This window comes from Artibeus jamaicensis, unplaced genomic scaffold (assembly GCF_021234435.1).
Source record: "Artibeus jamaicensis isolate MK-2021 breed Jamaican fruit bat unplaced genomic scaffold, CSHL_Jam_final contig_723, whole genome shotgun sequence".
Lineage (NCBI taxonomy): Eukaryota > Metazoa > Chordata > Mammalia > Chiroptera > Phyllostomidae > Artibeus > Artibeus jamaicensis.
In genome coordinates, this window is record NW_026521938.1 from 1,136,506 (window position 1) to 1,267,909 (window position 131,404).

At 44.6% G+C, this 131,404-nt stretch overlaps 4 protein-coding genes across 12 annotated transcripts; all 4 read left to right on the forward strand.

Annotated features, from left to right (window-relative positions):
* Positions 1-35,364: 35,364 nt before the first annotated feature.
* Positions 35,365-54,974, forward strand: LOC128625734 (zinc finger protein 264-like). 7 transcript variants are annotated; one of them, XM_037150607.2, is made up of 5 exons: positions 35,365-36,035; positions 36,184-36,298; positions 37,172-37,298; positions 45,861-45,956; positions 50,771-54,974. In XM_037150607.2, the coding sequence occupies exons 3-5, from the start codon at positions 37,265-37,267 to the stop codon at positions 52,399-52,401; spliced, it is 1,761 nt and encodes a 586-aa protein (XP_037006502.2). In that variant the 5' UTR covers positions 35,365-36,035; positions 36,184-36,298; positions 37,172-37,264; the 3' UTR covers positions 52,402-54,974. The 7 variants fall into 7 exon arrangements, with proteins under 7 accessions (XP_037006502.2, XP_053527972.1, XP_037006499.2 ...); XM_053671997.1 differs by having other exon boundaries at positions 35,365-35,721; positions 35,935-36,035; positions 36,184-37,298; XM_037150604.2 differs by lacking the exon at positions 36,184-36,298 and having other exon boundaries at positions 35,365-35,721; positions 35,967-36,035.
* Positions 54,975-56,241: 1,267 nt separating this feature from the next.
* AURKC (aurora kinase C) lies at positions 56,242-62,858 on the forward strand. Its single transcript, XM_053672047.1, has 7 exons — positions 56,242-56,402; positions 56,517-56,556; positions 56,770-56,961; positions 57,760-57,898; positions 58,678-58,826; positions 62,308-62,482; positions 62,628-62,858. The coding sequence occupies exons 1-7, from the start codon at positions 56,354-56,356 to the stop codon at positions 62,796-62,798; spliced, it is 915 nt and encodes a 304-aa protein (XP_053528022.1). The 5' UTR covers positions 56,242-56,353; the 3' UTR covers positions 62,799-62,858.
* A 2,308-nt stretch (positions 62,859-65,166) lies between these two features.
* Positions 65,167-103,893, forward strand: LOC119053129 (zinc finger protein 805). Of its 3 annotated transcripts, XM_053671994.1 has the most exons (5): positions 65,167-65,436; positions 67,108-67,234; positions 70,425-70,520; positions 75,435-76,882; positions 100,240-103,893. In XM_053671994.1, exons 1-5 carry the CDS (start codon positions 65,407-65,409, stop codon positions 101,677-101,679), a joined length of 3,141 nt encoding a protein of 1,046 aa, XP_053527969.1. In that variant the 5' UTR covers positions 65,167-65,406; the 3' UTR covers positions 101,680-103,893. The 3 variants fall into 3 exon arrangements, with proteins under 3 accessions (XP_053527969.1, XP_037006504.2, XP_037006497.2); XM_037150602.2 differs by lacking the exons at positions 65,167-65,436; positions 67,108-67,234; positions 70,425-70,520; positions 75,435-76,882 and adding exons at positions 86,842-87,168; positions 89,480-89,606; positions 96,053-96,148 and having other exon boundaries at positions 99,890-103,893; XM_037150609.2 differs by lacking the exons at positions 65,167-65,436; positions 67,108-67,234; positions 100,240-103,893 and adding an exon at positions 69,151-69,233 and having other exon boundaries at positions 75,435-77,815.
* Positions 103,894-119,974: 16,081 nt separating this feature from the next.
* ZNF304 (zinc finger protein 304) lies at positions 119,975-129,270 on the forward strand. The gene is made up of 3 exons (XM_053671991.1): positions 119,975-120,379; positions 122,468-122,594; positions 124,436-129,270. Exons 1-3 carry the CDS (start codon positions 120,095-120,097, stop codon positions 126,256-126,258), a joined length of 2,235 nt encoding a protein of 744 aa, XP_053527966.1. The 5' UTR covers positions 119,975-120,094; the 3' UTR covers positions 126,259-129,270.
* The last annotated feature ends 2,134 nt before the right edge of the window (positions 129,271-131,404 follow it).

Below are 131,404 nucleotides of genomic sequence, written 5' to 3' on the forward strand. Positions count from 1 at the left end.
TATGATAATGCTTCAAATCATGACAGACACACTCATTAGGGTGTTGTGTCAGAAAGTTCTTACGACATCAAGTTTACACAAACATACACTTGTGTTTTCCAAAGAGGGGTCCCAACCTGGAGACGGTCTTCCTGCCCCCAGCTGCCCAGCTCCCTCTGCAGTGAGGGAGATTCAGGCCTGACTGTCAGTTCTAAAGTGTCACTGAAAAAATTTAAACAGTTATGCCCTGGCTGGTGTGGCTCAGTGGATTGAGTACCGGCCTGCAAACCAAAAGGCTGCTGGTTCAATTCCCAGTCAGAGCACATGCCTGGGTTGCAGGCCAGGTCCCTCCCTTGGTTGATGTATCTCTCATACATCAATGTTTCTCTCCCTCTCTTTCTTCCTCCCTTTCTCTCTCTCGCTAAAAATAAATAAATAAATTTTAAAAATGTAAACAGTTAAAAAATAAATAGAGATCTTTCCCACAAGATGCCAATAGATAAAAGGGCTGTATTAATTTTCCAGGGCATCCTCTTCCTCCAGGTAGCCCTCCCAGCTGCTGCCTGGCCCAGAGCAGGAGGCAGTGTCTCAGGTCCTGTGAATTCTGCTCTGTGCAGACTGGGGTCCTTCGTGACCAAATAGCATTCCTCTAAGACCTGAGATCAGCGTGACCAAGGAGTGGGTCCAAATTCTCCCCGTTCCGGGCTCCTGGGCAGAATTCAGACATAACCACACTGCTGTCGGTGCTGGAATGCCGGAGCACAAGAGCTGTTTGGTACGTGTTCAGGAATTTTGCAAATTAAGCACATCCTTTGGTAAACATTAAATGACATACGCTTAAAATCCAATACGTGTAAGAACAAAGTTAATACTCAAATATATGTTTTTCTAATTACTCCTGGTCTCTGTGCTCTTGAGGTTAGTTAGGAGCACCTACTGGGTCTGTACTTGGTGAGGCCACACCACGGGCGCTATGAGGCATCAGACACCGATTCCTGGAATTATCCAGGTCACATCTCAGGTCTGCCTTTAAAACACAAAGGCAGTAATTCAATATCACTGTGTTTTATGAAAAAATAGTCGGCTGGCTCCTGTACCAGATAGTCAACTGTCTTGAACAGTCAGGCTCCTGTCTCCTTTTCCAACTAAATCACCGCCCATTTTCTAACTCTGTCTCCACCACAGCCACACGGGTCGTCTTGCTGGTCCCAAAGCGGGGCAACCATCCAGCCTCAGGGCTTTTCAAAGTGTCAGTTCCTCTTCTGGATTTTTCTTCTCCTTTGTAGCCCATGACTTGATCCTTCCTTTCATTTGGGTTTACATATCACCACCTCCAAGAAGCCCTCCTTGACCACCCAATCTAAATATACTCTCTATACCTTTCAATCCTATTTAATTTCTCCTTAACTCCTACCAGCTGAAATCTTACTCTACATTCAGCATGTGACCTCCTATTCCCCCAAGAATATGAGCTGTAGGGGACCAGAGCTTTGTCTGTTGTCTCTCTGATGGATCCCCCCACTACATCCAGGGTCTGCCACAAAGCACACTCTCAGTAAATACTGTTTGAAGGAAAGATAGATGAACGCATAAGCAAGGGTATGAAAAGCTGTTGCTTAGCTCCAGGAGGGTAGACACGGGCCTGTCTTTGCTTATTATTTTATTCTCCATGTCTAGTGCACCATCCGGTACACAGAGTAGGCTCAATCAATATTTGTGATCAATCGGTATTCTGAGAGCATGACACACTGGTACTTCCAAGACACTTAGGATTTCTACCCACATCCACGGAGGCGCCTGATGCTGTCTGTCTTCCCCTCTGCGGGGGCTGCCGATGACGCATTTCGGTGCCCATAAAATACACACACGACCCTCTGATGCAAAGTCTCTCCATCCCTCTCCCTGCTTTGTCCCCTTCACAGAGCCTCCCACCTTCTCCTGAAGGATGCAGGAACTCTGGCTGTTGCCGTGGAAACCTGGAGGCGAGGGGCTAAAAATGGTGCAGAGAAAGGAATTTTCCAAGCTCTGCAGTAAGACTGTGGGTTCAATCCTGGGACCTCTTTGACTTCTCTACTGACCTCAAGTCTCTCTCATCATCATCTGTCTACTTTGCTACCAGGTATATCTCTTATCTATCATCTATCTATCTATCTATCTATCTATCTATCTATCTATATCATTTTCTACATCTACTCAATTTCACTATCACGGTCTCTCATCTATCATTTATTTATCTGTATTTATCCATCAATATCTACATATCATCTATTTAAGTATCATCTCTCTTTATATCATCTATTTATCTTATCTATCATCTATCATCTATTATCTCTTTATCTCCCTCCACCCTCCATACTCTTTAGGCAAAATACCAACCCTGGATAATTCCGGCTCCCGCTCCCCAAGACCCTCATTTTTTTCCCCCAAAATTTTATTGTGGTAAAATACACAAAAGATAACATATACCCTCTTAACCATTTTTCAGTGGATTGTTGTGTAGTAGTAAATACATTCATGTTGTGTTACCATCATCAATGTCAGCTCCAGAACTTTTTCATCTTGTAAAAACTGACACCCTCTCCCCATTAAACAGTGACTCCCCGCCCCTCCCCCTAGCCCCGGGCACCTACTATTCTCTTTTCTTTCTCTATGAATTTGGTTGCTTTAGAGACCACCTATAGATGGGATCATATAATCTTTTCCTCTCTGTGACTAGCTTATGTCTCTTAGCATAATGTCCTCAAGGTTTGTCCATGTTGTAACATGTGTCAGAATTTCAGTCTTTTTTTAAAAAGATTTTATTTATTTATTTTTAGAGAGGGTAAGGGAGGGAGCTAGAGAGAGAGAAACATCAGTGTGTGGTTGCCTCTTCTGTGCTCCCCACTGGAGGACCTGGCTCGCAACCCAGGCATGTGCCCTGACTGGGCATCAAACCAGCAACCCTTGGGTTCACAGGCCTGCGCTCAATCCACTAAGCCACACCAGCCAGGGCAAAGAGATCATTTTAAAAGGTGAAATTTAAAAATAGAAATAAAGCATTCTAGACCTTTTCCCACAGTGCCCCATTTTGGACACCATCAGTCTAGTCAAGAGTGGTGGCTTAGAAGAAGGTTGTGGCTACGGTGACTGAAAAATCCAGAAGGACTTGAAGGCTGTACTGGAGAGAAGTAGCCTGGTGCAGATACGTCTTGGAGAATCTCAACCTGTTGCTGGAGTGCTGGATTTGCCGGATTTGTGGAAAGTTCGATCAGTTCTGGACTCTCACTCTTTGTACGGAATGTCATCCAAGGGAACATCCCACTGATAGGTGGATATGTGTTTCTGGAGCTCCGGAGGGAGGTCTGGGCTGGGGGTGGAGCTATAAAAACACGACCCAACCACACAGGTGTCTGCATGCAAAGAGGAGACCATCCTTCAATTATCCGAATTCTCTCCATAGATAGATAACATCTTCACTAGCCAAAAATTAAGGAAGGGAGACTTCTAGAATTCAGAATTAACCCTTGGAGAACAAAAAGAAGTGTCTGTTTTCCTTGTAGCATCTATCCATCCATCCATCCATCCATCCATCCATCCTCCATCTTCCAACCTTCCATTCATCCACCCATGTACCCACCCAGCAGGTTTGCCTCTACCCATCCATTCATCATCCCTTCTTCCAACCTTCCATCCATCCAAGAAAGGAAATCTATTTCTAAGAAAAAAATTGTGAACCTCTTAGTGACAAATTTAATTATGTGTTCATTCACTAAACATCAGCTAGAAGACACTGCGTGACCTCTCCCCACTTCCATCCACTTTCCTCCTTGCTCGCACCCCTCAGATGTCCTGGCCTCCTTGCTGCCCTGCAAGCGGGGCCAACATGCTCTCCTTCCAGATGTACCCAGATGCTATTCTCTCCATCCAGAATGGCTATTTCCCTAATAATATGAAGGCTTGTGCCCTTTCTTCCTTCATGTCTGCCAAGATACCACCTCCAGGAAGACCTCCTTGATCAGCTGATATCAAAGAACCCTCCCCTGCATTCTTTCTCCATCTCCTCACCCTTCTTCCACTTTACAGACTTGTCACCATCTGCTATTTAAGTTATATTTATCGACTGATATCTTCACATCAGTAAAAGAGCCATGGGTGGAGAATTTGTCAGGGCTGACTCACAGTGGAACCTCAGTAAATATTTGCAGACTACACCCATAATTTGGGGGTAAAGGAATGAACAAATGACCTAGTAGAGGTCAGAAACTGGGCGGTTTAGTTTCCCAGGGCAGGGATAGAACACGGAAGATGAAGTGTCTCAACAAGTGCCCACAGGTGTATGTGTCCATCCAATTATGTGCAATTCACGTACAACTTCCATGTCACTAAGCAGGTAAACATGAGAACATAAACTGCTATGTCGTCGCTGCTTCGAATGGATTCATAATTTCTCTCTGGATTGGTGGAGGCTGCGGCGGCTGCTTCCCCATTCCCACCTCCACCTCCTCTCTCTGCAAAGAGGATCCAAGTGATGCATTGCAACATGCACGAAACACGCAGTGGCGTGAGTCTGTGTCTCCAGGACCCCAGCTCAGGAGCCCCCTCCACTGCAATGAGGCTCAAGTTCTGGCTGTTGCTATAGAAACCAGGAGGAACGGAGAAGGGGAAGGAAGGGAACCCAGGCAGGGAGACCCATCAGGTGGAGGCAGCTGAGACCAGGGAGATCGGCGAGAAGAGGGTGGAAATAAATGGTCAAGGGGCAAACCAGTGCCCTTCTCTCTGCAATCACCTGCTGCCTGAGGAGATGTGGAGTCTGACATTGACTAGGTCAGACCCCCCGATGCCGCCCAGACAGCAGGCCCCTCAAGTGAGCCCCACAATGCAAGTAACACCCAGCTGGAGACTCAGCTAAACCACTAAACCACTAAACCACGTTGGTATTTGAGACAGCAGTAGTCCGTGTGGCTGTGGGTTCCCTCTTGGTGTGGAGCATTCTGTAGGTTGGGACAAATGTGATATATATTTAAGATTCCTCCATAGCTTCCCTGGCTGGTATGGCTCAGTGGATTGAGAGCTGGCCTGAGAACCAAAGGGTCATTGGTTCAATTCCCAGTCAGGGCACATTACCTGCGTTGCAGTCCAGAGCCCCAGTTCAGGGCATGTGAGAGGCAACTGATTGGTGTATCTCTCACACATCGATGTTTCTTTCTCTCTCTTTCTCCCTCCCTTCCCCTCTTTCTAAAAACAAACAAATAAAATCTTTTTTTAAATAAATAAATAAATAAAAAGATTTTTCCATATCTTTTCATGGCTTGATAGGTCAACTCTTATTTTTGTTTTTAATTTTTTTAATTTATACTTTAAAGGGAGAAACATCGATTTGTTATTTCACTTATTTATGCTTTTATTGTTTGCTTCTTGTATGTGCCCTGACCGGGGATCGAACACGCCACCTTGGGTATCAGGATAATGCTCTCAACCAACTGAGCTACCTGGCCAGGGCCGGGTTTTCTGCATTTTTAACTTTCCAGTTACAGTTTACATTCAATGTTACTTTGCGTTTGTTCATTTCAGTATTGTCTTGAGATATTATCTTGATCATTGGAATTTCCAGGACCCCTGACATTTTTTCACTTACCTCACCCCCACATCCACTGCCACCACCTCTGAGCTCCATAGCAGCTTATCTGGCTTGAACCACCGCAGTCCCCTTTCACCAGCCCCTCTGTGGGTCTGTCCCCGGAAATGTCACCACCGCTCACCCAGCTGCTCCAGCTCGATTCGAAGTGTAATTCCCCTTTCCTCCCCCCACCAAGCCCACATCCCACCCGCCCATGTGACCAGTGCCGACTCCACCCCTGTCTCCCACTGTCTAGAAACCTCTAAACGCTGCCCCCGCATCCCTGGTGTGCGTTATGGGCACTGCGCCCTCACTGCTTTTTCACCTCTTTTCTGTCCTCTGCTCAGAGTTCCCCAGAAGACGGGAACAGTGGCCCTTTGGTGATGCCACTTGGACTTCAAACGTTACCCAGCCCTGGCTGGTGTAGCTCAGTGGATTGAGTGTGGGCCTGTGAACCAGACGATTGCGGTTCGATTCCCAGTCAGGGTACTTGCCTGGGTTGCAGGCCAGTTCCCAGCAGGGGACACACAAGAGGCAACCATACATTGATATTTCTCTCCCTCTCTCCTTCCCTTCCCCTCTAAAGAGAAATAAAATATTTTTTAAAAAAAGATAAATAAATAAAATCTTAAAAAAAACAAAGTTACCAGACAGGAAAACGTTGCTCTTCACCTGCTAAATGATTGTAAACTCAAGGTTTGCATCAGAATAAAATTCCATTGTTTTACTATTTAAAAAGATGATGAATCAGTTCAAATGTGAGTCCCTGGTCCACTGTGTCTGTTTCACGCCCGAGGGAGCTTGTGTTAGGGGCCTGCCTTGCCCCTTCTAGGGTCACAGAGAAAGCGAGACCAGGGTACAGAGATTTCCCACAATCCTCCTGGCCCCTCACAGGCACAGCCCCCCCCATTATCAACAGCCTCCCCCATTATCAACGTCCTCAACCGGATGGGATGTTGGTCCAAATAGATGGAGCTACACTGACACATTGTCATCAGCCAAAGCCCACAGATCACGTTAGGCTTCGCTCTCAGCGTGCATTTCATGGCTTTGCACAGATGTGTGACAACAGGTGTCGCTCATACCACACCGAGCAGTTTCCCTGCCCTAAAGGTCCTCGTTGTCGTCTGTTCATCCATTCCTGCCTCCTGCCCCTGGGACCACTCAGACACACAACACACACTCAACTCACACAGACACACACCCATATACACACTGACACAGGCACACACTCACACATACACAAACATATACACTCACACAGAGACACACTCACACACAGTCACTTTCACACACATAAATAGACACATGCACACATATAGTCACACACAGACACACACCAGTCACTCTCACACCTGGAGACCCACAGCCCTCAGCACCTCCTGTTCCTCATGTAGCCCTGGGAGGTGGGACCCTCTCATCGCTGTCCGAGGTCAGGAGAGGTCAGGGGGCATGAGTCTGCCGTGAGGGGGCCTCGCTCGGGTCCCGGGCACAGAACAGAACACTCTGGACGGGGACGGGGTGTTCCTGTGAACGTGACTTTGGTGATTGACGGGGGAGGCGCTGGAAGGACACGCGGAAGAACACAGCCTGTGCCTAAGGGCCCCACGAGCTGTGCTTGCCCGACCGGAGTCTGTGGACTTTGGATTTTGTTGCGACACCGTCTTTGTCCCGCAGGAGGAAGGGCAGCCAGAGTCTTCCCTGATGCCCCACGTTCTCTGCTCAGAAAAAACCCAGCTGAGCCGTGTGTCCGAATTTGGGGAAGCCTGGGCGTGTGTTGCCAATCTACCGCAGTGGGTGTTGTGATTTGCTGCGGGACACATAATGAACAGGCGTCTGTGATCTTGCAAACAATGTCCCTGCCTTTGCCTAGAGCGCCTTTCAGATTAGACAGCAGGGTGCCTGGTGGCCCTCCAGCCCCAGCATGGCTGCAGCTGCTGGGTTCAAGACAGGTGGTCAGTCAGCGTGTCCCCAGCGCAGGACGGTCAGCTCGAGGTGCCTGAAGCCCACGCAGCTGTTGGGGGAATTAGCTGTAGGAAAGCTGATCCTGTGACAGATGGCTCAGGTTTGTCCAGCCCTGGGAAGTGCGAGCACCTCAGAGAACTTGTCAGAAAAGATGGAGAACGCTCTTGTTTTTGTGAGCTTTCAGAGACTCGGGGTGTGGACGTGATGTTGAGGGGGCCGGAGAGGCAGAACAGGACACGCAGATGACATTTTGGGCAGGAGAGGCGGCTGGAGGGTCTCTGTGCGGAGAGGCCCTGCGCCGAGTGATTCTGCACGTGTTCTGCTTCTTGCTCAATTCCAGAGAGATCTGCAGCCAAATGATGTGTGGCGTGAGGGGGCTGTGATCCCCACGGAGCGGGCCAGAGCTATCAGCGTAGGCAGGAAGAACTGGGGTGCACTGAGCACTCACTACATCAAACACCAAGAACACAGAGCAGTGACATTAGAAGAAAATTCCTTGGTCTTTTCTGAGATAAATCTCTTCCTACCTCCAGCTCCCCCCACCCCACTCTGCAGCCCGGAAATCAGGCTGTGTCTTAAGTGGATGGCAGTCAAAATTCAAGTGGCGGCCTTTTCTCCTTCCCGGGGATCAACAAAGAAACTCTTATGAGCAAGAACATTCCAAGGGCTTAGAGCCGGGGTGTCAAACTCATTTTCACGAGGTGGGGGGGGGGGCAGAGGGGCCGCATCAGCTTTGTAGTTGCCTTCAAAGGGCCGAATGTAATTTCAACTCCTTAACAGTTAAGGAGCAGTTACATTTACACAGTCCTAAAATGATTTCCGCCCTTTGAAGGCAACCAAGAGGCTGATGTGGCCCCTGGTGAAAATGGTCTAACACCCCTGGTTCAGAGGTTATGCCCAGGATCTAGGGACAAAGGGACAAACTTCTCTGTGGGAAAGGTTAGCTCTTTACTGCACAGCCCTGTGCAGGTGACAGCAACTGAGGGGCACTGCTGGGCACAATAAGAGTCGGCGTTGAAAGCTTGGTCGTCTTGGGGAGCATGTGGCAGCATCCTACTCAGGATGCCAAAGTATCAGGATGCTCTTAAATATACGTAATACCCATGGGATATAAAGAACGGTATAAAAAATATGATCAGTAATATCATAATAACTAGGCATGGTACCAGGTGGTACTGGAAATATCCGGGTGATCACCTCTTAAGTGGTATAAATATCTAACCACTATGCTGTACACCTGAAACTAACATAATACTGACTGTTGACTCTCATTGAAAAAAAATGAAAGAATTAAAAAATATATATGAAATGCCCAGAGCGTGAGCACGTCAACATTGGGCTGGGAAGCTTCTCTCTCCCAGTAACCTCATTGCGCCCAGCTGTCTTCATGGGGATTTATGACGCCATCATTTTTACGTATCAAAGGTGAGATGCAACCTAGGCGTACAACCACGGGGAATAATAGCAATACTATTTCTGGGGCTCTTGATGGTTAGTCAGGGGAGGGTCATGGTTCGACTGGTGTCTGTCCCAGCAGGATGGCCCTGGCTGCCAGCAGGGCTCTGGGGCTGGACTGGAGGCCACAGGAGGAGGAATTGGACCCTGCTGGGGTCAGCTGGGTGGACGGTCTGGGCACAGAGGAGCGGGATTTGGATCTAAGTCATCAGGCTTGGAAGTCCTTCCTGTCGACGGCTTCCATCTCCCTAGCAAGATGAGACACAACGCAAGAAGGAATGAAGTACTATGGTCGTGAGGTGTCTTCTTTCTCAGGCTCCGGCAGTTGGATACCTTTCTTTCCAGTTGGATAGGGTTTAAAGGTACTGCCTGCTGTTGTCACGACGCCCTCTGCTGGCCATTTTTTTTCCAGCATGTGACTCCAATATGGCAGGCCCAGCCACACCCGGCTGTTGAGCCCGGGAAATGCGCGCACTGACCTTGTGCTGCAAAGTATAAAATACGCACTGGATTTCGGAGACGTTCTACGAAGGAAAGAATGCGCAACGTCTCGTTACCAGTGTTTTATATTGATGACATGTTGGTTGCAGGATATTTTGAATGTATGGGGTTCAAGAAGACAGAGTCTTCAAATATCTTTATGAAATAAAGAAAACATGAAATGTAATTCCATAGGACACAGCTTGAGCCTCCATTACGTGCAAGTTCTGTGTTAAGATATTTTTCCTTTGGATTTCCACAATGTCCCATGGGATGGGCATTATTATTATCGTCATTTTGCAGATGAGAAAACTGAGGCACAGAGAGGTTGAGTGACTGGTCCGGGGATGCACAGCTAATTAACCCGGATTTAAATCCAGGCATACCACTGGCAGAAGGCAGGTGAAAGTGCGCCCCACACACATGGGCTGACCTGTGAGAACCCAAGATCTCCCACTAACGCACAGCTATGGGGTGATCATTAACAACACTGTGTTGTATACTTGAAACTTGTTAGGAGGGTAGATGGTTAGTGTTCTCACCACACACAAAAGAATTAAAGAAAGGCCCTGACTGGATCGCTCAGCTGGTTGGAGTATCAGCCCAATAAACCAAGGTTGCAGGTTTGATCCCCAGTCAGGGCACTTTCAGGAATCAGTTAATGAATGTATGGATAAGTGGAAAAACAAATCTCTCTCTCTCTCTCTCTCTCAAATCAATCAATAACTTTTTTTAGCCCTGTCTGGTGTTGCTCGGTGGATTGGGCCCAGGCTTGCAAACCAAAGGGTTGCAGGTTTGATTCCCAGTCAGGGCACATGCCTGCGTTGTGGGCCAGGTCCCCAGTAGCGGGTGCACGAGAGGCCCCCACACATGGATGTTTCTCTCCCTCTCTTCCTCCCTTCCCCTCTCTCTAAAAATATGTTTTAAAATCTTTAAAAAATGATTTTTAAAAAAACAAGAAAGCGGAATGGAAACTGAGATGAATACATTATTTATCTGATAATCACATTATATCCTTTAAATGTCTGCAGTTTTAATTTGTAATTATACCTCAATAAAGCTGGAACAAAAAAAAAAAAAGAATTCAAGCTCTTCATCAGGTGAAAACGGTGCCCCATCCTTATCCTGGAATCTGACTCCTCCTGTTGGAGAATAAGTGAAACAGGCAGGAACCAGGATTATACCATTTACTTTCCTTAGAGGCCAGAAGAATTCAGAATATGCCCCATTGCAATAAATTCCTATGAGATTATGATATAACAGGACAGGACAAATTCATCCATCCATCCATCCAGGTATCCATCCATCCATCCATCCATCCATCCATCCATCCATCCATTCATCCATCTATCCACTGATCCATTCATGTATCCACTCATCCATAAATCAGTCTATCCACCCATCCACCAATCCATGCATCCACTTATCCATATATTAATCCACTCATCCATCAACCAATCTATCCACCCATCCCTCCATTCATTCATCCATCCATCCATTAATACATCATCCACCTATTCATTCAATCATTCGAGCCAGGTTATATGTACGGTAGCCCTACTCTGTGTCAAGGACTATTGAAGGCACAACGAATCCAGAGGTAACTAAGACACAGCTCTGCTCATGGAGAGTCACTTACACTGAACAGGAGAGAAGGACAATATACAAATAGGTCATCTGGAGAAAATAAGATAGGAACATGATTTCGGGGAGGACGGTGGAAGATTCCCAAAGTTATTTTTTTCTAAGAAAGAGCCCATGAATCTGCATGTTTAGCAAACTTCACCTTGGCTGATGACTCTGCAGGAGGGGGCTTAAGGCCCCTCTTGGGTAACACTGGCCGGGACCAGCCAGGCATGGGGCTGTCCCCAGTACTCCCCTCCACAAACAGCTCAGGGGGCTGTATTAGAGTGCAGGCTGGGAATCTGAACCCCCATGTCAACACAGTCCTGAAAAATTCCAGGCCCTTGCGCCCCTCCCTGCTCCTGTTTCAACCCTCTTCAGTTCCTGGCTGGCTGTGATTTCCATAGCAACGGATGTTGCCGGATGGCAGCTCTTGAGACAGAAACATGCCCAGTAGCCTGGTGGGGGAATGGGGCGGACTGGGGCCCGGGGGCCCATGAGCAGTCTGCTCACGTTCTGGGCTCTTACACAACTCCAATGTATCCTCGAAAAGGGGGTCTTTGCAGAAAGCTGGGGGGGAGGGTCTGTGGGGGTCTCTGCTGCCTTTGCCAGGAACCCAAAAGAGCCAGTGATGTAAACCCAAGCTGTTTTCCAGTGTATCCACTCATTCCTTAACTATTTATTTATTCCACGATTATTCATTTGATTAAATCAACAGTGAACATCGATCATTGTACTAATATATCGGTTATCTACCTCTTTTAAACTCCAGACTATGGTCCTGGTAGATCACGGGAGGAGGCGGGGGTGAAGAAAAAGCCCTCAGGGCCCCCTTTAACGATGCTTCCTACATCTCAGATGCAGTGGCTCAGACCTACAGAAATAAACATTTAACCCAATGGCAGACAGGGATGAGTTCTGGGAAGACAAAGCCCCCACTATTGTTTTCTATTTTGAGTAGTTTTCCTTTTTAAATAGTAGTACACTTCCAACGTAATTAGCTGTGATTGGGTTAATTAGCTGTGCACCACTTTCAGTGGTGGTTGCATTTTAATTCCATGAACGTAATCGTCTTCTGGGAAATATTGTTCACCGAAAATTCCACCTTCTTCGTCCCAAGCCACCCTGTCCCCTTCCTGGAAGTGACATCGCTCACATGAATTACTTCAATGCTACCACACTGTCAGTGCGCACTCCTCCTGCCTTAAAAAAATTTTTAAACCCTCAGCTGAGGATATGTTTACTGATTTCAGAGAGAGGACAAAGGAGGGAGAGGGAGAGATAGACATTGATGTGAGAGAAACACTGATCGCAAGTTGCCTCCCATACCTGCCGCAGCTGGGATCGAACCAGTAACCTTACGGTGCAAGGAAAGACACTCCAAACAACTCAGCCACCTGGCCAGGGCCCCCTACCCCTATTTTTTTAACATGATAGTAATTTTTGCACCCATTTTCTTCAACTTTCAATGTTCCACTGAGTATGAAGCATGGATTAAACCCAATTGTCTAAATTTGACTCCCAGCTTCTCTACTAGTTAATGTTGGGACTCCAAGCCGGCAGTTTCATCTCTTGGTGCCTCAGTTTCCTCGGCTTTAAAGTGGGATTAGCAAACTAAATAAGTAAATAGGAATTATCTTGAGGATTGCACGAGTTAATATTTACAAAGCACCTAGAATGATGCCTAAGGAGATATATATATATACCTTCTTATATGTATATAAGAAGTATGTGTGCACACACACACACACACACACACACACACACACACACACACAGCTCTAGCCAGGTAGCTCAGTTGATTGGAGCATTATCCAGATATGCCAAGGTTACAGGTTCAATCCCCAGTCAGGGCACATACAAGAAGCAACCAATAAATGAAAAAATGGAACAACAAATTGATATTTCTCTATCTCCCTTCCTCTCTCTAAAATCAATAAATACAAATTTTCCTTTGAAGTATTATATTGGGGAAGACTTTTAAAAAGTAAAAGAAGCCCTGGCTGGTGTAGCTCAGTGGATTAAGCACGGGCCTGCAAACCGAAGGATTGCGGTTCGATTCCCAGTCAGGGCACATGCCTGGGTTGCAGGCCAGTTCCCAGCAGGGGATGCAACGAGAGGCAACCACACATTGATATTTCTCTCCCTCTCTCCTTCCCTTCCCCTCTAAAGATAAATAAATAAAAATCTTTTCAAATTAAAAAATATATATAAAAAGGTAAAAGAACACACTGGTGGAATTCATCTTAATAACTTTTACCAAACCCAACATATACAAAATACTACCATTTGAACCAGTGAAACCAGTGTAAAGAAAAATGACCAGTGAGATATTTTACTCTGTTTTTACTTCTAGGTTTTCGAAATCAGGTGTGGGTGTGGGTTTCCCAGTGAGGCACATCTCAGTTTGGACTCACCACGGTGCAAGCAAAGGCCAGGGGCGGAGAGCGCAGGTGGAGAACGCGGGTCTAAAACTTCTGTGGAGCCCTGGCCCGGTGGCCCGGTTGATAACGGCGGCGTCCTGTGCACCAAAAGTTTTTTGGTTTGATCCCCAGTCAGGGCGCATACCTGGGTTGTGGGTTTGATCCATGGTTGAGGAAGAGATGAACAAAATACTCATGGGGATGTAAAGCATCGTACAGGAAATATAGACAACGATACTGTAATAACTTTTTATCGCCAGGTGGATACTAGACCTACTGGGGTGAACACTTCATAAATTATAGAAATATCCAACCACTAAACTGTACACCTGAACATAACATCAATTTGAATGTCAACTATAATTGAACAATAAATGTAAAATAAAACAGCCTTGGCTGGTGTGGCTCAGTGGATTGAGTCCTGGCCTGCAAACCGAAGGGTCCCAGGTTGGATTCCCAGTCAGGGCACATGCCTGGGTTGTGGGCCAGGTTCCCAGTGGCAGCGCAAGAGAGGCAACCACACATCGATGTTTCTCTCCCTCTCTTTCTCCCTCCCTTTCTCTAAAAACATTCAATAAAATCTTTTAAAAAACAAAATAGAATAGAATAGAATAGAATAGAATAGAATAGAATAGAATAGAATACAATACAATACAATACAATACAATACAATACAATACAATACAATACAATACAATACAATACAATACAATACAATACAATACAGCAAGCATTGCTGTTGCATCCAAGCCTGTTTGCACTGGTCTCCTGGGGACCGTGCTCCGGGGAGGGGCCCCAGCCGCAGGGCAGTCCGGGAGCAGAACTAGGAGCTCTGTGACCTCATAATGAGCCCCTGCCAGTGGCCACCCGAAAGGGCAGGCGCGCCTGCTTGGCCAGCGCCCGGTTTAGCGGCCCAGGTCGCGCACCTGGCGCGCATGTGACCCGAACGGCCCCTCCCATCCCTTCCAGCCCCACCTCCGCGAAGACGCCGCTCCCGGGGAGCCCCATGGCAGCCTCCCTTCGTCCACGATTGGGGCCCCGGGCTCGGAGGTGAGTGTCCACGTGGCATGCCCACCACCCCCACAGTCGCCAGGCGGGTCCCCAGAGTGCCTTCCAGGTCCGCACGGGGGTCCTGGGGTGCCCTGGACCCCCGGGATCAGTGCGGGCTGGCCAGGTGCCCGCACCGAAGTGAGCGCCGGTGTCCTAGGGACTCGGAGCGGTGGTCAGAGACCCCCGGACCCTGGGTGAGGCGGTCCCCTCTCCACTCCAGTTTCCCTGGTGGGACAGGGATGTAGCAGGTGATGAGGGGCCGGCGGAGGCGACCTTCCGGACCTGGATTCCTGTCTCTGGTGCCGCCCCTCCCGCCAGGTGCCTGAGGCTGCCCTCCCCTCCCCCGCTGAGCCCCGGGCCACCCCGGTCCTGGGGGAGGACCTGGGCGAGGTGACCGCAAAGTTTTAAGTTTTGGGGGCTGGAGGGGTTGGAACCCTTCCTGCCACGCCTCGGTGGCTCTGAGACACAGGGTCCTTCCACGTGAAAACTCGACCAAAGTGGGGTCGTCGTCGGTGGTGGTTTATGCGCAGAGGTGGTCGCTGGGGGAGCTGATGTGTGGACTTTGAAAGCCTCGATGGGTTTGACCGGTGGGGAAACTGAGTCCATGGGCCTGTGCGCTGGACCCTGAACTGACAGCGCCTGCGGGAACCCACGGTGGTCAGATGTCCCTCGCCGTGCCCAGGACTGGGCACACAGTAGGAGCAGGACAGGCGAATGTGGCCAGAGAGGAGCGAACCCAAGGCTGGGTGCAGTGTCCGCGCGCCCGCAGCGTGCGCGCACATTTTCCAGACCAGGGTGAGGCCGGGCCTGGTCATGGATTGTGAAGGTGGATGGAAACTTTGGACAGGGTATTTTGCTTCAAGAAGTCTGTAGTAGCCCGGGGATTTTGCATTTCAACAAGCCTCCACCTGCCCAGGTGATGCTGTCCCAGGGAATCCCCAGCGTCCACCTGGGCAGGAAGGCCTGGTTAGTCAGGGAGTAATTAAAGGTTTCAGCAGCCCTATTCCCCTAAACCGAGACTTCAGAGAGGTGAAATCCATTACCAAAGACCCTGTATTTTCATTTCTTCACAAATAACAAATACAGGTATTTACTGACCACCTGCTCTGGGCCTAGACTAGATCTCTGGGACGACACATTGTGCAACCTGAGAGCCCGGAAATTCCAGTCTGAGTCTCACCTGCACTTTCCTTACCCCTTCCTGTCCCCCACTCCAGCGTTAGTCTCCATGGCAACAGTGTCTGTTGCGGTTAGTTGAACACCCTGGAGAAGGAGGAGGAATAGTCACACCAGCACAGCCTAGAGGGGGAGGTGGTTATGTTCTGGATTCTCTCCCCACCCCACCCTGTTGGTCACCCAAGCCACCTTAGTCCTTGTTTAAAGGTCTCCTTGGACGGGGTTTTGGCAGAAAGGCAAAAAGAAAAAGATATAGATAGATATAGATATAGATATAGATATAGATAGATAGATAGATATAGATATAGATACAGATATATAGATATAGATATCCTTTATATATATATATAGAGAGAGAGAAGAGAGAAGAGGAAAGAATAGAAAAGAAGAAAGAAGAAGGAAAGAAAAGAGAAAAGAAAGAAAAAAAGAAAGAAAGAAAAGAAAGAAAGAAAGAAAAGAAAGAAAAGAAAAGAAAAGAAAAGAAAAGAAAAGAAAAGAAAGAAAAGAAACTTCTCAGTGCAGGCTCCTGCTGACAATCAGAAATCCCAGGTGTCCGGTCAGCAGCTGCTGCAGGTGTAGTGCTGCCCCTGTGATCCATTCTCACCATTCAACCGCATCTCATTCGGCCTCCTCCCCGGGTTGATGGAGTGCCCAGCACTTCACAGACCCTTGACTGTAATTGCAAGAAACCCTTACAAAGGGATGAAAACCGGGCTCAGAGCTTCAAGTATCTTTCTCTCCAAGAAACACAATGGCAGGGGTTCCAATTATCCTTGTTTCAAAAGAGGTCAGGCATGTGTTTTTTGGTAGCCATTAGCACCCAAGCACCCCCAAGAAATGAATAATAACTTGAATGACACTGAAGAATCAGCCAGGACTCTTGACCCAAATTACATTGCTTTTCGGACCACGGAAGGCGTGTTCGCAAACGGAGATTAGTTTTGGCGGTGCAGTCAGAAACGAACTGCTCTTGGTTTGGAGAGGCTGCTGTTATTCATCACAGTTCAAAAGTCTCGGGACAGACGCTTCCCGGTGGAACTTTCGATGGCTGGGACGTTCCCAATAAGCAGATGGCACCGAAATCAAGCCTTGACCACCTGCTCCAACAAATGGTTGCTTGCTTTTTTTCCTGTGAAACTGTATAAGCCTCCTGTGTTTTCTTCCAAGACTTTTTTTTTCAAAAGCATGGCCATTCTGGCTCTAAAATATCATGATTCTAAGTAGATGTGGCAGTTAAGAGAGGAAGGTTTGTGCAGGACTGTACAAAGAATAAACTAAAAATATCTTTAGACTGATTTTGTATAATGGTCCTAAGCAGAATGCACAGAGAGTGAAGAATTCAGAGAGAATAACACACATCCGTGCAGGTAGGTACTTTGAAACACAGAGAGCGTGGGGCCGTCGAAATCAGCCAGGAACACAGCGCCACACTCATTACATCTGGGTCGTATGCTAACTTAAATTTTAACCAACTCTGATTTCCATCATACTATAGCTTGTAATAATAAGCTATTGGAAATAAACTTGATATTCTTCAAGAGGGAACAGGCTAGATAAATTCTGATGAATGCATTCAATGGGATTTTATGCCTCAGTGTAAAATTCTAAGGTGTGAATTTCTTTAGGGACCAAAAGAGACAAATGTACAGGGAAGTGTCTGGTAATGTGAATGGTTGCCACCATTGTGCACAAAAGGAGGAAGGGAATGTATAATACATAAATATTTGTAATGTAATACAGCATATCATTATTCTTTTTTATCCTCACCCAAGGACATGCTTATAGATTTTAGAGAGGGGGGAGGGAGGAAGAGATAGACAGGAACAGAAACATCCATATGAGAGAAGAACATTGATTAGTTTGCCTCTTGTACACACCGTGACTGGGGACTGAACCCAAAACCTAGGGATGTGCCCTGACCAGAAATCAAACCCATGACCTTTCGGTGCACAAGACGATGTCCAACCCACGGAGCCACACTGGCCAGGGCACAGCGTATTAGGTAACTATAAAATATGCTAAAATATATAATATAATGACATATAAAATATGCACATAATATGTATATGCATAGAATATCATCATCACAGGATAAGAGGGGCTCGGGGTGGCTATAGATTGAATATTTGTGATCCTTCCAAATGCCTGTGTTGAAGTCCAATTAGTATTGTGATGGTGTTGGAGGTGGGGCTTTGGGATAATTATATCATGAGGGTGGAGCCTAGTGAATGGGATGGGTGCTCTTATAAGAGATACCAAGGAGCACCGCGACTGGTGTGGCTCTGTAGACTGAGCGCCATCCTGCGAACCAAAGGGTTGCCAGTTCAATTCCCAGTCAGAGCACGTGCCTGGGCTGAGGGTCAGGTCTCCAGTTGGGGGCACACAAGAGGCAACCACACACTGATGTCTCTCTCCCTCTCTTTCTCCCTCCCATCCCTTCTCTCTAAAAATAAATACATCAAAATATTTAAAAAGGGAGAGAGATCCCCTTGGTCCTTCCACCATTGGAGGTTATGGGGGAAAGAGGGGCATCTACCCTGTGCAAACAGGAAAACTACCCACCAGGAAATAGGGCCTCACTAGACATCAAATCTGCTGTCTCCTTGATCCTGAACTTCTAGCCTCCAGAACTGTGAGAAATGTTTCTGTTGTTTATGGTATGTTGTTATGATAAGCAGAGTGGCCTGAGAAGGTTGGTTGCCTATCAGCAGAGCCTGAAGCAGGGATTTGGTTCACGCGCGTCCCAAGGAGAGCTTTCTGGTAGAAATCTATGAGGCAGGAGAGTGAAGGGAAGTTCCTAAGCAAGGCTATGATCTTGGATCAAGTCTAGGCGTGGAGGATACGGAGCATAAATCATAGCTCAAAGTTGCCTCATCACAAGGCAAGGGGGCCAGGATTTTGGACTCCTAACAGTCAGTCACTGTCTGCCTCCAATTGGAGGGAGGGATGATGTAGACTCTCGAGTCTGTCTGGAGGAGGCACCTCCTATCAGCCACAGTCAATTCTCCAGAAGGAGTTGTTAGTTTCCCACACACCAGCACTGTCCACTCAGGACGAAGACATTCCACAGCGTGTGCTTCTATTTTGTGTACATTAAAAACGTTTTTTCCTCCTACCCTCACCCACCTCCTATCTGACAACCATCAGATTGTTCTCTGTATCTATGACTTTGTTTATGTTTTGTTTTTTTTAATTGCACATATGTGTGAAATCATACAATATTTGTCTTTGTCTGACTTACTTCACTGAACAAAACACACTCTAAGTCTATGTTGTCAATGGCAAGATTTAATTGTTTTTTAATAGCTCAGTAATATTCCATTGTATATGTGTATCACAGCTTCTTTATCGATGCATCTAGTGATGGGCACTTGCTTCCAAATCATGACTATTGTAAATAATGCTGCCATGAACTTCGGGGTGCACATAGTCTTTTGAATTAGTGTTTTGGGTTTCTCCATGTATATTCTCAGAAGTGGGATTGCTAGGTCAAAAGGCAGTTTCATTTTTACTTTCTTGAGGAAACTCCATACTGTTTTTCCACAATAACCGCATCAATTTGCAACCCCACCAACAGTGCACAAGGGTTCCCCTTACCCCATATCCTCACCAATGCCAATTGTCTGTTGCTTTATTGATAGGAGCCATTCTGACCCGTGCGAGGTGATCTCTCATTGCAGTTTTAATTTGCATTTCCCTGATGAGTAGTGACAGTGAGCATCTTTTCATAAGTATGTGCTTCTAGAATTTCCGTTTTTCTTCTCTGTGAATAGAGTACCATACTTCCTCAAATGGAAAATGCTGTTCGCTGTGGATGATGCCTCATTACTTCATACACTGTTAAGAACAGTAAAGTATGGTCACTTAAACTATGACATATCACCGATTGTAAAAGGCAACCTAATTTTTGAGAGGTCATAATGAAGAAAAAATGAGTTAAATAGAAAAAACTGAGTAAATGAGTTTAAAAATGAGCACACCTTAAAATCAAAAACAAAGCCCTAGCCAGGTAGCTCAGTTGGTTATAGCACTGTGCCAGTACACCAAGGTTGCAGGTTCCATCCCCAGTGAGGGCACATGCAAGAATCTACCAATGAATGTGTAAGTGAGTAGAATAACAGGTCAATGTTCCTCTCTCTTTAAAAATCAATAAATTTTTTTAAATTTTAAAAATAAGCCCTGCCTGGTGTGGTTCAGTGGATTGAGTGCAGGTCTGTGAACCAAACTGTTACTAGTTCGATTCCCAGTCAGGGCACATGCCTGGGTTGCGGGCCAGGTCCCCAGTAGAAGGTGTGTGAGAGGCCACCACACATTGATGTTTCCCTTCCTCTTTCTCCCTCCCATTCCCACTCTCTAAAAATAAATAAATAAAATCTTTAAATAAAATAAAATAAAATTGAAAACATACATTATGTGTTGTAAACAAGTGCAAGGCTCAATGCACTCTTCCAAATTATGCCCACAGAGAGCTGTTTACTGAATGAATGATGGCAGAGCCCCTCCCAACACACAAAAATCTATCCAGTCGTGGGTGTTGATTGTTCAAATGAGCTCTGCGGTGGACAAGTTGCCAACAAGACTTCTTTCTGGGTGGGGTAATGAAGTCCTTGATACCACGGTGATCACTGCATTTCACCGTTGACTTACCTTCTCCCACATTCCATATCCATGTCTGGCAGAGAAAAGTTCTGGGCGACTCTATTAGGAGACCAAGACCCCATCTCTGGAACCTCCACTTTGAGGTACAGCTTATGGCTCACCTGTGGGCAAAATAGGACAAAGAAGAAGATGCTGTGTTAGTCAGGGTTCTCCTGGAAAAAACAACAACAATAGAATATCAACTTGATATACAGAATTAGCTCACAGGATGGAGGCTGTCCAGTTCCAGGAGAGTCAATGGTGTAACCTCCGAGTCCAAATTCCAAGGCGGGAGAAGACTGGCATCCCAGCTCAAAGACAGCCAGACAGGAAGAATTCTTTCTTAGTCTTCTATGCTAGTCAAGCCTTCAACTGATAGGGTAAGGCCCACCCATGTAAGGAAGAGCAATCTTTACTCAGTCTGCCCACTCAAATGTTGCTTTCACCCAGAAACACTATCACCAATGCTTTTAAGTACATTTGGTTACTTTAATGACTATCCTTTTGATAACTTGGGAAATAGGGTGGGTTAGAAACAGCAATGAAGACAGAACCTAAGGAAATATTCAAGGCCGGATATAATTTTTTGTCAGATGATATAACCTTTTAGTTTAAATAATTTCAAACTGACAGGAGAGTTATAAGAATGGTGCCCAAAACTCCCAGTTAACCATCACCCAGGTTCACCAATTGTTTACATGTTGCCACATTTGAGTTTGCTCTCTCTCATTCTTTCTCTCACTTTAGTGTAAATTGCAGATATGATGCCTCTTTGCGCCTAAATATTGTAGCATATATTTTCTAAGAATAAGGACATTTTCCTCATAGTCATGACGATTATCTAACATATAGCCCACACTCACACACAATTGTTACTCCACCAATTTCCTTGATAGCATTTTTTTTCTGGACCCTGAATCAAATCCAGGATTACCCACTCTGTTTATTTATCTTGTCTCCAGTCTCTTTTCACCTAAATCGTTCCCTCAGCCATCCTCCATCATTCATGTCCTTGACATTTTCGAGAAATATGGAACACGTGCTGTAGAATGTCCCTCGGTTTGTGTTTGTCTGATGTTCCCTCATCATGACTTTAAGATTTGCATTTGGCGGCACAAGTGACTTTGGTTTCTTAGTGCATTCTATCGGGATATTTATGGTACCCACTTGTCCTACTGTTGACAATGTTCACTTTTGTTTGTTTACAGTGGCATCTGCCACTGCAATGTTATCATTGTCCCTTTCTAATTAATAATCTGTGGGGGATCCTCTGAGACCCTATAAATAGCCTATTTCTCCTCATACTTTCACTCACCAGTTATTTATAGTAGCCTTTGAGGATTCTTGCCCAGAACTGTGAGTTTCTAACTCTACCCCTCATTCTATATTTGTTTGTTGTCATGCTTCTCTAAATCATGTTTTCCTTTCCCCCCTATTTATCAATTTGTTGTTGACTTATGAATTCTAACTTTAGTTTATGGGTTATAATGTCTCACTATTAGAATTTACTCTTCCCTGGAATTGTTCCAATTTTGGTCATGGGAACACTTTCCAGCTGGCTGCTGTGTCTTTTTGACATTAAAAGGGGGAAAAAAAGACTTTGGAGCCCATTTTTTCAGGCACAATATTCCAGGCTCATGTTGTACCTCCCCTGCCCAGCCTTGTATTAGGCCATTTCTCCAAGCAGGCCTGGTTCCCTGGAGGGGAGAATGGTATTGGGAAGCCAGAACTTGAACGCTAGGTGTGTTCTCTCATAAGCTATATTTTGGGAAAGTACTTTTTCTCCCAGAGACACTGCAGTTTTGACTGGGGAGAGTGATACGGTCCTACTTGCATTTTAGAAAGGCCACTGGAGCTACGGATGTGGCAAATGGATTGGTGTTTCCCAAAGTACAGCTTTTCACGTACAACCGTGATAAATGTTGCCATACGGGCATCTTTGCTGTATTATTTAATACTTTGTAGAAGAGTATTCTAAGTTACATCTAAAATAAATATTGTCTTTAAAGGGAATTAGGATCACTGTTGTTCTGGGAAACACCTGTAATTACCATAAGTGGAAAGTAAAATAAATTGAGGAACAAAATAGAAACACAGGCGTGGACACATGGAATAGACAGACAGCTGTCAGAGGGGAGGGGCGGGGGAACTGAGTGAAAGAAGGCGATACCCTGACCATAAACACAGACAACAGAATGGGGTCATCCAGGGGGAAGGGGCGAGAGGGCCGGGTGGAGGTGGGCAAAGGGTGGGGGGAATGGGAAGACCTGTAATAGTGTCAACAATAACAATAAAGTTTAAAAAAAGAGATGCAAGGAAAATACACACCAAAAAATGTTGTTTACTACTAATCAGATGCTATTAGCATACTGCCAGCCATGGTTCTAACCTAATATTAGCTTTTTTTGTTGCTGTTGTTCGAAAGAGATGTTACAATTGCTAAAGGCATTTGAACCAAACTACATTATCTTTTATACAATACAATGACTCAAAGATAAGGGATTTCTTTTCTTTTCTTTTAAAGATTTAATTTATTTATTTTTAGAGAGAGGGAAAGAGAGGGAGAGAAACATCAGTGTGAGAGAGAAACATCATTCAGTTGCCTCTCCAACCAGGGACCTGGACCACAATGTAGGCGTGTGCCCTGACCAGGAATTGAACCAGTGACCTTTCAACTCACAGGCTGATGCCCAACCCACCAAGCTACACCAGCCAGGGCTTCTTTTTTTTCTTTGAATATTATTTAATGCATCTGTGTAGCATCTTAGTTATTCTCTCAAGAACATCAGCAGGGACGTTTCCCACACCAGGCAAAACATCAGTGAGGAGAAGGAGATAACATGATATGGGTTGAGGTTGATACAGGGAGAAAGATTAGAAATCCACTTCTGAATCCAGAGGATCTCCACATAAGTCATTAAAATTAATCAGAGGTGTGGACAAAGTTGAAGGATCAAGGGGCAAATGTGACATTTAGCAGATATGATTAGGGTCAACATCATCTTATTCCCAACCCCACAGGAAATGTTTTCAATTCTTCATTGTTGCTGTTGATATTTTCTGGAATTTATTGCTAGTTTCTAAAAATTTCCCATCATTAATGGATGATGAATGTATCACACTTTTTTTTTGCACTCCTGATAAGTCAGCTTGGTCACATGTTATCTTTTTATGTTGTTATTGGATAGAGTATGACAACATTTTATTTAGAATATTTATGTGTTTATTTGTGAGGAGATAGGCCTGCCACTTTCCAACCAAATAAAGCCTCTGGAATATTAAAAATAAAAAAGAAATCCACAACTTTTAATCAGGAATGAGTGAGCAGGAAGAAGTCATTAGAATTTTCACATGAGACCCAGTGGCCAGGTGGACCCTCAGGTCTCCAGAAAGCCATGGGATCTCCATTGATTTGGAAATTATTGGGGGGAATCACTTGGTAAGTTACATAAATGTCTAATCCCTATGCTATACACAGGAAACTAATATAATACTGAATGTCACTGTCGTTAAACATTTTTAATAATAAAAAATTATAAATCGGAGACACGCTTATAATTAAGTAAAGGTTACTAAGGCAAACAAACGCCCACAGGCAAACTCCATGTAATGGGTGAGGGCCTCATTAGGATTTCCTAGTGCCCTACAGGTTGTTAAATATTTGGGGGGTTGGGGACATGGATGAGGGTCCCATGGATGTGCAAAGCTGGCAGAGGTAAGACAGCTGAATGGGGTGAAGTGTGAAGGTAAATTACATAGTAAACAGTGGGATTTCTCAACCTGAGCTCTACTGGCATTCGGAACTGGATCGTTCTTTTCTTTTTTAATACTCAATAGAGGATATGTTTACTGATTTGAGAGAGAGAGAGAGAGAGAGAGAAACATCCATGTGAGAAACCTCAGTTTTGCATGTGTCTATTCAGGACGGAACTCACAACCCAGGCATGTGCCCTGACTGGAGACTGAACCTGCAACCTTTTGGTGCACAGGATGACACTCCCAACAAACTGAGCCACCTGTCCAAGGCTGGAACTGGATAATTCTTAACACAGGAGGATGCCCGAGTCCTGACCTCTACGCACTAGATAACCCTTGCAGTGACCCACCGTATTTGTGACAACAAAAAGTCTCAGGACGTCCCCCAAGTGCCCACTAGATGGCAGCATCGCCCATGGTATAAAACCACAGGCCTAAATCAGGGAAATTCAAAGCCAAGCTACAGACAAGATGGAGTGGTTCAGTGGGTTGGGTATTTCTTGCAAAGTAAAAGGTTGCCAGTTTGATTCCCGGTTAGGACACATGCCTGGCTTGTGTTTTTTGTCCCTGGTCTGGGTGTGTACAAGAGGGAGGTGATCTGTATTCTTCTCCCTCCCTTCCTCTTTCTAAAATAAATGTTAAAAAAAATTTTAAATAGAGATTCATCAGAATCCCGTGATGGGGGGGTGAGGGGAGGTTAGGGGTGTAAACATAATGCTGCCCGCCCCCCCCGAGTTTCTGGTTTAGGTGGTCTGGGAACATTACCCAGACAAAGCCCTGCTCTAAATAACCCAAATTTCTTTTTCTTCTTTCCTTTTTTTCATCTTTGCCTTTTTTCTTTTTATTGATTTTTAGAGAGAGAGACACCAATTTGTTGTTCCACTTATTCATGTATTCATTGAGTCTTATAAGTGCCCTGAGGATCGAACCTTCAACCTTGGTGTGAGAATCATGCTCTAACCAAGTCAACTCTCTGGCCAGGGTTTTAAAATTTATTATTTTTTAATTCCTTTCATTGTGCCAGGAAGCATTGAAGTCATCAACATAAAGGGGAGTTAAGAGCCCCTTGGGACAATTTTCTACCTTTAATGTCCATGCAGTTTATGAGAAAATAATGACTCTACATTCCTGAATACAAACATGTTTGAATATATTTTATCTTGCTCTACAGTTTGAATCTGCTGCTGAATTTGTGTGGCAGTTCCTCCATGCTACCACCAGATGGCAGTGGAAGCCATCTAATAAAAGGTTCTTTGTAAGGAAATTCCAACAGACTCATTTACCTAACCCAGGGTTCTTCCCTGTTAAATTGAGTCCCCACAAGTTAGACATTCTTCTGATTCCTTAATTGTTGCTTTGATCCTAATTAATGTTTTTAAAAACTTGACTTGATATTGTTTTCATGCATTTGAATATATGTATACAATCATAAAACCACCAGCACAATCAATATAGTGAGCACATCCATCACCCCCAAACATTTCTTCACGTTTTTTTTTAAAGGAACAAAGGGAGAGAGACGTTGATTTGTTGTTCCACTTATTTATGTACTCATTAGTTGATTCTCATGTGTGCCCTGAGCAGAGATCCAACCCACAATCTTGCCATATTGGGACGAACAACTCTCTAACCAACTGAGCTACCTGGCCAGGTTTTTTATTTATGGCTAAAAAGTCCCACAGAGTTTTTATTTATGGCAAAAAAAAAAAAGCCTCTGTGGGACTTCCACCAAGACGGAGGCGTAGGTGGAAACATTGTGCCTCCTTGCACAACCAAGTTTAAAACCAACAAAGTTTTAGCAACAAAAATGCAGCCAAACCACAGAAAATTAAACTATACTGAAGTCCGAAAACAACAAACCCTTGAGCCAGAACAGTAAGAGGGGTGGAACCAGCAGTGGAGCTGGGTCAGGCAAGGAAAATCCACCAGACCAACCCAGGTGCCCGACCCAGGCTGGCAGGCAGCTGTGGGTGGATCCCAGGTATGAAGTAGCAACAGGTGGACCCACTGAAAGCGCAAGGCGGCAGACTGACCATGGTCACACATTTGCGAGCAGATAAACCAGCAAAGGAGTGAGCAGTGAGACAGGCTGCGCAGGCCCCAGCAGCGGGAAGCAGCAGAGAGGACTGCTGTTATCCCTCTCTGACCCTGCCCCCACATACAGTATCACAAACCAGCAACCTGGGTGGCCCCACCCTGGTGAACAACTAAGGCTCCTCTCCTCATACATAACAGGTGCGAACAGATCAAAACATGGCTCAAGAAGAACTCAGAGCCCCAGAGCCAATAAATCTAAGCAATGAAGAAATTGCCAACCTATCAGATGCACAGTTCAAAACACTGGTGATCAGGATCCTCACAGAACTGGTTGATTTTAGTCACAAATTAGAGGAACAAATGAAGGCTAAACTAATTGAAATGAAGGGAAATGCACAAAAAAGCAATAGCGATGGAAAGGAAACTGGGGCTCAAATCAAGGGAGTGGACCAGAAGGAAGGAAAAAATGACCAAACAGAAAAGAATGAAGAAACAAGAATTCAAAATAATGAGGAGAGGCTAAGGAACCTTCAGGATATCGTTAAACTCTTCAACATTCTAATTATAGGGGTACCAGAAGGGGAAGAGAAAGAGCAAGTGGAAAACTTATTTGAACAAATAATAAAGGAGAACTTCCTCAATCTGGCAAAGGAAATAGACTTCCAGGTAATCCAGGAAGCTCAGAGAGTCCCAAAGAAGTTGGACCCAAGAAGGAACACACCAAGGCACATCATAATTACATTAGCCAAAATTAAAATGGAGAGAATCCTAGAAGCAGCAAGAGCTAAGGGGACAGTCACCTACAAAGGAGTCCCCATCAGACTGTCAGCTGATTTCTCCAAAGAGACCTTGCAGGCAAGAAGGGGCTGGAAAGAGGTATTCCAAGTCATGAAATCCAAAGACCTACAACCAAGATTGATCTATCCAGCAAAGCTTTCATTTAGAATGGAAGGACAGATAAAGTGTTTCCCAGATAAGATCAAATTCAAGGAATTCATCATCACCAAACCCTTATTATATGAAATGTTAAATGGACTTATCTAAGAAAAAGAAGATAAAAAAGATGAACTGTGAAAGGACAGCAAACTCACAGTTATTAACAACCACCCGTAAAACAAAAGCAAACTAAGAGGACAGCTAGATCAGGAGCAGAACCATAGAAATGAAGATCATATGAATGGGTAGCAACAGGGGAGTGGGAGGAGGAGAAAGAGGGAGAAGGTACAGAAAATAAGTAGCATAGACAGTAGGTAGAAAATAGAAGGGGGGGCAAGAATAGCATGGGAAATATTGAATCTAAAGAACCTGAGACACATGGTCATAAACTAAAGGGGGGGATGGTGGGGGAGGGGTGTGCAGGTGGAGGGTAATGAAGGGGGGAAATAGAACAACTGTAATGGCATAATCAATAAAATATATACAAAAAATTAAAAGTCTGTGTCTGTGTTTGTGTTTAATGTATATATGTTGTAAATGTGAGATAATTTTCTACCTCCGGATGGTATTGTTAAAATTAACTCAATCCCCTGAGCTACACCAGCCAGGTTACCATTACTCTTTAGTAAATAAAAAGTAGCTTAGGTTTATTGATTTCAGTTTTTAAAACAGATATAAATAAGTTTATTATCACATTCCTTGACATCTTCCAAAGTGTGAAGCCAGGTTCCGTTGGTAGGGCCATGCGGTGCCTTGGTCTGTCTGCCTCCTAAAGTTTCCATTGCCATCTTCAGAAGGCTCAGCCTCCAGAGAAGCTGAAGATATGTTTAGAAGGTCATGTTCGCTGGAAGAATGAGAGAGGTTTGGAGTCCCAGCTGATAACATCGAATATACTGTTATGTCTCTCAGTCCATCCTGTTCTGGCTTCAGAGAAATAAGACAATTGCTAGTTAAAGGGGTGCCATTGTACATAGTTTCTGCACCTAAGGAGGAAAAGATAAGGGGAAAGAAAAGTCAAAGAAGCCAGTTTACACACACAACATGGAAGTCAACCCTTTCCTACCTTTTTAGTCTAACATGGGACCTACTACCTCTAGCAGAACACACCTGAGGATTCATTTCTCTACTAACTGATTGCACCTTCCACACGAGTTTACTGCCCTGGCCAGGTGCGCAGTTGGTTGGAGCATCATCCCATGTACCAAAGGGTTGTGGGTTTGATTCCGGTCAGGAAACACACCTAGGTTGTGGGTTCAGTTGTGTACAGGAGGCAACTGATTGGCGTTTCTCTCTCTCTCTCTCTCTCTACCCCTTCCTGTCTCTCTAAAAGCAATAAACATATCCTCAGGTGAGGATTTAAAAAGAAGTTTATTGTTTACTATGTATCAGGCACTGGGAAAATACCAGTGAGCAAAAAATTTATATTCTAGCCCTGGCTGGTGTGGCTCAGTGGACTGAGTGCCAGCCTGAGAACCAAAAGGTCACTGATTTGATTCCTAGTCAAGACACATGCCTGGGTTGCAGACCAGGCCCCATTTGGGAGCATGGAAGAAACAACCATTTATCTCCCTCTTTCTCTCTCCCTCCCTCTCTACAAAACTAAATTAATTAAAAATTTTAAAAATTCACATTCTTATGGGGTTTCTGGACTGGAATTGGGGCTGGAAGGCGGCAGCGGGAGGCCTTGGGCAGAACAGTCTTCAGGAACCATGGCCGTCTGGTTCCCCTGAGGCCGATTCCTGGTCTCGTTCCTGTTCTAAAGGTTCATCGGGTTCTTTACTTCTCAACACGCCACCTGGATCTTCAATTTTGAAACCAAATCTAAGTGGGTAAAACAAAGAGAATTTATTAAAGCAACTAAGGTCATGCAAGCCTCACCATTGCTTTTTTTCTCTTTTCCCCAGAAAACCAAGGGGAGATAGAGGTGGTCCGTTTTAGTCTTAATTCCAAAATCACTGACATTCTATGTAACGTCTAGGAAAATCTAACAGGTCTGAAGATAAAGTTCAAAATTCTGGCCATGACTAGCGTGGCTCAGTTTGTTGGGGTGTCATCCCACAAGATGAAGTGTCACCGGTTCAATTCCTGGTTGAGACACGTGCCTGGGTTGTGGGTTTGATCCCTGGTCAGGGCATGTAGGCAACTGATAGATGTTTCACTCCCTCTCTTTCTCCCTCCCCTCCTCTCTCTTTAAAAAATTCAATCTCACCCCTTGTACTTTCACAACCTAGTGGGTTTCATATCCTGAAAGTTCCCATGATCCCCTCATTACAAGTGCTGGTCTAGCCCTGGCTGGCGTGGTTCAGTGGATTGAGTGCCAGCCGGCAGACTGAAAGGTCACTGGTTCAATTCCCAGTCAGACAGAGCACATGCCTGAGGCAGTAGGAGACATGCAAGAGGCAACCCATCATTGTTTCTCTCCCTCTTTCTCCTTCCTTCCTCCTCCCTCTAAAAATAAATAAATAAAATCTTTATTAAAAAATACAAGTGCTGGTCTATCCATAAAGTACCATGTCTATATTTCAGCTCTTCCCACTGACTGGGATTTTTCCATCTTCCTGTCAAAAATGCCTATTTTTCTAGGAAGACATTTTTTTACCCCATAAGGCATATTCACTGATGCCTCTTGTTTGCATCCATAAATTACACATACACATGCATGTCAGATGTATATATTATACTCATACATGATTTTATAAACACTGTGTATACATTTCACACACACACACACACACACCCTCCACACCACTGACCGATTTGGCAGCAATGAATCCTTAGGCAGCCTGCTACGTTTCTGAGCTAAATCTTTTTTGTTGTTGTTTTTACTTTCTTAAAAGACTTTATTTACTTATTTTTAGAGTGATGGAAAGGGAGGAAGAGAGACGGAGAGAAACATCAATGTGTGGTTGCCTCTCGCATGCCCCCAACCAGGGACCTGGCCCATAACGCAGGCATGTGCCCTGACCGGGAATCAAACCAGTGAGCCTTTGGTTCACAGGCTGGTGCTCATTCCACTGAGCCACAACAGTCAGGGCTTTCCTTTCTTTTCTTTTAAAAATTTTTTAAATTTTAATATATTTTATTAATTATAGTATTACAGTTGTCCCATTTTTTTCTCCCCTTTATTCCCCTCTGCCCTGTACTCCCCCCTCCCACCACCATTCCCCCTTAGTTCATGTCCATGGGTCATACATACAAGTTCTTTGGCTTCTCCATTTCCCATACTATCCCTAACCTCTACCTGTCTATTTTGTACCTACAATTTATGCTTTTTATTCCCTGTACCATTTCCTCCATTCTTCCTCACCCCCTCCCATTGATAACCCTCCATGTGAGCTCCATTTATGTGATTCTTTCTTTTATTTTTTTAGTTTTAAACTCAATTTAATTTTTTAAATATTTTTAAAAGATTTTATTTATTTATTTTTAGAAGGGAAGGGAAGGAGAGAGGGAGAGAAATATCAATGTATGGTTGCCTCTTGTGAGTGCCCTGCTGGGAACTGGCCTGCAACCCAGGCTTGTGCCCTGACTGGGAATCGAACCGCGATTGTGTGGCTCGCAGGCCTGCGCTCAATCCACTGAGCTACACCAGCCAGGGCTTTATTTTTTAAATATTTTTAATATTAAAAAATTATAGTTGACATACAATATTCTATTAGTTTCAGGTGTACAACATAGTGATTCAACATTTACACCTTACAAAGTGATCACTTTAATAAGTCTAGAACCCACCTGTCATCATACAGTTATTACAATATTATTGACTATATTCCCTGTGCCGCACTTTACATCCCCACGTAAAGTACATCCCATGACTATTTTGTAAATGAAGGTTTGTACTTAATCCTCTTCCCTTTTTCTGCCCATCCTCCACCCCACCCCCAGCCCCCAGCAACCATCACTTTGTACTCTGTACCTATGAATTTCTGTCTATTTGCCATTTTTTAAAAGATTTTATTTATTTTTAGAGAGAGGGGAAAGGAGGGAGAAAGAGGGAGAGAAACATCAATCAGTTGCCTCTTGCATGTCTGTAGCTGGGGACCTGGCCTGCAACCCGGGCATGTGTCCTGACCTGGAATCAAACTGGTGACTTTTTGGTTCATAGGTTGGTGCTCAATTCACTGAGCCACACCAGCCAGGGCCATTTGCCATATTTTAGGTGTGAACTAAATGTTAAACATCTAAAGCGGACACAAGAATAATTATAAAAGTTGAAGAATTTGATAGAAAGTTCTATCAAATGATAGAACTTTTGAGTTCTCCTGACGAACTCTCCTGAAAGTTCTGTCAAATGATAGAACTCCTCTCCCGATGATATATTCATTGATCACAGAGTGAGAGGAAGGGAGAGAGGGACAGAGAATGAGTGAGAAAGGAAGTGAAAGAGAAACATCAATGTGAGAGGTAAACATCAGTTAGTTGCCTCCCATATGTACCCCTTCCAGTATGCAAGAATCGAACCTGCAACCGAGGCATGTGCCCTGACCAGGAACTGAACCCACAATCTTTTGATGTACAGGATGATGCTCCAACCAATTGAGCCACCTGGCCAGGGTTCAACCAATTCTTAATGAGTGTCACTGTTCAGAACACAGGGAATACAACATTATGATGGAAAAGAACTGAAAAGGGTGAGAGGGTGAGCCAGTAGGTTCCTGGAGGTAGAACCTACCAGGCAACAGGCAGAAAGAAAGGTCATGATAGGCCCTGGAATGGGAATGTGCCTGGCTCAGAGCTGTGGCCCCTCTTCCCATGCATCCCTGACCCCAGTAGATGAGGCCATCAAATTCCTTATCACTCATGTGGACTCGACGCCAGAACTCCAATCTCCTGAGCGAGTTGCTCTCTGGAATCAATCCCAGGATAAAAGCTGTTCACAAATGTCGAGGTGAGAGTGTGTAATTGGGAGAAAATGGAGTAGGTTTGACAGTGCCTATCTTCTCTACTGAGGGTCAGGGTAAGACTGCACAGATCGGTTCACAGATGCAGACAAGGAACCCAAACCTGTCCCACCATCTCCAGCTAATTTGGAACCCACTGCCTCTCTCTGAGAAGACCCATTCCAGGAGGAATGTGTCAGAGGAGACACAGTGTATGGTTGGGTTGTTAAAAAGAAGACATGGACCAGGAGGCCCTGAGAGAGAGAACATTCTTTCCCCACTCAAAGAGTGCTAGTTGGCTCCACTGCTAGACAGAGGAATTATGATACCCTAGGGGCTCTGCTGGGAACAGGGCTGGAACAGGTTATTTACCTTGACTCTTCTCCACAGGATGATCTTCATTCCAGCTTCCTTCTAAGTCCTCCTCGGGTTCCAATTTTTTCTGGGTTCAGTGCCTAGATCTTCGATTCTGAAACCAACACTAAGTAAGGAAAAGAGAATTTAATGTTTATGTCATCTCAGCCCCATCACTGCCTTACTCTTTTTTAAAAAATTTTATTTACTACTTCCGGTCAAGATGGAGGCATAGGTAGATACACTGTGCCTTCTCGCACAACCAAAAGAAGGACAACAACAATTTTAAAACAAAAAAACAACCAGAACTGACAGAAAACCAAACTGTATGGAATTCCGACAACCAAGGAGTTACAGAAGACACATTCATCTGATTGGTGGGTGGGGCAGAGATGGGCAGCGAGACAGAGAGGACTAGTGGCAAGGTGGCAGCTGGAGGGACCAGGGCATGTGGCTAGTGGACCCAGTGAGGTCGTGAATTGTGGAGCGGGATGAGCAAGACTGCAGCTAGCCAACAAGGCAGCAGCTGGCAAACCCAGTGAGGTGACAGATTGCGGACAGGGCAGTCCCATATTCGCACACAGATAAACTGGGAGAAACAACTGGGGAGTGGGACAGATCTCGCAACCCAGGGTTCCAGCATGGAGAAATAAAGCCTCAAACCACTGATTAAAAACGCCTGTGGGGATTTGAGGCAGAGGGAGAAACTCCCAGCATCACAGGAGAGTTTGTTGGAGAGACTCACAGAGTCCTAGAACATGCACAGGCCCACCCACCGGGAATCAGCACCAAAAGGGCCCAATTTGCTTGTGGAAACTGGGGGAAGTGAATGAAATCTGGCACAGAGTGGAGCAAGAGCCATTGTTCCCTCTCAGACACTTCCCCCACATATAGCATCACAACCCAGAGACGTGGGTTGCCCCGCCCAGGTGAACACCTAAGGCTCCACCCCTCGCTACATAACAGGTGCATCGAGACAAAAAAAAAAAAAATGGCCCAAACAAAAGAACAGATCAAAGCTCCAGAAAAAAATACAACTAAGCAATGAAGAGACACCCAACCTATCAAACGCACAGTTCAAAACACTGTTAATCAAGATGCTCACAGAATTGGTTGAATTTGGTTGCAAATTAAATGAAAAAAATGAAGGCTATGCTAAGTGAAATGAAGGCCCACCTGTACAAAATGTACAGGGAATCAATAGTCATGGGAAGGAAACTAGGGCTCAGATCAACGATGTGGACCATAAGGAAGAAAGAAACGTCCCAGCAGAACAGAATGAAGAAACAAGAATTCAAAAAAAAAAAAATGAGAGGCTTAGGGACCTCCAGAACATCTTTAAACATTCCAACATATGAATCATAGGAGTGCCAGAAGGAGAAGAGGAGGAGGAATAAGTGGAAAAGTTATCTGAACAAATAGCAAAGGAGAACCTCCCCACTCTGGCAAAGAAAATAAAATTCCAGGAAGTCCAGAAAGCTCAGAGAGTCCCAAAGAAGTTGGATCCAAGGAGGAACACACCAAGGCACATCATAATTACATTAGCCAAGATTAAAATGAGGGAGAGAATCCTAGAAGCAGCTACAGATAAGGAGGCAGTTACCTACAAAGGAGTTCCCATAAGACTGTCAGCCAATTTCTCAAAAGAGACCTTACAGACAAGAAGGGGCTGGAAAGAAGTATTCCAAGTCATGAAAGTCAAGGACCTACATCCAAGATTGCTCTATCCAGCAAAGCTTTCATTTAGAATGGAAGGACAGATAAAGTGCTTCTCAGATAAGATCAAATTCAAGGAGTTTATCATCACCAAGGCCTTATTATATGAAATGTGAAAGGGACTTACCTAAAAAAAAGAAGATAAAAAAGATAAACAGTGAAAGGACAGCAAACTCACAGTTATTAACAACCACACCTAAAACAAAAGCAAATTAAGAGGACAGCTAGATCAGGAGTGAACCATAGAAATGAAGATCACATGGAGGGTTAGCAACAGGGGAGTGGGAAAAGGAGAAGGGGGGGTGAAGGTACAGAAAATAAGTAGCATAGACAGTAGACAGAAAATAGATGGGGAGAATAAGAATAGTATGGAAAATATAGAATCTAAAGAACTTGAGACACGTGTTCATGAACTAAAGGGGGGAATGGTGGGGGAGGGGTGTACAGGGTAGAGGCGAATAAAGGGGGGAATAGAACAAATGTAATGGCATAATCAACAAAATAAAAAATATATATTTTTTAAAAATCCCTAACTTGAGTTTCTTGGTTTCTTATCATCAGCCACTTAACAAAAGGGGAGGTTGGTCCAGGGTTCATGTTCTGTCCATTCTCTCCATTCTACGCTCATCCTCTTGATAGTCTTATCTAGAGTCAAGAATTGAAATAAGTTTTAGATAACTCCCAAATTTAGATACCCAGGCTCCAACTCTCTCCCCACGTTGTCATTGTGGTAGGTTGACATGCTGAATTTTCCTCCAGGCCGCCTCCACATGGGCCTCCCCCTGCCTCAAGGGATGGTATATCCATTCTTTACGGGACTTCATCCCAACTGCGCGGCTCCTAAATTCATGCATCACAAGAAGGAAGTTCTGATACAAACTAATTTTACTAGAGCTCAGCGTGTGAGTGAACGAGGTATGAAGGCGGGACTTCCGGCACCGTCCGCAGGAGGGTTTTTAAACTACATTTTGTCCTTAAGAAAATCTGGAAAGGGATTAACACGAGTGGGTAAGTCACCAAGCGATTCCGGGCCCCAGCCCCGTGCCTTCACACTTTCCCTGAAGAGGGCGAAATTCTCTGCCTCTAGGGCCTCGATTTCCCCTCAATTTCCTTAGCTAGTGCGCCCTTTACGCAAAGAATGACTTCCGGGTTAACACGCTCCGGGTGGCTCGGGAGAGATGAGTGACCAGAGTCCTCCTGGTGTGGAGGACTACGTTACCCAGAAGGCTGTGCTTCGTGCGTCTGAGGCGGGAATTGGGGCTTTTCCAGCGGCTTGGGTACGTGGGCGGGACTTCCGGTTTTTGCTTGGAGGACGCCATTTGCCTCTGCGGTTAGGTCCCAGGAGTCCCTAACTATCGGAGATCGGGGCTGTTCCCCGTCCTTGGGCCTGTCGTCTGCTCCCCTTCTCGTGCAGGGGAGGCGGGTCGGCCTCATCTCAGAGCGTGTGTCCGGACCGTGACTCCGCTGGCCGCCCGTTGGGCCGCGGCGTCCGCAGGGCCTGTGCGCTCGCCCTTCATCCCCGCTGTCGCCCAGGGCCGCGCCCCGTCCGCGGAGGACACTGCGATCCGCGGTCCGGACTGCGACGGTCAGCCGAGGTCGCCCGTGCTCGCCTCCTCAGGGTCGCACGATGGCGGCGTCGCCGCCTCGCCAGGTGCAGGTGATTGATGGTGATTTCGGAGCTGACAGGCTGGGAGCAGGGACACATGCACCGGCTTGGACCAAGCCTGTAGACCTGGGTTGTCACTTAATTTGTCCCCGGTTCTAAACGGTGTTGGGCCACTGACAGGTGGTCATTGAGTTGCTTTAAGAATGGGTGATGCCTTGTCTAGGGTTCCCATCGTCAATCCCAAACCCCCACTGCATCCTGCAGGGGTCCTCCCTGGGTCACCTGTTTTCCCACAGGTGACCTTGGACAAAGGAGCCAGAGAAGACATGAGGGTTTCTAGGCGGAAGGGCACGGACAAAGGCCAGGTGTGTGGGTTGTTTAAGGAGGGCCTGGATGGGGGGTGGCCCTGGTTCCCGCAGCTGCTGAGACAGGTTTGGGAGGGTGACAGTGCAGGGTGTCACCCATCCTCAGCTGCGACAGTCACTGACCAGTCCAAGGCTCCTCTTGTCACAGTTGCAGCCTGTGTGCAGGGGGTCACCTGTCTTCAGCCAGGACAGACATTGGCAAGGCTCTTCCTCTCCTGGTCACTGTTTGTGCTCCCTGGTCCTGAAGTGGCCTGGCTCCGGGGGTAAGTTCATTCAGGATTCAGGAAGGGAAAGAGGCTATTGATTTGTTGTGGAATCTCCCTGGGAGACCTGACACCTATGGCGTGTGGGGCGCTGGCTCAGGTCTGGACATTACCCAGGTAGGTGCTGCCCCTTCAGGCGGTTCTCCTGTGAAGGTGAAGCTCTACTACTCTGCTCACATGCTCACAGATATATTTTTAGGGGTGACAAAAGTGGATTTCACAGCAAAAGTTGGTGCAAATGGTCCTGGCCAAGTGGCTCCATTGGTTAGAGCATGGTCCCCATACTCCAAGGTTGCAGGTTCAATCCTGGGCCAGGGAAAGTACAAGAATCAACCAGTGAATGCATAAATAAGTGAAACAGACAATGTTTCTCTCTCTCTCTCTCTCTCTCGCCTCCCTTTCCTTCTAAAATCAATAAATCAAAAAAAGTTTGGATACAAACCACAGGAGACAGAACTGAGGAGTTTTGGTTCCTTTAACCAAGAAGTGGAGCCCTCAGCATGGGGCAGGCAGTTGCAGAATCAGTGAGACCCAGGCACATCTGTTATTACCATTACTGACATTATTATTGTCATTATTTTCTCATTCTGATGTCCTGGAGCCTTTCTTACTGTCTGCATCTCACAGTCTGTATGCCACTTCCCTTGTCTTGTCTCAGTTACAATGGCTCCTGCCGAGGCTTTTCTCCTACACTGTGGTACTATGTCCAAAGCATTGCCCACCTCCCCCTGAGCCCAGCACAGAGCTCGGCCTTCAGGAGGTGCTTGCAGCTCTGGGCCTTGATGTCTGCACCTTTACCGTGATGCAAAGATGATTGCTGATTCTGTACAGCAGCCCCAAGGCCAATTCAACTTCCTCTGTTTGACTTTCCAGGTATCTGTGACCTTCAGCGATGTGGCTGTGACCTTCACCCAGGAGGAGTGGGGGCAGCTGGACCCAGCCCAGAGGACTCTGTACCAGGAGGTGATGCTGGAGACCTGCAGGCTCCTAGTGTCTCTGGGTGAGTCCTCCCCAGCTCTGCCATGTGGGGGTCACCTGCCACTTCCTTCTTCTACCCTCTGGCTCCAGAGCCAGTGGTCAGGAAGGTCTCAGGAGCCCTGTTTCCTCCACCCCACAGCCTCAGTCATTTGCTAGATCTCTTTGCCTAAGTCTCCATGTGTCTCTTGGGCAAGAAACATAGCGTTCCTTTTGATTCCAGAAAGTGATGGAAGGAAAAGTGGTGTTGTGCCAGGACCCAGAGGCGGTGTTGTACACAACTCGGTTGTGCAGAACCCACCAGGGCCCTCGTGGGACTGGTACAGGAACTGGGAACCACCCGATTCTGCCCCGGCTGCTGGGTCTCTCGTTCTGACTTCTCTCTCTGGGTCTGCTATGTCACACTATTCAGAATGGCTTTTTCTGCTTAGGGAGTTTGTGACAAGCTTGGCCACCTCAGTTCCTGCTCTCTGTGACCCCTAGATTCTTTGTCCCTACTTTTTTGCTTCTTTGTATTGTTTTTCATTCTTCCTTTGCTGCTCGGGGACTCTCGGGGGCGTCTTTGAGGCAGCGGTAGCCACTGAGCCCATTTTCCCCAGTGCCCGGCACAGATTGGCCTCTGTTGGAGGTGCCTCATTTTGTGTTCCAGAGAGAGTCTGGCTGAGTGAGCCTGGTTGGCCCCAGTGTCCCCTCCAGGGCACTTGTCAGGGCTCTGAGTGATGGGATGTTCTCCCAGAACAGGGTGAGCCAGGCAGGTCCCCGGGAGGCCTTTGCCCTTGTTGCTACCAGGTGTTCTTCACACAGCTCTTAGTCTCGGGCCTTCTTTATGCTCTTGTATCTTCATGATGGTCTCTTACTTCCTTAAGGTTCCAGTGCTTCTAAACAGTTGCCAGTTTTGTCCCCCAAGAGATACTTGGCAATGTCTGTGGCCAGTTTTGATTGTCCCTGCTAGGTTGTGGGTGGTACTGGCATCCAGTGGGCAGAGTCCAGAGATACTGCTACGTCCTACAGTGGACAAGACAGCCGCCCTCTACAAAGAATCATCCAATCCAAATGTCAAGAGTGCCAGGGTTGAGAAACATCAGCTCAGGTGGTCCTGCGGTTGAAGAGAATCACGCGGACCACTCAGCTCCAGGGAGGGGAGGGCTGAGAATCCAGGGGTCACGGCAGGGCATACCTGTTTTTACTGGAAAAACTAGAAGAACATTTTGTCAGTTAGGAATAAAGCAAAGTTAGAAAAGCTTGGTAGATTAAATATCTTCTAATGAAAAAAGTTTTTATTAGTTTTTCTTTCCTTTCTTAAAATTGCTTTTTGGTTGTACTTTTTTCCCCATTACCATTTATCCCCCTTCCACCCTCTTCCACCCTCACTCACCCTCCCCTGTCTCACCCTGCTTCCCGTGCTTTCCCGAAGCTTCTCCGCTCCAGCTTGGCTCCGGCTTGTCGTCCCCGGGCGCACTGGCTGTGCGCTTGCTGTCTGTCTGCCTGGGAGCGCGGGCGCTACAGCCTTTCATGCAACCACCCCTTGTCACAGTCCCCACCTCCTCAGCGCCGTGTCCTGACCCAGACCTGGTGGAAGCTCTCCCCCATCCCACTCATTTTCTCCTCGTTCTATTGAAACCCTTCTCTACCAGCGCTCTTGACCCTAGGATCTGCTCCCCAGACCAACTCAGCACTGTCTGGAGATGTTTCTGTTGTCATATCTGGGATGCGGATACTCCTTCCTATAGTGGGAGGACCGATACCTGCCATCTCCCGGCAGAGCGTTTTGTACAGTGAAATAGTCCCACTAGGCTGGCAGCCCTGTTCCAGGTGGTATGAAACGTCTGGCCCTAAGAGTATGCAAAGGAGGCCACGCCTTTGTGTCTTCTCTGCCCTGCCCCCTAATTGTTTGATGGCAAGTTTGGGTTTGTTGCTGAATCTTAACACACCTTCACTTTCCGCATTTCTACTGAGGGAGTATCCTCAGGCTGGGGCGGAGCCTCAGGCTGGCAGCCCAGTGGAGTAGCTTGAGCTCACCAGGACTTAATAACATTGTTCTGATTTCATTGCTGAATTTTCACAGTGACCTGCCAGCAGGGGAAGCGACTCTGGGTTTCCCATTTGCCAGAGCCATGCAAGATTCCTTTCTTGAAGAAATTTAAGAAAATGGCCCTGGCTGGCGTAGCTCAGTGGATTGAGCGCAGGCCTGCGAACCAAAGGATTATGGTTCAATTCCCAGTCAGGGCACATGCCTGGGTTGCAGGCCAATTACCAGCAGGGGATGCACGAGAGGCAACCATACATTGATATTTCTCTCCCTCCTTCCCTTCCTCTCTAAAGATAAATAAATAAAATCTTTAAAAAAAAAAAAAGAAAAGAAATCTAAGAAAATGAAAAAGTAGGTTGCTTTTAAGAAAAGCAGTGAAGCCCTGCCTGGTGTGGCTCAGTGGGTTGAGCACTGGTTCTGAGAGGTCGCCAGTTTGATTCCTACTCGGGGCACATGCTGAGTTGCGGGCCAGGTCCTCAATTTCGGATGTGTGAGAGGCAGCCCATTAATGTTTCTCTCCCTCTTTCTTTCTCCCTTCCTTTCTCTCTAAAACTAAATAAAGTCTTCTTTAAAACATTTATTTAAAGAGAGAGTGAGGAAGGGAAAAAGTAAGAGAAACAGTGATTTGTTGTCATACTTATTCATGCATTCATTGACTGATTCTTGTATATGCGCTGACCAAGGACCAAACCAGCAACCAGGACAGTGCTCTCACCAACTGAGTTACCTGGCCAGGGCATAATCTTTAAAAATGAAAAGCAAAGAAAAAAGCAACTAACCATCAGAGGACAGGTTCTCTGAACACTGTTCACCTTCCACTCATTTAATTCCCACAGCATCCCCACCGTGTTAATTCATACCCGAAGGATTTCAGTTGATGGAGGTGACTTAGTGACAGGTGACACAGAGAAGTTAATGCTGTTGGAAGGAGAATTTATTACAGCACTTGAGAGGAGAGGAGACAACATGTCTCCCAGAGCCACGTGGAGAGGCACAGTATTGGTCTGGAGGAAGCTATAATTGTGGAGAAGCAGGACCCAGAGCAGTTTTCGGGGTTTCCGTGGGAAAGGGAAAGGGAGCAGGTCAACAGCTCAGGGCTGGCTGGTGAGGCTATTTCCACCCCGCTTTGGGGTATTAAGGGCTGTTCCTGGAAGCTGGGTCTTGGTTGACTCAGACAGGGGCAATGCTGGCTGGGTGTGGGAAGGTTATGGCTTTGTGTTGTTTGCAAAGGAAAGGTGTGCTGCCCGGTAAGTTGTACTAGGCATTAGCCCTGCAAGGGGTAGAGGTAAGACTCTGAAAATGTCAGAACACTGTAAAACTGAAAATTTCTTTAAAAGAATGATTAAATAATGGGTCCTCTGATGTTTTCACATCATATTAAGGAAACTTGGGGGTGATGATAGTGGAGATTTTTACAAAGGATGACGTAAGTTGCCCCAAAGAATACAGAGAGACATTTTCTTCTGAGAGTGAAAAGGAAACACAAGTAGATACAGTATAAGAAGTCCTTGCAGGAGACCCACAGCTAAGCTTCCCATTTATGTAGCATTAGCCAAGAAAATCAATCTGAAATTTTAGGGGGTGTCTTAACATCTCGGTGGAGTTGTGAGGTGTGCTAAAAGGAGGGGTGTGTGTGTAAAAAGGAAGAAACCTCTTTTTCTATTTAATACTTCTGACATTAAGTGCCTGGAATTTAAAAGGTAGGGGCTCAGCCTCGTAAGGTACCTTCTCCGACTCTTACCCAACCCACTGCAGGTGCCAGTCATGGTCACTCATTGTCACTCATTCTGAGCAGCTGGCTGTAAATTGGAGGTTTACTCACATTTGATAATTTTCTAGAACAGTTCTCAGAAGCCTGGGGGTGCCTTGCTTCGTGCTACCTGGTTACTGTGAAGGACGCAGCTCGGACACCGCCGCGTGGAAGACGGGCGGGCTTCCCGTCCTCCCCTTGATTCAGTGCGGGCACCAACCGCTACTACTACGAACCACTTCACTCAGGGCTGTCTGTGGCAGCTGACATCCTCTGGCAGGGGACCAGATGTCTTCTGGTGTCTAGTCCCCTGTCCTTAGGGACTTTCTAAAAATCACCTCATTAACATGAACATGAACTCAGTTGTAGAAATGGGCCTGGTTATAAGTAACAAAAGATGCTCCCTTTCATTGTAATAATGGCAGGACTAAGCAGTGGGGAGGCCATGCCACCTGCAGGTGACCATACCCAAGGCCGGATTGGGTTCTGCCCTGTGTCTGTGCCACGCTGGTGACAGGAAGCATCGTGGGCCCTGGGTGTGGAGGCTCAGTGCTGTGGGTCTGTGAGAGCCTTTCTCTTCAGGAAGGCTTGGTGTGTGAGTAGTCACTATTGTAACGGCGTATAGCAGGAGGCCAGTGGGGATGGTTGCTCCCATCAAAACCCTTGGGCCACCTGGGGCATTCGAAGATGACAGACTCCAGGAGGCAGAAGAGCCAGTCGGTGACTCTGAAGTGAAGGAGGCACTGAGGCCGCTAATGGGGGCGATGGTACTTTGAACAGCTTTAAGGGGAACTGGTTTGTAAGTCTCAGTAGCTGTGAGATGCAGTAAAATTTATAAATGAGGAATATATTGCCATAAGACCTAAAATAGCATTTCATAATACTGTTATCTAAAACTAGTTCTTTGGACAAGGCCGTCATCCATGTAGCGTACCTGCGCCCTGGAAAGGAGGTCTGGTCTGCCAGGGTTGTGCTCGGTGGCAGAGTGTTGGGCTGCCCCAGGGAACCCTGGGGAAGGAGCGCTGTGCCCTCCAGACGTGGAGGAAGACTGGCTGAGCGGCTGCTGATCTAGAAGCACAAGATAATTGCTGGTCGCTGATTGCTTGGTGTTACCAACTTTACTAGTGTAGGATATCGGGTGTGTGGACTGCACTAGTCAGCTCTGGCAGCCGTTTCCATGTGGCTTAAACAACAGGCATTTATGTTCACGCAGTTCTGGAGGTGGCAGTCCCAGACCCGGTGCCAGCACAGCTGCCTCTGGTGACCTGTCCTGCTGGCTGCCATCCTGCTGTGTCCTCGCATGGCCTTCCCTCTGTGGCTGAGACAGGTCCTCTTTCTCTCTTTCTTCTAGGGCCACCAGTCCATTCAGGTTAGGGCCGCACCCTGTGACCTCATTTCACCCTAACTACTTCCTCAAAGGCCCTGTCTCCGAATACTGTCACATGGGGGTTAGGGCTTAACGGGAAATTTAGGGGGACACAACTCAATCCATAATGGGGACCTTGGTATATGGGACCACAGTAGTCCAGTTGTAGCAACCCGCCACGTGGTGCCCTTCCTTTCTCCTGAACACAGCTGGGCTGTCAGGGCAGTGAGCATGATCTCCCCTTTATTTATTTGGTTTTACATGGTTTTTAGTCCCCAAATGCTCTTTTTCAACTTACTTTGGACCATATTAACTATTTATGGCAGGGTCAGTGGGCTCTCATGTTTCCAGCCAGTGTATAAGTGCCAGAATCTCATTTTAGTGATGTCTTGTGTCCGAGCATCTGTGCTCAAATTGGGATGTTTTGGGGCAGTGGGCACTGTAACTGGGAAATTTATGCAAGGCTGCAATTACAAGTGAGGCGAACCTTTTTTGCCTTTAAGATTGGGGAGTGCAATGTTTAAATTGTACCCCAGCTATAACTATGATTTGAGCCGTAGCATTAAGTTCATGAAGTTTGTAAATTTTAAATTTAGAACCTATGGCATAGGCACATAAGCCAATTAGTGCCCTGTCTTGTTTTTGTAATACAACATTTTTAGCATATAAATTTATTTTATTTTATTTATTTATCTCTAGAGGAGAAGGGAAGGAGAGAAAGAGAGAAATACCAATGTATGGTTGCCTTTCGTGTGTCCCTTGCTGGGAACTGGCCTGCAACCGAGGCATGTGCCCTGACTGGGAATCGAACCGAGATCTTCTGGTTCGCAGGCCCGCACTCAGTCCACTGAGCTACACCAGCCAGGGCAGCATATAAATTTTTAATACTTATGCTGTACATAATTATTATACATAATTTGTAAAATAAATTGTATAAACTTAATGTAAATTTTGGGTTTCCAGTTGGGTCAAGTTATAGACAGTGTTAATTTAGTTACATACTGTATCGTGTTTTATTTACCTTTTATTCCTCCCTCCCCACCCCTCACCCTCATATCCAGGGGTTAGTTTTTCGTTACTGTTTTTACATCAGTGACTAGTCTACAACTAGTTTAATGTTTGCTAGACCTGGCATTTGCTTGGTAAATAAGGTTTAAAGTCCCCACCCGCCCTTTTTCGCTCTTGGACTTTTAGTCCGGGTTTTCAGTTTATCTCCTGATTTTTTTTGAGGGCTGGATGGGAAGGGCCTGGGGCACCAGGCAGCAGCCTCTTCCTGGGATGACCCTAGTCAGCAGCACAAGTAGTCCCTTTGTCTGTCTCCCCCCTTTTTTCTCTTAAATAAAATCTTTTTGGGGACTGGGCAGAGGGGTTACCTCTGTGACCCTGATTGTTTTTTTTTTCTTTTATTTGAATGTTCACCTGATAAGTTGCTGGCAGCCCCGGGTGGCCTCTGTCATGCATGGTGGCCCCTGTTTGTGGCCCACCTGCAATATCCTCCGGGGGGCTGGGCTTCCACCCGTGTGCCCGACATATCAGCCGGGGTGGGTGACCGCAGATGAAGTGAGAAACCTCTTCCAGTGTCCTGGGGGGGTGGGGGGGGAATAAGAACAAAATATCCCGTACTATTTTTTATTGTTATTTTTTTATAATACATTGAACCACCAGTTTTCAAGGATGGGTCTGTTATACCTTACTGGGTTGGGGGACAAACGGCAACAGCAGTAAGACAGGCAGCAGTGACAAGATTTCCCCACGAAGCAGTTTAAACTTCTTCTGTGCCATGGCATCTGGGGGGGGCCCCCCACACCACGATGCCAGTGAGTACCTATGCCCACCCTCACCCTTCCTGGGGACCACTGCGTGTCCTCGTCACCGAGGAGGTGACTCAGCCGATCTCAGGCGTGGTGGGCTCAGGCAGTCCTACTTGCATCCAAGCACAGACTCCTGTGCAGTAGCCAGGTACCCAGTTTTCCCAGTTGCCCCCGGGTCACCAGCACAGAGATTGGTGTGTGGACCACAGATGCAATTCGTCTCTTCCAAACATGGTGGCAGCTAGGGGCTCAGAGCCTTGCAGACCTGAGTCATTGCAGCTGTAAACTGCAGACGGTCTAAGGCTCACACCTTCAAAACTCTGCTTAAGGTAAAAAAGATGGGGACCACTGAAGTCACACACCGGGTTTGATATTATTCCATGGAGTCATTTCCATTTTAACTGGCATGATGCATTTACATTGCTCAGCACAGTCCTTGGAGTATGGTTTTGCCATATGGACCTTAGGATGAACGTGGTCCCAGAGCCACAGTTCAGCAAAATTTAGAAAGTGATGCTCAAGCTGTGACACAAAGTGTTACAGCAGGAAGGAATGAGGAGGGCTAACGGCCTTCCAGATAGAAGGGCTGATAGCGTGCAAAGGTCCTGAGGTCGCAGGGAGAAAACCCTTAACAGAGCCAAAGGAAGGTCTTGTTCACCTGTCCCCCGCCCCATCACCGAGCCCGGGCATGTAGCAGACTTGAGTGAACATTTACTTTGTGGTAACTGATGATCTTGGGCTGTGGCTCAGCATCTGCCGGAGCCTTCTGTGGGTTGTGGTACATCTCACTGACTTGTCTGTAAACACCCTGAGCCTTCTTCCCTGCATTTGTGCTCAGCTGCATGGGACGGACCAGCCTGGTCTTCACCCTACATGGGATTTATTATTGTATTATTTTACCTAATAAGAACCTCAGAGGTGGGGCTGGCTCCTGGCTTGGAGGGTGCTAACCCAGTGACTTTGTCTTTGCTTACTCCTTGGTTCTGAGGCAGGACCATGGATCACCTCACAGAAGTCCCAGGATGCTGCAGGACAAGCAGGGTGGCAGGTCCCCTCAGTCAGCTGTCCAGGGGTAAAGCTTTCTCCCCAGAGTGGCCAATGCAGGTCACCTGCCCACCTCAAACCATTAGCCCTTTGCAAGCTGGTGGAGACCACAGCTTTTCAACCCTCTATGGACACCAGAATTGTCTGGGGAGGTTTTCACGTCTCCCAAGATCTAGTCCCTTGCTGCAGGAATTTGGTTTCAGTTGCGTGTGAACCAGGCACCCCAGCGGTTGTGATGTAGGTACCGGTGGTCGAGACCCACTTACTGGGCTTAATTAGAAAACACCTTCTGGAAGAGGGGGCGTTTCCCAGGATCTCGCAAATACAACTGAACAGATTGGAGATGTCATGAGATGGAAGTAGAGGGAAGAGTGCTGCCTACCCAGCCAGCATTACTGCCTACAGCGTTCGGATCCCAGTGATGTGTTTGTGTCCTAGGATTCCAGATCACATGTCATTTTTTGTTTGTGCAGATGGGAGCGGCGCTATTCTGAGGTCTTGTCCAGTCCTCAAGTCCCAGACCAAATGGAGAGGTTTTATTTCCTTTCCCCCAAATCCTTATACCTTCTTTCTTTCTCCATGAACAGGGTGTCCTGTTCCCAGTCCTGAGCTGGTCCACCAGTTGGAGCATGGGCAGGAGCTGCGGATGGTGGAGAAGGACCTCTCCCAGAGCACCTGTCCAGGTAGGAGCCAAGACGGGGACAGACGGAAGACCCCGAAGGCTGGAGACCTTCGCGAGACCCTGGCCGTGGATTCCTGGGGAGGCTGTTGTTGTGGCCTGTCTGGCAGTTTGGAAGCCATGGAGCCTTTGACCTTGTGGAAGACAGAGGTGTATGAGCCAGGATCTGTGGGCTCAGTCCCTGGCTTGCCGATCACCAGCCCCGTGGCCATAAAGAAGTTGCGATCCCGTGTCTTTGCATAAGTGAAAACTAGCTTCCAGATCAGACTCTAGAATTGCAACGTTCAGCACATGGAAGCTCTTTTTCTTAGTCACAGCAGGGACCGGGGGGTCCTCCCAGAGCTCTGAACCACACAGTTATTTGGGGACCCATGTCTGTTCTGTCATCAGCCTGTGGCTTTCAGGTTGTCCTGACATCCTACAGCTGGCAGAGGAGAATGGAGAGAGGAAGGGAGGGTGTCATGCCCGCTCCCACATACGCGAGTGCCCCTCACATCCCACTGATGGACTGAGGCATCTGGGCACCCCTGGGTGGGGGGCTGGGAAGTGTGCCGAAGCCATGTGCGCCATCTGAGGGCGGAGGGTTCGGTGAGTGCAGCCTGCTGCACCTGGCCTGTTGCTGTAAGATGCTAATAGTAATGGGGTCTCTGTCATTGGTTTGTCTGAGGATGTGATGACGTACTGCTTTAATGCATAAAACTGCTTAGCACAGTGTCTGAGCCATTGTGAGTGTCTCGTGAAAAGTAAGATACGGGCATTACTCGTGCTTTATCATAACGAGCAGTGAGTCTCACATTTTCCACTGAACTCTGAGGAAAAGGGCCATTCTTCCTGCGCTGTTGCTCTCTCCAGCTGTGCTCTGCCTGCCATCATCTCACCCTCTCCATCCATGCGTTCCTAAGTGTCCGTCAGAAACACAGGCACCCCTTGTTCCTATGCCTCCTGTGTGGTGCAGCCGAAAGGTGACATTGCTCTGCCCCACATGCGAGCTGTGGAGGGCACTAGGGCATCCCTTGTGGAGATGGGTGCCCTACGGAGTCGTTTCTGCCCCTCTCGTGGTCCCTCGGGCTGCTCAGCCAGCCTGTGAGTGTCGGCAGCCCCTCAGAGTCTTTTCCCAGCCTTTCTCCTCAGTCCCGGGTCTCCACTTGAAAGTCTCAAAGGCCCCAGAAGTCGGCATGCCTGGCAAGGACCCCATGATGTTACTCACTTCTCCCACCGCCCCGGTGTTAGCGAGTGGGCCTGTCACTGAAGCAACTTAGACTGGATGCGACTTCAGAGAAGGACTCGCCCCACTGTCGTCAGTCCCTGCACCCAGCCATTCCCAGTCGTTTTCCCTTTCCATCACTTCATCTCCCGAATCCGTGGCCACACGCGCAGTTCAAGCTGTCCGAATCTTTTCCCCTGGGTGGGGGAGGATGCTAACCATCTCCTAACTGCTCTGTACGTTAGCGTGCGCCTCGGGTCAGCTCTGTGTCCTATATGAGCAGCCCCCTTCTTGTCCCAGACAGTGATCCCTTCCCCTGCCACAGCTGTCTCAGCCAAGGGCCACCAACAAGTCAGCAAGGTTTCCTGTGGAAGGTCAGGGCTGCTTCCTTCCACCCCTCCACGCACATGCAAACTCTCGCAGACTCTCACGGACTCTTCTGTCTGTGGCATCTCCTATCACTGGTGGGAGAGGCCCTCCCCTACCATAGCTGGTGCCTGGACCAGGGTCTGCATCACATCTTTACGAGGAAATTCTCCTTTCACTTGTATTCTTCGCTTACGTGCTTTTTTGTGTGTAACTTCATTCTTTCTTTGTTCAACGTAAAAATATGCTCAAGGTCCTCACAGTTGAAGAAAATAAATTAAAATTGCTCCTGTCTCACAGTTTATTCATCCACTCTCTGGGGCATTTCATTTCTTTACATCCTTGCACTCGTAGTCGGTGCTGCCCGGAACAGTCACGTGGACCGGGCATCTTACCCTGGTTAGGGGAGTCTTTGCTTTTTCTTGGTTTGGGGTGGTTAGATGATAGGCTATGCAGACTTCGGGCCTCCATGATAATGACCATTGTTTTCTAAGAAGCCCAGATCAGTCTACACTTCTCCCAAGAGACCGTGCTGTTCCCTTGGTCATGTACTGTCCCGTGTTTGCTATTCTGAGGCATCTCGATTTTTGCTTATCAAGTGGACACACAATTGTGTCTCATTGTTTTCAGCACCCGATCATACAATTGTGGGCCAACTTGTGTTTTCATCTTTGAAATGTCATTTTCATGACAGATGCATGTTTTTCTATTAACTTGTTTGCTTTTTGATTTGTAGGGATTCTTTGTATGTTCAGATACTTTTATCAGTTATAGATGTTACAGATAGAGTTTTCTGTTTTGTAGTTTTGTCTTTAAAGTTACTTTGCTGAATAGAGGAACTTTATTTTCGTGTAGTCTAATATAATGACATTCCTTACATGATTAATGATTTTTTTTTGTCTTGCATAGAAATCTTGCTTTATCCCCAACATCAGAAGATATTTTTGTTTATTTTAAGTTTTAAAATTTGGTGTTTGCCATTTAACTCTGATCTGAGGCAGCATTTGAGTACAACATGAGACAGGTCATTCCTCCACATCCCCAGTTTTTCCAGCTCCATTCACTCTGTACTCTGTGCCTTACCACCAAGCTACTCTGCCTCCCGATGTCTGCCAGCTCACTGTATGGGTGAGTGTATTTCCTGAACTCTCTGTTCTTCTTCCAGTGCCTATTTGTCTGTTCTCTGTGCCAATACTACCAGGCCTTAAAATCTGGTATTATCTGGTAAGGTCCTTCTCTTTATACTCCTTTTCAAAAATATATATATTGTATTGATAATGTTACTGCAGTTATCCTATTTCCCACCCTTCATTCCCCTCCACTCTGCATACCCCCTCCCTCCCACATTCCCCCCCTTTAGTTCATCTCCATGTGTCTTAAGTTCTTTAGCTTTTACATTTCCCATACTATTCCTGCCCTCCCCCGGTCTATTTTCTGCCTGCCATCTTTGCTACTTATTTCCTGTACCTTCCCCCCCTCTCCTCCTCCCACTCCCCTGTTGCTAACCCATGTGATCTCCATTTCTACGGTTCTGTTCCTGTTCTAGTTGTTTCTCCTGATACTCCTTTTTCTCCCCTCTGGTTGTTCACGCAGCTCCACAGTCAGACTTCATGTTCCATGGTAACTGATTGGCACTTTACAGGGAATTGTATTGAATTTATATATTCACTTGAGTAGAATTGTTGGTTTTTTATTATTAAATCCTTCACAGATGAACTTCATCTTGATTGATTGATTGATTTTAGAGAAGGAGAGAGGGAAAGAAAGAGACATCGATTTGTTGTTCCACTGATTTATGTACTTACTGGTTGATTCTTGTGTGTGCGCTGGCTGGGGATCCAGCCCACAACCTCGGCATTTCAGGATGAAGTTCTAACCAACTGAGCTACTGGACCAGAGCTGACCTCATCTTTAACGTTATCATTTTCTCCGTGTAGATTGTGTGTATTTTGCCAGTCTTCACCAAACCATTCCTTAGGTATACCAGACTCAATATGTTCATCCCAATCCTGCTCACCTTACGAGCCCTGTCCCAGCAGTCCTCACTGTCCCTGTCTGTCCATCCCAGATTCTCTGCACTGTCCTCTCACTCTCTGCAGTGCCCTTGTACCTTCTGTCTCTCATGGCCGCTGTGCCCTTCCCCCTTTCTCTTTGTGGTGGCTCTTATGGTGCCAGTGGGACTCACATCATGAGTACCTCTCATTGGAAAGCCCTGATTTTTCCTACACAGTGTTAGCCAAACTAAAGGTGGAGGTAAGAGAATCCAGGACTTTCCAGGCCTTCTGACACTAGCTTCAAGTTCAGGGATTTCCCAAAACCACTCTCAGGTTCAGTTATTTGCTAGAAAGGTTAAGAAAACTCCCTAAAATCCCCTGTACTCACTATCATATTTATTAAGGACAACAGATCCGTATTAGAAGAGATGTGGAATGTAGGGCTAGAAGTGTTCCATACACGAAGATTCCATATTCTCAGTGACTTTTCTCCCCCTGGCACTGACATGTGGAAGTGTGAGCATGCAGCATCACACACCCAGGAAGCTCCCCAGAGCCTCAGTGTCTGGGTTTTCCTTGTGACTTCATCTCACTAAGTCTTCGCTAGTGGGGCTCAGTCTCTAGCCCTCCTTTCCAGAGGCTCCATTAATACCTTTGGCTCAAAGCCCCACCTTTCTACTTACATGGTTGGTCTTTCTGATATGGCCAGACCTTACTCAGAGTCAGCTCCTCACCATAAACTATGTAGGGGCCCATAATGCGTTATCTGTTGTGATAAACTATCAGGTGTGTTTCCTGGGGCCCTCCATGAACAACCCAGACATGTCTGTCATTCTGTAAATGTCCAGAATGTAGAGATTACTTCCTTGGAATTGGGAAAAAGATTACACTTCTCTTTGCAGAGTTAACTTTGCATTGTCCACTTCCTGTCTTCCATCTGGGCTGCATTAGATATCCTTCCCAAGTTTTCATGTAGCCACGTGGGATGCGCTTGCTCAGAGGAGACTCAGCACACACAGAGTTATTGTGGACAGCCATGGCCAGTCTGGAATTAGGGCATTGTGCCCCCTCCAGACACTCTGCCCTGTCACCCAGCCCCTCCCCTGGGTGTCAGAAGTCCAGTAACCAGGAGAGAAATAGATTGCAATCTTGGGATTCAGAGGTAACAAAACACAGCGTACAATGTAATGCTGATTTTGTTTCTTCTGTGTTGGCATCACTAACACACCTTTTTGTGTATTGGATTTCTTTCAGGTGACAAAATAAAACTCAGGAGCACAGAACCTACCACCTGTGAGCCTGCCCTACTTGAGAGATTCTCACCCCAGGAGCAACTAACACAAAAAATTGCAGGAGACTCCCAAATGGACCAGACCAACGATCGGGATGGGCCATCAGAAGTATCTATGCAGGAAGGACACTTGAGAGCAAGGATAGACCCCCCGAGGGAGAAGCTCCCAGGGAGCCCTGAACGTGGAGGCTTATGGTCAGCTAGCAGTGTGCCTTCGGGGAGTGCTCGGGCGCCAGTTCCTTCGGGAGGTGCTCTCCTTGACCATGACTCACAGGAATTTGATAAACATCCCATGGTTCAGGAAGAGGAAAACATCTTTAAATGCAATGAATGTGGGAAAGTGTTTAACAAGAAACATCTTCTTGCTGGACATGAAAAGATTCACTCTGGAGTGAAGCCCTATGAATGCACAGAGTGTGGGAAAACATTTATTAAGAGCACACACCTCCTTCAGCACCACATGATCCACACAGGGGAGCGGCCCTATGAATGCCTGGAGTGCGGGAAGGCCTTCAACCGGAAGTCATACCTCACCCAACACCAGAGGATTCACAGTGGAGAGAAGCCCTATAAGTGCACTGAATGTGGAAAGGCCTTCACCCATCGCTCCAATTTTGTCTTGCATAAGAGGAGACACACTGGAGAAAAATCCTTTGTCTGCAAAGAATGTGGGCAGGTATTTCGACACAGGCCAGGATTTCTTCGGCATCACATCATCCACGGTGGTGAGAATCCCTATGAGTGCTTCGAGTGTGGCAAGGTCTTCAAACACAGGTCATACCTCATGTGGCACCAGCAGACTCACACAGGGGAGAAGCCCTATGAGTGCAGCGAGTGTGGGAAGGCCTTCTGTGAGAGTGCAGCCCTCATTCACCACTATGTCATCCATACTGGGGAGAAGCCCTTCGAGTGCCTGGAGTGTGGGAAGGCCTTCAACCACAGGTCGTATCTCAAGAGGCACCAGCGGATCCACACTGGAGAGAAGCCCTTTGTGTGCATGGAATGTGGTAGGGCCTTCACCCACTGCTCCACTTTTATCTTGCATAAGAGGGCCCACTCTGGAGAGAAACCTTTTGAGTGTAAAGAATGTGGGAAAGCCTTCAGCACTAGGAAAGACCTTATACGACACTTCAGCATCCACACTGGAGAGAAGCCCTATGAGTGCAGTGAGTGTGGGAAGGCCTTTAACCGCAGGTCAGGCCTCACGCGGCACCAGCGGATTCACAGTGGGGAGAAGCCCTATGAGTGCATGGAGTGTGGGAAATCCTTCTGCTGGAGCACTAACCTCATTCGACACGCCATCATCCACACTGGAGAGAAGCCCTACAAGTGCAGCGAGTGCGGAAAGGCCTTCAGTCGTAGCTCATCCCTCAGTCAGCATCAAAGGATGCATTCTGGCAGAAACCCTGTCAGTGTAGCAGAAGTGGGAAGACCCTTCACAAGCGGGCAGACTGCACTCACTCTCCGAGAACTCCTGTTAGGGAAAGACTTTTTGAATGTAAACACTGAGAGAAATCTTTTGCCAGAGAAAACATCTACCACAGCATCTGAAAGTGCACACCAAAGAGACACCCCACAAGAATCTTCACTGTGAGAAAACCCATTGTTGTTCATCATCACTTGTCACAGGAAGACACATTTTAGAAACTGACACAGCCTAGAGCCTTATTCTGCATCTGAGAATTCACCTATAAGGGAGTGATCAGTCTTACTGTGCACCAAGGAAAACCTTCCCCTCCAGTTTTTTACTTAGTTTGCAGAGCAGTGTATCTCAGGAATTTTTTTTTTTTTTTAAGAAATAGGAGACTTAGAAAAGAAAACGCAATGAGACTTCTCTGTTAAGCCTGTAGCACTTTGTCATGGATTACCTAGTTTACTTGGGGCAAGAATAATGTTTTAGGGGCAGAGGCCTTGATCCTTTATGTATTTTGTATACATTCATGGCTATCCAATGTTAAGAGAGACAGTTAAGGGTGGGTATTTAAGATGATAAGGATACATGTATAAATGGGTATATTTTATTGTACCAGTTAAGATTATTAAGGCTTTGACTTTTAAAAGACCATTCTCTTTGTAGTTTAAAACCTAAAACTTTATTACCCCCAATTTCTTTTATTTCTGTAGCTAGACTGGAAATCTTAAAATTGAGTAAAGTGATTCCTCTCTATGTTACTTAAATTGGAGTTAGCTTTCCTAATTTCTTTAACTTCTTATATAAATCTTAAGATCATCTATTCTTACCAAAAAAAATCTTACTCTCATTTTATAGAAATTTATTTCACACTGTATGTCAGTTTGAGAATTGGCATCATGAACAAGCACATAATATGACTACATTTATTTAAGTCATCCTCAATTTATTTTGTTAGCATTTTATAATTTTCAATATCCAAGTTCTGAACATTTTTGTTAGGATATCTAGGCTTTTGTTTTTGAGTGATGGTGTCATTGATTTTAAATTTTTATTTTCCTCATGCTCTTTGGTAATACACAGAAGTGTAATTGTTTTGGGGGTGTTTTGGTATCCTGCGACCTTGCTGAACTCACTTATTAGCCATTTCTTTGGCTAGAACCATTGGGATTTCCTACTAAGAAATATCAGTTGCAAATACAGTTTTATTTCTTCCTTTCCAATTTATATACCTATCATTTTCTTTTCTTGTCTTATTGCACTAGGTAGGCCTTCCAGTGTGAAGTTGAATAGTAGTGTAGTAAGAAGGGACATTCTGGACTGGTTCCTAATACTAGGGGGGAACGTTCAGTTTTTCACCATTAAGTATGATAATAGTTGTAAGTTGTTTTCACAGTTTTCTTACCAAGTTTAGAAAGTTTCCATCTATTCTTAATTTGTTGAGATTTTTTTGTTATGAATAAGTATTGGATTCTGTCAAATGCTTTCTTTTCATCGATTGATGATTTGATTTTTTTCTTTAGCCTATTGCTGTTACAGTATTGCAATGAGTTTTGAATATTGAACCAGCCTTGCATTCTTGTAATAAATCTCACTTGGTTGTGGAGTATAATTCTTTTTATATAGCACATTAATATACCATATTAAAGCATTCCATTTTATTATATTTTGTTGAGGAAGTTTTCTAATTTCTTGACTAATGATGAGTAGTTTTTTGGGTGTTTTTTTTTTTTTTTTTTACTCATCTGGTTTTTATAAGTATGGAAGTATTGGGGATATATATTTCATATTGGATACTGGATAGTTTGTCCTTTTCAATGAATTATTACATTTCATCTAAATTTTCTATTTTGTTTGTAGCCCGATTTGAAGTAATTTTTAAGGTTTATTTATTTTCAGAGAGGGGGCGAGGTATCAGGCAAGCAACACCTCCTATGCTGCGAAGTTCTACAGTACTTTTCAAACCAGCCAGTCCTAAGGTGTGTTTACCTGCCCTGCCTTCTCTTTCCTGCAGAAAACACAACCAAGGGGCTGAGCCGTGTTTTGTCCTTGGGGCTTCTGCCCCCTGAACCACCCTGGTGCTTTCCCCACCTGGCCCTGGGTGGCAAGTCCTGACTCCTGCTCCATAGAGATCTGTGAACATAAACTTCCTTCTTCACTTCCAAGGCTACACGTTTTACCTGATTAAGCAAATACCAGGGACATTTAGAACACATTGCAGGTTACAACCTCTACGATGGACAAGGTTCTACAAAACTTGTCTCCATTTATCTATCTTATCTTGTACACTCTGACGCCTGCAGATGCAGCTCTAGCCACACTGGCCTTGTATACTAGCCTTACTTTTCCTCAAACACCCCAGAACGCGTCCCAACCCAGAAATGTCATTCTCAAAGACCTAGGAACAATCTCTGAAATGAAATCCTGTGAAAGGGAAGGAGCCTGACTTCGGTGGGCTCCTTGCTCCAAGTTGCAAAACTCCATTGTGTTCTAAAGAATGAGAAGTTTGTTTTACAGAAAACCAATGTAAGGGCAGGTAGCCCTCCAGTTACTAGGTAAATTTTGGTTTAACTCTGTGTAACATGTTGCTGCCACATTTTCTTACTTCAGGTCTCATTATTTTGAAAACGTAATAGGTTTTGTCTGCTTGGCTCAATGAAAGGGCGAGATTCTGTCTTTTCAATGTTAGTGAATATCTGATGCACATCACGTTCTGGTTTAATGCTTATCCAATAATAAACCCTTTCACTTCTGTACTAATTTTGTGGCGAGATTTTCTGGGTTGGATTTTTTAAAAATTATTATTTCTCCACCCTGGCCAGGTAGCTTAGTTTATTAGAACATTGTCCCAATACATGAAGGTTGCGGGTTTGATCTTCATTTAGGGCACATACAATAAACAGGCAATAGTGCATAAATAAGTGGAACAATAAATGGATGTTTCTCTTTTCCTCTCTAAAATCAGTAATAAAATTTAAAAACACATTCAAAAGTAAATTCTATTTCCTCAACAATTTATCAGTTGCTTCTCAAGGAATTCAATTTCAAATGTTGAAACTTCTGTAACATGCCAAAATAAATAGGTGTGCAGGTGGGCTTGGTGAGTTCAAGAGCACAGGATATGGGGGACAGAAGCCCAAACTTTGGGAAGCCCTCACTATGTGTGTTTGTGTGATTGATGGGGCCCTGGGGAACGGCTTGAACTTGACATGACCTTTAAGCATTTGGGAGCACAAGTGGTTTGGGAGCTTCCCAACTCCAGCAAAACCAGCAACTTCCTGGAGTTGCTTTATATTCACTCACACGTAAGTCCTGTCACGTAGTTCTTGAATGTGTCCACTCATTCACGCATTTACAATACATACATACTGTACATACATACTTAAGTGCGCTATGTGGCTTTTTGTTTTTCCTTGGAGGAGCACTGTTTTAGTTATAAAGGAGAGAGAAACATCAAAGTGTGGTTGCCTCTCACGTGCCTTCTACTAGGCACCTGGGACCTGGCCCACAACCCAAGCATGTGCCCTGACTGGGAATCGAAACTGGGACCCTTTGGTTTACAGGCCAGCGCTCAATCCACTGAGCCAAACCAGCCATGGGTGTGTTCCCCCCACTTATTGATGCATCTAGTTGGTTGATTCTTATATGTGGCCTGACCCAAGATCACCCCGCAACCTTGGAGTACTGGAAGGGCCCACGCTGTAACCAACTGAGCCACCCACCAGGGCTCAGGGCAGATTCCTGCACCTTTTCTGGCCTTTCTTCCTCAAGTCCGTTTTTGGCTTTTAGCGCTTCCGACAGCCGCCCCAGGTCCCACCTCTTTCGGTTTCCGTACTGCCATCTCATTGGCTCAGGGTCCTAGCATTCTGGCCTCAGAAATTTCAACCAATGGAAACCGGTCAGGAACTACCGTCTCAGCCAATGGGGCCTGGGTGCCAACGGGCCTTCTCTCCAACCGTCGGTGAGTCGCAGAAGGACGTACAGGCAGCGTCCCGACGACGCGTATTAGCACTGGACGAGTCTCAACCAGTGTTTTGTGTTCCCTCCTGTGGCCCCTTTTCGGGATCAGCCGGACCTTCACTCCCCGCTCCGCAGGGCTCAGGAGGGCATCATCTCGCCATCATTTCTTCTCCTCATGAGTGTCCCACAGCCTGTGGTGAAGTTGGGCAATGCTCAGCCCGCAGGTGATAGGGATAAGAACCAGGACCAGAAAAGGAGGGTTGAGAGGAACTGCCCGCGGTCGGTTGTGGGGGGTGGGGGCGCGCAAAAAGGGAAGCGTTGACAGCTCTCTTTTTCAGCAGCTGCAGAGGGTCCAACGCTGCCCAGCGTGCCCGCGGCGTGAGTGCCTTTGGCTTTGTATCTGCAAGAGGAAGGATGAAAAATGAGTGTGCCTCTGAAGTGTCGACTCGTGGGACTGAGAGCTGCAGCCCAGACCCCTGGCAGGGCCCTGGAGAAGCGAAAGGGGCTGAGGGAGGGTGCATGGAAGAGGATGGCGAGCCCCCGAGGTCCGCTCAACTTCCAAACTGAGGCTTTTGTTTCCTCTCCTGTTAGCCGGAGCCTCACCATTGACGATTTTGACATCGGGCGTCCTCTGGGCAAGGGAAAATTTGGGAATGTGTACCTGGCTCGGCTCAAGGAAAGCCATTTCATTGTGGCTCTGAAAGTCCTTTTCAAGTCCCAGCTCGAGAAGGAGGGAATGGAACACCAGCTGCGTAGAGAAATCGAAATTCAGGCGCATCTACAGTAAGGAATGTTTAGGCATGATAGTTCCACTCCGGTTCATACCTTTGTTCTTCTGTGACGTCTTTTTTTTTTTTTTTTTTTTTTTTTTTTTTTTTGAGAGAGAGAAAAACGATTTGTTGTTACGCTTATTTATGCATTCGTTAGTTGCTTCTTTTTTCCCCCCTCTTTTAAATCCTCAACCAAGGATATGTTCGCTGATTTTAGAGAGAAGAAGGGAGAGAGAGAAACACGGATCCATTGCCTCCCATATGTGGCCCAAACAGGGATTGAACTGGCAACCTTTTGGCATAGATGACGCTCTATCTAACCAACTGAGCCACCTGGCCAGAGCACTTCTTTTTTAAAAAATGTTTTAATTGACTGATTTGCGAAAGAGAAACATCAATTTGTTGTTCCACTTATTTATGCATTAATTGGTTCATTCTTGTATATGCCCAGTCCAAACCCGCAATCTTGGTATGTCTGCGGGACTCTCTAATGAACCGAGCTACCCGGCCAGGGCATTCTGTGTCACCTTTTATCTCTGACAACTGAACCCAGCTTTTCCCCCCAAACTATATAGGCCCTTGCTTTCACCTGGAAGATTTTTTTCTCAGCAATTCATTACAATTACACCATATAGGGGCTCCAGGTGTCATGCACCTAATGCCCATTCCCTGTTTTCCCCTCATGCTCTCCCAGATCAGGCTATTATTCAGGTCCCGGTACATTTTGCTTCTTGCGTGACCAGTCTCTTGTGATAGCATCATGAGTTTGGCCTCAGGGAGGAGTCTGACCCTTTTGGCATCTCTCCTCCAGACACCCCAATATTCTACGCCTGTACAACTACTTCCATGATGCCCGTCGTGTGTACCTGATTCTGGAATACGCTCCAAGGGGTGAGCTCTACAAGGAGCTTCAAAAGAGCCACACTTTAGATGAGTGCCGTACAGCCACGGTGAGGTGCGGGCCATGGGGGCTTTGGGGTCCATGAATTTACTGTGGGCCGGTGAGCAGGGAGGGTCACAGCTTGTGGCTGTCATGAATGTCCAGATTTTGCTTTTTTATTTACTGCTGAATTTTATTCTATAAATTTTGTATGATGTCATGTAGCCTACAGTTTCACATTTGGATACCCAAATTATCCCAGAGTATGAACAAGTTGTGTGTCTAAGTTTGGATTTTTTTGGTTGTAAGCTACAGAATCTAACTCACTACCTTACGGGGTGAAATATTGGTAGGCTGGCTATGAGGGAGTTTGCCGTATTAGTGAGTGGAACCTGGCTTAGAAGTAGAAAACGAGAGATTTTTTTTAAAGATTTTATTTCTTTTTTTTAAAGGGGATGGGAGGAAGAAAGAGAGGAAGAGAAACGCCAATGTGTGGTTGCCTCTCATGTACTCCCTACTGGTGACCTGGCCTGCAACCCTTTGGTTCACAGCCCATGCTCAATCCACTGAGCTCAATCAGCCAGGGCCAGACTCTTTGTTTCTTTCCTTCTTTTTTTAAAGATATTTTTTAAAGATTTTATTTATTTTTAGAGGGGAAGGGATGGAGAAAGAGAGGGAGAGAAACATCAGTTGGTTGCCTCTCGCATTCTCGCAACTGGGACCTAACCCACAATCCAGGTGCGTGCCCTGATCAGGAATCAAACCTGTGACCTTTTGGCTTGCAGGACAACACCCTATCCACTTAGTCACACCTGTCAGGACCAGACTTCTTTTTCTTTGTTCACACAGATAATGGAGGAGTTGGCAGATGCCCTGACCTACTGCCATGAGAATAAGGTGATTCACAGGGATATTAAGCCAGAGAACCTGCTGCTGGGGTTCAGGGGTGAAGTGAAGATCGCAGACTTTGGGTGGTCTGTGCATACCCCCTCACTGAGGTAAGTCAAGGAGGTTGTGGGGTGGGGAACCTGGGTACTAGTTAGGAATGCCCTGACTGGTATGGCTCATTTGGTTGGGCATCATCCTGCAAAGCAAAAGGTTGCCATTCAATTCCTGGTAATGGCACGTGCCTGGGTTGCAGTTCCAGTCCTTGGTCAGGGTGCATGCGAGGAACAACCGATCGATCTTTCTCTTTTGCATTGATGTTTCTGTCCTACTCTTTCTCCCTCTTTCTAAAAATAAGTAAGTAACTTTTTTGAAGGAATGATTACATTAGTTTAATACATTTTGCATGTAAGACCCAGATACAAATGTGGGTTTGTATTTGAATGTAAGCATATACCACGTAACGATCTTTTCTTTGGTCAGCGATGGACTGCATATACGATGGGGGTCCCATAAGATTATAAAGGAGCTAAACATCCCTGTTGCCTAATGACATGACGTAGCTGACATACTCACAAGTTCATGGTGATGCTGATATGAACAAATCTGCTGCATTGCCAGTTGTATAAAAGTATAGTACATAGTTATATGTGGTATATCATGATTGATAATGGTAGTCCTGTAAATGACTATGTTACTGGGTTGTGTAATTATTATACTATACTGCTGCAATTCTGGAAGGATTACAACATCTGTAACTGCAACAAGAACCTTGCTTGGGCTTGGGATGATGTCACCAAGGAGTGTATGAGCAGCATCTGGAAGCAGACACTCAAGAGGTTTTTCCAGGACTTGAAAGGATTTGCCAACATGAGGAGCTTGCCAAAATCAGTAGGGCTGTGGTTGAGATGGCAAACAGCTTGAACCTGGGTGTGGATGAGGATCACACTGAGGAGCTTCTGGGCATGGTTCCTGAGGAACCGACTAATGAGGGCTTGTTGGAACTGGGACAGGAAGGCAGAGCTGAAGACAAGGCAAGAGAAAAGGGAACTTCAGAAGAAATAGGAGAATCCTCGAGAAACTTTATAGAGAAGTGTTGAGCAGGAGCTTTTGTGGACCTCAGTAAGCTCCTTAAAAAGTTTGAAAACATAGACCCCAGTAGAACATTCATGATGCGTTACCCGCTTAAAAGCAAATCTATGATGAAAAAAAGGGGGGGGGAACAAGTAAACCACAGTGCAATGTATTTCTGAAAAGAGTGACCTTAATGAGAACCTCAGGCAGGTACTTCAGGGAGTATTTCAGAAGAGGACATTGTTATCACAAGAGGTGACAGTTCCATTTGTGTTATCGCAGCTGAAGATCTTGTGGTGTGACAAGATGTGGAGGTGGAAGGCAGTGACAATACTGATCCTGACTTTGTCTAGACCTAGGCTAATGTGTGTGTTTGTCTCTTACTTGTTTTTTTTAAATATTTTATTTATATTTAGAGAGAGGGGAAGGGAAGGAGAAAGAGAGGGCGAGAAACATCAGTGTGTGCTTGCCTCTTGCACACCCCCTGCTGGGGACCTGGCCTGCAACCCAGGCATGTGCCCTGACTGGGAATCAGCCGGTGACCCTTTGCTTTGTAGGCCACACTCAATCCACTGAGCTACACCAGCCAAAGCTTGTCTCTTAGTTTTTAACAAAAATTTTTAAAAGGAGAAAATTTTTAAATGGAAAAAAAGTATAGAATGAGGATATAAAGAAAGAAAACATTTTTGTGCAGCTGTACAATGTGTTTGTGTTTTAAGTCAAGTTATTACAAGAGAGTCAAAAATTTTAAAAATAATAAAAGTAAAGCCCTGGTCATTGTTGCTCAGCTGGTTGGAGTATTGTCCTGTAGACCAGAGGGTTGTGGGTTCCATTCCTGGTCAGGGCACATACCTAGGATGTGGGTTTGATCCCCATTTGATGCACATATAAGAAGACAACCAATCATCTTTTTCTCACACTGATCTCTCTCTCTCTCTCTCTTTCTCTTCACCACCTCCCCTCAGTGCCCCCTCTCCCTCCCCTTTCTCTCTGAAAGCAATGAAAAAATGTCCTTGGGTGAGGGGAACAATTTTTTTAAGTTTATAGAGTAAAAAAGTTACAGTAACCTAAGGTTAATTTACTATTGAATTAAAAATTAAAAAAATAAATTTAGTATAGCCTAAGTGTACAGTATTTTAATGTAGACTACAATATAATTTTACTTTTTACTTCAAAGTCACAGAGGTGACATCCATATGATAAGAATAAAACCTACTCTACATTTTCAAGTTCTCAATCCAAACATACAGATTAGGGCAGGTCATTCTTGGAAGGACCAGGTTCCTCATTAAAAAGACAAAGTACATTTGACTGGGAGCGGGGCACTGCCCTACTCACACATCAGCAGAACTATGGCAGACAAAAGGCAATTCTTTTTCCTTTTCCTTTTTAAAATATCAGGGAATAGTAGAAGGTTGGCTGACTGGTGAATGGTCCTCTAAACATAAAGTATTTGTCAAATCAATGTTAGTGTACAGTCATGTCCTGGGCTTTCACATTCCCTCACCAGTGACTCACTGACTCACCCAGAGCAGCTTACAGTCCTGCAAACTCCATTCATGGTAAATGTCCCATAGAGTGCACCATTTTATACTGTATTTTTACTGTACCTTTTCTATGTTTGGGTGCACAAATACCATTGTGTTATAATTGCCTACAGTATTCAGTATATTAAGATGTTGCGCAGGCTTGTAGCCTAGGAGCAATAGGCTGTATCGTGCAGGCCAGGTAGGTAGTAGGCTAGACCATCCAGGTGTGTGTAAGTGCCTCCATGATGTTCGCAGGGTGATGCGGTCACCTAATGATGCATCTCTCAGATACATCTCTCCCTGTCATTAAGTGGCACATACCTCTACTGCCTTTTTCAAATGTGTGTATTATGTATTTGGAGACCAAGAATGTGGTGTAACCATATCTTTTTTAAAAAAAAAACCCTCTGTTGACCTATAACTGTACCAGTAAGTTTCCATGTAAATAAATAACCATTGCTCCATGATTTCAGGAAGTTTTGGAAGTAATTCATCCAAATTACTGGATGAATAAGCCATAATTCACTTTTGAACTCTCTCAATGCACTGTTTGTTCCAAATCTCTATTTTTTCATTTAATTTTTCCCATCACCATTTATCCCCTCTCCACTTCCATCCGACCATCTGCCCCCAGCAATCACCATACTGTTGTCTGTGTTCATGAGTTCTTCCTCTTTTTTTTTCCTTTTTGCTCAATTTCTCCACCACCCTAGCTGCCAGCCCCATATCTTTTTTCTTTTCCTTTTCTTTCTTTTTCCTTCTTTCCTTCCTTTCTTTTTTTAAGATTTTATTATGAGTAATTCCAAAATATGGAATTGGCAGGGCCCAGTACTTGCCTTCTCTGAACCTTAGTCCATATTAAAACTTGTTTCCAAACTCCCACGCTGGGGAGGGGACTTCCTAGGGTCTCCCATCTCACTGGGAACCAAGGGAGGAAGGTTTCCTTTGTTCTGGGCCTCTGGGCAGCACTTTCTTCCTTGTCCTCTTCTAGGAGAAAGACAGTGTGCGGGACTCTGGACTACTTGCCCCCAGAAATGATTGAGCAGAAAACATACAGCGAGAAGGTGGATCTGTGGTGCATTGGGGTGCTCTGCTATGAGTTACTGGTGGGAAATCCACCTTTCGAGAGCACCTCCTATTCTGAGACCTACAGACGCATCCTCAAGGTGAGATGGCCACATTGCGTGTGCACAGTCTGGGACACACACCAAGCTTGTCTCTTTAGATCCAGTGCTTTGCAGGAGCTTAGAACAGATAGAACATGGACCAAAAAAATGAACCATACTTCCGTTTCTTTTCTGGCCTCATCAGGTTGACTTCAGGATTCCTTCATCAGTACCTTTGGGAGCCCAAGACTTGATCAGCAAGCTGCTCAGATACCAGCCTTCGGAGCGGCTGCCATTGGCCCAGATCCTGCAGCACCCCTGGGTGCGGGCCCACTCTCGGAGGGTGATGCCTCCATCTGCTCAGATGGCTTCCTGAGCTCTGTCCACCTCTTGTTCCTGTGTGTTTGTTCAAGAAGTTCTAACCCTGCTATCTCATCTGCCTTCATTTCTTCTCTTTTAAAATACAACATGTTAATAAACGTTAATCATTTCGTACCAGGTCTTTATGGTTGCATAAGTAAGGGGGTCAAAATGATGCCCCACCTGACCCCCAGAGATGGTGAATTAACCACTCTCCTTGAAAATTAGTGACTGTTGCCCTGGCTAGTGTAACTCAGTGGACTGAGCGCCCAAAGGTCGCCAGTTTGATTCCCAGTCAGGGCACATGCCTGGGTTTCGGGCTAGGTCCTTATTGAGGGGGCATGCAAGAAGCAACTACACATTCATGTTTCCCTTTCTCCCTCCCTCCTCTAAAAAGAAATACAAATCTTTTTAATAAAAAAAATTAGCAACTGCTTTCTGCAGATAAACACTCCAGTGGTGTATAACTTACCACTTACAACAGTGACTCCTAGATTCAACTAACCCCGTTTTTAGGACTAGCATACTGACATGCAACATGCTACCATCTTTGTAACAAAACGTCTCGCTGCACACCAGCACCACCCAGTTTTCCAATGAATTCACTAGCACCTCCGGGGTGTATCATTTTCTAATTGCTTCAGAATACACTATTCCTAATGATAATAAATGTAACATCCTGTCTTCAGAAACCACACCCTCCATTTGCAGCAATTGAGGGAGTGTTTTTCCAAACTTCCCTATTCCTCTCGCAAGTGTCATGTAGCAGCTGCTCTCTTTATCCACAATAAGGTGATGTCACCAGAGTCAACATCTAGACTCCTCAGCTGGGAGATCAAATCTACATTCCGTTCATTGCAGACATCGTTGTAATCACTGTGTCTCCTGACTACACTGCATATGGAGTTTGCCTTGGTAATATTACTCCCACCACCACACCATATGCATTTTCTGCCAGGCAAAATGTTCAGTAGGTTCAGGACACAGCCCTGTGTTGATCAGACCCCTCGTTAAACACAATTCAGCCACTCCACTCTCAGATGCACAGCTCCACTATTGCAGAGCCATCATTTAAATGCTCCCAGATATTAACTCCTGGTTTTTCAACTCCACCTTCAGTGCTTACCTCTGTGCTTCTAGTGTCTTCTTCTCTATCAGTTTTCTTGACTTAATATTTTATTGAAACACTTGGTAATTCCTAATTAGCTGGTCTATAGTTAGGGATTCTGCAATACTACTTATTTCTGATGCTGGATAAATTTATATCACTGGGCACATTTTGAACAGTTGATTAGGATGGAAAAACCAACTACAGCCTCTGTATTGACTGCCAGAGTCAATATGTTTGTTTCAACAATTCCCATTGCTTTACAGTAGGGATTTCTAGGTTCCCCAATAGTTACATAGCTTTCCTCACCAATGATTTCATAAATTCTGTCCCCTATCATAGCCCAATATCATTTAATTTAACAGTAAGGGTCAACCTCATGGGAAAAGGAGAATTATGTCTCAGTATAGGCAAATTACTATCGCTGGTGATGTATAACAGTTTTTGAGTGCTAATTAAGTCACATTTCTCCATAACTTCCTTTTATCATTTTTATTTTCTTATATTTTTTCATTACCATTTAGTCCCCTTAGATTCCCTCTCCCCCCAGTAATCACCACACTGTTGTCCATGCCCATGATATTTACTGATTTTAGAGAGAGGAAAAGAGAGATGTTCATTTGTTGTTCCATTTATTTATGCATTCATTGGTTCTTTTTTTTCCTTTATTGAATTTATTGGGGTGACCTGGCTATCCAAATTATACAGGTTTTAGGCGAACAATTCTACAACACATAATCTATAATAATGTGCTGTGCTTTCACCACCCCAAGTCAAGTCTCCATCATTGGTTAATTTTTTAAATTTTTTTTTGAGATTTTATTTATTTACTTTTAGAGACAGGGGAAAGGGGGGAGGAAGACAAGGAGAGAAATATCCGTTTGATTACCTCTCCTACGTGCTGGGCAGGGATGGAACCAGCAACCCAGGCATCAACTGACAACGCCCAACCAACTGAGCCTCACCGGCCAGGGCATTGGTTGATTCTTGTGTGTGTCCTCAGGAAACGCAACCTTAGCCTACCTGGACGACGGTCTAATTAACGGAGTCGCGCAGCCAGGATGGGTGGGGTTAGTTCTAAACACCCCACCACGGACTCCAGCTCTGGCTCCAGCTCCGTTGCTGGTAGCTTGCAGAGGAAAAACTACATTACCCAGAAAACTGTGCACCTAGTGCCGGCCGCTAGACCAATGACAGTCCAATGTTTCCCCTATGGGGCGGGCCTTCAGGGCGTGGCGCTTACGTTATTTGCGTGCGACCGTTTGGTCCACGCCAGCTGTGGGGAGGCGGGCGCTGCCTGTGGTCGATTCTAGTGGGGCGCTTCGAAAACGATCAGAAGGGAGTCTGAGACGCGCCTCGCCCTTTTGGACAAGCCGCGAGCCTCCCCGTGCGCAGGAAGTGCGACAGTCAGCCGAGGTCACCCCGAGGGCAGGGAACAGGTGACTGTCGCGTGAGCCCGCGAGACCCGCCTGGGTCGTCGCCTCCGCGGGCCCCGTTTGCTGCACAGGGTCCCGTGATGGCGGCGGCGTGCGTGGACCCGGCGCAGGTGAGTGGACCGTGGTTTGGGCGCTGTAACTTCTTCGCCGGTTCGGAGAGGGCTCCTGGGGTACGTTGGAGGCCAGGTCGGCCATGGAATTCCTCTTTGTCCTTGTCGTTTATTTAAACTGGAGCTGGCTTGTCACTTTAATCTGCATTCTTAGAGCGCGCGAGGCTGAATATAGGAATGGAGAGTAGACAGACCAGACAGGAAAACAGAGTTTTGACCCACAGCCTGCAGCCACCTGCCCAGGAAACTAGGCCCTTAACATACCGTGAATAACGCAGGAAGTCAGATCACCGTCTTTAAAGAGTGACTTCGTTAACTATCAGCTCCAGGTGGCCAGGACTTGATTGATAACAACTCCCTTTTCTAATTTTTTTTTTTACCTACTTCCAACTTAAAACTAACCAAAGAAAGTTCTATATGTACCCTAACCAGTCATACAGGATGCTCTGTGATTGCATGTCAGAGACTTCATATTATTTAAACGTATATCATCTGGTAGTCAGTGTGGAGGTTCTGTTTGGTTTTTCTCTTCTTAGCTACCTGCCGAAAATGTATTCAGCGATGCCAGTTCACCCAGCACCAGAAATGAGTACTATTGCAGGATCCCTGTGTACAGACCAGTTCATTTATTAGGAAGTGCCAAGAGTTTAATTGAAACGTTAAGTCAAAACTGATAGGGAGGAGGATGGAGCTAGAAAGCACAGAGAGGTGAGCACTGAAGGTGGAGGTGAAAAACCACTAGCCATTGTCTGGGAGTATTTACTTATTTATTAGATTGTTTTTGTTTTCATAGTTCTGTTGTGGTTCTCTACCCGCCCCCACCCCTTACCACTTATCTTCCTTATACGCCCCGATCTGGGAGCACTTAAATGATAGATCTGCAGTAGCAAAGCTGTGGGTCTGAGAGTGGAGGGGCTGAATGAATTGTGTTTAATGAGGGGGTCTCGTCATCACGGGGCTGTGGTCCTGTATCCGCAGGGCGTTTCGCATGGGGGAGAATGTATAGAATGTGGCGGCGGGAGAAACATGGACAAGGCAAACTCCATATGCGGTGTGTTTGGTCAGGAGTCAGTGGTGAAAATGATGGCTTGAGAGCTGGGGACTTGTCATGCGGGTTTGGAATCTTTGGTTTTCCCTTGTATGAAGTTTTATAAAACAATAAATTTATTCATTATAGATAAAGAAAAGATCTGAGGACTTTTAGTCACTTTAAGACATGATGCAACTAATGTAAAATAAAATTGCATGTCAGCTGTAATTGGGGGGTGAAGAAAAGACACAATGTGAAGCCCTCAGCATGGGGCAGGCACCTAGCAGGACCAGTGAGACCCAGGCACATCTGTTATTACCATTACTGACATTATTATTGTCATTATTTTCTCATTCTGATGTCCTGGAGCCCTTCTTACTGTCTGCATCTCACAGTCTGTATGCCACTTCCCTTGTCGTGTCTCAGTTACAATGGCCCCTGCCGAGGCTTTTCTCCTACACTGTGGTATTATGTCCAAAGCATTGCCCACCTCCCCCTGAGCCCAGCACAGAGCTTGGCCTTCACGAGGTGCTTGCAGCCCTGGACCTTGATGTCTGCACCTTTACTGTGATGCAGAGACAATCGCTGATTTCATCTGGCAGCCCCAAGGCCAACTAGACTTCCTGTGTTTGACTTTCCAGGTGTCTGTGACCTTTGATGATGTGGCCGTGACCTTCACTCAGGAGGAGTGGGGGCAGCTGGACCCAGCCCAGAGGACTCTGTACCAGGAGGTGATGCTGGAGACCTGCAGGCTCCTAGTGTCTCTGGGTGAGTCCTCCCCAGCTCTGCCATGTGGGGGTCACCTGCCACTTCCTTCTTCCACCCTCTGGCTCCAGAGCCAGTGGTCAGGAAGGTCTCAGGAGCCCTGTTTCCTCCACCCCACAGCCTCAGTCATTTCCTAATCTCACCTCTTATTGCCTGGCTTCCATGTGTCTCTTGGACAAGAAACATAGTGTTCCTTTTGATTCCAGAAAGTGGTGGAAGGAAAGGTGGCGTTGTGCAGGACCCAAAGGCAGGCCATCCAGTCGGGCCCTTGTGTGATTGGTGCAGGAACTGGGAACCACCGGATTCTGCCCAGGCTGCTGGGTCTCTTGTTCTGGCTTCTCTCTCTGGGTCTGCTCATGTCACGCTGTTCAGGATGGCTTTTTCTGCTTAGGGAGTTTGTGACAGGCTTGGCCACTTCAGTCCCTGCTCTGTGTGACCCCTTGTCAAGAGTGCCAGGGTTGAGAAACAGCAGCTTATGTGGTCTTGTGCTGAGATTATCCTGAGATAATCTCAGGACCACATAGCCCAAGAAAAAGGAGGGCTGAGAATCCGAGGCGCGCCTGTTTTTACAGAACTGGAAGTATGATTTGTGTCAGTGACAAGAGGTTAAACAGAATGAGGAAATGTTTGCTATATTTAGGTATTTGATAACAAAATTTAAAAAATTAAAAGTCCGGCATCTGTCCCTGCCGACCTCATCACTCACCTTCACTCACTGTGCTCCGGTTAAGCAGGCTCTTTGCTGCTTCCCATGCACGAACCTGCGCCCCCCCCATCCCCCCTCCTGCTCTGCACTGCTGTTCCATCTGCCTGGAGACTGTCTTGGGAGCTTCAGCCTTTTATACGATTGGCCCATTCACATCCTCCTCACCAGCTGTTACCTGTCACACTTGCTTTCTCTATCACCCTGTTTGTATTTCTAAGCCAGTGGTTCTCATCAAAGACAGTGTTGTTCCCCAGGGGAACTCGGCAGTGTCTGCAGCCGTCTGCGGTCACAGCTGGAATGAGGTTGCTTCGGCCATCTGTGGGTAGAGCCCTGCAGTGCTGCTAAGCATCCTTATCGTGCACAGGGCACTCACTCCCTCCCCACCTCCCCGAAAAACAGTTGCCTGGATTTGGATGTCAGTTGTGCAGAGGGTGCATGGGCACTTCCTCAGGGGCATAGAGACACCCTGCGCAAGTTGCTCCTTCATTTTATCTCTTTCCTGCCTCCTGATGGTTGTTTGGAGAAGTCTGGGTTCAGAGCTGAATCTTATCCCCCGCCTCCCACCTGTTCTAATTTTCCTCTTTCAAAGACAGAGCGTGCATTGCTGATTTCACTGCTGCACTTACAGGTTGACTTGCCATCAAGGAAGGTGACTTTTTCCCATTTACCAGTGTGATACAGGAGTCCCTTTTTAAAGCAATGTAAGAAAAGGAGGGCCACTTTTAGGAAAACTGATTAATAAGTCACAGTTTGCTCAGGTCCTTGGAGCACTGGCTGCAGGTCAGGCCTGTTCCTTGTACTTCCTGCTCCAGCCGCTTAATTGTCAGAGCGCCCCAGGCCTCAGCAAAGTCAAGAAGACGTGGCGGCTGCAGTGAGTCCTTTATACAGCTGAAGTTACCCAGTGTAAAGCACACATCTTTATTTTTCGAAACTGTCCTCTGTATTACTTTTTGTAGTAATCCTTTTTGTGTGAAATGCTGAAGAAGATATTTGATGTTTCCGTAAATTTCTGTACCTTCACTTAGTTGGAGTCTCAGTTTTATTATTTTTAGTAGTTCATGAGTTGCTGAAGTCTCCTGTCGCTGAGTCTGCCCCTCCCCCAGCCCCTGTTCCCAGAGGATGAATCTCCTTGCTCAGGTCCCTGCCTCACCATCACTTGGTTTCAGGTGCTGCCCCACACGAGGGTGTTTCCTGTTTTCTTCCTTGGTGTGGAGTGTTCGGAAGACAAGTGTCTGGAGCCAGAGTCCTGGAATTCAGTCTAATTCTGCTGCTTGAAAACTGTGTGGCATTCATTGGGCAAGTTACTGAACTTGTGTGTGCCTTACTGTGCTCGTTGGTAAAATGGGGTAATGTATCCACTCCTTAGGAGTGTGGCAACGCTAAATGGGTGACTTACAGAAAAGGCTCAGAGCAATGCCTGGTGTGAGCAGGTTATATGCAGGTTAGCAGTTGAAGACCCTGCTGGTATCACTAGTGTTGTATACTTATTAGGATTCTCATCGTCCTCATGTCTGGACTCAGCACCTTCTAGAGCGGAGTCCTATAGCTTTGTGGTAACAGAGCACACACAGCAGAGAAAGCTAGACCTGGGTTTCTGTATTGGTTCTGCCATTCACCACTTCTCGTCTCTTTGGCAAATCACATTATCTGGTGGAGGCTTGGGTTCTTCATCTATAAAACAGTGCTGATTACAGTATGTACTTACTGAGGATGCTATGAGAAAATCCTGAGAGAGAATCCTCATTTTGCCTCTGGCCTATAGCAGAATCATATAAAACATAGGGTCTAAAAAAGACCTAGCTCAGTGAAGACACATACTTTGTTTGTTTTTGCTTATTGTTTTATTGTATTTTTTTTCCATTACCATTTATCCCCCCATACCCTCTTCCACCGTCACCCACCCCCTCCCCCTGCGCATACCTTGTTATGAATGAAAAGAGTCAAGCCCTTAGAGGTGTGGTTTAGTTGGTTGAGCATCTACCAGCAAAGTGAAAGGTCGCAGGTTTGATGCCACTGAGGGCACGTGCCTGGGTTGCAGGTCTGGCGCACGGTTGGGACGCATGCAAGAGGCAACTGATCGCTGTTTCTCTCCCTGTCCCCTCCCTCTCTTCCTCTCTCTAAAAATAAATAAATTAAATCTTTCGTTTTTTGAAAGAAGAGAGCCAGTATTTTGAATGTTAGTTGCTTAAATGACTCCACAAATTCATTTCCCTTTTGGAACAGTATAATGCATTTAAGTTCCCTGTCACAGTCCTTTGACTGTGATTATACTCTCTACATACTAAGTTTTTGACTTAGTGTTAGGATTAAAAACTCCATGTCGGTATGACATATCTTTGATTCCAGGTCACGTGTCATTTTTTGTTTGTGTGGATGGGAGCGGCTTCATTCTGAGGTCTTGTCCACATTCTCAAGTCCCAGACTAGATAGAGAGATTTTATTTCTTTTCACAAAAATCCTTATGTCCTCATTTTTCTCCATGAACAGGGTGTCCTGTTCCCAGACATGAGCTGATCCACCAGCTGGAGCATGGGCAGGAGCTGTGGATGGTGAAGAAGTATCTGTCCCAAAGCACCTGTCCAGGTAGGAGCCAAGATGGGCACAAGCGGAAGACCCTGCAGCCTGGGGACCCTCAGGAAACACTGGCCATGGATTTGGGGAGACTCTTTATGCCACAGGATTCAGCCTGCTGCTGCAGAGTTGAGGGTTTTTGCATCAGTGTTCATGAGGGACATTGGCCTGTAGCTTTGTTTGCTTGTAGTGCTTTGGCTTTGGTATCGTGATGATGCTGGCCTCTGAATGAGTGTAGAAGTGTTTTTATGCTTCAGTTTTTTGGAAGGATTTGAGAAGAGCTGGTATTGTTTAAAAAAGATTTGGTATAATTTGCAAGTGAAGCCATCAGGTCCAAGGTTTTATATTGTTGGGAGATTTTTTAAAAAGATTTTATTTATTAATTTTTAGAAAGAGGGGAAGGGAGGGAGAAAGAGAGGGAGAGGAACATCAGTATGTGGTTGCCTCTCATACACCCCCAAACTGGGGACCTGGCCTGCAACCCGGGCATGTGCCCTGACTGGTAATCAAACTGGTGACCCTTCGGCACTTGATCTCATGAGCCAGGGTGGGAGATTTTTGATTAATAATTTAATTTCCTTTCCAATTATAGGTCTATTCAGATTTTGTATTTCTTCATGATTTAGTCTTGGTAGCTTTTATGTTCCTAGGAACTTTTCCATGTCATCTAGGTTTTCCAGTTTGTTGATGTACACTTGTTCATAGTATTCTGCTACACTTATTATTACTATCATTATTTCTGAGGAAGTAGAATTGATAGGACTGTCTCTACTTCCATTTCTCATTTTAGTAATTTGAATTTTTTCTTTTTTTTTGTTAGTTAATCTGGCTAAAATTTTGTTCATTTGTTGACCTGTTGAAAGACCAGCTTTTTGGTTTTTAAAACAATTTTTAATTGATTTTTTTATTTTAGAGAGAGAAACACTGATCTCTTGTTCCACTTACTTACGCATTCATTGGTTGGTTCTGTGTGCAACCTGAGCAGGGATGGAACCTGTGACCTTGGCGTATGGGGACAACCCTCTAACCAGCTGAGCTACGAATGGGGCTTGTTTTTTAATTTTCTCTATGTTCTTATTCTCCATATCATTTATATTTAATACTCAGTATTGCCTTCCTTCTGCTAGTGAGCTTAGTTTGTTGTTCTTTTCCTACTTTTCTAAATTGTGAAGTTAGATTTTTATTTGAGTTCTTGTTTCTTTTTAATGTAAGCATTTGTAGTGATAAATTTTCCTCAACAGTTTTCACTGCATCCTGTAAGTTTTGGTGTGTTAAGTTTTTGTTTTCATTAGAAACAGATTATACTTTGTATATCTTTTTAACTTTATTGAGACTGGGAGGTGGGAGCCTGGTGGAAGGGGGAAAATGACGCACATCTGTGATAGTGTCAACAATTAAAAATAAATAACAGAAATTTGTTGAGACTTAATTTATGGCCTAAGATGTGGTCCACCCTGAAAAATGTCCCGTGTACACCTGAGAAGAATGTGTATGCTATTGTTGTTAGGTAGAATGTTCTATCTATTCGCTTAAGTTGGTCTACTATGGTAAGTCCTTTATTTTTTTCTTATTTTTTTGTCCAGTTCTATTATTGAGAATAGGGCATTGAAGTTTTCATCTATTATTGTAGAAGTCTCTTTCTCCCTTCAATTGTCAGCTTTTGATTTATATATTTTGATTGGCTTTCCTTAAGTATGTATTTACAATTATGTCTTTTTGTTGTATTATACCTTTTGTAACTACAGTCATGCTCCGGATAACATTTTGGTCAATGGTAGACTGTATATACAATGGTGGTCCCATAAGACTATAATCTCAGTTTAATCATTTAGGTTGTACCTTTTTTACTTATAGATATGTTTAGGTACATACTTACCATTGTATTAAAATTGCCTACAGTATTCAGTGTAGTAACATGGTATATAGGCTTGAAGCCTACCATGTAGCCTAGGTGCAAATACAGTAGGCTATAACTTCTAGGTTTGTGTAAGTACACTTTGTTTGCGCAGTGACTAAATGGCCTAATGATGCATTTCTCAGAACAAATCCTTTTGGGTATAGAATCTCCTTTATTGTGTCCTGCTATCTCTTTTGATATCATCTATTTTTGTCTGATGTTCATAAAGCTACCACGGCTCTCTGTTGGTTAGTATTTGCATGGAATATCTTTTTACATCCTCTTACTTTCATTTTCTTTGTGTCTTTGGATATAAAGTGAGTTTCTTGTAGACAGCATCTACTTGGATCATGAGGTTTTATCAATTCTGCCAATCTTTCTTTCAGTTGGAGAGTTTAATTGATGTACATTTAAAGTAGTTAATGATATGAAGAGACTTCTGTCATCTTAATCTTTGTTTTCTGCATGCATGATAGCTTTTTTTGTCCCTCATTTCCTGAATTACTGTCTTCTGTTATGTTTAGTTTGGGGGGTTTTTTGTAGTAAAATATTTAAATTCTTTTCTCATTTCCTTTTGCTTATAGTCTCCTATTGCTATTTTCTTTGTAGGATTACATTTAATGTCTTAAAATTGCTACATTCAATAACATTAAACAATACTCCTTTACAGCTCTGTTCTCCTTTCAGTTGTTCAGGTCACAAAATTACATCTTTATTTTATGCCAAAAATCTTAAACTAATGACTCCTTTAAATGCATTAGTCTCTTTATGTAGGAAACTAGATATGGGGTTATGATATTACAACAATACTAGCTTTTAGATTTAAAAATGTAAAAAAAAATTATCTTCTAAATCACGTAGAAAACAAAAAGCGGAGTTAAAAATCATTTTTACAATACTAGCTTTTATAACTGCCTATGTATTTATCTGTATTAAAACTGTTATTTTTTTGTATGGCTTTGAGTTCCTGTTTAGTGGCCTTTCATTTTCACCCGGCAAGTCTTCCTTGAGAATTTCTTGTGACAACAATCACTCTTCAGCTTTTTAAAAAAAAAAAATGTTTATTGATTTTAGAGAGAGAGGAAGGGGGAGAAAGAGTGACAGAAATATCAAAGTGAGAGAGAAACACTGATTGGTTGCCTCCTATACACACCCCAACTGGAGATTGAACCTACAGCCTAGGCATGTGTCTGACCAAGAATCAACAACTGCCAACCTTTTGGTGTATGGGATGACACCCCAACCAACTGAACCACACCAGCCTGGGCTCCCTCAGCTTTTATCTATGGGAATGTTTTGATTTTTCCCTCATTCTTAAAGGACAGTTTTGCCAGATGCATGATTCTTGGTTGACAGTTTTTTCCTTCTACACTTGAATATATTCACCCATTCCCCTCTGGTCTCTCAAGTTTCTGATGAGAACTTTGCTGACAAATCTATCAAAGATTCCTTCTATGTGAGGAGTTGTTTGTTTCATGCATGTTATCAAGATACTCTTTATTTTTGGTATTCAAACATTTGATTATAATTTTTCTTAGAGTGAAACTATTTGAATTTATTTTTCTTGGACTTCATTGAGATTCTTGGATGTTTATATTGATGCCTTTATTAAAATTTTGGAGGTTTTAAGCCCTTTCTTCAAGTATTCTCTCTTAACCTTTCTCTCTTCTGGGAATCCCATCATGAGTATATCAGTTCCCTTGGTGGTGTATCACAGGTTTGTTAGACTCTGGTCACTTCCATTTTGGGGGGAGTTGTCGTTGTTAAAGATTTTGTTTCTAGAGCAGAAGGGAGGGAGAAAGAGAGGGAGGAAAACATCAGTGGACGAGAGACATTGATCAGTGGCCTCTCACATGCCCCCAACTGGGGGCCTGACCTTCAACCCCCTGAGCCACGTCAGTCAGGTCTCTTCAATCTCTTTTCTGTTCCTGAGATGTGATAACTTTCATTCTCCTGTCTTCAAGTTTGCTGATTTCTTCTTATTATTATTCAAATCTTTCTTTGTGTCCCTCTTGTAATTTTTTTCTTTTCACTTATTGTACTTTTTCAGAAATTACTTTTTTAAGGTTTTCTAGCTCTTTCTTGATGTTTCCATTTTGTTCATACATAAGTATTTTTACTTCATATCTTCCTTCAGCTCTTTGAACTTCCTTAAGATGATTTAAAAAAAATCTTTGTCCAGTAGATCTGCATCAGAAGTTTTTCAGAGTTTTTGGAGGAGTTCCAAACATGAACCATGTCCTCAGGGACTCATTAAACTCCTTGCAAGGATGTTGACAATATATGCATGAAGTGTTTCCAATCTAATAATTTCACCTTGCATCATGGTTCAGAGTTTTATCGACTCCAATTTCATAAACACTGTTGATTGACTAATTACCTACATGACTACTCAGTCTCCTGCCCTCCTTCCATTTTTTTCCGGAAGCCCAGTTACACAGCTCAGTGCACCAACACTGTAATCATTACGGTTAGTTTTTCAAGTGTGGGTAGGCCTTGAACATAGTCATCTCATCAGCACAAACAATGTAGGGGCCCAAATGAGTTACCTGTTTGTATAAATACCCAACCTGAAATTGACTGTATCTTCTCTCCAGCACTTCTATTAATCTACCTACTTCCCTAGGTCTCCCATTCAAGGTGTCAGTGGTCCAAGGACTAGAAAAGAAAGAAATTTTGCCCTGGCTGGTGTGGCTTAGTGGATTGAATGCCAGTCTGCAAGCCAAACGGCTGCTGGTTTGATTCCCAGTCAGGGCACATGACTGGTTTGGGGACCAGGTCCCCAGTAGGGGGTGTGCAAGCGGCAACCAAACATTGATATTTCTCTCCCTTTCTTCCCCTGTCTAAAAATAAATAAATAAAATCTTTTTTTTAAAAAGGAAGATATTTTAATCTTGGTATTCAGAGGTAATAAAATGTAGCAGACACAGAAGCACTACTTTTGCCTTTTTTTTTATATCACTGAAATGCATTTTTTTTTCCAGTTTGGCATTACTAACGGGCCCTGTTGTGTGTTGGATTTCTTTAAGGTAAGAAAGGAAAATCCAAGATCACAGAACCTACTACTTGTGAAACTGCCGTATCTGAGGGAGCCTCACTTCGGGAACTAGCACAAGGAGCTGAATCACCAGAAGACTTCCGGGTGGACCATGACAAGGATCAGAATGGGCCATTGGAATTGGAAGAAGGACAGTTGAAGTCAGATACAGACCCGCAGAAGGAGAAGCTTCCTAGGAAACCAAGTACTGAACGTGGTGGCTTAGGGACAGCTGATGATGTATGTTCAAGAATTGTGCAGCACGCAGTTCCTCCAGGAGGTGCTCTACTTGACCATGGCTCACAGGAATTTGATAAACATCCCATGATTCAGGAAGAGGAAAATATCTTTAAATGCAATGAATGTGGGAAAGTGTTTAATAAGAAACGCCTCCTTGCCCGACATGAGAGGATTCACTCTGGAGTGAAGCCTTATGAATGCACAGAGTGTGGGAAAACCTTTAGTAAGAGCACTTACCTCCTTCAACATCACATGGTCCACACAGGGGAGAAGCCATATAAATGCATGGAGTGTGGGAAGGCCTTTAACCGCAAATCACACCTTACCCAACACCAGCGGATTCACAGTGGAGAGAAGCCCTATAAGTGCACTGAATGTGGAAAGGCCTTTACCCATCGCTCCACTTTTGTCTTACATAACAGGAGCCATACTGGAGAAAAACCCTTTGTTTGCAAAGAATGTGGAAAAGCCTTCCGAGATCGGCCAGGTTTCATTCGACACTACATCATCCACAGTGGTGAGAATCCCTATGAGTGCTTCGAGTGTGGCAAGGTCTTCAAGCACAGGTCATACCTCATGTGGCACCAGCAGACTCACACAGGGGAGAAGCCCTATGAGTGCAGTGAGTGTGGGAAGGCCTTCTGTGAGAGTGCAGCCCTCATTCACCACTATGTCATCCATACTGGGGAGAAGCCCTTTGAGTGCCTGGAGTGTGGGAAGGCCTTCAACCACAGGTCGTATCTCAAGAGGCACCAGCGGATCCACACTGGAGAGAAGCCTTATGTTTGTGGTGAGTGTGGAAAGGCCTTCACCCACTGCTCCACTTTTATCTTGCATAAGAGGGCCCACACTGGAGAGAAACCTTTTGAGTGTAAAGAATGTGGGAAAGCCTTCAGCAATCGGGCAGACCTCATTCGACACTTCAGCATCCACACTGGAGAGAAGCCCTATGAGTGCAGTGAGTGTGGGAAGGCCTTTAACCGCAGGTCAGGCCTCACGCGGCACCAGCGGATTCACAGTGGGGAGAAGCCCTATGAGTGCATGGAGTGTGGGAAAACCTTTTGCTGGAGCACTAACCTCATTCGACACTCCATCATCCACACTGGAGAGAAGCCCTATGAATGCAGCGAGTGTGGAAAGGCCTTCAGTCGTAGCTCATCTCTCAGTCAGCATCAAAGGGTTCATACTGGGAGAAACCCTGTCAGTGAAACAGAAGCGGGAAGACCCTTTACAAGTGCACAATCCTCAGTCAATCTCCAAGAACTTCTGTTGGGGAAGGACTTTTTGAATGTAAACACTGTGGAAAATGTTTTGCCAGAAGAAACATCTTACTCAGAATCTAATCATTCATACCAAAGAAAAGGCCCACAGTTTTCTTCCCTGTGAGGAAACTTACTACAAAATACCAGTTGTCATCTAATGAGTCATATTGAAAAATGACCCTGCCTAGAGCCTTATTTCGCATCTGAGAATTCATCCAGAAGAGAGACCCAGTGGTTATTAGGCACTTAGAAAACCTTCAGCTGTATCTTCTTAGTTTACATTGCAGTGTTATCTCAGGAATTTTTTTTCTCCAAAAAGAAGGGAGAGACTTAGAAGAGAAAATGAACTACAGCCAGTTTCTTTCAGACTCCTTGCCATACCTATGACACTTTGTCATGGGTTTCTTAGTTTGGTGTCAGGAGGAGAATTTTGTTTCCAAGGTAAAGGACCTACGTTCTTTATGAGTCTTATACATATATTCATTGCTGTCTAGTGTCCAGAGAGTTTGCCAATGAGGGCAGGTCTGGAAGCTTTCATTGAACATCTTTGTTCTGAAACATTGTCTCTACTTTTAAGAAGCTTAATTTTTGTGAGAAATATGAAAGTTTGAACCATCAAATAACCCTTCTATGTGAGAAAAGAGTACACATATGAATGGTCACATTTTATTGCACCAGTTAACACTGTTTAAGGCTTTGATTTTTAAAAAACAAGTCTTTTCATCATGTGGTTTTAAAGACTTAATACTTCAACATATTCTTGGTCCTGTACTGTTGGTTTACTTGATTGCTGTAGTTATATGTAAATTTTTAATTGGGTAAAGTGATTATTCTGTCCATATTTATTTAAAATTTATTTATCACTCCAAGTTACTTTGAAATTTTTAGATATGCTTGACTTTTTTTTTTTAACCAAAAAAATCTTCATCAAATTTTGGTAGAAATTGAGTTAAATTGGCAGATCAATTTGTTGAGAATAGGCTTCTTTATTTCATTGGGTCTTCCATTTATATAAGATGGTATATCTCTGCATTTAAGTATTATTTCATTACTTTTTATAAATTTCAATAACTGTTCTCATAATTTTTGTAGATTTTCGATAGTATACAAATATAATGATTTTTGGATATTGTTTTTGGCATCCTGCAGATTTGCTGAACTATAACCATTAATTTTAATGGAATGCTTGGAATTTTCCTGTAGAAGTATAATTTGCAAATAGAGATAGTTTTGTTTCTTTCTTTTGATCTGTAGATCTTTTTTTTTTTTTTTTTCTTACTGCACTAGTTAGGATTTCCAATATAATGTTGAATAGGAGTTGTGAGACAGATATCCTTGCCTGGTTCCTGATATTAGGGGAAAAACATTCAGTTTTTCATCATTAAATACAATGTTAGTCTTAAGGTTTTCTTCATAAAGGTTTCTTATCAAGTTTAGAAGGTTTCCTATATTCCTAATTTGTTGATTTTTTTGTTGTTATTTTGAGTTGGTGTTGAGTTTTGTCAATGTTTTTCTCAGTCGATACAACCTTTTTTATTTTTCTGTAGCCTATTGATAGGATGTTTTTAATATTGATTGTATGCTTGGAATAAGCTCTACTTGATCATGGAGTATAATTATTTTATATATTATAGTATTCAATATTCTAGTATTTTTATTGAGGAAGTTTTCCTTTATTTTTATGAAAGATATTATTTAGGGGTTTTTTCTCTTAATTTCATTCTTGCATTTTGTTTGTTTGCTGGTTTTGTATGGTGAATGTCAGGTTTTGATGTCTGTTTGATGCTGGCCTCTCCCAACATGTGTTGAGAGTTGTTTCTTCTGTTGTTTAGAAGACAATGTATAGAATTGGTTTTGTTCTTTTAATGTTTGGTAGCATTCTCCAGTGAACCATTTAGTCCTAGAGGTATTCTTTTGGATGTTTTTAATTATGTATTTATTTTATTTAATATGCATAGAACTATTGAGATTACCTATTTCATATTGGATGAATTTTCATTGTTTGTTTTTTCCCTAGGAATTACACCATTTCACCTAAACTTTCTCATTTGCTTCAAGTATTCCTTTATTCTTCCTTTGATGGCAGCAGAATTTGTTTATCTACCCTGTTTTTATTCCTGATACTGGAAATATTTTAACTCTTCTTATCTTTGTCAGTCTTGTTAGTATTTATCAATGCTTTGATCATTTCAAAGAACTAGCACTTTATACCAGTTTTTGTTCCATTGTCTTTCTGTTCCTGGTTTCACTGATTTTCTGATCTTTATTACATTCTTTTTTTTTTTGCTACTTGATTTGGTTGTATTTTCCTTTGTAGTTTCTAGAGGGGGGTGCTTAGATTATTGACTTGAGATTTTCTTTTCTAACACAAGCATTAAATTGTATAATTCTTCCTCAAGCAAGGCACTGTTTTAGCTTCATCTCACAAGTTTTGATATGTTTTAATTACATTTCATTCAGTTCTAAATATTCAGGACTTCCTTTCTAAACCAGTTTGGCATATTTCATGTCCTCTTTTTGTTATTGGTTTCTAGTTTGTTGTATGTTTCATCTGGCTGTTTAAGTTAGTTGTGGTTTGTTTTATTATCAATGATACAGTCTGTCTCCATGAATCTTACATAAGGCTGCTTGAAAAAAAAAATCTTCTGCTGTTGTTGAATGGGGTTTCTGTAGATGTCAACACAATGATGTTGGTTGATGATGTTACTCAGATTTTCTATACCCTTGTTGCTTTTCTGTGTTGTATTTCTATCAATAGCTGAAAGATGGCTGTTGAAGTCCTGCTGTATGTAATTGTGGAATTGTCTGTTCCTCCTGTAAGTTCTGTCAGTTTTTGCTTCATGTATTTCAAAGCTCTGTTGTTTGATGCATACACATTTAGGATCACTATGCCATCTTGGTCTCCTGACTCTTTCATTATTCTTTAATGTCACGTTTTGCCCTGTAAATTTTCTTTGCTTTGAATTATACTTTATCTGATGTTAATATAGTCACTATTGCATTTTTCTGGTTATTGTTCGTATGGTTTATATTTTTCCATAATTTCGTCTTCAACCTTATCTATATCATTACATTTGAAATAAGTTTCTGTGAATAGCATATATACTTGGGTCATGCTTTCTTTTTATTCATTTTACCAATTTCTGGTTTTAAATTGTTTCATGTAGACCACTTAAAATTATTTATGATATGTTAGGGTTTAAGTCTGCCATTTCATGATTTTTGTTTTTGTTCCCTGTTTATTGTTTCCGTTTCTGTTTTGGCTCCCTGTGGGTTACTTTAGTTTTTAGTATTCCATTTGTTATATCTATGATGTTTTTGTGTATATCTCTTTGTATTTTAGTGATTACTCTAGGTATTGTATTATACATACATAACTTATTACAACCAACATCAGCATTTTAGCACTTAGAAACCTTACTTTCATCGGGTCCCTTTACATTCTCCATTCTTTCATGTAATTATTTTCTGTTCATACACTATGCGCTATATTTGGTGATTTTATTTCTTTTGCTTCACCTTTTGAACAGTTTTTACAAAACTCATGAGAAGTATAGTCTGTTCACCTTTACTTTTTATGCACTCCATTGTTCGTTTTTATTGTTCATTTTTTCTTCCTAAAGTCCCAGCATTTCTTCCTAAAGTCCCTTAACATTTCCTTTCTTTATCACTAACTCCTATACTTTTCTAGAGTAGGTCTTTGTGGTAACAAAGATTTTGTTTCTCATTTAAAAATGTCTTCATGCCCCTTCACTCTTTTTTTTTTTTTTATGTCCCCTTCATTCTTAAAGGATATTGTTCTGTGATATAAGATTCGGAATTAGCCTTCCTGGGTTTCATATGAGAAATCTGCTGCCATTGATCTGTTGTTTCCTGTCAGTGATGCATCCTGTCAAGCTGCTTTCAGAGTGTTGTCTTCTTTTTATACAGAGTTCTGAAGTTTGAGTAGAGTACAACCCGGCATGAAATTTAGAGGGGGTTAATCCTGTTTGGTTAGCTTTTTGAATCTGCTGGTTTAGGCCCTTTGCCAAATTTGGGAACGTATTAATAATTCTTCAAATAGTTTTTTCAGCCCCACACTTTCTCTTCCCTTTCAGGGACTTTAGTAACATGAGGTAGATCTCGTTTTTGTTTCTCAGATCTGTCGGGCTCCCATCTGTATTTTCCCTTCAATCTACTTTTTCTGTTGCACAGACTAAGTGATTTCATTTTGTCTTTGTGTGAGCTCACTGATTTCTCTCTCATATCTAATCTGTTGAGATCACCCAGTGAGTTTGCAGTCTGGCTTTCGAAATTTTCCATGGTTTGATTTCTCTTGGGTTCTTTTATACATCTTCGATTTCTTTGCCTACTTTAATGCCAAAGGAGGTCTCAGAGAAAACAGGCAAAACCATAGTAGTCCAAAGTCATGGTTCTCTGGAGGAATCGAAGGCCTACAGTCTCCTATGTCGGTATCTACAAATATTTCTAAGAACAAATATAACTGGGGTGATGTGCAGATTGTCCAGAGTTGTGTTCTCCAGGGAAAGTTTCTGTGTAAAATTCCCTAGCTCCCTAAATGCTGTTACTGCCACACAGGAGAAGGGGTCAGCCCTCTCCCAGGACTAGCCTTCCTCTTTGGGGCTGAACACAAACTCCCATTCCCCAGCTTGTCTAGGATCTCTGTCTTTGTTTTATGCCCCCACTTCTTGGTATCTAACTTTTCCCTCTTAATTCCCTTCTCTCCTCATAATCAATACCCGTGTTCAAGTTTCTAGTTTCACCTCCAGGCACTTTCTGCCCCACATGCCCATTGAGCTCTGCCCTTCTCTTTCCTCTCACAGACACATTCTGTGTTACCGGTGAATCTGCTTCTCTTCCTTTCCCTCCATTGACCACTAAACAATGGCCTTTACCACTGTCAGCTGACTTAAGCAGGTCTCACAAAGTTCTGTTCTGCTCCTTTCCCTCTCCCACTCCTTGCCTCCGATATTGGACCTTTTTTCTGCTGCCCCCCTCTCTGACTTGAAGGTCCTTACCTGGTTTCTATGAGTTTCTTCTTTTCTCTTTCAGAGGATCTATGTCTTCCATCTATTGAACCATAGTGCTTCTTAGGCCTCATCCATGGTCATTACTTTCTTAATTATGATGTGTTCCACAGGTGAGTTAATTCCCCCAAGGTATTTTACTCACAATGATCTACACTTCCCCCAAATCCGTATCTCCAGGTTGAATGATTTTCATGTCTGTTACCTACTGGTCATCCTTCCACACCTTCTCCATATTCACATACACTGAGTGTGTGTGTGTGTCTGTGTGTGTGTGTGATGTGGCCTCTCAATGTTGAGACTAATAAGATCAAGATGAAGAAGTCAAGAAGACGCCAGGATTTTATTGGGCAATCTTTGTTTAGCACATAGCCAAGATTCTGATTATGATGATGCTGGGTGCATCATCATAATCATAAGAACAAGCAAACATGTAGTATTACTTTGTATCAACCACTGATCTGAATGTTTTACACATATCACCTTTTAACAATTTCAACAAGTCTATAAGGTAGGTAATGTCCCCATTTTACAGATGAGAAAACTTAAGGAACAAAAGTTGAGGAATTTGCCCAAAGTTGTACAATGAATGAGGAAGCATGAGATCAGGGAATGGAGGTCAGTTAGCCACAGAATCCATGCCTTTATCACTTTCTTGTATTCCTTCTCTCAGGGTGAGTCTTTGTTTTCCTGGTCAACAATCATTTCTACTGAAACAGACAAAATAATGCTCATATAGCTGTAACTTCCTTTCCTCATTTGACAGTACATCTTGGCCATTCCTTCATGTTGGCAAGGTAAACCAAACTCACTCTTTAATGGCTGCTTAATCTGTTCTTGTGTCTGTAGAAAATACAGATGTCTGGGTTTGAGGTTGGGGGAAGGCAGGGAGGGGCCAAGGCACGTGTTTGGTTTGATACTGTGTTTGAGGTACCTGAAAACCCTCTCAGTGAATCCTGTTATCTTATGTCTTGTCCAAGCCAGACAGACACCTCGCAGCCATTTTTCCCCATCACCCTGCTTCCAGCCACTGTCGCATTTTGTTCATTTACCCTTTTCTTTTCCTTAGTAGATACTCTATATGTGTATATTAGTGAATAGTCACACACAACACTATGTTTTTATTGTAATGCTTGGGTTCCTCACAGAGTGCTCATTATACAAAGCTGTGTGTATAGTCAGCACACTATATGACATGATGATGTCTAAGAGAAACTACACTGGCTTTTATGGCCAGATCTATAAGACATTACAAGTCATAATGAATAATTGTGTCGGAGGGCCTCAAGACAACTCCAGGTTTGATGATACTACAAAGACTTCAAGGACTCAACATATTATCTTACTCAACAGCTACGATTTACTACAGCAAAAGAATAAAAAGTAAATAGCCAAGGGAAAAGTCTCAAGGACTGAAGTCCAGAGGAAATCACGACAAGCTTTAGGAGTTCTGAGCACTTAATTTAAGCTTCATCAATGAGTTATGACAGTATGTGTGAAATGTCTACTAGGGAAGCTTATTAGAAACTGAGTGCCCCAGGATTTTATTGGGCAATCTTTGTTTAGCACATAGCCAAGATTCTAGACCTCCACAAGATAGCAGGTCCCCCGCATACACCACGTTGTTTACCCAAACAATAGGCCCACTGAGCCATTCACCCTTTCTGGGAATGGTGGGAAACCTAAGGTTCCAAACTCTACCCAGGGCAAACTGAACCTCAAGTCTGGGGCCTGCTATGTTAACTCTTCACAGAGACTAGAATGGTACTGAAATGTTGAATAAATTCAGATGTCTAACAAGTATTAAATGCAGTTTACTACAACAAAAAATGGCATAGCTTTGAGGCAAAGGCTTATGTACATGTAAACCATTATAGCTAAAACAATCAGTTAAATCACAGTGGAAATTCTTACCAAGCAGTTAGGATTTAATTTAGTGATGTCAAAGTACAGAGAATAGTGAGGAAGGACCATGTTTCTCCTGTCTGCAAGTGATTCAACTTGCAAATATCCCCTTTGCCATTATTTCTACAAATATGTGATGGCCAGGTTAATGCTATATGTCTCCATTGCAAAGTTAATGATTTCAAATTTACTTTGTTCCTGCTGTTGAAACTTGCAGTCTTTGCAAGAAAGAAAAAAATATTTAAATTTAAAGACTATGGGGTCATAACAATTCCTGTATCATTAAATGTGCATAAATTGAGATTAAAGAGTGTGTTGTTGCAGGCTTAGTCACATTCATGGACATTTGTGTGAGTTTCACTAGGAGGGTCCTCTACAGAGACATGGTGCTGAAGACCTCCGGGAACCTGGTCTCTGGGTGCAGCTCCCCTTTGTACTCACCCTCTGGCCTGCAGGTGGCCCTCTCTGTCTCCATTGTGGGAAGGTGGCATGCCTCCAAAGTGCTCACTGATGTCATCCTTGTGTTTTGAGGGTTAAAGACATATAATATTTGCTCAGGGGTGTGTTCCAAACCTTGTAATTGAATGGTCTCAGCCAGATTGTAAATGGGCAGTGACAAGAGCCTGGGCCCTCCAGTCAGACTACCTGGCTATACATCCTAGCCTTGTTCTTGTTTTGGCATCTGGCGCCTTGCGCATACTGGAGAGACTGCTCCTCACAGGCTAGGTGATTGCTAGAGGTCGCAAAGACTCCTTATGAGAATGTCTTATACACACAAACCAACAATCCAGAGCCCACAGCCCTCAGCTACCTCCTTTCATGGTCTCACATGTGGAGCCACTATCTCCTTGCCCTAATCAATCCAGGTTCATGGACCAGGCAGCTAAGGTGGTCATGTATCAGATGGTCTTCCTGGGGCTGGTCAAGGCCAGTTTTCCCTTGGAATGTGTAGTATTTGAGTAACTGAGGCCTGTTAAGTTAATACTTTAGTGCACAGTCCAAGTCTCTGGCCCTTAGCCTAGACTCTGTTACAGCAAAACAATCATTTATCTGAGCATGTCTCAAAGCATTTCTGTAACACATACACCATAGTATTACTCGGAATATGCCTCACATTTGAAGGAGGCAGTGTAAGGAATGAATAGATTTGAAGAAACAGCCCATTCATCCTGTAAAGCCATTATTACACCCATATCCATATTTCTGTACTAATTCGATCACTAGTTGTGTTCTTTGATCAACTTATTTTTACTTGTGATAAACCACCTCACCTATCACTACATTGGTTTAGGGCGGCATCTTCACACATCCGGAAAGCAGTGAGGACTTTCTAACAGATCTTCCCCCTCTCCTGCCTCTTCTGTAACTGGAAAAGACACCAGCATTCGGTCTTCAGGCTGCTTGTCACTACCAAATCCAATAAGCAATGACAGCGATTGAATCTTTATGGGCGCTTTATTCATATGGCCAGCGATCTGAGAAGATGGTGGGTTCACACCCTAACAGACCATCTTGTCTTTTCTTTACAGGCCAGATCTTTCATAATAGGGATAGTAAACAAGGTGTGGTGATGGCTTTGAGATTCAGAAGCTGCAACATTCCTGTCCTGGGCGGTTAGCTGTTCCCAGAGGGAGGGTGGTGTCTCTCTCTCCCCCTGGAACAAAGGCCCCGATGCGTCCAATTTGTCCCCTAGGCGGTAATCTCTAGCCAATGCCCCAGGAGGCCGGCTGTTTCCCAGGAGCCAGGACTGGCCTTATCTGTAGTTTTTGATACAAAAACTTTAACATACATATTACTTGCTAGACATAATTTTTTTACCTTAAGCTAAAATTTTCCAAGTCTTGAGTGCCCTATCACTTCCATGGGCTTCAAGTACATGCAGCACCCACAGTGCTCTTTTTAAAACAAATCAGATGACACTACTACTCGGGTCAAAGCCCTTCCGCGGCTGCTTGTTTCACATTTTTCTTATTTTAAATAATTTCCTGCCCTGGCTGGTATGGCTCAGAGGATTGAGTGCAGGCCTGAGAACCAAAGGGTTCTGGGTTGATTCCCCATCAGGGCACCTGCCTGGGTGGCAGGCCAAGTCAAGAAGGGGGCGTGCGACAGGCAACCACCGACTGATGTTTCCTTCCCTTCTCTCTGTACATATAAAATCTAAAAAAAAAATTAAGTTACAGCTGACATGCAATATTGTATGTTTTAGTTGTACAGTGTGAACTGTTATTTTCTTACCTATGTTCGTGACTCTCTGAATTCCGGGCCTTGCTCGCTGGGGTGGGGGGACACTGCTCTTCGCAGGGTAGCCAATTCTTAGAGATAACGAATTATATAGGGGCTATGTCCTTCACATGCAAAGTAAACAATCCAAGGCCCCTAACTGGAACTACTTACTGGCTCATAACACTTAAATATTCTTCGGTCCTGGTCATGCCAGGGCCTGGTACCAGACAGATAGGGAAGACCCTATTTCCCAAAAGTCGGCGAAAGTATTCAACTAGCCAGGTTTGTTCCCCAGGCCCTGTTTTGCCTTTCCCGTGGGAAAACCCAACAAAGGTTCTAGACCTAGAGTTCGAGGTCTGCGCGTTTGGTAAAGTGTCAGGGCGGGATTTCCAGCATTCTTACGGCCGTTACGTTCCCAGAGAATCATCGGGAGCCCAGGGTTGATTCTGGGGCTTTGCACCCGCCTTGGCTGCGGGAGAAGGTCTTTGCCTCCTGAGTCTCGATTGCCATTTCCCTTGTTCCCCCAGAGTGCCCACAGCGAAGAAGCGGGTCTGCCACGGCGGTCCGTGCTTCACGGGAGAAGATGTGCTTAGTTACCGACACACGGTGGCAAGTCGAAACTACATAACCCAGGAGGCTGCGCGGGCGCTGGGCCAATCACAGCCCAAGAAAAGGCCGTTTCCTGTGGATTGCGCCGGTTGGGGAGGGACTGCTGGTTTCCCCCTGATAAACGTCATCTCTCTGTGCCCAGTCGCCCTTCCCTGGCTGTGGGATTCGGAGGTTGGGGCCAGTGGTTTTCCTGGGTGGGCACCGTGAAGTTGCGATCCCAGAGCGCCCGCCGGGGCCCCGGCCTCGGCCTCGGCCCCGGCCCGTGCAGCCCTGAAGCGACGCCGTGGGCCTCCGTGCGTCTTACACGGGGAAACTGAACTCCAATTGTGACCATCCGCCGCGGTCACCTGCTCTTGATGGTTGCCTGAGGCTGTGGGAACTACCTTGGTCGCCGCATCTCTGGATCCCGCCACGTCCACAGGGTCCTGTTATGGCTGCTGCGTGCGTAGACCCGGCGCAGGTGCGTGGGCGATAGTTTGGGCATTGCTGTTTCTTAGGGGGCTCCTGGGCAGGATGGACCCTAAATCAGCCATTGGATTCTTCTTTGTCCTTTTTGTTTACTTATAATAGTGTCGCGTCTGAGACACGTTTTCAGTCAGTGCGCGAAGGACGAATGATGCTTCCTTTCTAGGGCTCCCATCACATCCGTAAATCCTGCCGCCACTTTGATCTGCAGGTCCGTACCCCGCCCCCAGCCGACCTCTAACCTACCGTGTTGCTTTTGCAGGCACTTGAGCCTCACCGTTGCCCCGTTTTCCATTCCCAGTCTATGTCCGTGCACTGTCCCTTTATTTGCCTGGCGACTCTTCCTGTCTCTTTGCAGGGCCTTGTCGAATTCTCCTGGCTTCTGCCCAGATGTCACCTATTTTGAGAAGGCCTATTCTGGCCAGGTGGTTCAGTTGGTTAGAGCGTTGTGGGAACAAAGAGAAAACAACCAAAAAGCATTGAGTCCTTGCTGTGGGCTGACAGACAGGCATAATATATCATCTTATTTCATCTTCAACTCCTTACAGCTGAGTTCTGTTATTATCACTGCTTCGGACAAGAAATACCTGAGGCCCAAATTCACCGTGGTCTTTAAGTGGCCAAAACTAATAACTAGTATGTGACTGTGGCAGTCTGTATTTTTACCCTCTTTCCTAGAAACAGTGTATAGGGAGGCCTGCATCTAACACATAAAGTCAACTTTGCAAACCCAGCTAGATTCTTTCCCATAGATGCTCTTGAGCATGAATGGAGGACATGGCATTTCTGCAGGTGGAAGTGGGTGGACGGGAAGAAGATATATTGATAGTAGGAGTCCCCAGAGGACCTGTGAGGGTGCCACGGTCCCTGTGTGCTCTCCTCTTCACCATCTGCTCAGACACGTCCTGGGAGTGCCAGACTGTGGTCATTCCATGCTCAACCGGGGCAGACAGACATCATCCTGTTCTGATATTGTGGCTTCAGTGCACAGTTTGCATTGACTTCGGCAGCTCCCGTCCCTGGTCCTAAAGTATTCTTTCCTCAGGAATACGAGCTGTCAGAACTCAGGTAGAAAAAAGAAATGATGGCTCGCTGAGGATGCTCCCTGGGATTCTGCAGGTGCGGAATGGGAGCAGTTCCTGCCACTTCCTGTTCAGGTGCCACTACTTCAGGTAACTCTCCTGTGAGGTGGGTGGGTGGTCATGAGTCTGCTCTTCTGCCCATGTCCACAGAAATACTTTTCACGGTGGCTGAGGTGAATGGAACTGAGAAATTTATTTGAAGTGCTTCCCATCTTCAACGGTAGTTCTGCTTTGGTAATGGAGGAGTGTCAGGGTTATGACATTAGACTATGGACTAGAAGGATGTGTGTTCAGATTTTGAGTCTGCTCATGACACATGTAAACTTTAAGTGAATGGTAGAGGTCCCTGGACTGCAGGTCTTTGACGGGCATGAAGATGATGATGGTATTGGGGTGGCCAGGCACCCCAGTGTTTTTTTTTTACAAATATGCATGTATTAATGCTTTTTTTTTAAAGATTTTATTTATTTTTAGAGAGAGGGGAAAGGAGGGAGAAAGAGAGGAAGAGAAACATTGATGTGTGAGAGAAACATCAATCTGTTGTCTCTCACATGTCCTGGCCTGCAGCCCAGGCATGAGCCCTGACTGGGAAGTAAACTAGTGACCTTTTAGTTCACAGGCCAGGACTCAATCCACCGAGCCATGCCAACCAGGGCTATATTTTAATTCTTATAACTTGTTGATCAGTGAGAATTATGGTGTTGATTCAGAAATCAAGGTTCTGAGAAATGAAGGGAGGTCCCATGTTCACACTGGAGGCAAGTGTTGATTTTGAAAATGTTACATTTACATCTCAACATAATTTCAGAGTCAGGAACTTCCAGTTACTTTAACACGCCAGAGAGAAAGCCCTCAGCACAAGGCAGGCACACAGGAAGGACCAGTGAGTGTTAAGTGCTGTTGCTGTAATTATTCTTGGTATTGTTTCCATTATCATATCCATTTCCATTCCTTTGACATCTCAGAGTCCTCACCATTCTGTGCCTTACAGTCCACATAGGATGGTCCTGATCCAGTGTCCTTTCCGTTGGCTCCACATAGTGCGCTTCTGTCTCCTACCCAGCTGTCATCAGGGCAAGGCAGTGTCTGCCTCCCTGAGCCCCGAATAGAGCTCCGCCCTCAGGAGGCGTTTGGTCTCTCTGCACCTTTTACATCGAGAGGTACGTCTCTGAGCTAATCCAGTAGTCCCAAGACCAATGCTGATGCCTCTGTTTGACTTACCAGGTGTCTGTGACCTTTGAGGATGTGGTTGTGACCTTCACCCGTGAGGAGTGGGGGCAGCTGGACCTGGCCCAGAGGACCCTGTACCAGGAGGTGATGCTGGAGACCTGCATGCTCCTGGTGTCTCTGGGTGAGTCCTCCCCAGCTCTGCCAAGTAGAGGACCTGTCACCTTCATTTTGCCCTCTGTCTGCAGGTCTGGCTGGTCAAGAAGGCCTCTATAGTGTGCCTACCTTCCAACCCCAGCTTTAGTCATGTTGTGCAAAAAACCATAATTTCCCTTTGGTCACAGCCAAAGGATAAGGATGTGTTGGGAGGAAGTGGGCTGTGCCGCACAGAATGCAAAGGCAGGCGTTCCAGCTGGGCTCACTGAGGGACTGGCATAGGGGCTTAGAGGAGCGTGATCTTGTCCTGGCTTCTCTCTGTGGGTCAGCTCCTGTCACTGTCTTCACAGTGGCTTTTCCTGACTCAGCTGTTTTGTAGAAGGAAGTGGTCACTCAGATGTTTCTCGTCTCTGCTTCTTTCTGTATGTTTTTATTGTTTCTCTCCACTCAATTCTCCCAGCATGCTCCTCGGCAAGTAAGGAAAATAGGGCCATTGTCGTGAGTCTCTTCTAAAGCTTAATCCATTCAGTTTAAGAGGTACATCTTCACTGTGAAAAGCTCTGCATTTTTTGATATACAGTCTTTTTTTGTGCAAAATGTTGATAATAGATTATATTTAACATTTGTGCAAATGTCTCAATTTGACCAAATCACTGTCGAATTCCAACTTTTACTCATTTTTTAAAAATTTATGTGTGTATGTACCTTTAATCCTCACCTTAGGATATGGCCACTGATTTGAGAGGAAAGGAGAGAGAGAGAAACATTGATGTGAGAGAGAAATATCGATCGGTTGCCTCCTGTATGTGCCATGACCAGGACTGAACCTCCATCCTAACCTTTTGGTGCACAGTACAATGCTCCAACTGTCTGAGCCACTTGGCCAGAGTCCCAATTTTTATTTTTAGTGGTTCTTAAAATGCTGAAGTCTGGCCTCCATAAGTCTGCCCCTTCCTCTGCCCCCTGTTCCCTAGAATTGAATTCTCTTGCTCACACTCTCCTCTTACCACCGCAGCCTACTTGGTCTGGGTCTGCTGTCCCTGTACAGGGTATTCGCCATTTCCTCCTCAGCGTAGCACTTTGAAGATGAGGGTCTGGTGCTCAACTTTTGATGTCCAGTCCTGCTTTGCTACTTTTGAGTTGTATGTTCCTAGGCAAGATACTGAAGCCCTCTGGGCCTTAGTTATCTCATAGGTGAAATGAGATAATACAGTATTACTTCACCAGGCTGCTTTGAAAGTAAATGTCTTAGAACAATACCTGGTGATACCTTGCTGTGTGCAGGGTTAGCAATTGTGACCCCTGCTGCTCACTACTCTTAATGATCTCATCATTGTCCTCATTGTCATGGTCATCATCCTCACTTGGATTCAGCATCTTCTGGAACAGTGTTGTGTGGCTTTGTAGTTAAGTAGGCCAGATGCCACAAATGGCTAGACCCTGGTTTCCATCTCAGCTGAGGCATTTATCATTTCATGATTTCAACCATTCACTTTATCTGCCTGAGCCTTGCTTTCTTCATGTATAAAATAGTGCTGAGCACCGTATGTACTTCATGTGGGTGCTGTACAGAAATCCTAAAGTGGAACTTTTCATGGAAGGAAGAATAATATACACTTTGCTTAGGACCTGAAAAAATACTTAGGTCAATGAAGACTCCTTGTTTCTGAATGAAAAGACTCAATTTTCAAATGTATTTTTTTTTTCTAAATTAGTGCCTATATTAAATTCAGTTTAAAAAATTTTTTAATTTGTTTGGCACAGACACTGGGATATGTTATATCCTATACATAGTACTTGTTTTTTAAAGGCTGTTTTTACAACTCTTTTACATTAACATTAAAATTGAGAGGAGGGTACGGAGATTTCTCTTAACCCCTCTGTCTCCCCATACTGTCAACATTCCCACAAGAGTGATAACATTTGTTAAAGTTGAACCTATACTGGTACAGCATAATCCCCCAAAGTCCACAGTTTACATTAGGGTTCACTCTTGCTATTTTACATTCTGTGGGTTTGGACAAATGTATAATGAATGACATGTATCCATCCTTATAATATCCTTATAATAGTATTTTTGCTGCACTAAAAATCTCATTTGTTCTGTATATTCATACCTGTTCCTCCACCAATACCTGGCAACCAGTAATCTTTTTACTGACTCCATTTGTATTTTCCAGATTGTAATATGGTTTCAGATTGGCTTCTTTCACTGAGTAATATGTGTTTAAGGTTCTTCCACATCTTTTCATGGCTCAGTTGTTCATTTCTTTTTAGCTTTGAGTAATATTCCATTGTGTGGATGTACTATATCGTTTATCCATTCACCTACTGAGGAACATGTCTGTTGCTTCCAAGTTTTAGCAGTTACAAATAAAGCTGCTATAAATGTCCATGTGCAAGCTTTTATGTGCCTGGTAATATGTTTTAAATTTCAAATTCCACTAGTGTATTATTGGTATATAGGAAAGCAGTTGACTTAAAAAAACTGTGCAACACTTCATGAATTTGTGTGTCAAGGGGCACAGGGGCCATGCCAACCTTCTCTGCGTCGTTCCAGCAATTGAATTTGTACGTTAATCTTGTATCCTGCAACTTTGCTATAATTGCTTATTAGTTCTAGAAGTCTTTCATTGATTATTTTGCATTTTCTGTATATGTGATCTTGTCATCTGCCAGTAAAGACAGTTTTATGTCTTACTTTCCAATCTGAATACCTCTTATTTCATGTTCTTGCCTTACTGCATTAGCTGGTATTTTCAGTATGATGTTGAAAACCTGGGGTGATAAAAGATATCCTTGCCTTGTTCCTGATATTAGTGGGACAGCTTCAGGTTTCTCACCTTTTAAGTGGGATATTAGCTGTAGGGGTTTCTGTAGATGTTCTTTATCAATTTAAGGAATTTCCTCACTATTCCTAGTTTGCTGAGAGGTTGTTTTTTTTTTTTTTAATTGAATGGATGTTGGGTTTTATCAAATGTTTTTCTACATCTGTTGATATGTTAGTATTTTTCTTTTTTTAACCTGTTGGTGTGATGGATTACATTAACAAATTTTTTTTTTAAATATTTTATTTATTTATCTTTAGAGGGGAAGGGAAGGAGAGAGGGAGAGAAGCATCAATGTATGGTTGCCTTTCGTGCATCCCCTGCTGGGAACTGGCCTGCAGGGAACCTGCCTGCAACCCAGGCATGTGCCCTGACTGGGAATCGAACCGCGATTGTCTGGTTCGCAGGCCCGCGCTCAATCCACTGAGCTACACCAGCCAGGGCAACAAATTTTTTAATGTTGAGCCAAGTTTGAATCTCTGGGATAAATTCCACTTGGTTGTGGTATGTAATGTTTTTATACATTGTTGGGTTTGAATTGCTAATATTTATGTGGAGGATTTTTTGCATCTCTATTCATGAGGGATACTGTAGTTTTCTTGAACGTCTTTATCTCGTTTTGGTATTAGAGTAATGTTGGCTTCCTAGACTGCGTTAGTAAATTCCCCTTCTGCTTCTATCTCTGGAAAAGATTCTAGGGAACTGGTATAGTTTCTTTCTTTAGTGTATTGTAGAATTCACCAGTGAACCCATCCGAGCCAGGTGCTTTTTCTTTTGGAAGGTTTTGATTACTCCATTTCCTTAACAGATATAGCCCTATTAAGATTGGCTCTTTTTTCTTATATGAGTGTTAGCAGATTGTGTCATTCACGTAATTCATTTCATTTCATCTCATCTTGGTTATCAAATTTGTAGAGTTGTTCATAGTATTTTAATATCCTTTTAATATCCATATAATCTGTGGTGATGCCCCCTCTTTCATTTCTGATACTAGGAATTTGTGTTTTCTTTCTTTTTTTTTTTTTTTTTTCCTTAGTCTCTCTAGAAGCTTACCAATGCTGTTGATCTTTTCAGAGAACCAGCTTCTGGTTTTACTGATTTTTTTTCCTGTTGATTTCCTGTTTTCAGTTTTATTGATTTCTGCTCTAATTCTTTTCCGTAGTGTTTACTTTGGATTTAATTTGTTCTCACTTTTCTAAGGTAGAAATTCATATAATTGATTTTAGATTTTTCTTCCTTTTAGAAAATATGCATTCAGTGCAATAAATTTTCCACTAAGTATTGCTCTCAGTGCATCTCAAAAATTTTGCTAAGGTATATTTTCATTTAGTTCAAAATATTTTTTACTTTCTTGAGATCTCTTTGTAGACTTATTTGTTATTTAGAAGTATGTTGCTTAATCTCCATGTATTTGGGGAATTTCAAGTTCTCTTTCTGTTATTGATTTCTAATTAATTACTTTGTGGTCAGAGAGCAGATATTGTGTGATTTCTATTCTTTTTAAAATTTGTTAAGGTGTGTTTTATGGACCAGAATGTGATCTGTCATGTGAGCTTGAGAAGAATGTATATTCTGCTGTTGGATAAAGTAGTCTGTAGCTGTCAGTTATATCCAATTAATTGATGGTATTGATTATAACTACATAATAACTGCTTTCACGTCTGTTGTATCTGTCCATTTCTGACAAGTACTATAATGTACAACTGAGATGTGTGGATTCATTTGTTTCTCCTTGTTATTCTATTAGTTTTTGCCTCATATAATTTAATGCTATGATTAGTTTTTAGGCACATACACATTAAGGATGTTTTTGTCTTTTGGAAATTTGCCCCTTTATCACTATGTAATGCCCTTCTTTATCTCTGATCACTTTCCTTGTTTTAGTCTGCTCTTTCTGAAGTTAAGGCTACTACTGCATTCTTTTGATTAATAATAGCATGATATGTTCTCCATCCATTTACTTTTAATCTGTATGTGTCATTATATTTACAGTGGGTTTCTTATAGAAAACATGCAGTTGGTTTTTGTTTTGTGATTGGAGCATTTAGACCTTTGATGTTTCAAGTGATTATTAATAAATTAATATCTGCCAGATTTGTTACTGTTTTCTCTTTGTTGTCCATGTTCTTTGTTCCTGTTTTTTTCTTCCACTCTTTCTCTGCCTTTTGTGGTTTCAGTTGAGTATTTTATATTACTCTGTTTTCTCTTCTTTCCTAGTATATGACATAAACTTTTTTTGTTTTCCTTTTTTTTAGTAGTTGCCCTAGAGTTTGCAATATACGTTTAACTAATCTAAGTCCACTTTCACAGTATACCACTTGACAGGTAGCTTGAATCCTTAAAACAAAAATAATCCTAATGCCACTCTGACCAGTGTGGCTCAGTTGATTGCGCATCATCCTCCAAAACCAAGGGTTGCCAGTTCAGTTCTCAGTTAGGGCACATGCCTGGGTTGCAGGTTCAGTCCCCAGCCAGGACACATGAGGGGCAACTGATCAATGATTGTCTCTCACATCAGTGTTTCTCTCCCTCTGTTTCTTTCTCATTTCCCCTCTCTCTAAAAATAAATAAATAAAATATTTTTTAAAAATCCTAATTCCTCCCTCCTGTTCTTTTGTGTTATTGTTGTCATGTATTTTTACTTATATTTAAGCATATATATGTACACACACATACATACATATGATATATACATAAGGATACATAATCCAATACATTGTTGCTATTATTTTGAACACACTGTTTTGTTTGGTCAATTAAGACAGGTAAACATTTTTATTTTACCTTCCTGTCCTCAGTCCTAATGCTAAGGCTAATTCCCTAACAGCAGTTGTGAGGACAACAGGGGCCGCAGGGGCCTCCCTTGGCCCTTTCTGGAATAAGGCTTTCTCTGCTCAGGGTGGCTAGTATAGATCATGTGCTGATCTCAGACTACCTGTGATCAGGGGTGCCATTTGTGAGATGACGGAGACCTCCCAAGTGGGCCACCTCCACCTGGCAAGTGTGCAGTGACTACTAGTGCCCAAGCCTTGCCCCAGAGATAACCTTCTTTTAAGATTTTATTTATTTATTTTTAGAGCGATGGGAAGGAAGGGAGGAAGAGGGAGAGAAACAATGGTGCAAGAGATATCAGTTGGTTGCCTCTTGCACTCCCCCAACTGGGGACCTGACCCAAAACTCAGGCATGTGCCCTGACTGGGAATCAAACGAGCAACCATTTGGATCGCAGGCCAGTATTCAATCCACTGAGCTACACCAACCAGGGCAAGATTTTGTTTGAATTGGTCTGTGTGGTGGCAGCCAGGTGCCCTCAAGGTTGGTGATGCACAGGGAGGTTGAGGCCCCTGACTTGGATTAACTAAAAAGGCTCTTGAGGAGATATGTCTGAATGGTGTTGGGGTACAGTTTAGACAAAGGAAAGAAATAGAAGAGAACGGGTGCTGTGTATGTAGCCAGCCCTGATGTCTACAGTGTGTGGGCCCCAACAATGGTGTTTTTGCAGTTGGTTTTGAGTCTGCAGCATTTTGCATGGCCGGGAGCAGCTTCTTTCCAAGGTCTCCTCCACATCCTGAAGTCCCAGACTAGACTGAGAGGTTTTCTTTATTCTTACCCAAATCACCATTTCGTCTTTCTTTCCTGTGAACAGGCTGTCCTTTGTCTAAACCGGAACTGATCTACCTGTTGGAGTGTAGCCTGGAGTTACAGATGTTGAAGAGAGGACTCTTCCCAAGTTCCTGCCCAGGTGGGTGCTAACAGCCGGCCGGGTCAGAGATCATGGCCACTTGCAGAGAGCGAGGTGACCATTGCCTCTCCATTTGTGGTGATTCTCTCGTTGTGGCCTCTGTGGAGTCTTGGGATCCATGGAACCTTTAACCTGTGGTCCTTCTGTCTCCCACTGTCCAGCCCTGTCACACTCTTTACCACTCCTGGGAGAAGTCCTGGGGTGTCTGAGGTACCTTTGTTTTCTCAGCTCCAGCTGCCTGGCATAAAGCAAACCGTAACACACAGTATCCTATGGCCCCAGGGAGGTTGTGTGATCTTGTTGTGTCATTGCTGTCTCAGCAGTTTCATATCAAAAATGGAGTCTTACCCTGGCTGGTGTGGCTCAGTGGGTTGAGCACTGGCCTGTGAACTGAAAGGTTGCTGGTTTGATTCCCAGTCAGGGCACAGGCCTGTGCTGCGGTCCAGGTCCCTGGTTGGGGAGCATGCAAGAGGCAACCGGTCAATGTTTCTCTCACACATTTATGTTTCTTTCCCTCTCTTTCTTCCTCTCTTCTCCTCTCTCTAAAAATGAATAAATAAAAATTTTTTTAAAAAGAAGAGGAAAATAAAACCGAGTCTTCTTCCTGTGTTGCTTCTAAATTTAAATGTCTCCTCTATGTAACTTTTCTTCTTACCTACCTGGGAAGGTCTCACTCTGATCATGGCCAGTTCCTACCCCAGACTCTAGATCACACCTTCTCCTGGAAGCTCCCTCTTCATTTCTTTTCTCCCTCTTCTGTAACTTTATTCACTCTCTACATAGCATGAAAATATGTTCAGGGCCTCACATTTGGGGAAAGTCAATAAAAGGTGCTGATGCCTCTCCGATGGCTTGACACCAGCATCAACTCTCCTTTTCCTAGACAATCTCTCTTCTTGCAGAAGTTGTCTGTTCTTAGAATAGATGTCTACACTTGCATGTCATGCCTCCCATTTACTATGATTTCTTGTACTGTTTTTTTAAGATTCCTTTTTAGAGAGAGGGGAAGGAAAGGAGAAGAAAGAAAAAGAGAAATGTCAATGTGTTATTGCCTCTCACATGCTCCCTGCTAGGGACCTGGCCCACAACCTAGGAATATGCCCTGGCTGGGAATTGAACCAGCAACCCTTTGGTTCACAGGCCGGCAATCAATCCACTGAGCCACACCAGCCAAAGCAATTTCTTGCACTTCTTTAAAGGTTTTATGTATTTATTTTATTTTAGAGAGAGGGAGGGAGGGAGAGAAACATCAGTCTGTGGTTGCCTCTCATGCAACCCCTACTGGGGACCTGGCCTGCAACCCAGGCATGTGCCCTAGACTGGGAATTGAACCAGTAACCCTTTGATTTGCAGGCTAGCACTCAATCCACTGAGCCACACTAGGTAGACTTTTGTACTTTTTAAAGGAGGTTTAACTCCTGTGCTGCATCATGCAAAAATCTGATGAGGTCAGCATTATAAACTTTTGCATATGTATGAACCCTTGTAACCATCATCTAGGTCAATACAGTATCTCCAGCACCTCATTGGGCTAAGGACCTCCATAGCGTCTTCTGCTGAATAACCCCTGTCTAGAGGTAGAAAAACATCAATATGAGAGAGAAACATCTATCAGTTGCCTCTTGCATGTGCCCCAGCTTGGGACCAAACCCACAACCCCAGCATGTGCCTGACTAGGAATGGAACCTGTCACCTTTTGGTTTATAGGACAATGCTCCAATCAACTGAGCCACATCAGCCAGGGCCAGAGAATATTCTTGTCATACTTTTTGGTACATGTAAGAACTGATTTCTCTGAGGGTTACAGATTATGAGGTAGAAGTGCATTCAGCTTTCATAGAAACTCAGAGACTGTTGGGCAGAGTGGCTGCTCCCTCATATTTCCACGACTCGCAGGTGAGAACATCCATCACTCTCCATCTTCACCAGCGCTTGGTAAAGTCGTTAGCTTTGCTTTTTAAGGCCCCAAGGGAGGTTCCTCTGCACCAACCACAGCTTAGAAGTTGCTCCTTACATGGTCGCTGCTCTGCTCCTAATTCTCAAATACAGCCTGGCCTGTGGCTTGCTGAGTGCCTGCAGCATCTGGCATTGTGCCAGGAGCTTACAGGTGACCTCTCCCTTGATCCTCGTGACAACCTGGGAGACGGAGACAGAGAGTGTCCTGTCTTCCAGGAAAGGAGGTTGGGACCGGAACAGCTGAGGACTCTGTCCAGTGTCAGCTGACTCCGTACAGGCAGTATTAGAGCTGAGGTGTTCTGGCTCCTGAGCCAGCCCTTTAACCTCCATGCCCACAAGCTCACAACATAGCACAGACTTCTAGGCGGCACTGTGCTTGAGCCTTTGGACCCCTTAGATTCTCTGACCCTGTTCTCACTGGACCTTCATTCTCTCACTCTGGTGACCACTGTAACATTGGCTCATCAAACATCCACAGTCTATTCTTTCTACTGTTAATACTTTCCATTAGTTCACACATTCTTAAATGTTTCCCAGCTAGGTCTAGAAGTACATTATGTGGCTAACCCATAATAAAAAAATTAAAGTTAACATGCATTGATTTTTTGTTTGTTTGGTGTCTGACATTGTACCGAGCATAGTATATGCAGTGTATAAAATTTTTTCAGCCCTAAAAATAGGCAAGCTCTATTATTTATTTAAAAGAGAAAATGAAGGCTTATGGAATTAGAGTAGCTTACCAGGTGCCACAAAGCTAACAGTGAGTTTTTCTGGAACTCGAACCTAGAGTTTTTGTGGTCAGAGACCATTATCTTAACCACAGTACCCATGTGCCCTCCACCTTTTGTTAAGTGGAACTCAGGTTTATTGCTCGAGTAATCATGAGCCTTGGTTTATGACACATTGTCATCCCTGATTCATGAAGGACCTTGACTGATTGTTAGTTAAGTTGTTTATTTGCTGATTCATTTCTTTTTTAAAATAATGCACTCACATCACCAGACTCAAGAGTGAGAACATTGCTCACACCCTACTATCTTAGTCTATCTGGGCTGTTATAACAAGAATGCCACAGACAGTTCTAGAGGCTGGGAAATCCAAGATCAAGGTGCTGGCAGACCTGGTGAGAGCCCACATCCTGGTGTGCAGGTGGTCATATTCTTGTTCTGTCCTCACGTGGCAGAGAAAAGAAGCAAGCTGTCCTGTGTCTCCTCTTGTAAGGACACGAACCCTGTTGGGGGCTGCACTGTCTCCAGTTCTGTCCTCTTAGACACTGTTGTTCCCTGATTCTGGGAAGACTGGTCTTTGTTTTTGCTTCTTTTTTTTTTTTCATTCTGTGTCCTAAGGCTAAAGTGGGCTTCCTGCTTTCTCTGGCCACTTCTACCACTCTTGTAGCACTCAGCTCATAAGGCATACATGCCATCTAGGAAGCCTTCCTGACTCCCATCTCAGCTGTACAGGTGCCCCATTACTGGCCCCTTGTAGCACCTTGAGATGTTCTTGCTCTCAGCAGGCTCACCACACACAGTATCTTCATTAGTCTGTATGTGCACCTGGTCTCCAGACACTGTCCCCCATCTGTCCTTTCCCTATGTGTCTCCCCTCTCAGGGTTTCAAGAGTCTAAGAACTAAAAAAAGGAAATGCAAACCTGAGTTTGAGATCTGAAAACACAGCAGCTTCAACCATTTTCATCTCCTTGCTCTCACTAAAATAGTGATTTTGTTTCTTCTGCATTTCCATCATTAATAAACCCTTTTGTGTATTGAATTCCAAATTCTCTTCAGGTAACAGCATAACACCCAAGACCACAGAGCCCCCCTCTTCCCACCAGGCCTTGTCTGAAGACATTTCACCCCAGGAGCGACTGACTCAGCAAGACTCAGGGGACACTCAGGTGGGGCAAGGCAAAGACCAAGATGGACCATCAGAAGTTCAGGAAGGCTATCCAAGACCAGGGACAGCTCTCCTGTGGGAGAAGCTTTCTGGGAAACGGAGCCTTGAATGTGGCAGTTTAGGGAGAGGTGGTGGTCTGCACCCCCTGACCATGCAGGAGCCTGTTTCTCTAGGAGATGCTTTATCTGAACAAGAGTCACACAGAACAGTGAAAGGTCCCTTAATTCATGAAGGAAAACAGCCCTATACATGTGAGGAATGCGGGAAAGTATTCAACAAGAAATGCTACCTGGTCCGACATGTGCAAGTTCACACTGGAGGGAAGCCCTACGAATGCACAGAGTGTGGGAAAACCTTTAGCAAAAGCACCCACCTCCTGCAGCACCACTTGATCCACACAGGGGAGAAGCCCTTTGAGTGCCTGGAGTGCGGGAAGGCCTTCAACCGCCGGTCACACCTCACCAGGCACCAGCGGATCCACACTGGAGAGAGGCCCTATGTGTGCAGTGAGTGTGGGAAGGCCTTCACCCACCGCTCCAATTTGGTTCTGCATAACAGGGGCCACACAGGAGAAAAACCCTTTGTGTGCAAAGAATGTGGGAAAGCCTTCCGAGATAAAACTGGTTTTCTTCGGCACTACATCATCCACACAGGAGAAAAGCCCTTCGTGTGTGTGGAGTGTGGGAAGGCCTTCAACCGAAGGTCGCACCTTACGTGGCACCAGCAGACTCACAGTGGACTGAGACCCTTTAAATGCAAGGAGTGTGGAAAAGCCTTTTGTGACAGCACAGACCTCATTCAGCACTACGTCATCCACACTGGAGAGAAGCCGTACAAGTGCCTTGAGTGTGGCAAGGCCTTCTACCGCAGGTCACACCTCAAGCAGCACCAGCGGAGTCACACCGGGGAGAAACCTTATGTGTGTGGTGAGTGTGGAAAGGCCTTCACCCACTGTTCCACTTTTATTTTGCATAAGAGGGCCCACACTGGAGAGAAGCCCTATGAGTGCAAAGAGTGTGGGAAAGCCTTCAGCAATCGTTCAGACCTCATTCGACACTTCAGCATCCACACTGAAGAGAAACCCTATGAGTGCAGTGAGTGTGGGAAGGCCTTTAACCGCAGGTCATACCTCACACGGCACCAGCGGATTCACAGTGGAGAGAAACCTTATGAGTGCATGGAGTGTGGGAAAACCTTTTGCCAAAGGGCAAATCTCATTCGACACTCCATCATCCACACTGGGGAGAAGCCTTTCGTGTGCAATGAATGTGGTAAGGCCTTCACCTACTGCTATACTTTTATCTTGCATAAGAGGGCCCATATTGGAGAGAAACCTTTTGAGTGCAAAGAATGTGAGAAAACCTTCAGCACTAGAAAAGATCTCATTCGACACATTAGCATCCATGCTGGAGAGAAGCCCTATGAGTGCAGTGAGTGTGGGAAGGCCTTTAACCGCAGGTCAGGCCTCACACGGCACCAGCGGATTCACAGTGGAGAGAAACCCTATGAGTGCATGGAGTGTGGGAAAACCTTCTGCTGGAGTACAAGCCTCATTCGACACGCCATCATCCACACTGGAGAGAAGCCCTATGAATGCAGCGAGTGTGGAAAGGCCTTCAGTCGTAGTTCATCTCTCAGTCAGCATCAAAGGGTTCATACTGGGAGAAACCCTGTCAAGTAGAATAGAGATAGGAAGATTCTTCACAAGTGGATAATCCTCAGTCAATCTCCAAGAAGTCTTGTTGGGGAAAGATTTTTTTGAATGTAAAGATTTTCCAGTTTAAACAACAGTTGTTTAAACTGGAAAATCTTTTGCCAAAATGTGATTATTTATACTAAAGGGAATCCCCCCCCCCCCGACACCACCACCACCCCAGTTTTCTTCCTTGTGCGAAAACCTGTTTCAGGATATCACTTTTCTTCTAATGAGTCATGTTAGAAATGGACTCAGCCTAGAATCTCATTCTGCGTCTGAGAATCTGCATCTGAGAACTTTGATCCAGCAAAACCTTCAGCCACATCTTTCTCCTTAGTTTACACTGCGAAATTATCTCAGGGGTATTTAAACAAAGAAAGAGGAGACATAGAGGGAAGAAGACAAATGCAACCGCAGCTTCTTTAACAGATCAGAGGGCCTCATTCCCTTATTTCTTCTGTGTATACATTCACTTTTGTCGAAAATCAGGAGAGTTAGGCTTTAGAGGATGTTTGAAAACACCAGTTGAAAGCCTTTGTTCTACAACATTGTCTCTACCTGTGAACAGCATGAGTCTCTGAGAAATATGAAGGCTTAAATTATGGAATGTTTTTATATTCAGATAAAGATGTACATATGCTACAGAAGACGCCACTCAGACCATTAAATTTCTTTTTGAAAGTGACAAACATTAAAAAATGCACTCATGAAATCAGACTTTTAAAAATACGTTTTTTCATGCCTTTAACCATTCAAAACTCAGTCTTCATCTTGAACTACTTGTTCATTTTTTCTTTTTTTCTGTGGGGTGAGGATTACAGTGTCACTGTGTAACCTCCCCACATGAATCCTGGTTATACCCTCTGACTGATTTCTAAGCTTCAGTCTTCCTTAGAGAGACTTTCACTTCAGCGATTTTCTAGGGGTTGAATTAGAGCCAAAAGAAAATAAAAGGCGGCTGAATTAGAAGAATAAGATAAAGTAAAAAAAACACACAGAGTACATCTTATTTTTTTATCCTTACCCAAGGACATACTCATTGATTCTAGAAAGAGGTAAAGGGAGGGAAAGAGGGAGAGAAACATCAAGGGATTGGTCGCCACTTGTATGTGCCCTGACCAGGACTGAACTCACAACCTAGGCATGTGCCCTGACCAGAAATCAAACCCGTGACCTTTCAGTTTAGGACAACAGTCCAATGAACTGAGTCACACCGGCCAGGGTACATCTCATTTTTAATCTTCAAAAAGATTATGTGAAGATTCACTGCTAAATTAACTTGAATTTTAACACAAAGTAGGCATATGTACATGCGGGTTTGTGTGAGTTTCACCATTGTCACCATGGGGTTCATCCTGGTATAAAAACTAATGACTAGCCCTGGCTGGTGTAGCTCAGTGGATTGAGCGCGGGCCTGCGAACTAGAGGATCACTGTTCAATTCTGAGGCAGGGCACATGGGAATGCAGGCCTGGGTTGCAGGCCAGTTCCCAGCAGGGGACCCACGAGAGGCAGCCATACATTGATACTGCTGTCCCTCTCTCCTTCCCTTCCCCTCTAAAGATAAATAAATAAAATCTTTTAAAAAAAACAAATTAATGACTGTCTTTCCTCAGGGTATTTTGGAATTTCTCCTTTGCCTTTTTTTTTTTAAAGCTACACGTGATACTATTACCTCACAGAAATATACTGTACAAAAGTATATATGCTTCACAGAAAGATGATCGTGTCTTCACTCTGAACCCTCCTCAGGGCCTTTTAAGTGACTGTGTAGATTTGTATTGTCACTGTAGGCAAAGCCGTTTCTGATGTATTAATTAATGGTACTGTTGTTAAGGTTCCTCTTCATCCTCTTCAGCAGCCTCTAGGTCCCAAGTATTTTCTAAAAGCTTTATAATTTTTTAACTTTTACATTTAAATTTGTGGTCCATGTTGAGTTCATTTTTGTATTACCCTATGAGGTTTAGGTTGAGTTTCTTTCTTGTATTTTTGCCTAAGTATTCTGTTGTTCTGGCTCCATTTCTTGAAAAGACTATTTGGCCTCCATTGAATTGTGTTTACCCCTTAGTCAGAAATCATTGGGCATATTTGTGATGGTCAATTTCTGAGTTCTCTATATTATCTCATTGATTTGTGATAGTATAGGTATCACACTATCTTGATTACTGTAGCCATCATTAGATCTTAAAATTGGGTAACATGATTCCTCTACCTTTATTCTTAAATTGATTTCGTTTTCCATACTGTGTTTACCTTTGTCTTTCCATTAAAAATTTATCATGTTTTTGTCTGTATTTATAAAACCACTTGCTGGGATTTTGCTAGAAAGTAATCTGTAGGTCATTTTGTTGAGATTTGGAATCTTTATTATGTTGGTCTTTTAGTCCATGAACATGGTTCCATTCATTCAGATCTTCTTGGATTTATTTCATCAGTGTTTTGTAACTTTCAGCCTGTGAATCCTGAACATATTGTTAGATTTTTTTCTAGGCACGTTTTTTGTGTCATTGTATGTGGTATTGAGTTTTTAATTTATTTGCACATCATCAGTACTGTTATAGAAAAATATTAGTTTTTAAATGTTAACCTTGTATCCTGTGATATTTTTGAATTTATTTAATATAGCACCTGGGTGGGCAGGTAGATTGTTTCACGGTTTTATCTTACCAGCAGCAAATAGTAAACATCTTACTTCTTTTCCTAATCTGTAGACTTTTCATATCCTTTTTACTATCTTTACTGTACTGCGTAGAACTTCTAGTGCAGTGTTGTAGAAGTAGTGGAAGAGGACACGCTTGCCTTGTTCTTAATGTTCGGGAGAAAGCATTCAGTGTTGACCATTAAATACGATGATGGCTGAGGGTTTTCATGTAGATGTTCTTCCATTTGGAAAGTTTCCCTCCTAGTTTTCTACGAGCTTTCATTGTGGAGGAGTGTTGAATTTTGTCAAATTTTTTTCCTTCAGTTGATATGATTATGTCATTTTTCAGATGTGGCCTATTGATATGATGGCTTGCTTTGACTGATTTTTGAATTTTGAACCAGCCTTGTATTCTTTCAATAAACCCCACCAAGTGATGGAATACAATTCTTTTATTATATCTATATTACAGCATTTATTTTTTGTTTGTTTAAAGATTTTATGTATTTATTTTTAGAGAGAGAAGAAGGGAAGGAGAAAGAGGGAGAGAAACATCAATGTGTGGCTACCTCTTGCATGCCCCCTACTGGGGACCTGGCCCACAACCCTGGCCTCTGCCCTGACTGAGAATCAAACCAGCATCCCTTTGGTTTGCCGGTCCACTCTCAGTCTGGTGAGCTAGATCAGCCAGGGGTGTATTACAGCATTCTGTTTGCTAGAATTTTGTTGAGGAATTTCATGTCTGAAATCATGAGCACTCTGGTATATAGTTGAATTTTTTTGTACTGATGTTGGTGTCTGAGTAATACTGTCCTTCCAGAATGGACTGGGAAATGTTTCTCTTTTTTTCTGGATGAGATTTTGTAGATTTGGTTTTATTTCATCTATTTCTGTAACATTATGTCTTAGAAGTGTGGCTTATAAACTGAATATTGCTAGATATTTTTTCAACCTACCAAAGTTACTACTAATTCTGTTTCTTGTATTTTTCTTTTAAAAATTTGTATAGATTATTTGCATTCTGAACTTTGCTTTTAGTTGGGAATTCATATACTCCTGTTTTATTAATGTTTAAGCTAAAATTATAACACTTTAACATAAATGAGCATAGAGTTCATAGCTTTACCTTCTTCTTGGACAATAAGGAATATTACTGAGGATTGCATAATTCTATTGTACTCAAAAATATAATATGCTTTATGCAGACAATGAGCAGTTGTATTAATGCACAGCTGTATCCTTATCTTGGATCTTTATTACTACTATTGTTGCAGACCTTTCACTTCGATCACTTTCCTTTGACCTTAAATGAATAACCTTTAGCATTCATTTCCTGTGAGTTAGTTTTCTGTTACATTTTTTTTCATTTTTGGCTACACATGCTCTTTCTTGACAAACACTGTTGTTGAGAATAGAAATCTATGTTGGAGATGATTTCTTCAGCATCTTCAGTATGTCCTTCTGCTGTACCCCTCAACTTCTATATATTGGGTATGGGTGGAGACAATTTATTTTGTGTTGATAATTTCCTGGTGATCAGGAACAGTATTTGAACCTGATACAAAGGACTATACACCCTAGGGATTGTTCACCGTGAGACAGATGAGCTCAGTAATTATAGGGGTTTTGAGTTGTTGGGTGACAGTGTCCAATGCATAGGAGAAAGAATAAAATACATGTACTTGGTGAGCAGATTGATGGATTGTGACAAACTGGATGTTTCCTAATCCCATTTTCTCTTTCTGGACATCTGTTAAGATAGCATGTCCCAGTTTTCCTCACACTTAATTTGGAACCATTTAAATGTATTGTAGACAATCAGATGTTGGTAGAAATGATTATGAATTGTGTCTTAATTGTTCTTGCATTTGTGCACTACCATAGGGATATTCTCAGTGATTCTAGGTTTTACACCTCCCCAGGATTTGGTACTTTCTTGGGGGCTGCAGGTTCAGGTGATAGATGTCGATGGTGCTTTGATGAGGACAGGGCCTAATGATTACCTGAAGTCTCAGCTGGGCCATCCCATGATCACATGTGTGTACCACAGTCTACTTGCCGTGATGGTCAGAAGGGAAGGACGGGAAGGAAGGTCGTGGTTACTGTGAACTAGATGATATCCCATGTCACAAGCTTAATACCATGTAATGCAGGCCCGAGGGCAGTTAATCCTAATATTCCCAAGATCCAAATTGTGTGGCCTGCAATAATGATGTCTCTTGGGCAACATGCCTATCTGTAATTTAAGAAACTTTCCTGATCTGTCATTTAAGAAGTAACCAAATAAGCCAGGTAGTACAAATGTGTCCTCTTTACGTGAAACTTTTCATCAAAACCTAGAAGGCTACTTGCTGAATCAGGAAGTCTTTTTTTTTTTTTTTTAATAAAAAATGCTAAGCATTTTTTAAAGCAGCATCCCCGTTTCCACCTCCCACAGCTCTGTATATGAAAGCACTGATGTTAACACTAATGTCAGTAATTACCCCCCCCCCCCCCCCCAATCACAAGGAATACTTCCAAGACCCCCTTTGGATGCCTGAAATGAAGGATAGCTTTGAACCCTATACAGTGTATGTTTTTCCTACACACACACACACACATATGTAGAGGTCATGCTGGAAAAAACTTATGTCCCAGGTGAGCTGGAGCAGAACAGGGCACGCTTTCGTCGTGAAATTTGTTAATTATTTCTGGACTTTTGCATTTGACATTTTCCGATGGTGGATGGCCATGGGTAAAAAACTGCGGAAAGCAAAACGGCCCACAAGTGTAGTTCTTATTTATGGAGTACTAACCATATGATAAGCACTCAGAGAGCCTTCGTATTTCTCATTGTAGTCGGAGCAGCCCCTGAGGTTCTCAAACTGGAGTGAGCACCACAGGATTCTTTAAAGCAGAATGCCGCGATGTACTCATCGTTTCTGATTCACTAGGTCTGGGCGGGGCCACAGAGCTTGCATTTCCAACACATATTTGGGTATTTTTAAGAGAAAGCGAAACCTCACCTCCATCTTTGCATAACAGTCTTTATTTCCGGTCCGTTTTAAGAGGGCCGTTGGTGGGTTGCCATGGAAAAGGGAAGCAGCGCATGCGCTCAGAAGCGAGATCGCTTGTGTTACGGAAGCGGCTGCTGGCGCTTTTGCCAAGTGCTGGGCCAATGAATGCTCAGGGGAGGGGTGTTTTTTTGCGGAATGGGGCGGGATTTCCTGCCAATTCCAGGAGAATTTCCGTCCGCGTGCAGTTGCTGCTGAGAAGGGGGACCACGTGGCTTCACGCGTGTGGGTGTCTGTGGGGCAGAGCAAGGAAGGCGAGTGACGTGGCTGGTTGGTCCTGCGACTGTGCAGTTCTGACACCAGCTCTGGCCCCGTCTCCGGCGCCCCAGCCGCTAAAGGCTGCAGCTTGGATCTAGGGAGCTTTTTACGCCATTTTATAGCAACGGGAGTGCAGCAGGTAGCAGGTGTCCCTCCCGAGTTGCCCTCCCGGCAGCGCTGATGAATCCTGCGCAGGTGAGTGGGGAGTCCCTCGGGGTCTCGGCCTATCACACCTTTATGGTCATCGTTCCTCCTTGGTTTGATGATGGTATCCTGGGCTCTACTCATCCTGGTTCTCGGTTATGGAGTGTCTGGGTGGGGGTCACTTTAACCCAGGGTCCTGAGTCTAGGACACGAATTATATGCACGAAACGACGCTGGGAAGGGTGTCCCAGTCGCGGGAACAGGCATGTGCAAAGACTTGGAAGTGGGACTGAGTTGGAAGTGATCAGGGTCTCAGTCGTGACTTATGGGAACGTGCAGCCGCCGGCGGAAGTCGGGCCCGAATCAACAGCCTAAAGAGCTAAGCTTTTCTTCTGACAGTTTGGAGCAGAGAACGGGGGTGATTTAACACATTTCATTCAGCGGATCCCCTCTGGCTGCAGAGTGAAGACTGGGAGGGAGAACCGGGAGGAGTGTGAACTGTCAGCATTGAGGCCCTGGCACTGCATCTTATGTGGAAGGCTGAACCCAAGTTTGAAGGTGTCTGGAAGCCTGGTCTGAATGACACCAGGAGAACTGGCTGGCAGGGGACCGTTCGGGGCACTTCCTGCCAGGTTCATGGTTTACATAGTACCTGTCGACCCATCTGCCTGGGTCTGCCTAGTGCCAGACTCAGTGATCAAGGGATGTAAGGAAATGGCAGGTACTAGCAGTCCAAGGCCTGGTACCTCTGCATTGAGAGGGTTGGAGGACAGGGAGGGACCCAGGAGTGCTCGTGTGAGCAGTGAGATGTGGGGAGAGGTGCTGTGCCACCTGTGAACTCAACTGTCCCTTTCACAGCAGGGCTGTGTGACCTTCGAGGACGTGTTTGTGTACTTCTCTCGGGAGGAGTGGGGGCTCCTTGATGAGGCTCAGAGATGCCTGTACCGTGATGTGATGCTGGAGAACTTTGCCCTGGTGTCCTCACTGGGTAAGTCCCTTGTGTAGTTCAAACTACCCAAAGCTAGTAGGATGAAAACACATTTATTATTTCACAGTATCTGTGGGCCAAGAATTAGGTATATTGCCCTGGTCAGTGTGGTTTAGTGGATTGGGTTTTGCCCCTCAAACTGAAGAGTTGCCAGTTCTGTTCCCAGTTAGGGCACATGCCTGGTCCAGGTCAGGTCATGTACAAGAGGCAACCAGTAGATGCTTCTCTCTCACATGAATTTTTTTCTCCCTCCCTTCCCTTCTCTCTAAAAATAAATAAATAAAATCTTTTTTAAAAATGAATCAGACATATTCTACTTGGGTACCTATAGCCCAAGGTACCATTTGTGACCTTGCTGTCACGCTGTCCTGGGCTGCTATCTCACCTCCAGGCATGACCTTAAAAGATGAATCTCCTTTCAAGGTCATGCGTACAAGCAGGAGGCTCTTAGGTTAATTCATCCTGGCTGGGAATTGGTCAGACAGACCCCTTCCTCAGTTTCTTACCAAGTAGTCTTCTTCATAAGCAGGTGACAAGGCAGTTGATTTGCATGAACATGAGCAAGAGACAAAGTCCAAGACAGAATTTGGTGTTTTTGTAGCCTATTCTCAGAAGTGATGCCCCATCATTTTTGCTGTATTTTGTTGATTAGAAAAGCATTTAGGTCCAGCCCATGCTCAGCTGGAGGTACTTAACATGGGCATGAATGCCAGGGGGTGGTGTGATTCCCAGTGTCCCGGGCTGGGGGTTTTTCTCCTCCCTGGAGTAGGTAGTGTGGGTGCCAGTGCTGGGCAATGGGCACTGGGTCCTCCTCTGAGAAGAGCCCCAACGTCTACTGCCTAAAGCTTGGAAAGAAAGGCTTTGGGTGTCATGAGTCTTATGGTTCTCCCCATAGATAAAAATGGCCTGGCTACACCTTGGGGGGTGACTGTCTATATCCCCGGTCTCTCTGTTCCTAGCGCCTTCCACCTTCATCGAACTGACATTTAGTGGGGCCTGACTGCTCCAGGAATTACGGGCGTTGAAGTAAACATTCCTTTGGAAGAGTAGTGAGCTATTCCTGCAAGCCCTTCTGCCAAGATTTTTTTTTTTAATATTTAATTTTCTCTGTGGAGAGAGTCGCCATGTGTCGCGCTGACCACTCGCTGGCTCTTCTTCCCCTTTAGGACTTGCAGTCTCCAGGTCCCACGTGGTTACACACAGGGAGCCAGAGGGGCGTCAGGGTTCCTGAGAAGGTAGACACAGCTCCATGTGCAGAAAGAAGACGAGGAGGCCCGGCCCTGGTGAGAAGCTGCTTGAATAGTGACATCGGGATTGGCTTCACGTTACCTGAGCGTCTGTGCCGTGTCTACTAGCAGTTTTCTGCCATGGTGGCTAACTTATCCCTTTTTTTTTAATGCTTTGCTCACTTGTCATTTCTACCCCGACCTTAGTACCTGTTAGTCCCCCACCCTTTCAGTTTTGTGTCTCATCTGCTGGTACTCAGTCCTCTGCCCTATGACGTCTGCTCCGTTCTGTGACCGTTGAGGCCCACAGCCCTTCCTCGTCCCGATTCTGGTGTGCATGTTCTGTCCACAGTCCCATGGACCAATCCCTGGTTGCATCAGACCGCGTTTGTTACAAGATCCCACTTGCCGCCCATGAAACTTGGACTTCACCAGCCTTTATCTCCTCCAGGCGGCTGGTGTAGAGCAGAGGATGAGGCTGAGTGCTCTGAGCAGGGTGTTCGGTAAGTGTCTCTGATGAGAGCTCCCAAGACAGGTCCTCTCACCCAACCGGCTCACTGCTGTGACATGCGTGGTCCAGCCATGAAAGACATCTTTGCACATGGCTGAGCTATAGGAACACCATCTGGTCAACAACCACGTAGTGACATGTGTCACATAAGGGAGACTTCTGGTTCAGTGTAAAACTTGACCAGAGGCAGAATTCTAAATTCTTTAGAAGTGGAAGGGCCAGGCCTCATTTGTGAAGAGCTGCAGCTTCTCTGGTAGAGAAGGCCTGTGTTTGCAGGGAGGGTCGGAACTTCTGGCCAGCTCTGGGCTTGTCCATCACCCGGCTCCTGGGGAGGAGCCAATACAGGAGCACAGACTGGGAGGCCTTTCTGTGCAGACATCACTGATAAGTCTGTATGTGTCTCAGATTCCTATTAGGCGAGAAAGCATAGCCTGGGGTGATAAAGCCTTCCTTCTCTCAGCCACCCCTGCTGGAGGGAGCCTCACTCTGGGGTCAGTTGACTTGGGCAGTGTCCAAGGACTCCCAGTGCAGGGAGCCGGGGAGCAGTGAGGGACATTACAAATGCAGGGAGCCCAGGGACAGTTTCCCAGCGGAGTCTCCCCAGGAAGATGACCTCTGAACACAATGGTGTGGGGATAGATAATCACCTGCACTCCACAGTCCATACTAGAAAGGATCTTTACAAGTGGAAGGAACATAGGAAAAGGCTCAGCAAATACTAGCATGTTTATACCATCGGCAGGTCATGCTTGAGTGCAGCCCTGTAACTGTAGTGAATGAGAGAAAGCCTTTCTCAGGAGGGTAGGGCTCAGTCAGCATGTGGGGATTTGTACTCAAGAGAGGCCATGTGGGTGCTTCCGGTCAGGGAGGGCAGCAACCAGAGCCAGAGTTCATGCAGTACCAGCAGGGTCTCACCGGGGAGAAGCCTCACGAATGCAGAGAATGTGAGTCTCTTGTGACTGTTTCCCACTCTGGACAGATCCTGTTTGAGTGCAGAGTATGTGGGTGAGCCTTTTGTGACAGCTGTTTTCTCCTCATCACATGAGGGTTCTCACAGGAGAGAAGCCCTGAGTGCACTAATGTGGAAAGGCCTGCCTTTGCTTAAAGAGTATTGGAGAGCCTCTTGTGACAGCTCTTCCCTAAGTCAACGCATGAGGAGTCACACTAGGGGGACCTGCTAATGTAGTGAACATGGACTCGCCTTCTGCTTTTGTTCATTTCTCACCCAGCCTTGAAGTTTTCACATTGAGGGGAAACCCTATGAGTAGAGAGACGTGAGAAAGCCTTTTGCAAGTAGACTTACCTTAGTAAATTCAGAGAACTCATACTGTGGAAAGACCTTTCCGATGTAACTCCTGAGGGGGAACATTTTTTTTTTTAAAGATTTTATTTATTTATCTTTAGAGGGGAAGGGAAGGGAAGGAGAGAGGGAGAGAAATATCAGTGTATGGTTGCCTCTTGTGCTTCCCTGCTGGGAAATGCCTACAACCCAGGCATGTGCCCTGACTGGGAATCAAACCGAGAGCCTTTGGTTTTCAGGCCCGTGCTCAATCCACTGAGCTATACCAGCCAGGGCTGAGGAAAATCTTTTGACCAGAAGAGATGTCTTACTCAGCATCTGAAAATTTTTATCCAAGAGAAACCCCGAAATTGTCATCACTTGGAGAAAATCTTCTGACACCAGTCACCACCTGTTGTCATCTAAAGAATTATTGGAAATTAACTCATTGTAGGACCTTACTCTACGTCTGAGAATTTGTGGTTATCATGTAATTACAAAAACCTTCAGCTATAGTTTTACCCTTAGCACTGAAAAGCAGTTATAGGAATGTTTATAAAACAAAAAAACATAAAGGAGGAGGAAGAAAAGTAAATGTAACCCAAAAAAATGTGTTCCTACTTCTCTTGGGTTTCCCTGACAAACCCATGATTATTTGGTTTTTGTTGCTTTTGTTGTTGGGTGATGGGTAGCAGGGTTTGAGAAATGGCCCTGTCCCCGTCACCTGTCAGGAGCACCACCCATTTGAATGTAGCCCTGCAAGTATTTATTGAAATCCTTTATTGCAAGACATTGCTTCAGTCATTGAGAAGCATAAGTTTTTGTGATAAATGTGAAGACTTCATTTGTGATGCACTTTAAAACACAATGTGAACACAAAAAAATTGTTGCCTAAAATTATTTCTAAGAAGCTAAGTACTCACCTATGAGTGGGTATGTTTTACTATACCATTTGACCATTTAAGGTCTCAGATTTATTTATTGCTTTTGAGATGTAATTGACATAAGTTTACATAAATTGCATAAGTTTACATGTACAATATATTGATATAATACATTTATATTGCACAGTGACTTTCATCCTAGCATTAGCCAACACCTTTATCATATCTCAGATTTGTCACTTCTAGTGGTGAGAATAAATACAATCTAGTCTCTGACCAAGTTTGATGTTTACAATTACCATTTGTGACCTCAAAATTGTATATTAAATCTCTAGGAACTATTTACGTAATAGTTGCAAGTGTGTACCCTTAACAGTCTTTCCTATTCCCCCCACCCGCCAGTCTTTGGTAACCATCAATTGTGTCCTTTATTTTTACAACTTCGTTTTTGCTTTCCCATTCCACATAATAAGGGATATCATAGAGTGTTTGTCTTTCTCTGACCTGTTTCAACATAATGTCCTCAAGGTCCATTCATGTTGTCGTAGATGGCAGTATTTCCATCACTTTTTTTTTCTTTATGGCCTGACCAGGGATCAAACCCCCAACTTTTTGATCTATGGGATGACTCTCTGAGCAACTGAGCCACACCAGCCAGGGCTATCACATCCTTTTTCATCTGTTCATTCATTGGTGGCATTTGGCTGTTGTGAACAATGCTGTAATAAACATGGAAGTGCACAGTCTCTTCAACAATCTGTTTTCTTTCTTTCTTTTTTTTTTTTTTTGGATAAATATCCAGAAGTGGAATCACTGGTTCATAAAGTAGTTGTATTTTTAATTTTTTGAAGAGCCTACATACTGTTCTCCAAAGTAACTGGACCAGGTAAAATACAGGGTTCTCTTCTTTCCACTTTTTCGTCAACACTATTATCTCTTGATGGCAGCAATTTTTACAGGTGTGAGATATGTTATTGTGGTTTTGATTTGCATTTCTCTGATTAGTGTTAAGCACCTTTTCATGTACATGTTGGCTATTTTTATTTTTTATTGGTACATTTATTAAAAATATAGACTGATGGTCCTATGCTTAAATGCTGTGGCTGTGTGCTGGCTTCCAAAAAACACAACTAATCATGAGGAGTTCTTCAACAAATATACTCCAGACAGAAGTATAAAAGTCAACAGAAATGACTGGCAGGATAGGACATAAGGGCATACCGTGACCACAAAACATCTTTTCATACTTCCCAAATTGTTTTCTATTTTAGTTCTGAAGATCAATTACCACAACCAAGTTGTTTTTAACAAGTGGAAGTACTGTATTCATTGAATTAAAGAGTCTATTATATCTTTCTGAGCCTATTTATAGAGTAGAAACTTATCAAGTTCTTCTGCATTCACATGAGATGTCCAGTCTTCATATGCTAATTTTTTTTAAGATGAAAGGGGTGGCTCGCCACAGGGCCATGTAGTTGAGGAAGGTACGTGTGGAGGAGAGTACATCCTCCTGCATCTGACATTTCATCTCAGGCTCCTAGATGCAAAACACAGTGGCTCTGCCTCACCAGTTTCCAGCTGCTGCACTCTGCTCCTTTTGTCCATTTTTTAATGGATTGTTTGGGTTTTGTTGTTATTTAGATGTTTCAGTTCTCTATACATTTTGTGTGTTAACCCCTGACCTGATACATGGTTTGCAGATATTGTTTTCTATTTCATAGGTTGCCCTTTTGTTAATTATTTCTTTTGCAATGCAGGAGATTTTAAGTTTCATATAGTCCCACTTGTTGATTTTTTCTCTTGTTTGTGCTTTTGGTATCATATCCCCAAAATATTGCCAAGACCAGTGTCAAGGAGCTTTTTACCCCTATGCTTTCTTTTAGGTTTATGTTATCAGGGCTTACGTTTAAGTCTGATTCATTTCAACTTAATTTTGTGAATGGTGTGAAATAGAGGTTCAATTTCATTTTTCTGAATGTGGTCATTCTGTTTTCCTACCACCATTTATTGAAGAGACTATTTCCCCATTGGGTGTTCTTGGTGCCCTTGTTGAATATTAGTTGACTGAATATGTGGGCATTTAATTCTGGGCTCTCTGTTCTGTCCCAGTGTCCTGTCTGTTTTTATACCAGTGCCATACTGTTTTAATTACTGCAGCTTTGTAAGATAGTTTGAAATCAGTAGGTGTGATGCTTCTCATTTTGTTCTTTCCCATGATTGCTTTGGTTATTTGGGGACTTCTGTGGTTCTATGCAAATTTTAGGATTGTTTCTCTGTTCCTCTGAATAATGCCATGGGAATTTTGATAGGGATTGGGTTCAATTTATAGATGGCTTTAGGTGGCATGGACATTTTAATCTAATTTCTTCCAACCCATGAACATGGGTTGTTGACCTTCCATTACTTTGTGTTTGATTTCTTTAAACAAAACCTTGTAGTTTTTCAGTATACAGGTCTTTCACTTCCTTAGTTAAATCTATTACTAGGTATTTTTTTGGTTTTGATGCTGTTTGAATGGGATAGTGTTCTTTATTTCTTTTTCAAATGTTTCATGGTTAGTGCATAGTAATGTAATTGATTTATGTGTATTGACTTTATATCCTGTAACTTTACTGAAATCATCAGTTCAACAGCTTTTGAGTCTTTGGGCTTTTAAACATGTAAGATCATATGATCTGCAATTAAAGACAGCTTTAGTTTTTTTTCTTTCCAATTTGGATATATTTTATTTCTTTGTCTTGACTGATTGCTGTGGCTAGGACTTCTAGTATTATGTTAAATGAGAATGTTGAGAGAGGGCTTTAATTTAAAAATTTTTTGAATATACATGAAGCAGATATAATACTGTATATCAACTAATTTTAAAATGAATAAAATTTTAAAATACTGTTAAGAGAAACAAAGCAAGCCTTTTTGTGTCATTTTAACTATCCAGTATGCTCACTTTTTCTTGGTCCCCATCTGCTCCATTTGTTTTTCTTTATTTTCTCTGAGACATGATGTCATCATCATGCACCTGTGCAATTTCCGTGTGAATCCTGAGTCTTTCCTCTGGCTGGGTTTTTTCACTTTTTAAAAATTTTCTCTTGAAGTTCTTTTCCAAGTAAGTTCACCTCAGTAAGTAGTTTTGTAGGGGTTGCAATAGGGCTAAAAACAAAAACAGTAAACCACATTCATGTTAAATAAATTCGTGATAAACTTAAAAACATGGATTAGGAATCTCATAATTTAATCTTTTGAGAATGTTTCAATATTGCTATTTTAAAAAAAAGTGATTGGAACTTACCAAAGGAATGAAGACATGCAGGAACATGTAGGTTTCACATTTTACCCCTGTGGACATATGTTATTGTTTGGTACTCATCAGTTGGGCATTTTGGAGTAAATGTTAACTACATGGGGTGATCATTGTTACCTTATGTTAAATTGTTCTTTAATATGAAAATCATTGCAACCTCACTCAGCCACCCTCAGAGCTCGTTGTCCCAGCTTGGGTGCAGTTGCACATTACCACTGTGAGCTGGAACCATTCTGCGGAGCGTTACCACATTTTGTTGCGTGTACTTCTCAAGGAGTTGCCATACTTGCACATTTTTAATGATGGCAACACAGGGCATTCATGTAGGCCAGTGTTTGTCCCAAAGCAGTTGTGACCTGTCCTCCAGAGGATGAAGGGCTTGGGTTGGTTCCCTCATCTCCTGTTTCTCACCATTCGTTCTTCACTTCTGTTGTGTTCCATTGGAGGGGCTGGGTGTGGCCTGCTTCTGTTTGGGCAAGAGCGGTGTGACCTTATCCTTCCTTCATGTGGCACTGTGGAGATGGGGCATGTGGCTGGCTAGATGGGGACTCCGCCCTTGAGCTCTCACAAGGAGAGCACATTAAATAAAGCAGGCGCAGAAAGTAGTGCTTTGACAAATGTTTGGGGACCCCAGAAGCACAGGAGGAAGTATCGACATGGAATGGAGGGGGCAGAGTGACCTCGTTGGTAAGAGTTTGGAGTTGGGATTCCAACCTGTGTTCCCTGTGCCTGTCCCCAGTCATATGACCTTGGTCACACCCCTTATCTTTGGAGTTCAGTGTTCGTGTGTAAATTGGGAAGACAGACATTGCACTAAAGCACAGGAAAAACAGACGGAAGCTGGAAGTTGATACAGAGACTCCTGAAGAATATGATACAGGATCCCCGGGCAAGATGGGAAGAGAAGCTCTCCAGCAAAGGTAACAGACAAGATTGTGCTTTGTGGCAGGTGTCAGATGAAGGCCACTGTGGTGAAAGTGGGCAGTGAGATCCAGTGGGGTGGGGGGACGTGAACTGAGCATGGTTTTTAAATACTGATTTCTTTTTAGGGAGAGAAACACTGATGTGTGAGACAAACATCAATCAGTCGCCTTGTGCACGCCCCAACTGTAGACCTGGCCTTCGACCCGGGTACATGCCAGGAACTGGGAACCAACCCGCAACCCTGCAGTCCACAGGCAAGCGTTCAATTCATTGAGCCACACCAGCCAGGACAGAAACTGGGTTTTGTACTCGGTGTGTTTGAGGCGTCTATCTAGAGGTCAATCTAGGGAAACAAATGAGCAAGTCGAGTTGAGAGGAGTTTCTGGGTCTGCAGAGAGGTGGCACCAGTGCCTTGCAGCACCAGCCATGCTAGAGACTTGTGGTGGAGCAGTGAGGCTTACTGGTGCCCCGTGATACTGCACATGGCGGGAAATGCGGAGCACTCAGTAAGGGGATGTTAGGAGGGGCGTTTTCCAGGCCCCGGGATTGTGTTCGGTGATTTGGAAGAGACTAAGGATATAGAGCATTGGTCAGAATTGGACACTTCAGGACATGTGTTTGACTGTGATCAGATACTGTGAAACTTGTTACCCACAAGGCAGGAGAGGGAGGCGGCACTAGAGCAACAGTCGGTAAAAGACAGCTGTCACTCAGTACCCAGAACAAGGAGGGCTATGTGGTCTTTTCTGTTTGTCTAGTTTTTGTCTGTGTTTAAACACGATGATAGGGCCGTTTTTTCTTTGTCTCGCTTCATTACAGTCACAGAGGGGCCCTAACTGAGATTTGTAGTCCATGAACTTGTTTAGAGACCCCAGAGTTCAGAGGTTAAGTGCCAGATCCATAAGACCTGCACTCCTAGCAGTGACAAACTGATAGAAACCTTTCTCTGCCCAGCCCTGACCAGCCACCAGCTTAGGAACTAAGCCCCGCCTTCTCTATGACTGGTTGTAAATTATGGCTACTATGCTTTGCAGGTCCCTAATTTCCAATGACAGGCAATCAAGGTACCCTTTATTCTTAAAGCCTCCATTCAAGACAGCCTCCATTTGCTAGTCCCACCCCTCCTGATAGACAGCCAATCAAAGCTTTTGAATTCTGCTTCTCCATCTCTGAGTCCCACCCCCCTCGCTATAAACAACCAACCGTGGTTTGGCCAAGGTGGGAGTATCAGCCAATCACAGCTGTTCAACAGTACCAACCTCTTGGCACAGTCTTTGAGCTGATGCCCTAGCCTGCCCTGGGCAAACTGCCCCTCATGTTCACCAAAGCAGAGCGCAGCCAAAGAGAGACAAACTGCCAAAAACAACTTCTGGGCACTGTCAACTTTAAGCAGCCAGATATTGCTGCACAGCAGCAACCAATCAGAACTCCTAAAGGAAACCTGATTGATTATCAGTATCCTGCTCACGAGGCAGGGCATCTGGTCAAATGCTGACCAGCTTGTCCAGGCTGAAGAGGTTGGGAGCCTTGTGCCAGCAGGTAGTTGTGCGCCAGAAGGAACCAGACAGAAAAGACGCACTTCCCATACAAAACTCAGGTGCCTTCCCTGCCCTGGTCCCTCACCCTTTCTACAGAAACTACATTGGTCTGGATCTTCCCTCTGCCAATATTTATTGGTCTATCAGTTTCACTCACCTAAAGGAATAAATCGTGTTTAATAATAAACAAGAAGGCCTGGCCTCCAGATCCCCCAGAGCTCCTCTTTGGGTTAAAGAGGAGTTCCAGTCACAACACCCACTGTGGCACATAATTCAAACCTGGTCCCACAGGGGACATTCAGTGAAAAGGTGTGCATATGGGAGAGAGATCTTGGGTATTTGAGGAAATTTGAAGCCGAGAGTCCTTATAACTTTGATTAAATTTAGTTTTAAATAAACTCCGGTTCTAGAAATCACCTCTCCTTCTTCCCTCTCCAATCTCTCAGTCCTAGCCTTTCTCTTCTAGCCTATCCTTGGGGGTTGAGGTAATCAGCAACCCCCGAGGCCACAGAAGACAGTAACCTGGAACTCACAAATGGTTACATTTTGCCCCTCTGGCTGGCTAAAGGCAACGTCTTAACCTAAGTTACATTTCAGTTCCTGGGCCCTAAAGTGGAAGAACCAGCTGGCTACTTTTCCACGAGACCGGACAGAGGGGCGCAGGAGCAGACATCAGAAATACCCTCAAGACCTGAAGAAATTACGCATTGCCCTTACCTCGCCTATGACCAATTAACTCCCAGTACAACCAACTCTGAACCCCTTCCTGGTGTCCTAAGATTCTGTCCTTTGCCATCAGGGAGTTGGGGCTTTTGAGCGTTAGCTTCCTGTCCCCTTGGTGGCGCCACTCATCAATAAAAAAGCCAGTATTTCTCCACTACCATTCTTGGTGTTGAGTGTTCAGCTCTGCTAGTGCTCGGTGGAAGAACTCCCGTTAACAGTCCAGTGTGGGGGGTTCTGAAGCCAGGGCCTGGGAACCGTGGTGGCCCACCTGAGGGGCTGGTCACAGAACTCACCAAAGACTTGCACTCTGAGTTCAGGAGAGATGCTGACGCTGCCACAGCAGGGACCCAAATTTGGGAATCAACGGATTTGGGGTGTATTTAACGTAACTACTGCGCAAAGGCCCCTGGAGCGAGGGGTATTCGTTGTTCTATTTAACCTCGGTCCCCAAAGATGAAGCAGCTTTTCCTAGATGAAAAGAATGGATCACCAACTGGAGACCCGAAGGATGTGGCACTGCCCCAGGCCACCAGAGAAATCTGGGCGCGTCCCCTTTAAGACGCGCTTTGGCCCTACAGGACGTTATTTCTCCACCTTTTCCCCACTGCCGTTCTTGGCGCGGTGGTCACCAGAATCTGAAAAGTGTCCTTTGCCCGGTTGAATGCAGCGAACAAACTACATTACCCCGAAGTCCGCGCCTAACGCGTAGTTGTTCCGTTGGGCCGCCCAGAAGATGGGCGTTCCGTGTTGATCGGGCGGATAGGACTTCCGGTGCCGCCGTCATGACGTATTTATTCAGCGCCAGAACTGTCAGACGGTCTACAGTGGCCACAGAGGTTCTGTATTCCTGGAATGGTGCGCTTGCGCGCGGTTCTTCGGAATCGAGTGGGGAAGGACGGTTAAAAGGAAAGGGCGTCCTCCTGCGCCTTTTGTTATGAGACACGATTCCCCTTGGAGGACGGGCGGCCCAGCGCCGAGGTGTCCGTTGGGGCTGCGCTCTTTCTGCGGCCTGGGCGCCCTCACCCTGTCCTCGACGGCCCCCGGAGGCGGCTCCCTGAGCCTTGTGCGCGTTTTTTACCTGGGGCTGGTAGGGGAGGGACGGGCTCGTTGTGTGACAGCCCGAGGCCACCCGGCCCAGAAGAGGTGTGGGGTCCGACTGAACCCCCGAGTTTGCTCTTGGGATTCCATGGCGGCCGCGGCGCTGATGGACCGGGCTGGGGTGAGTGGCAGGGTCCCTCAAGTCCTCAGTGACTCGGATCTAGGGGCGATCGCTTTCCTCTCATCTTTCCCTCCTCTTGAGTCTAAAGACTATAGAGGGTGTTGGCTGCCGCCGAATATAAGGCGTGGTTCCCTTTCTCCGTGCCCCTGGCTTGAGGTATGCAAGGATTTCCAAGGTACGAGAGCCAGCTGGTACAAATCCTTGGAGATGGGACTGAGTCAGGAGAGGTGCAGGAGCCGCGCGTCTCTGTTACATCTTTCGAGAACAGACAGCAGGAGGTCAGGGCTCAGGCCAGGAGAGGCAAGCTGAGGAGATGGTGGGAGCCACAGAAGGTTTAGAACAGGGGAAGGAGGTGATCTGACTTGGGTGTCAAAAAGGCTCCTTCTGGCTGCAGAATGGAAAGCTTGGGCAGGGGACAAGGATGGTGTCCAAGTGGGTGTTGATGATGGGAGGACCACAGAGGTGGCAGTGGAGGTGGGAGAAGTGTATAGGTTTTGTATATGTTTTTAAGTAGGGCAGACCAGATTGTTTTTATTTTTTAATTCTTACCCGAGGATATGTTTTACTTTTGAGAGAGAAACACTGATGTGAAAGAAAAACACCAGTTGGTTGATCAACTGCATCCAGTACGCGCTCTGATCAGGGATCGAACTTGCTACCTAGGCGTGTGTAGCGACTGGGAATCAAAACCTCAACCTTTTGGTATATGGAACAATGCTCCAATCATCTGAGCAGCCCTGCCAGCGCAGGACTGGCCAGGTTTTCTGATGAGACATAGTAATATTCTCGAACTCTTCACTTGTTCCTTTCTCTGCACTTGAGTCCGGGGGCCCAGCATTTTGAATCTGGGCCAGAAGTTATATGGAAAGGTTTCTACTTTTGGCAGCCAAGAGGATGAGGACTACAAGGGTGTATTAGTCCTCAGAGAATCACAGGTCTTCATTATGTCTGTTGGGAACGGGGCCAGGAGTCAGGCAGGAATGGAAGGCATGGGCTGGGTCTCTGTTCTGAGGGTGGTAACACTTGGAAGCATTGGAGCAGAAGGGAGAGATGATCTGACTCAGGTCTTAACAGGCTCCCTTTGGCTGCTGTCCGGTTGAGAACAAAGTGTTGGCCAGAGGAGGGAGCTAGTGCAGTATTCCACAGGAGTGTTGATGGTGGCCGGCCTAGAGGGGTGGCTGAGGAAATGAGAGAAGTTGGTGGATTTCGGATCTGTTTTTTAAGTAGGTTGACTGGGTTTTCCAATGCGAAGGGTAAATGAGAAAAAGCAAAAAGTCATGGGTGTCCCCAGGGGGGTTTGCTTTAGCAGGTGCCATCAGCTGAGATAGAGAAGTTAGTGGCAGGAGTAATTTTCAGTGGCTATAGGGGGATTGGGCTTTCGTCCTGTTTGGTTTAACAAGTTCCAGAGACCCCTGAGTGGAGGCATCCAGCTGCACACAGGACTTTCGTCCTGTCGAAGAAGTTCAAAATGTGGCAGCAGCGTGGAATGGGGTGGAATGGGTTCAGTTTCAGAGGGAGTATCTTCAGGTTGTGGTGGCTGTGCTGTTGATAATCAGGAACTCAAAACTTGGCACTGAAGACTGTGTCTTGCTTAGGCACCTGGGTGGCAGTGGTGGCTGTCATAAAGACATGGGAGCATTTGCTGGACCTTTCGTGCAGAGTAGGGTGGGGGTTCCCTCGAGGGTACAAATGGTGTGGACCAGAGGTTGTCTGTGGTAGTGGAATGTGTTACCAGATGTGAGGACAGTGGTGTTTGTGTGGGAGGAGTATGGACTGAGGGGCTGAAGGTTGTGTCTGGGAGGCCTGGTCTGGACAACACCAGAACTGGCTGGCAAAGGACTGTTTGGGGTCCTTCCTGCCAGACCCATAGGTTATACCTGTTGCCTCACCTGCCCGGGTCTGCTCAGGGTTAGACTCAGTGATCCCAGGGATGTAAGGAGACAGCAGTCACTAAGTGGTCCAAGGCCTGGTACCCCTGTGTTGAGAGGTTTGGGGGACAGGGAGGGACCCAGGAGTGCTCATGTGAGCAGTGAGATGTGGGGAGAGGTGCAGTGCTGCCTGTGAGCTCAACTGTCCCCTTCATGACAGGGCTGTGTGACCTTCGAGGACGTGTTTGTGTGCTTCTCTCGGGAGGAGTGGGGGCTCCTTGATGAGGCTCAGAGATGCCTGTACCGTGATGTGATGCTGGAGAACTTTGCCCTCGTGTCCTCACTGGGTAAGTCCCTGGATTAGCTATCTGTTAGTATATGGCAAAATTCCCCCAGATTTTTTGGCTTAACACAGTAAAAATTTATTATCTCAATTTCGGTGCATCAGGAATCTGGTCTCGGCTTACCTGGTGCATTCTCTCATGCTGTCCTGTGAGGTTTCAGTCAAGCAGTCAGCCAGAGCCTCGTTCTCCTTTGCAGGCTATGCTCAGGAAAACTCCACTTACAAACTCACTCACATCACTGTTCACAAGCCTCACTTTCTTGCGGCTTGTTGAACTGTGAGCGTTGGCTCCTTGCTGGCTGTTGGCCACAGGCCTTCCTCAGTTCTGTGCCACGGCGGCCTTCCTCTGGCCTACCTCATATCAGGGAAGCCACCTCCTCTCTGAGCCAGTGAGAAAGAGAGAGAATGCTCGGGATGCAAGCTGGTCATTTTCTGGTCTGACTTTGAAAGTGATATCTCATCATTTTTCCTGCATTCTATTCCTTAGAAACGGGTTAGTCCCTTTTACAATGAACGCTTATGAAGGGCAAGAATGCCAGGAGGGCGGCCTCTCTGGGGTCCCTCTTCGAGGCTGCCTTCCACGTGCACTTGCACCTACTCCAGGGTCCTTGGCGTTTGCGTATTCCCCATTCTCTAGGGTCTGCTCTTTCCGTCAAGCCAGATCAATGACTCTTATCCGTCCCTTCTCTGGTTCCCAGAGTAGGGGTTGTAGGTGCCAGGGCTGGGTCCTGTGCAGGGTAACCCCCTGGCTTGTTGACCAGTTTCCACACCTGCTGCCCAAAGCCTTGAAGGAACGAGTTAGGGACTTGGGGCATCTTCAGTCAGCTCAACAGACTCTGCCTGGCATGGGCACTCCCTGGCTGGGTGCTGTCCAGCTCCATGGCATGTCTGTGTCCCACGTTTTGCCCTCATCCTCTAGCTGACATCTGCTGGGGCCTGGCTGTGCCAAGAACTACAGGTACTGATGTCATAACTGCTTACAGAGGTCACAGGACTGTTCTGCCAAATCCTCCTCTGAGGTTCTTTTTTAACCTTTTGTTTTCTTCTCCATGGGTGGGTCTGCCTGGGCTGCTGATCTGCCCTGTGTTTTCCTTGTAACTTCCATCTGCCAGATCCCATGGACTTGCCCAGGTGGACACAGACAGAAAGCCCTTGGGGAGACCTGACTGCAGCCACAGCGAGAGGAGCCAGAGGGGGGCTGGCCTTGTAGAGCAGGAGCTGGGAGAGTATGTTTTGCTAGCACGGGGTTCACCCCTTCCCTTCAACCTGCTTTGTGTGCGCCAGTGTCCTCTCACCCAGGCCCATAACAACCCCTCATTGCTTGCTCCCTTTCCTTCTCCACTCCTGGCACCGTGCCCACTTGTCATCTCTCTTTTGTCTCCATCCCTTGGCTGTTTCCCCACTTCCCTTGCCTCTGCTTATCCCTCACGCTTCTCTACTCCGTCTGCCATGCTCTGCAGCATTGTGCACACATTTTTAAATAGTGCTTAACAACCAGTGGTTTCCCTGCGGTCAGACTTTCCTGGGCCAGGACACAGCATTTTGCACAGACCTCACCAGATACCAGCAGCCAGGACTCTGCTGAAGCTTTTTTGTACAGCCTCAGTTGGAGACCTCGCCTCTCCTTCCCGTCCTGGACACCATTGTTGCGTCTTTACCCATCGATACAATTCCTCCCTTCCGTGACCCGTAAAGGTCCAGCACTGACCGTGGGCCCTTCTTCACCCCTCTCCTAGCTCCCTCATCCTGCCAACAAGTCAGTGGACTCATTTCTGACATATGTGATGGGGTTGCTGCCTCGCACCAGAGTCAACACATACTTCATCAGCATTTGTCTGCTTCCAGGTTGCTGGTGTGAAGTAAACCATGAGGAGGCCCCTTCTGAGCAGAGCACTTCTGCAGAAGCGTTGCCGGTCAGGACTCTCAAGTCAGGTCCATTTATCCAGAAAGCCCACCTGTGTGAGCTGTGTGACCCACTCTTGAGAGACCTTTTGACCCTGGCTGGATACCAGGGGCCATTCCCCATGCAGAAACAATGCATGCGTGGCCCATGTGGGAGAGGATTGGCATTCAGGTCAAACTTTGACGAGCACCAGGAACAAAATGGTGGAGAGAAGCCCATCTGCGAGGACAGTGGTGGGGCCTCATTGGGGAAGAGCTGTGCTGTCCACACATTGGGCAGACCCTTTCCTTGCCGGGAAGACAGAATGGACTTGCTGGACAACTCTGGCTTCCTCCAGCTCCAGACCCTTCACTGTGAGTCGAGTCCATGCAAAAGGACCAGGTTCACAGAGTCTTTCCCACCCAGCACCAGCCTCAGGCAACTGCAGGGGGATCTCGACGCACTTACGCTTTTTGGTTGCAACGACGATGGGAGAGCCTTCCTGAGCACCTTTACTCTGCTTAACAAACAGATGACTTATACTGAAGAGAAGCCTGTGAGTTGCCCGCCATGCGGAAATGTGTCCAAGGAGAAATCGGCTCTTATTTACCCCCGGAAAGTTCACAATGGAGAAACATCCCATGTGTGTAATGAGTGTGGGAAGGCCTTCATTCACCTGTCCCACCTAAAAGTGCACCAGAAACTTCACACTGGGAAGAGACATTATACATGCAGTGAGTGCGGCAAGGCCTTCAGCCGCAAAGACACGCTTGTCCAGCACCGGAGAGTCCACACTGGAGAGAGGTCTTATGACTGCAGCGAGTGTGGGAAAGCCTACAGCAGAAGCTCCCACCTTGTCCAGCACCAGAGAATCCACACCGGAGAGAGGCCTTACCAGTGCAGTGAGTGTGGGAAAGCCTTCAGCCGCAAAGACACACTCGTTCAGCACCAGAGATTTCATACTGGAGAGAGACCATATGAGTGCAGCGAGTGCGGGAAATTCTTTAGCCAAAGCTCCCACCTTATTGAGCACTGGAGGATTCACACTGGGGCAAGGCCCTACGAATGCATCGAATGCGGGAAATTCTTTAGCCATAACTCCAGCCTTATTAAACATCGGAGAGTCCACACAGGAGCAAGGTCCTACGTGTGCAGCAAATGTGGGAAGGCTTTTAGCTGCAAAGACACTCTTGTCCAGCACCAGATAATCCACACCGGAGCAAGGCCATTTGAGTGCAGCGAGTGTGGCAAGGCCTTCAGCCGCAAGGACACCCTTGTGCAACACCAGAAAATTCACACAGGGGAGAGGCCTTATGAGTGTGGTGAGTGTGGAAAATTCTTTAGCCACAGCTCCAACCTGATTGTGCACCAGAGAATCCACACTGGGGCAAAGCCTTATGAGTGCAGTGAGTGTGGGAAATGCTTCAGCCACAACTCCAGCCTCATCCTGCACCAGAGGGTTCACACTGGAGCAAGGCCTTATGTGTGCACTGAGTGTGGAAAAGCTTACATTAGCAGCTCCCACCTTGTTCAACACAAGAAAGTCCACACAGGAGCAAGGCCTTATGAGTGCAGCGAATGTGGGAAATTTTTTAGCCGCAACTCTAGCCTCATCCTGCACCAGAGGGTTCACACAGGAGAGAAGCCTTATGTGTGTAGTGAGTGTGGGAAAGCCTACAGCCGGAGCTCCCATCTGGTGCGGCACCAGAAAGTTCATAGTGGAGAAAGGCCTTGTGATAGCAACAGTTTGGGTAGCCCTTTAGCTGTGTCTCTTAAACTTCTTTAACACCAGAAAGTTCACACTAGAAAAAAAGCCTTATGCATGCACAAAATGCGCTGTCTCCTCATTCAGCCTCAGGACTCACAGCAGAGGAAAGCTTTGTGAGTACCTGTGGTGCTAAGGGAGCCTTGAACCAGCAGGTGTACCTTGTGCATTCATGCGTCAGCCTGGTTCCATTCCCAGGAAGTTCCATGTACATACATGGCACTTTCTGAACTGTCCAGGGCTCTTGACAGTTATATCAGTGCCGGTGCCTGTGACAGAAGCCACCTCTGTTGCCAGCTGTCAGGGTCCTACAGTGTGTCAATCACTCCAACATGCTCAGGGAAGGCAGACCCCTGCTGCTCTCTCTTAGTCCCTAGAAAGAATCATGAGCTTTCTGAGCCCATTGAAGGTCTTCACTTTCTCTCCAATGACTGGGTTCTGAGTGGTGTGATGTAGCTCTGGGCACAAGGACTTGAGCAGGAAACTGCTGGGATTTCCAGACAAGATTTTTCTCATTGACAATGTCAGCTGTAAACACAAGGGCTGTAACTCTTCGTCCTGCTTCCCAACCACCCACCGTTGGAACCACCTGCCCCATGCTTCCCTGGTTCACACAGTGGTACAGGCCTGCTGTGGCCGTCTGGACTCTTCGGGAGCCTGTTCACTGTGCGACGTGGACTGAGAGAAAAATGGGTTCTGCCAGCATGAAGGGAGGAATGGCTTTTGTTGGCACCAACTTTATGTGCCTGAGAAGGGACAGCAGGATGGCAGCAGATAGATCTCAGTCTATTGTGATCTGATTTGCACTGTTGTCCAAGGTTTGTCGGAAAAGACTGAAGAGCTTTGTGTGCCTAATCCTGTGGCCTGGAGTCTGGATTTCCTGGAAGCCTGGAGTTCATTCTGAGAAGGTCATAGCTGATGTGAAAAACCTCCAGTGCTTCTGGAAGCAACATGAATTGGGTCCCTTTTTCTCAGGAAATCCCCCCATACTCCCCAGCACTTTTGAGGGATTTCTGTCTCCTGGACCTAATGTACTATCTCCGATGTCCAGAGTCCCATGGGCAGGTGTCATTGACTGGAAGGCTTACAGGGCAAGGTGCGAATCATAATTTGTATAGAAATATTTAGATCATTGAGTGGAGATAACTGGCAAATGAGAGGGTATGTGTTTATCCTAAGGGAGTCATCTGTAAATGTGCAATTGTGCCTCTGTGGGATGGGAGTGTGCAGAAACTCTCAGGGCCTTCAGTGTTCAAAAGGTTTGTGGATTCCTCTACCTCCCTGGGCTGTTCATGTCATGGCCATCACTGCACCAGCACTGATAGAAGTCCAGGGGTAGGGTTTCTGGGACCCAACCAGTAGTCCTCGTGTACAAGGTAGAAATGGACTTCATTGCTCTCTAGTTTTTGCTGACATTGAGAAGGGCTCACCTTCCTAAATTGGGGGGCAAGGGCAGATGTGTCCTTCCAAAAGGATGGTAAATATGCTTGTTTCTTATTGAGATATGATTGACATGAAATAAACTGCACAAATGCAAAGTGTAAAGTGTTTCAGCATGTGTATGTACCTGAGAAACCACCACCACAGTTAAGATCATAAATATGTCCAACAACACAAAGGACTCCTTTCCTCCCAATACTTTTCTAAACTTATTTCTCAACAATTCACAAGCAGCAGCAAGCATTTTGTAGAATATGCTATCTGGGGAGTGGGGACTTGGGTTTCTTAAATTAACTATGACTATTTTGAGATCAACCCATCTTGTTACATATAGCAATAGTATGTTTGTATTTTGGGATGTTATTCCATTGTATGGATATACAACCGTTGTTTTTTATCCATTCAGCTATTAGTGGATATCTGGGTTGTTTCCAGTTTTGGACTATTACAAATAAAGCTGCTGTGAAGATTTATGTATGTTATCACTGAATAACATTCCATTGTCTGAATGTACCACATTTTATCCACTTAACCAATGAAGGACATCTTAGTTGCTTCCAAGTTTTGTTTATGAATAAACATTCAATATATATTTATGGTTTTATGGGGATATAAATTTTCGGTTTTTTTAAGTTCAAGCCAGCAAGCATGACTTGCTAGATCATACAGTAAAAGTATGTTCAGTCTGGTAAGAAATTGTCTTCCAGAGTGGCTGTACCATTTTGCATTCTTACCAGCAATGAACAAGAGTCATTCCTATTTCTCCATGTTCTTATCAACATTTGGTGTTCAGTGTTTTGGATTTTAGCCATTTAAATAGATTTATTGCTTTAATTTGCAAGTCCCTAATAACAGATGAGTATCTTTTCAGATTATCTTTTGCACAACACAAAGATTTTATTTTAAGTCCAAATTATCCAGTTTATTTTTTCATGGGTTGTTTTTGGTGTATTTGAAAAGTTATTGCCAAATACAAAGTTACCTACATTTTCTATTGCTACCTTGTAGGTGTTCTATAGTTCCATATTATACAGTTAGTTCTATTACCATACTCCCCCCCCCTTTTTTTTTGAGAGAGAGAGAAAGAGGGAGGAAGGAACAGAGGGAGAAATAGAGGGAAACATTGATCAGTTGCCTCTCCTATATGTCTCCACTGGGGACAGAACTGCAATGCAGGCATGTGTCCTGACTGGAAATTGAACCTGTGACCTTTTGGTTTACAGGACAACACCCAAACAACTGATCTGTACCAGCCAGGGCTATAAACCGTTTTTTTTTTTTTTCTTTTATCCATTTTGAGAAAGTATGAAAGGTGTAAGATCTGTATCTTGATCACTTTTTTAATGTGACAATGTTCAATAAGTAGTTTCAGCACTATTTTTTTTAATGTTACTAAGAGTTTATCTGAGCCAAAACTGAGAACAATTGCCAAGAAGATCTCAAATGCTCCCCCAGCACCATTTGTTGAAAATACTACCCTCTCTCCATTGAATTGCCTTTGCTTGTTTTTCAAAGATCAGTTGACTGTATAGGTGTGGATATATGTCTAGATTCAATTCCAAATTTTTACATCAATATATTGAGATAATCATTGTGTGGTTATGGTTTTTCTTCTTGTCTTTTATTTTACTTATACCATACACTTCATTAATTGATACTCAGATGTTTAACCTTGCATTTCCTGGGACAAATCCCACTTGGTCATGATGAATAATCCTTTGTATATGTTGATGAATCAGTTTTTGGATACTTTGTTAATTTCTGCATTGGTATTGATGAGAGTTAATGGGTTTGTAGGTTTCATATGGTATCTTTGATTTTGCTGTCAGAGTAGTTCTGAATTCAGAATAAGTTGGAAAGTATTTCCTCCTTTATTTTCTGAAAGTTTTGAGGGATTACTGATACTGTTTTTTTTAATGGTTGCCAAAATTACTTAGTGAAGGTAGGTGAGCCTGGAATTTTCTTGTAGGAAGATTTTCAATAAAAATTACTCAGTATAGTTCTGTATAGATTTTCTACTTTGTCACCTTTGATAACTGGATAAAGATTGTTTATAATACTCCCTTTGATAATGTTAATTTCTGTAGGGTCAATAGTATCTTTTTCCTGATTTTATTAGGGGGAGGGGGAGGAGAGAGAGAGAAATGCTGATTTTGTTGTCCCACTTATTTATGCATTCATTGGTTGATTCTTGTATGTGACCTGACCAGAGATCAAACCTGCAACCCTGTTATACAGGGACAGCACTCCAACCAACTGAGCTACATGGGCAGGGCATTTTAAAATTTTTTTAATTGATTTTTTAGGGAGCGAGAGAGAAAGGAAAGGGAAGAGAGAGGGGGAGAGCTTTTTAAAGAACTAAGTTTTTGTTTCATTGATGTTTAAATGTGTTTTTCTATTTTTTTTCAATGAGTTTTGTTCTCATCTTTATTATTCTCTGTCTTATCTATGCTTTGGGGTTGGTTTGGTCTTATCTTTCTGGTTTCTTAACAGGGAAGCTTAGGTTATTAACTTTGCTTCTTTTGTAATAAACTGTTTAAGGCTATAAATTTCCGTCTAAGCACTTAATTTAGCTGTATCATATTGATTTTTTACAGGTAGCATTTTTGTTTTCATCTAGTTCAAAATATTAATGCTTTTAAAATTTCCCTGTTAATTTCTCCTTTTACCTGGAGGGTATTTGTTAGCATGTGGTTTTTGCCTAGGATCCTAGGCTGTCACTGATTGGCTGTCTTTTGGGGGACTGAGCACTCAGTGGCTGAATTTTAGAAGTTTGGGATTATCAGTAATTTGATAATTTTCAGAAGCTGAGTTAACTGGAATGAGCCTGTTAGTCATCTGAAGTTATCTCTAATCTTGGTTTCTTGTTCACAGTGTCGGAATTTGTCCCAAGAACAGCCTTTCCCTTTCCTGGATATGAAAATAAGCACTTTGTTAGTCTCCCCTTTTGTTTTTCTTAGCCAAACCTGCAGGAGAGACAGACCATAAGGAATATCCCCAAGGTTACTTATGTGGATATGATTTTGAGCTACTATTACCACTAAGTGATTTCATTGTCAACGTTAGAGAAAAATAGAGCTAAGTGATCACCAAATGTAGATCAGTAAGTATACAACAGTAAAACTTTGTTTTTAACTTTCTGGCAACTCTTTTGAAATATTTTGCCCTGGCTGGTGTGGCTCAGTGGATTGAGCACTGGCCTGCAAACCAAAGGATCGCCAATTCAATTCCCAGTCAGGGCACATGCCCGGGTTGTGGGCTAGGTCCCCAGTTTAGGATGTGTAAGAGGCAACCATACCTTGATGTTTCTCTCCCTCTCTTTCTCCCTCCATTTCTCTAAAAAACAAAATCTAAAAACATATATCATTTTTACCTTTCTCTCCAAATGTTAATGTGCAGTGTTTTCAAGTATTAAAAATAATCACATTTTTGGGCTGACACCCTGAGTGCAGCCAAGGTGCCAGCACACCACAACCTCAGCTTCATTCTCTGACTTTACACTCAATGCCTCTTGCTCAAACATCACTGAAACCTTACCTTTTTTCCTCCAACTTGTTCCTGCTGTATTTCTCTATGACCATTTTTGTCACTTTCCTTGAAAAACTACAGTCATTTTTAATAACAGTAGTATTTAGCAATATGCACCTTACAAGTGTTTTGCCAGAAATAATATCAACTCCCTGGCAGACACTGTCACTGCAATTATAGATAAAATTATGAACTACAT

Excerpts from the sequence above, each read along its gene's own strand:
- LOC128625734 (XM_053671995.1), top strand. The coding sequence starts at position 35,874 with ATGGGTGATGCCTTGTCTAGGGTTCCCATCGTCAATCCCAAACCCCCA. Across the intron at positions 36,036-37,171 it reads AGGGCACGGACAAAGGCCAG|GTATCTGTGACCTTCAGCGA; the intron begins GTGTGTGGGTTG and ends TTGACTTTCCAG. Across the intron at positions 37,299-45,860 it reads CAGGCTCCTAGTGTCTCTGG|GGTGTCCTGTTCCCAGTCCT; the intron begins GTGAGTCCTCCC and ends CTCCATGAACAG.
- AURKC (XM_053672047.1), top strand. The coding sequence starts at position 56,354 with ATGAGTGTCCCACAGCCTGTGGTGAAGTTGGGCAATGCTCAGCCCGCA. Across the intron at positions 56,557-56,769 it reads CTGCCCAGCGTGCCCGCGGC|CCGGAGCCTCACCATTGACG; the intron begins GTGAGTGCCTTT and ends CTCTCCTGTTAG. Across the intron at positions 58,827-62,307 it reads GTGCATACCCCCTCACTGAG|GAGAAAGACAGTGTGCGGGA; the intron begins GTAAGTCAAGGA and ends GTCCTCTTCTAG.
- LOC119053129 (XM_053671994.1), top strand. The coding sequence starts at position 65,407 with ATGGCGGCGGCGTGCGTGGACCCGGCGCAG. Across the intron at positions 65,437-67,107 it reads CGTGCGTGGACCCGGCGCAG|GTGTCTGTGACCTTTGATGA; the intron begins GTGAGTGGACCG and ends TTGACTTTCCAG. Across the intron at positions 76,883-100,239 it reads TTCATACTGGGAGAAACCCT|CCCTATACATGTGAGGAATG; the intron begins GTCAGTGAAACA and ends GAAGGAAAACAG.
- ZNF304 (XM_053671991.1), top strand. The coding sequence starts at position 120,095 with ATGAGACACGATTCCCCTTGGAGGACGGGCGGCCCAGCGCCGAGGTGT. Across the intron at positions 120,380-122,467 it reads CGCTGATGGACCGGGCTGGG|GGCTGTGTGACCTTCGAGGA; the intron begins GTGAGTGGCAGG and ends CCTTCATGACAG. Across the intron at positions 122,595-124,435 it reads TGCCCTCGTGTCCTCACTGG|GTTGCTGGTGTGAAGTAAAC; the intron begins GTAAGTCCCTGG and ends GTCTGCTTCCAG.